We start from the raw sequence: 144,179 nt of genomic DNA, 5'->3' as shown, positions 1-144,179 counted from the left end.
AAGAACCTTACCTATCTGCAGTCTGCACAGAGACTTAATCCTCAACAAGCTAGATGGTCCCTGTTCTTTGCCCGTTTTGATTTTGTTCTTTACTTTTGTGCTGCAGATAAGAACATCAAAGCAGATGCTCTCTCGAGATTCTTTGATTCTACTGACCAGGAGGAGGAGCCCCAATATATCATTGATCCCGCAAAAATTTTGGCCTGTCCTGTCAAGCTATCCGAGATTCCTTCTGGAAAGACCTTTGTTGCAGAGTCTCTCAGAAAGCAGGTCTTACTATAGGGCCATTCATCTAAAGTGGCAGGTCATGCTGGTCAGCGAGAAACCTTCAGATTCATTGCGCAGTGGTACTGGTGGCCGTCCATGCGAGAAAACATGCAAGAATTTGTCACTGCTTGTCCGTCCTTTGCGCAAAATAAGAATTCCAAACAACGTCTAGCTGGCTTTCTGCTTCCTCTTCCTGTTCCTGAGGTTCCCTGGCAACAAATAGCCCTGGACTTTATTACAGATCTACCCACTTCCTCTGGTTGTTCTGTGATTTGGGTAGTGGTAGACCGCTTCTCTATAATGGCGCATTTCGTTCCTCTGCCTGGACTCCCTTCTGCTCCCCAACTGGCCAAGAAATTTATCCAGCACATTTTCAGTCTCCATGGCTTTCCACTCCGTAGTGTGTCCGATAGAGGCGTACAATTCATGTCAAAATTCTGGACAGTTCTCTGCAAGCTACTGAATGTATCCCTGGACTTCTCTTCAGTGTATCATCCACAGTCCAATGGTCAAGTGGAGCGTGTCAACCAAATTCTTACAAACTTTTTGCGCCACTTCACAAATATTGATCACGACAACTGGGTTGGATTATTGTCCTGGACTGAGAATTCGTATAACAATCATGTCAGCGAGTCTTCTAAGAAATTGGCATTTTTTTGTTGTTTATGGTCAACAACCTAATATCACACTCCCAGTGTCTTCTACTTATGGTATACCTGCTGCAGTTGCAGCTTCAAGAGAGTTCTCTAAAATCTGGGAGAAGACCAGGGGAGCTCTGAAAGAGGCTTCTGTGCGCATGAAGGAGACTGCTGATAAAAGACGTAGAGATTCTCCTAAGTTCCGTCCTGGTGATAAAATGTGGCTTGCCTCCAAATACATTAGGCTCAAAATACCCTCTTTCAAATTGGGTCCACGCTTCATCGGTCCATTTGAGATTCTTGAGCAAATTAATGATGTTTCTTACAAGCTTCAGCTGCCGGCCTCTCTCCGGGTACTGAATTCCTTCCACGTCTCCCTGCTGAAAACTCATCCTGAATCGTTTTTAAAAAAAACCTGTCTCAGCTCCTGTTGCGGCCAGTGATGAAAACGTCTATGAGGTAAAAGCTATTCTGGGGATGAAGAAGAGTAGAGGTAAAACCCTGTTTCTTGTGGATTGGAAAGGGTTTGGTCCTGAGGAAAGATCTTGGGAACCTAGAGAGAACATCAATGCCCCTCTTCTGAAAATGTTTTTGTCTAGGGCTAGGCCTGAGGAGAGGGGGTGTAAGTGGGGGATACTGTTAGCCCAGTGGTCCGTGCCGGCGCTGCTGCCCCTATCCGCTGGCACAGACGCCTGGCTCCCTCTTTCCCTCCTGCTGCCAAGCGCCGTGCTGACAAGTGCGGGCAACAGGTAGCTTAACTGTTGCATCTGTGCTCCATGCCAGAGTTTACTTCCTGCTGGAGACCTGCACTGGTGTTAGGGCTTGCATTGGTGTGTCTCTCCTCCCTTGTGAGGCAGCACATACACGCCCTTTGTCTTACCAGCCTATGACTGGATTGCAGGAAGTATTTAAAGGCACTTGAGCAACTCATGGTCACTAGCTTGGCTAGTTCCAAGTGTCAAGGTGTTTTTCAAGTTCTACTTTGCTGTGTACTGGACCCTGCTTTTGGAATTATCAGATTTTGCCTGTTTGCTGCCTGGCTCTGACCTCAGACTTCGTTTACGGACCTTGCTTGTTTGCCGCCTGCCTCTGACCTCAAACTCTGTTTACGGACCTTGCTTGTTTGGCGCCTGCCTCTGACCTCGAACTTCGTTTATGGACCTTGCTTGTTTGCCGCCTGCCTCTGACCTCGGACTTCGTTTACAAACTTTGCCTGATTTCTGCCTGCCCTGACCACGTACTTCCCCTAGGTGCTTGCACCGGTATCTCTGACCCCCTGGTCAGCTGCTACTAACTCAGGGACTGCCCTGGAGTAGCCCCTGGCAACTACCCTAATGGCCCAAGCCTATCCTCACCATCAGAGGCTCTAGTGAAGACCAGGTAGTCGCTTAGTCACGCCCCTCCAGACTATAGCCAGTCCGTGGCGCAGTGGGTCCACACCCGCCTGCATAACAGTTCCTAATGAACTGATTCTCTCTTACGCACCTGGCCAGCAGCTGCAGGTGCCCTCCTGAATTTAATTGTATCGACATCCTCAGGACAGTAATACAGTTAAATACTGTGGAGCAGATGGCAGTATTTGGTGCTGCACTGTGGTATTTGGCTCAGCTGGATGATATATTGACCTGTACTATGGTATTGCTGGCCCTGCCTACTTCTGTTGTTCCTGCCTAATTATGTTGCCCCGTCTTCTGTCAATTTGGACCCATCTGCAACATAGGGCCACTTAAACATTTTTTCCCAGGGCCACTTTTAGTTTCCAGTTTGCCCCTTGCGGTTTGGATGTGTCTTTTTTCATTGTTTTCATTTGGCCCATGGCGCCAGTGTCATTAACCACTATACAGTTTTAAAGGATTTTTGGGGGAACCTAGGAGGCCTCACAAACCCATCTTAGTTAATCATATCTCTTCTGTGAAAGAAAGATTCTTAATATAGTTACCGTCTCAAATTTCAGTGAATTGGCCTTTTGGAAATTCGGTCATGTAATGCTTTCTTTTGAAAATTCTGCATCTGCCAACGACATGTCCTTTACTAGGTTTCCAGTCTGGTCCATGGATGGGGCTTTACTTCTGATTTGGACTGGACCAGCACTATTCCTCTCATTGGTACATAGGCAAACTTCTGAATCCACATGATCTGCGCATGCACCAGTAAAAGGAATAGTTCTGGACTGGTCCCTTCCACAGCAGAAGTGACGTCCTGTCCATCGACCAGACCAAAAACCAGATAATGGACGTGACCGGTAAAAGCAGGATTTAGGAGCGGGAGCATCATGTATTTGATTTCCAAGCGGCTGATCCACACAACTTTGAGGCAGAATCCTTCTTCAACAGGCAAGATATGACTAAGGGGTCCTAAAAACACCTTTAAAGTGGTCGTCCAGTGCCTCCAGTATGGGCCAACCCTGCCTCTGGGTATAGCTGCCTTGGCTGCCTAACAGCTGCAGGTCCCAGCACTTAGTTTATAGGGCACCTCTTGTGATGTCACCCTCAGTCACTGCCCCACTAGTGACATCATGACCCATTTTAGGGTCTTAAAGGGGGAATGTCAAACAATGCTTATAGTGATGCCACCACTACCATGCATGATGTCATCATAAGTCCTATAGTGTCATATCTTCACCTGGTCAGCTCTGTTTCTGTCCTTTGCTGGATGTTGAAGTAACAGGCCAATGATGTCTATTTATCTTGACTGTAAGTGTAGGTACTCACTATTGGCCAGCCCGCAGAGCACAATATGGCACAGCCATTCTCTGTAGTGTGTATTTAATTTAATATGGAGTAGGCAGTTAAAGGGGACCTCCAGTTTTCTCAAGTCTAATCAGAGGTTTGAATCTGATGGTGGAAGATGCAACCTCTCAGGTGACATAGTATTAAGCTGCCAACAGGTTCATAGAGGTCTCCTTGAGTATGAGTGGAGCCCAGCCGGGCACATTCTGCCTAAGCATCTTCCCTCATTCTGAAGTCTATCCCAGCTCCTCTGACGTCAAGCAAACCCTGTACTGTAATCTCACGCAGGAGCAACAAGATGTCACTTGAGCGCCCTCGTGGTCTGCGATCCCAAGCAAGGTTGCTCCAGCTGTATGCGCAGTCATCCTGAACCAGAAGTGACTCTGACTAATACTTAAGTTCAGGAGAACTGTGCATACAGCTGGCGCATGCGCAGTAGGTAAAAAAAAAGCTGTAGCCAGCAGAGGTATTTCAAACTGCACGGGCGCTCAAGTGACATCTTGTTGCGCTTGGGCGAGACTACAGTGCAGGGTCTGCTTGACGTCAGAGGAGCTGGGAGTGGACTTCAGGATGCAGGGAGGTGCCATGTGCGGGGCTCCGTCAGAATGGGCGCGGCTGGGCTCCACTAACAGACCCTTTTTTTATTTTATTGAAAACACCTTTATTACAATCGATCGTTATACATACATACTTTAGTACTGTGATGCAGCACAGGCCATGAGGCAGCACTTAATAAATTACTTATAGTCTTCTTTGCGAGCATGGCATTGTTATGTAAAGCACAGGCTAACCTACACTACACACCATATACAGTACAGACCAAAAGTTTGGACACACCTTCTCATTCAAAGAGTTTTCTTTATTTTCTTGACTATGAAAATTGTAGATTCACACTGAAGGCATCAAAACTATGAATTAACACATGTGGAATTATATACATAACAAAAAAGTGTGAAACAACTGAAAATATGTCATATTCTAGGTTCTTCAAAGTAGCCACCTTTTGCTTTGATTACTGCTTTGCACACTCTTGGCATTCTCTTGATGAGCTTCAAGAGGTAGTCACCTGAAATGGTTTTCAGTTCACAGGTGTGCCCTGTCAGGTTTAATAAGTGGGATTTCTTGCCTTATAAATGGGGTTGGGACCATCAGTTGCGTTGTGGAGAAGTCAGGTGGATACACAGCTGAGAGTCCTACTGAATAGACTGTTAGAATTTGTATTATGGCAAGAGACTGTGTGAATCAGGTCTTCATGGTAGAATATCTGCTAGGAAACCACTGCTAAGGACAGGCAACAAGCAGAAGAGACTTGTTTGGGCTAAAGAACACAAGGAATGGACATTAGACCAGTGGAAATCTGTGCTTTGGTCTGATGAGTCCAAATTTGAGATCTTTGGTTCCAACCACCGTGTCTTTGTGCGATGCAGAAAAGGTGAACGGATGGACTCTAAATGCCTGGTTCCCACCGTGAAGCATGGAGGAGGAGGTGTGATGGTGTGGGGGTGCTTTGCTGGTGACACTGTTGGGGATTTATTCAAATTGAAGGCATACTGAACCAGCATGGCTACCACAGCATCTTGCAGCGGCATGCTATTCAATCCGGTTTGTATTTAGTTGGACCATCATTTATTTTTCAACAGGACAATGACCCCAAACACACCTCCAGGCTGTGAAAGGGCTATTTGACCATGAAGGAGAGTGATGGGGTGCTGCGCCAGATGACCTGGCCTCCACAGTCACCGGACCTGAACCCAATCGAGATGGTTTGGGGTGAGCTGGACCGCAGAGTGAAGGCAAAAGGGCCAACAAGTGCTAAGCATCTCTGGGAACTCCTTCAAGACTGTTGGAAGACCATTTCAGGTGACTACCTCTTGAAGCTCATCAAGAGAATGCCAAGAGTGTGCAAAGCAGTAATCAAAGCAAAAGGTGGCTACTTTGAAGAACCTAGAATATGACATATTCTCAGTTGTTTCACACTTTTTGTTATGTATATAAATATAATTCCACATGTGTTAATTCATAGTTTTGATGCCTTCAGTGTGAATCTACAATTTTCATAGTCATGAAAATAAAGAAAACTCTTTGAATGAGAAGGTGTGTCTAAACTTTTGGTCTGTACTGTATATGGGTCACGCGTAAAATGCTAATATCAGATTTAAAATTTATTCACATCTATAACAGACATAATAAAACATCAGTATTGGCCAATACTACTAAATTACAATAAAAAAGACTGAACCACAATAAAAAGACTAAACCACCTGAATCTACAATCTCAGAGACAGATTGCCCCAGAGACCACATGAAGCAGGCATTGGCTATCCGTTCAGTCCTATAAACCCAACCATCCCATAACCTCCACCCCACACCCAGCCCCCATATAAATAAAACACACCACACCACTGCTTGGATTTAATCGGCCACAGCAGCCGTTTATTAAATAAATACAACATAAATATAACATGAGTTAACCCCTGACGAGGGAGGTCCTAGAAGCCCCAATAACTTTATAACCACTGGAACACCTGCGTCTCCATCTTGCCCCCAGCCGTTGAACCAAGCTCGGAGGCAGCAACTGATGGACGCGTACTTAGTTCCTATCAGCTCCTCAATGAGAGTCCAGCCCCTCCCGCGGGGCCCTCCCATCCTCAAGTACCACCATATTTCACCACTTCAAGGACCTCCCCCGCCTCCACGACTGCCGCGACATATAACAACCCCCCCCTCACAACCACCTCTTCCAATAGGGCCGGGCGGGTGGGCGATTCCGTCCCCTGGCCAGACTGCGCTCACTTCCGCCTCTCTCGCTCTCCTCGCCGCTGGCCACGCCCCCCGTCGCCCCAGCAACTCGCGCCTCACACCGCTCCCGCCCCCACTCCCCACTAACCCTTTCCTTACCCGTCCTGCCCAGCCAAGCCTCTTCATGGACGTCCTCCCCCACCGCTGCGCTCCTCGTCCGGACTAACTTGAAGCAGGCATTGGCTATCCGTTCAGTCCTATAAACCCAACCATCCCATAACCTCCACCCCACACCCAGCCCCCATATAAATAAAACACACCACACCACTGCTTGGATTTAATCGGCCACAGCAGCCGTTTATTAAATAAATACAACATAAATATAACATGAGTTAACCCCTGACGAGGGAGGTCCTAGAAGCCCCAATAACTTTATAACCACTGGAACACCTGCGTCTCCATCTTGCCCCCAGCCGTTGAACCAAGCTCGGAGGCAGCAACTGATGGACGCGTACTTAGTTCCTATCAGCTCCTCAATGAGAGTCCAGCCCCTCCCGCGGGGCCCTCCCATCCTCAAGTACCACCATATTTCACCACTTCAAGGACCTCCCCCGCCTCCAAGAACGCGCAGCTTGACTACCTCAACCCTGCGCGTCCCTCCACATCCGCAAAGCTATCTCCACTCCACTCTGGAGCCCCAGAGCCCACAAATCCGTTCCCACCGCATTCAGGTGCACCCCATCTGCCCTCCAAAACGCACCCTCACCCTTCTCCAACACCTCATGCCGCACCACCACACCACCGTTCCTCGCCATAAAACGGCCCACCGCTCTGTTCACCTTAATCCGAGCCTTATTCAGGCTCTCGACCGACCTCGCCCCCCTCCACACCTTACGCGGCACAATATCAGACCAGACAACGATAACCCCCGGAAACAACGCCCAAATCCTGAGCAAGTCAAACTTGACATCCCGCACCAATTCCCTAAACGGACGCTTCCCTAGATCATTCCCCCCCACGTGCAATGCCAATACATCCGGAGGACGATCTAAACGAACGAAACGATGCACCTCCCTCAACACTCCGCCCCACAACATACCTCTGACGCCTAACCACCGGACCGTAGCCAACTCCGGACTCACCCCCAACTGCCGCCCTCTCGGCCTCACATCCGCTCTAATCGCGCCCCAGAACACATAGGAGTGCCCCAAAATCCACACCAACGCCGCCGCCATTCGACCTGTGAACACAAAAAAGGGGACAAAATCAACATCACCTTCCACCTCCTTACTCTACAACAATGCAGGCCGCACATACGATCTAAAGCGAACCGACTCCCAACGCCCAATCCGCCTAATCACCTCCTCACTGGCGCCCGCCCTGGCTGCCTCAGTTGCCGCACCAATCCTGAATGAATGCCCAGAATAATCCTGGACCGGCACTCCCAAAACCGCCAAACATTTTTTAAAGACCGCCAAAAACTGAAACCGAGACAAAAAGGAACCATCCTCGTGCCTCAGAAACGGGACCTCGTCCCTACCCAGCCTCGCGCCATACGATTCCGCACACCTCACCGGGCACATACTACACCCCGGCACAGCAAACAACGTAAAACGCAGCCCCCTGCCCTCCTGATCCGTTTTGGACCTGCGAATCCGAATATGCAACCTATCCCCCACCCACTCAACATCCTCGCTCCTAAGGCCCCCCGCTCTCCTAACACTCCCACACACCAACTCCCCCAAGCGAAAAGCCCCAAAGAACGCCAAAGCAAACGCCGCCTTAAAGAGCCCAAGTTCCCACCCCGAACTACAAACACCACTCAACCTGTCCCCCATTCGCACCAACAACTCAAAAGACACTGGCCTCCGACAATCCGGCACCCTGCCCGCACCCCTACGCCAACCCTTCAACACCTGCCGCACCAAAAAACTCTTAGTCAAATCGGCCAGCCCCCGCCACTTAAAACCAAACGCTATACCAGAAACAAGGTGATTCACCCTGGACACCGACCACCCCTCACCCTTCAACTGCCCCAACAACATCAACAACCGTACTTCGCCGTCCACTCCGCCAGCTCCCCACGCCCCATTCCACTCCTCCCAGGTCGTCCACGCCTTACCATACTCCCTCCAAGTACCCGGACTCAACGAATCCCTCAATAACCCCATCACTTCTCTTCCAGGATCGCCCACAGCCACGCCGGACACTGCAAACCCTCCGCCTCCGCTTCTGGCGCAAGAAGCCGGAACCGCTCCCACTGCAAACGAGAAAGAGAATCCGCCACTGAATTAGCCACTCCAGCCACATGTTCCGCCACCAACCACATGTTAAGCGACAAACACCGCAATACCAAAAACTGTAACAGCCTCACCACCGGCGGGGAAGATGCGGACAAACTGTTAATAGCCTGAACCACTCCCAAATTGTCACAATGAAAGCGCACCTTCCTGTTTTTCAATTTCTCGCCCCACAACACCACCGCCATCACAATGGGAAAAAGTTCCAACAAGGCCATGTTTCTCACCCAACCCCGACTTACCCACGACTCTGGCCACGTACCCGCACACCATTGCCCCTGGCAATAGGCACCAAACCCCACCCCCCCAGACGCGTCTGTATATAACTCACAATCCACGCTATCACACAACTCCCCCATCACCAAAGACCTACCATTGTACTGGCCCAAAAACTCCGCCCACACCCTCAGATCCCCTTTCAACTCTTTACGTAACCTGATAAAATGATACGGCACCGACACACCCGCCGTAGCCGCGGCCAACCTTCTACAAAAAATTCTACCCATTGGCATAATCTGACAAGCAAAATTCAATTTACCTAACAAGGACTGCAACTCCCGCAACCTAATCTTCTCCCTCCCAATGGCCCTATCAATCTCCTGACGCAAATCCACCAACTTATCCTGGGGAAGCCTACACTCCATACGTTCCGTATCTATCACAATCCCCAAAAAACACAATTCCGTCACCGGACCCACCGTCTTCTCCTGCGCCAACGGAACCCCAAATCGCGAGAAAACCGACTGCACTGTATGCAACAACAAAGAACAAACCCGGGAATTCGCCGGCCCTAAACATAGAAAATCGTCTAAATAATGGATAACGGAGGCACAACCGGAAACTTCCACCACTACCCATTCCAAAAAGGTGCTAAAGGTCTCAAAATATGCACACGAAAGAGAGCAGCCCATCGGCAAGCACCGATCCACAAAATATTCCCCATCCCAAAAACAACCCAATAATCCCATGCTCTCCACGTGTACTGGAAGCAGGCGAAAAGCCGCCTCCACATCAACCTTAGCCATCAACGCCCCCTGCCCCAACCGCCTCACCCACTTCACAGCCGCATCAAATGAGGTGTAAACCACTGAACAAAGATCAGGATCTATACCATCATTGACCGACGCACCTTTCGGGTAAGACAAGTGATGAATGAGCCGAAACTTGTTCGGCTCCTTCTTCGGCACCACCCCCAGCGGAGACACCCACAACCCCCCAATCGGCGGCTCTTTAAACGGACCCGCCATCCGCCCCAACTCCACTTCCTTCCTCAACTTCTCCGTCACCACCTCCGCATGAACAAGCGCAGACCTGAGATTCTTAAAAACCACCGGCCCCGCCGTGACAACCGACGGAATCCGAAAACCAAACCTAAAACCATCCCCCAACAACCCCGCCGCAACCCGATCCGGGTACCTATCTAGGAACTCCTGCATCTCTTCCACCCGCACCGGCGTCCGCCCCTTTTCCAGAACCATCCCCCCCCTTACTCCGCCCCCCTTTGAAACAACGGTTAGCGCCATGCGCTCCCCCACACCCTGTGCACTCGTGCTTAAACTTGCACTTGGCACCAAATCTGCAATTTCCTTCGTTGAAAAGGAAACACAACCCTTTAGCCGATGCCGCCGCCAACGCCCCCGGGGAAGATCCCCCGGACTCCCCCCGAAAGGACTGCCCAGCCCTAGGAGCCGCCGTCACCCTCAACCACAGCCCAATATCCTTATGATCCCACCGGATATCAGGCCGCACCGCCTTACGCTGCCGGAACTGCTCATCGTACCTGAGCCAGCCCACACCCCCGTAAACTCTATACGCCTCCCCAATAGCGTCCTGGTAGCAAAAAAGCGCCGAACAACATTCCGGAGCCCTTTCCCCAATGACACTTGCTAATATGGCAAACGCCTGAAGCCAATTAGCAAAAGTCCGAGGGATCAAACGGTGTCGCCGCTTCTCCTCCTCCTCCTTCTTCCCTTCGTCCTTCTTTCCTCTATCCAAATTAAACCGTTCTAACGGAAGCAGCGAGAATATCTCCACATACTCGCCCTTCCAAATCTTTTCCCTCACCTCCTGCTTCAAATGAGCCCCCAGCGGCCCCTCAAAGCACACATACACCTCACCGCGAGCCCTATCATCCAACCTCTGCCCCTCCCCCTCACCACCCGCCTGCGTCTCAACCGACACCGACCCCAACCCCGCCGCAACCTCCCGCGCCCCAACCCCCGACACGGGCCCCACTCCCCACCCAGGCGCCGGAGACCCCCCACCAGCTCCCATCCCCGACAACCATCCCGCCAATCCCCCCAACAACTGCCCCAAACCCTTACCAAACTCTCCCATGGTCCCCCCCCCACCCGCCGGGAGACCCTGCCCTAACATGGATCCCCAAGCAATCTCACCAGGCACCACGGGCGCTGTGACTCCCGCTGCCGAAGGTCCTGACTCCTGCCGCACGGACACCGCTCCATCATAGCTCCTGGACGTCGACGGCTGCTCCTCCTGGACCACTTGCACGACCCTCTGCACCACAGTGGCCGGACACCGAGCCTCCGCCACTGCAAGGGGACCTTCATCCACGCCGCTAAAATCTTCTCTGGACCTGCGCCGGCCTTCCTCCTCCACCAACGCAGTCCGAGGGACCCGATCCTCCTCAAACAGCCGAGTGGACCGCCCGCTAAAGGAGGGACTGGGCCGGTCCACCGTTCCCGGTCCCGAATCCAGCTGCACAGCCGCAGGGAGTGGGGGAAGGGGCGTCCCACTCCTCACAGGACCCCGCCGCGTATCGGGATTCCTCCCGCGGCGGGAGCGGCTCGCGGAAGCCCTGCCGGCCGCTCCCCGCCGCCGAGGGTCCACCGAGGGGCTCCCTACTCGGCGCCGGGTCCGGGGGGTGACCTCAGGGCTTAGGCGCGCCGGCGGAATACCACGCCGCGGCCGGGCAGCCCGAACATTAGGGGAAGCCACAGGAGCAGGTGAAACTAAGCAGGCACCAACCTGCTCCTGCAGCCAGCCAGGCCCCCTCACCTCCGCTTCCCTCCTCAGCCTCTCCAACATCTCTTCCACAGCTAGACCGGGCGCCGACATGCTGCTCCGATTCCGTCCCCTGGCCAGACTGCGCTCACTTCCGCCTCTCTCGCTCTCCTCGCCGCTGGCCACGCCCCCCGTCGCCCCAGCAACTCGCGCCTCACACCGCTCCCGCCCCCACTCCCCACTAACCCTTTCCTTACCCGTCCTGCCCAGCCAAGCCTCTTCATGGACGTCCTCCCCCACCGCTGCGCTCCTCGTCCGGACTAACTGGAACACAAATCCAACAACAACACACAAACGACACAAATACAGCACAACCAACCGAACACACAACAGAGACGTTATCACAGAGCACAGAGACACGAAGAAAGAAGATACGAAGAGGAGGGAGATATAAGACCAAGAAGGGACAGATATTAGCACCAGAAATTGACTCTATTGTCAATTTAAGTACAGCTTCATTAACACTTGCACAAAAATCACTATTAAACAAAGGGCTGAAATTTGCCCCAACAAAGAAATCGAACAAATTTGATGTTTATATGGGCGTGGAGAAATATATTCGCAATTTATGTCTAAACAAAGTACCATATTAAGAACCCAATTATGAATCATGAGAAAAAAAACAAGTGATTTGCCATATTCGCACACAGAGTTGAAACCAAGATAAACAAGATACCCAAGACAGGAATTAAGTGAGGAGATTATGGCCTTTAGGAAAAATGTAGAATATGACATCCGTAGGTTGAAAATTAAGGACAACCCTAAATATAATTTAACATATAAGGAAAAAGAAGCCATTAAACATCTGGAATCTCAGGAGAACATAGTAATACACCCCACCGATAAGGAGGGGGGGCGATTGTTATCCTTAATAAGAACAAATATGTGGAGGAATGCCGGAGACAATTGGTGGACACAAATACGTATAGGCAACTATCCAAAGATCCAACACATGAATTTCAACAGGAATTAATTAATCTATGCAGAAAGGGTTTAGACAGTGGAATCCTGGAAGAACAGGAATATAGATATATAGTCACCACACAACAGAGATTACCTGTTTTCTATTGTATTCCTAAATTGCACAAAAATCCTGTGGATCCTCCAGGCTGCCCAATTGTCTCCGGCATAGGATCCTTATCTTCGAATTTGTCTTGTTATATAGATAAATTACTTGAACCTACAGTTCAAAAACAGAAGGCTTATTTGAAAGATACCACTCAGGTCATAGAAATTTTGGAGGGCTTGAGTTTTGATCAAACATGGATAATTTGTACCTTGGATGTTCAATCCTTATACACTGTAATTAAACACACACAAGGTGTTACTGCTATAAAACATATGCTGTCAGAAGAGAACAGATTTCCTACGGAGCAAATTTAGTTTCTGGCAGAGTGTGTGAGTTTCATCTTAGATCATAACTACATGTTCTTTGAGTCCGAATATTATCTGCAGGTCCAGGGAACGGCCATAGGCACCAGGTTTGCCCCAAGTTATGCCAATTTATTTATGGCTTATTGGGAACATCTTAACATCAACCCTTTACTTGGGACGGACCTGGTGCTCTGGCTTCGTTATATTGACGATGTAGTTTTTATATGGAAGAAAGATAGACTAGCCTTGTCCAAATTCTTAGAGGCCATCAATGTTAATGAACTAAATTTGCACTTCACTGCACATATTTGTGATTCATCAATAGAGTTTCTAGATTTACAATTAACTCCGACAAATCAAGGAATAGTCTGCAGTACGTATTTTAAGCCAGTGTCAAGAAATGGATTTATCCTCTTTAGCAGCTGCCATCTTCCAAGATGGTTACTAAATGTGCCAAAAGGACAATTTAGGAGACTCAAGCGTAACTGCACATCGGAAGCCACCTTTGTGCAGGAGGCAGTACAAATGAAGCAGAAATGTATTAAAAAAAGAATATCCGATGGATCTAGTAAACACCTCCTTGGAAAAAATAAGGCGAGTAAATAGGGATACCTTCTTTGATAATAAAAAAGATGAGGAACAAAAAAAGAAAGTGGACAACCAATTGAGACTCATGATACCATTCAACAATCAATACAAAGATGTTCTAAACATAGTGAATAAACATTGGCACTATTTGCAAAAGGATAAGACTGTAGGAGGGGATATTCCACTGAGACCGTGTGTAACATTCTCCAAAGCCCCGAATCTAGGCATACAAATAGCACCAACTATAAAAAATCCTAAACAACTAGAAACATCAGTACAGAGATGGATTGGCCTTAAAGGTTTTTATAGGTGCGGTACATGAAGTGCATGTTCAACAACTTCTTTTCCAAAAAAGACTATAGAGGTTATTTCAAGTGTTAACAAACACGTACATCCAATTAAGGAGTTTTTAACATGCAACTCTATCAGTGTTATTTACGTTATCACCTGCCCATGTAATAAACAGTACGTAGGACGCACCAAAAGAACTTTAAAAAAACTTATATCGGAACATATGGCCAAAATACAAAAGGGAGATGTTAAACACACCCTATCCCATCATTTTAAAAGTATGCATAATAAAGATCCATCAGGCTTAACATATGCCGCCATAGAACACATTAACCAACAATGGCGTGGGGGAGACCATATAAAACGCATGTCTAGAGTGGAATCCCGATGAATTTTTGAATTTGATTCTTTGGTTCCACAAGGCTTCAACCCAGACATGGAAATATTTGGATTTCTATAAGTACAGGGTGGGGCTTCAGAGCCGATGGGGGACCCTAGAGGTGTTTTTTGACCCTAGGGTCTCCTCTTGACTCTGAGGCTCCATCCACATGTCTACAAAGGAAGACTCAATCGCAACTGTATCATTGGAGAAAGTCTCTATGAAATTTTTTATACAACTTTTATAAGTCTGCTAAGTTTTATAAGTTTTATCAAATTTTTACACCTAAGCAATTTTATATAAACATATGCTTTATAAGACTAGTCCCTGGAACTTTGGAGTATATTCTACAAAAAAACGCATCAATACCCCCAAAAAACGCATATGCGGTTTTTCTGCTTTTTCTCCCTTTTTTTCATCAATTGTCTGCCTCAATCGCTGAATGACAGAAAATGAACAACTATATGTTGACTACAATATAAAGATTGAAAACTTTATTCAGATTTGGACTTTATATGAGCCCAATCAAGATTAAAGACAATTCCATGTCAAGTTTTCGATATTGCTGAAAGTTTAGGAGGAGCTTAGAGGGTATAAAAATGCACATGGAGATTCATTAAATTAGCATTGAGGAAGGAGTAAGACCCCAATCACACTCCGAAACGCGTTTGGTCTAAATCAAATATTTTCCAGTGCCTTTTGAAGAAGAAATCATAAGAATACTACCGGTAGTCAACTGTCACAGAAGGTGTACAGGAAACTAGAAGACACAAAATGAATATCCGACTCACTGGATCCAAAACTAAGGAACAAAAGGGAGAGCCCTGCATCAGACCTGGCTCTCTCCCTGACTGCTCAGCCTATGCGAAAATCCCAATGGTAGATGATCGCATATCCTCGTACCTCGACTGTATAACACCTGAACACCCTATAATAGTGAGGGGACACGGCCACCGTCTCCCTACACTTGATACGGAGGGAGTCAGGGTCACCTGGGATCCAGCAAACAGAAAAACACAAATGAATGAACAAAACTTATCTGTAGAAGACTCAGAAGTAGGATCAGAATGCACACACTCCAGGAAGGAATATAAACCGCAAAGTGAAGCAGTCTGGGAAGGGATTTAAAGGGATGCAATCAGTGCAACCACATGACAGCTGAGAGAGGCTAACGAGATGGGAAAATGAAAGCAAAACAAAAGGAATCTCAAGGAGGAAGTTCTGAAAGGCATCTGTCAGAGCTTCTCAGATGTCTGGTCGTGACATCAACACCTGGATAAAGTACCGATTTAACGCTGGGCAAAGTTCTCAAGAAATTGCTTAAGGACAGCCAGCTGCACAGAGTGGAGAAACGAAAGGATACTTGCGGTAATACAGCGAGACTTGGACACAACTCCACGATAAAGACGTCACAGATTCGTGGGAAAGGATAAAGATACTTATCAGCAATAGGTGGCGAGTTGAATTCAGCGCCAAACGGACTGAGAGTCGGGACTGCAAAATCGTGAATACTATACCAACTCTCACAAACCTTGATTCACAACAGCACTTGAATTGAACATCAAGTGAGATATTCGTGCTGGTTCTATTTAAGCGGTCATATCGAAAGTACTCTCTATTCCAAAATATCACTCCACAGGAGTTAGATTGCGAATAGATATACGATCCTATACCGATATTTATTTCTTATTTGAAATAACCGCGAACCAAGTGGCTACATTGAAGTTATCCTTCATTTAAATTATCGCGGTGAACCAAGCGGTCATACCGAATTCACCCTTCATCTGAATTACTGCTGCAATATGGTTTGAGTGTGAATATACGTAAGAACTGGGGAACCATTCAGCCATCGTGCATTTATATATTGAATACATCTCCCTTCTTTTCGTTCGAATATATTTTTTCGAAGTAACTTTTCCATCCGATTTATCACTCCACCAAAGTTTGATTATGAACTTTCGCAACAATCCAGCGATTATTTCTTGCACTAGTATAAATTGACATATTGTGACCAATTCAGCTATCAAGAATATACGATTGTAGATTCAGGTGGTTTAGTCTTTTTATTGTGGTTCAGTCTTTTTATTGTAATTTAGTAGTATTGGCCAATACTGATGTTTTATTATGTCTGTTATAGATGTGAATACATTTTAAATCTGATATTAGCATTTTCCGCGTGACCCATATACATGGTGAGTGCCGGTCATTCTGTTTCTTCTAGCAATTATAAAGTAAACGGGGGTTTACATTTGACCGTGGACCCGGACAGAATTCCCCACACAAAGTAGAGCCACCCATATCCGAATTTCATTTAACCTACACTACACATCACAATGCATGCTACACTAGCATACCTATTCGATCACAAAACCTCCCAACAAAGCATTTAGACAGTGATGAGGGGAGGGGGGTTTGTAGGAGGGGGTAGGGAGGGGAGATTGCATGCCCTCAGCTTTATTGAGAAGACAGGAACAAACGGGGGGGGGGGGGAGAATTCAGTGAACTGAATCGATTCAAAAGAACGATTCGTTCATGATCCGGACATCACTACTGAACATAGGTTACAGTCCCCTTAACTGTGACCTCCACCATTCGCGGCCCCCTTAACAGAGACCTCGACAGCCACTGCCCCTTTAACAGTGACCTCCACAGTACCCCGTCTCATTAACAGTCCTTCCCACAATAATCCGCCCCCTTAACAGTGACCTTCACAGAGCTCCGTTCCCTTAAAATGTGACCTCCACAACACCCCGCCCCCTTAACAGTGACCTCTACAGCACCCTGCCCCTAAACAATGACCTCCATAGCGAACTGTCCCCTTAACTGTGACGTCTATCATTCCCTGCCCCCTACACAGCAACTGCCCCTTTGACAGTGACTGCCACAGTACCCCACTCCCCTAACTGTGACCCCCCCCAACAGCGGATGCCCCTTTAATAGTGACCTCCACAGTCCCCTGCATCCTTACCAGTAACCTCCACAGTGCCCGCCCCTTTTTAACAGTGACCTCCACAGCGGCCCGCCCCCTTATTAGTGACCTCCACTGATCCTGAGAACATTGCTGCTGGTGAAGTCTTCACTAATATCTGACTAGTCCCTCATCACCGGCGCCCCCTGCCTGTAATATTGGTAGTGCACACTTACAGCTGGATATAATAACAGAAGGCAGAGATTGAGTAATATAGGTGTAATAATCCATCTTCCCCTTTCCAGGAAACCCTGATACACCTTATCTGACATGACTAGACATGAGCACATTTTTTTGTAAGTAGCGGGCTTTTATAATGCCATGTACCGCAACTGAACTTGTCCACAAAGCATATACAACACTGGCCGCCGGACAACAAGTTCTGACCAGAATTCTCTGTCTTACTGCTGTCCAAAGTGCACGGCAGAACCAGGTCTGTCCCCGGGTAGATATTTTCATCCAAATTCGGACATGTTAACCACATCCAGTAGGAGTTCCACCTTTTATCTGTTTTATTTTTGGGGAAGCGGTAGACAACTATCCATAAACCCATGTCCATGGTCCATCTCAGTGGAGATACAGGACAGCAGGCAAGCACAGTGGGTTTCTAGCACACGCACATTTTCTGTGTCAGATATCTACTCCCCATAGTCAATACAATTCTTGACAGGAGATCTTTTGATTCAATGGTTGTGTCTCAGTGTAAAACTGAGAAGAGTCAGCAACCGTGACCACAAGCTTAATGCAAAGTGTCCACCAAGGGTCTGAGAAAATTTTGCCTTTACCATCTGCTGTTCCATAATACTCAAGGTGTACATACCATAGAAGGAGTCAAGGTGACTGTTATGGAGCCTATCAAAGAAGGGGGCCCAAGCGAGGTTGCAGCGTCCTAGGGGTCACAAGTCTCTTTTGTCCAGCAGTAGGTGGATAGGAGCACTAACAAGCACCCAGGCAGATGTTATAAGGATTGAAGAAAATATGACTGGGGTTTCCATTTTGCTCTTTTTTTGGGTCCCACTTTCCTTTTTGCTTGCCTGTTGTAACCCATTAGGAATATGCAATACCAGTGGACAGTCATGATCATCAACTAGAGTATACAGCTTCAGACAGTAAGCCAAAGAGTAGACCCATGTTGGACAATATTCTTTTAGGTACCAGTATCCTAAAGTGGGCCAAGGTGCCCCAAAGTTCCAGAAGAAGACAACCCCATTTGTAGCTGACTTTGGAGACAACCACTTGTACCTAGGGTTTAATTCTCAGACTGATTCACAAATAACATATTAGATTTTATTGATATGTTCTGTGTGCAACGAAAACGTTACATGGAATTAAAACTGGACATATACGTCTTCTGTATAGATGGAAGGTAGCCCTCAGAATCACTTCCACTGGTTGGTCAGAGGAAGCTCAGTCCAACACCGTTGACATCGGTATTTCCAATTCCCCTCACGACAGGTCTAGAGATAGTGTCAAAGAGTGAGGTGGCAATAACATATTGGTCTATTTATTAGACTTATATCTGAGCCTCACCAGCTGTTGCAAAAGCACAACTTCTAGGATGTCCCGACCGCCTGCAGCTGTCAGGGTATGCTGGGATTTAGAGTATGGCAACAGCTGGAGAGCCAAAGGTTGAAGACCACTGCTTGTGAGATCAATGTTGTAACAAAAGTTTCATTTACAATTATAGAAATAAGAACAATGTAACCATAATCTGAATTGTAACAAAATAAGATGGTCTTTATTAGAGGCAGTTTTGTGGGAGGGGTTTCACCATGAAACAATAGTGCCCTTCATGGCAACTGATGATATTGCAGCTGTCAAGTGAAAACAAGAAAATGCAAGACTTGGACTGTTTGCCTTGTGAGTTGTTGGACATTCACTTTGCACATTTGACCAGATAAAATGTACCAAAAGACTGACACCTTTTCTAGACCAACATACGAAAAGAAACGTTCTTCCTTGTGCGTTTACTGTGCTTCCTTTTTAATTAGTCATCATCCAGAAGGAGAACCCAAGCCATATTTAGTATCGACCACCATAAGTGGATTTTCTGGAATATTGGTGTCACGCTTCGGTGTGGGAGGGATACACCACACCGAGCATAAGAGGGAAGGGGGAAACAGGGAATCAGGCCTGAGAAGAAGGGAAGGAAGAAGGACACCTCCTAGTAAAACCCTAGCCAAGATCCTGACTGAATACCAGTATGAACAGAGGTAGGTGAGTTCATACACAGGAATACCTACAGTCCTATCTAGCCCTATAGGACCCTGGTGCTAATGGCAGGGACGAGACTACCTGTTCCTCCAAATGAAAGTATGAACAGGAGTCTCCTTCAGGCTTAATACAAACAATAGGGAAAAGCAGCACACAGAACCCAAACAAAACACAAGAAGGGAAAGGAAAGACTTAACTTCAAAGGAACTATAGAAGCACCAGGAACAATGCCGAGATCCACATACCAGCAATCCAAAACTGAAACTGAAGCTAGCAGGGGGTGACTGTTTTCCTGGTCTTATCTGGAATAGCGACGGACAATGGTACTTTATTTTATTTATCTGGGAGGTCTGGTGCTGGGTCAGTGGTTAATATGGTGATGGGAAGGCTCTTGAGCCTTTGTGGACTGTCCATGGAGCACGGGAATAAAGAGGCACAGATGCATGCACTCCTAAGAGGGGTTGCCCTCGATTTAGGGCTGGAAAAGTCAGGCAACCATGGCTTGTCAGCGTGGGTGTGTGAGCATAGTCATATGTCCCACCTAGATAAAGTCCAGGGGGTTATTAAAGTTGAGGTGGGGCCAGTGACTGTTAGCCATGTATGGAGAGAGAGAAGTGTGCCAGTTAGCTGGGAGAGGAGTAAGATGCTGGTTGTAGAGTATCCCTTCTGGTGAACCCAGTGACCGCCTATTGGCTGCCCCGACCACCCCTGGTTATTCAGTTGAAACTGTGGAAAAGTAAGTGCCTCCAAACGAGGGATGAGCTGTACCGCATGTACAGTAAAAGTTGTTGAAGAGCATAAATTTCCTTTGATGGTCTCCTGTTTCTCACCAGTAGACCAGAAAGAGGACTGGTGGAGTGGTACTGAAGATCCTAACTGCCCCAGGACTTTATAGGATCGCACAGATGACTGAGTAAAAAAGCTTCAAGGATTGACACCTTTACTTTGGTCAGTGGTTGATTTCTAAATCATTTCAGTATTTGATTAGATATGAAGGTACTGCAAGAAGGTGGAGATGGTTAATAATGGTCCTACCTTACCTTGATTGACCAAACCCCAATAAGTCTACTCTATAGCATAATGTTTCCATAATGTAAGCTCTGCAGGATTACCTGATGGTGATTTGACCCTGTTCTTTGTTCCAACTACTGCTAGGTTTTCTTCAGGCTGGCAGCTCAAGGGGCGTGTCCTTTCAGCTGTGGCTATCTCCCTATGGCAGCTCAGGATGTCCTTTCTGATGCAGCTCTCTTCTTATCACAGCACAGGGTGAAAGTCCTTTATACTGCAGCTTTCTCCCTATCACAACTCAGAGGGCATGTCCTTTTCTGCTGCAGCTCTCTCTAGTACATGGGGTGTGTCCTTTCTGTTGCAACTCTATACCTATATCCCTATCACAGCTCAAGGGGTGTGTTGTTTCTGCTGCAACTCTATACCTATATCCCTAGCACAGCTGAAGGGGTGTGTCATTTCTGCTTAATCTCTCTCCCTATCACCACTCAGAAGGTGTGTCATTTCTGCTGCAGCTCTCTCCGTATCACAGCTCAGAAGGTGTGTCCTTTCTGCTGAAGTTCTCTTTATTACAGCTCAGGGGTTGTGTCCTTTCTCATGGGATGTGTGCTTTCTGCCGCAGCTAGGTCGTTGTAACTGTCACAGCTTATAACGATATGGCTGGTGGCATTTGAAGGATAGAACTGAGCATGTGCGACCACCTCAGTAATGTTACTGAGGAGAGCATAGAAATAAGGAAATGAACAAACAGCAGATGGCTTTATACAGATAGATTTTATTGATTGCTCAGTGCCCATAATACATTTTTAAATACATAGAGTTACAAACTATTCAGATCCAGGTGCAGGTTTGAAAAACGAAGAATATTTTTTGTGGGTCAACCCCTTTAAATTTCACATTCATTGTATAGAGAATAATATATGAACAATGTCTGCTATTTACATGCTGTTAAAAAAAAAATTGTGAAGAGGTATGATATATTCTTACACAGTGTGACACCACCTAGTGTTGCAAGATATAACAATGTGCACGTCCGCCTAATGTTTTAAAAGGTGGTGGTGTACGCACATGCTCAGTAGTATACAGACAGCTAGGTCTCTGCATAGTGATGTTTGCTGCAGATAGAAATTATTTTTGCCTGCTTGGTCAGAGAAGGACCAGATCCAGATGCAGTAACATGGCAGTATACAGTAGCTCAGAAGACTTCTGCAAAGGAAGAAAGAATTATATTGTCAGCTGCCAGAGGGGGAAGGAGATTGATTCTGACAAGACCTCAGCAGCACAGATTATCAGCAGAATCGATGAGGATACAAGGAAGCAAAAATTATGACAAAAAAAAAAGTAATGGGTGGATGCTTATTCACTTCATCATATAGGTAGGTTATGTAAGCAGAGCAGAACATTGGTTTTCTAGAAAGAAAAAAAAATCAAAATAAAACGTACACTAGTATGGAAGTAACAAACCTTTAAGAACCTGATCTATTAGCCAGAGCAGAGAAGGGAATTAAAGTGGGTCTCTCAATGGAGGACCTAACACATCCATGCATTATATAGACTACACATAGACTTCAATGGGAACCGTGTAATCCTTCATTTCTCCTGTGGAGGCGCTGCAGAAGAATTGAATACTTGCTGCTGGGTTTCCCCACAGATTACAGCTGGGCACTCTGTTTTCAATTTATCGTTCTAGGATTTTTTTTATCGTTGTAACAAAAAAAAGGGATTTTCCAAGATGGAGAACCTCTTTAAACGCCTACACACATGAAATATATGCAAGGTATGACTGGCATTCATGATAAATCTTTAAATATTTCCATGGATTACTCTCCTTGGAGATTCCATCACGGGAGGTTGGATGAGGACGTTGGTGGAGAAACCTTTTTTTTCTATATGCTGAAGGAAAAAGTAAACATACCCGAATCCTATGGAAGGGCTTTATACACACGTTAGGCCAGGGATTGAATGACATGAAAGCTGTGGCCTCCTGCTCTCTTTGGTGTTCAGCTGATCAGCGGTGGAGCTCAACTCTTTGAACCTCACTTCCCAGAAGCTTTTGACTTTGATCTCAGTCCAGCACTTTGGCTCTTTGCTCTGCGCGTCAACTAATTAACAAAACCAGCAGTACCCGTACAGCTAAAAGTATACAAAATCTACAATTATCCACAATGTACTAATGGATTCTACGCAAGAAAAACAGCAAAAAGAAAACAAACACTATATAAATGAACATGTTGAGGAACTGACCCAAGAGAGCACTTGGGAACAATTTACTCACAATGGACATAGGGCTTGGAAAATGTAGTCAATTAGAGGACAACAGGTCTCAGTCTAATTGTTGGCTTGATGGTTGTGGGACATCAGTTTGAGCTAGCCACTTAAGCTGGCCATACACATTATACTTTTGTTAGTCAAACCCGTCGAGAACTGTGGGTTTGGCCAACCCACTAATGTTTATGGGGAACTGCTGAATCTCCCCCAACAGATGATGTCGAGGGAGACAAGGATCAGGAATATTTTTGCCAGATCCTTATAAGCCTCCTCATAGCATACACAGACACGTTCGGGCGAGCAGAACATATATGAGAAGCCAGAAGGGAGTCGAGAGAGATATCTATCAACCGAACGATTGTTCGGCCAACAGCTATTGAATGTATATGGGCAGCCTTATTCACAGGGATATTTTGGTGTGGTTGGATTAGTGGAGAGGAAAGTCAGGAGGCCCATACACATTGGATGGTTGGCTGGGCCCACCAAAATCAACAAGTTTGGCCAATTTAATACATGATTGAGCTACATCTCAGTGCTCTAGCCCATCAAGGGCGTCCCGAGTAGGTGGACCACTCTCTAGGATGTCCATATGAAGTGCGGTTGACAAGATGAGACAAACCCTTGAGGCTTCTCAAAAAATCCAGCACACTCATACAGTATATTTTTTCAATGATATTCTCAAGGCCATCTGCAACTTTTTTTAGAAGTTAGCAAATAAGCCATCATAGCACTGTGATTTTAGAGTCCAAAGGACAGGATCAGATCTAGTGCTGGGAAATTAGGAAAATTCTAAATATAAGACTAACATTTTTAGCAGAAGATTTATTAACTCTGGACATGTAGCTAAATATTAAAGATCCCCTGGGTACAATTAATAAAAACATGTGCACAGAACTGCAGATATTAGAGGACCAAGCCATAACATATCAACAAGACTCAATCTTTTCAGAATATGTCTGATAAAAAAACAATAGCTCGAACCTTACCTGGGTAGTGAATGTAAATAGGGCAGAATATCAAGTTCTGCCAAGAGATGGAAATCTTGAAATGTGTGTTACATATCTGACACTTACCTCATCTGGCTTCATCACTGATGTGTGCTGCTGTCTCACTAGAATATTGTCCACATCAACTGGCTGTGGCATAGTGCCATGGGGAGCCACATCACTTGGACAAGTAAATTAAAAAAAATGCCCAGGCCCTTAAAAAATGTTGGAGATGGTTGAGCAGGGTGTGTAAGATAAAAAAGAAAGTCACTCACATGCCTTGGTAGTCCTAGTTCCTGCGACACATCTCCGTCTGTGCTGCTTCTGGTCCCAGCCCTGCTGGAAATTTGACCAGCCAGATTTTGCCTGAGGGCTCATGCACACGACCGTGTGCCAGCTGTGCCCGTGCTGCGGACCGCAAATTGCTGACTGTAGGGCCTCCGCATGCGGACATGGACCCATTCACTTGAATGGGGTCCGCGATCCGCATCCAATGGTCCGCACTGCAAAAAAGTAGCGCATACACGTGCCTCCGTTCTGCACCGGACCTTTCAGATTGCAGACCCATTCAGGTGGAGGGAAGAAAACAAAAAAAAAAAAAATAATGTGGTTGCATAAGTGTGCACAGCCTCTTATAACTGGGGATGTAGCTGTGCTCATAATTAAGCAATCACATTCACAATCCTGTTAAATAGGAGTCAGCATACACCGGCCATCATTTAAAGTGCCTCTGGTTAACCCCAAATAAAATTCAGCTGCTCTAGTTGGTCTTTCCTGAAATTTTCTTAGTTGCATCCCACAGCAAAAGCCATGGTCCACAGAGAGCTTTCAAAGCATCAGAGGGATCTCATTGTTAAAAGGTATCAGTCAGGAGAAGGGTACAAAAGAATTTCCAAGGCATTAGATCTACCATGGAACACAGTGAAGACTGGACGTCCCTCCAAAATTGATGAAAAGACAAGAAGAAAACTGGTCTGGGACTGGGAGGCTACCAAGAGGCCTACAGAAACATTAAAAGAGCTGCAGGAATATCTGGCAAGTACTGGCTGTGTGGTAAATGTGACAACAATCTCCCGTATTCTTCATATGTCTGGGCTATGGGGTAGAGTGGCAAGACGAAAGCCTTTTCTTACGAAGAAAAACATCCAAGCCAGGCTACATCTGAAGTCTCCCAAAAGCATGTGGAAAAAGGTGTTATGGTCTGATGAAACCAAGGTTGAACTTTTTGGCCATAATTCCAAAAGATACGTTTGGCGTAAAAACCAAACTGCACATAACCAAAAGAACACCATCCCCACAGTGAAGCATGGTGGTGGCAGCATCATGCCAAAGGGCTGTTTTTCTTCAGCTGGAACTGGGGCCTTAGTTAAGCTAGAGGGAATTATGAACAGTTTCAAATACCAGTCAATATTGGCACAAAACCTTCAGGTTTCTGCTAGAAAGCTGAACATTAAGAGGAACTTCATATTTCAGCATGACAACGACCCAAAGCATACATCCAAATCAACAAAGGAATGGCTTCACCAAAAGAAGATTAAAGTTTTGGAATGGCCCAGCCAGAGCCCAGACCTGAATCTGATTGAAAATCTGTGGGGTGATCTGAAGAGGGCTGTGCACAGGAGATGCCCTTGCAATCTGACAGATTTGGAGTGTTTTTGCCAAGAAGAGTGGGCAAATCTTGCCAAGTCAAAATGTGCCATGCTGATAGACTCATAGCCAAAAAGACTGAGTGCTGTAATAAAATCAAAAGGTGCTTCAACAATGTATTAGTTTAAGGGTGTGCACACTTATGCAACCATATTATTTTATATTTTTTCTTCACTCAAAAGAAAATAGAGAGTTGACGTGCTTAATTAAGGAAACTTGATACCTTTATTGATGAATGGGTATGAGCAAGAGTGATCAATATACTCGGATGCTCTTGATATAAAAAATTGCAAACAGCGAACCTCCTATTAGAGATAGGTGGTACAAGTAAATCACTATAATGACGGGGATAATAATGGGTAGGTCTGTGGGAAAGTTTCTCTCCCTAGACAACCCTGCGGAACTATATCCTGAAGCACAGGGATGTCCCCTAATGGTGGAGACACCCTGCCCCCGTACCTAAGCCTAGATATGGCCCTAGTGATGCCCTACTTAGCAAAGCTGGATCGAGAAATATTAATCCAGAGAAGCAAAACGAAAAAATAATAAGTCAAATATAAATGATAGAAAGAAAACCCCAACGCGTTTCGGCTGCATACGGCAGCTCATCAGGAGGTGATGGCAGTGTAGTAAACGTAGGGAATGAAGTAAGCAAAAGAATTTCTATTATAAGAAACTGTGGTGCTTAGAAAAATAAGATGGTACTTAGCTCCTTGGCATACTTGATGGTGCTGTGTATACAGATATGTATCTCTTGTCCGTATATATGATGGATTCAGACAGAGGGAGACCCTGTAACAGGCGAGCTGGAGAGCCCTCCAGCCTCCCAGCATACCAGCTGTGCCTGTTACAGGGTCTCCCTCTGTCTGAATCCATCATATATACGGACAAGAGATACATATCTGTATACACAGCACCATCAAGTATGCCAAGGAGCTAAGTACCATCTTATTTTTCTAAGCACCACAGTTTCTTATAATAGAAATTCTTTTGCTTACTTCATTCCCTACGTTTACTACACTGCCATCACCTCCTGATGAGCTGCCGTATGCAGCCGAAACGCGTTGGGGTTTTCTTTCTATCATTTATATTTGACTTATTATTTTTTCGTTCTGCTTCTCTGGATTAATATTTCTCGATCCAGCTTTGCTAAGTAGGGCATCACTAGGGCCATATCTAGGCTTAGGTACGGGGGCAGGGTGTCTCCACCATTAGGGGACATCCCTGTGCTTCAGGATATAGTTCCGCAGGGTTGTCTAGGGAGAGAAACTTTCCCACAGACCTACCCATTATTATCCCCGTCATTATAGTGATTTACTTGTACCACCTATCTCTAATAGGAGGTTCGCTGTTTGCAATTTTTTATATCAAGAGCATCCGAGTATATTGATCACTCTTGCTCATACCCATTCATCAATAAAGGTATCAAGTTTCGTTAATTAAGCACGTCAACTCTCTATTTTCTTTTGACCTATTTCCTACGTGTAACCTATCAATAGATATCTTGTTAAGTGTCTTTAAATAACATTTTTCTTCACTCTACCTAAAAGATTTCATTTTATTTTGTCAATTAAGTTGTACAGTTTATAGGTCACATTAAAGGTGGAAAAAGTTCAGAAATTATTTATCTTTGTCTCGTTTTTTTACATCACAGAAACCTGACATTTAACAGGGGTGTCTAGACATTTTATTATATCCACTGTACATGGGGAGATATACTGCTGACTAGTGAACATTTTCATGCTCACACAAATGATCAGATCATCCAAGAAGTTTATGAAAAAGGGCTTGAGTGTGTATCTGCTTAGAGAAGACCTGTATCTATATGGGGTGGAAAGGCTGAGCTCTGGACATTATGGTGGCCACAAATTCCCCTCTGCAACATAACAAGACGTCAGTGTTATAAATGACACATGGTGGGTGCAGACCGTGCAGGCCTGTTGCAGATTTCCTATTTGGACCCAGGTGCCAGAAGTTACGCCCTGTTCCTGGTTCTGTGCTTCTCCCAGGTTCCGACATTTCAGCTTACGATCGGCTTCATCTGCTCCTTGGAACATTCCCTTCTGACTACACAGAATCCTCACTTTCGCCTGCTGGTTTCTGTAGTCCATTTGCCACCAAGGCTTGATCTTGACGACCTGCAGCCCTCCCACTGTAAAAGACTATAAAATCCATCTCGCATCCCCAGGCACCATGGGCAGAAAGAAATTCTAAAATTTAGTAAAGCTTTTGAGAGACGTGACTAGATTATTCCGTAAACGTCAGCATTTAGAAAATGTGTTTGAATTTTATAACGGACAGAGAAAATGACTATTGTAAATGGGCTGACAGAATGAATGGGGGAGGGAGGGATGCACTTCTGCGAGGAGAGCGGGTGCGTTGGTGAGTCACAGCACTTGGCTTAAGCGCTCAGCTTTGTTTTGTATGCAGTAATGTAATATGGACACGTTCCACAAGCTTTCTGTGAAAGTTTATATTTAAACTCTGGTTAGCATCTGCTAGGTTGAAAAAAAACATTCCTTACAATAAAAGATCTATTGGGTAGAAGACTGCAATCTTGATATGGAATCGCTGAGCACCTGCTATGATGAAAGCATATAAGAACTAGGAAGTGAGAGGAAGATGTTGGGTGGTAGATCTCTGCCCACCATGTACATCCCTCACCACGACATGTACTATACCAAAAGTAACAAGGCAAGGTTCTAATATTATCTCCTCAATCTATAGCATAGAGGCAACTATGGTGTCCATGAAGTAGCATGATCTCAGCTTGCGTCCACGGCTGTTCCCCGTGGGCTGTGTGAACTTACCATGGTCACGTCTATAAAACCAGGGTGGGACTGGCCAACCAGAGTGCCAGAGGATCCTCTGGGCTCTGACAAAATAGGGCCCCAAAGGTCCAGCAGAAGACAACCCCATTTGGAGTTGACTTGGGGTCAATCACTTGCCACCTGGGTCTATTTCTTATCTGGACCATTTACAAATAACTTATTACATCATGTAGATGAGGTGTCTTGTGTGTGCTATGATAAAAAGTCATGTATAGATGAAGGCTGGACCCTCCGAATCATCTCCCCTTGGGGGAAGGCTGAAGGAACCTCAGTCTGTCATGACCTAAAATTAATGGAGATAGGAGGGATAAGTCAAGCAAATGCTTCATCGTCCTCTTCTAGGTTGGGATGTGACGTGGTAGGAACCGGCATGAGTTTAAAACTTCAGTTTGGCATTTGCTATAGGATTCTGCTCCTCAATGTATCCCCAGAAGGAAGTTCACTCACTGACCAAAAAAATACTGGACCAAGACGTTGGGTTGGTATGAAACTGTCTATGTGTGAAAGTAATGATGATATACACTCACCTAAAGAATTATTAGGAACACCATACTAATACGGTGTTGGACCCCCTTTTGCCTTCAGAACTGCCTTAATTCTACGTGGCATTGATTCAACAAGGTGCTGATAGCATTCTTTAGAAATGTTGGCCCATATTGATAGGATAGCATCTTGCAGTTGATGGAGATTAGAGGGATGCACATCCAGGGCACGAAGCTCCCGTTCCACCACATCCCAAAGATGCTCTATTGGGTTGAGATCTGGTGACTGTGGGGGCCATTTTAGTACAGTGAACTCATTGTCATGTTCAAGAAACCAATTTGAAATGATTCGAGCTTTGTGACATGGTGCATTATCCTGCTCAAAGTAGTTATCAGAGGATGGATACATGTTCTCATTTTGTTTACGCCAAATTCGGACTCTACCATTTGAATGTCTCAACGGAAATCGAGACTCATCAGACCAGGCAACATTTTTCCAGTCTTCAACAGTCCAATTTTGGTGAGCTTGTGCAAATTGTAGCCTCTTTTTCCTATTTGTAGTGGAGATGAGTGGTACCCGGTGGGGTCTTCTGCTGTTGTAGCCCATCCGCCTCAAGGTTGTGCGTGTTGTGGCTTCACAAATGCTTTGCTGCATACCTCGGTTGTAACGAGTGGTTATTTCAGTCAACGTTGCTCTTCTATCAGCTTGAATCAGTCGGCCCATTCTCCTCTGACCTCTAGCATCAACAAGGCATTTTCGCCCACAGGACTGCCGCATACTGGATGTTTTTCCCTTTTCACACCATTCTTTGTAAACCCTAGAAATGATTGTGCGTGAAAATCCCAGTAACTGAGCAGATTGTGAAATACTCAGACCGGCCCGTCTGGCACCAACAACCATGCCACGCTCAAAATTGCTTAAATCACCTTTCTTTCCCATTCTGACATTCAGTTTGGAGTTCAGGAGATTGTCTTGACCAGGACCACAACCCTACATGCATTGAAGCAACTGCCATGTGATTGGTTGACTAGATAATCGCATTAATGAGAAATAGAACAGGTGTTCCTAATAATTCTTTAGGTGAGTGTATGTAAGTGATCACAACAGTATTAGAGGGAAGGGAGACTTTTATGGGGGAAAACTTGTACAACTGAAGGGAGGCTCTAGAACCCTTGTAGCCTGCATACAAGATGAGATACGGCCTCTACAGTGGATACAAGATGAGACACAGTTGGACATGGAGGCATATATGTTCTGTATGGTATCCTGCGGCACGTTCACCCACAGATGTTACAGCTCGGCCTGTAGATCCTGCACACTTGTAGGTTGCTGAAACTGGCATCCCAGCTGATTCCATAAATGCTCGATTGGGGATAAATCTGGTGACAGGGCAGTCAAGGAAGTATTGTAATCTGGAGAAGACATTCTTGGGAAACCCTTGTGGGTGTAGGGGCAAGCATTATCCTGCTGAAAAATGCCAGTTGGAAGCCCTGCCATGAGAGGAACAGATGTGGCGGCAGGATGTCCTACACATATTACTGAGTTGTTAGTGGCCCTCGTATCCCTACTAGGGGTGACCGGCTGTCATATGTGATGGCTACCCAGATCTTTTCATCAGCAGTTGGGGCAGTGTGTCGCTACACAGCCAAGGCGCTCACCGTGAAGTCTCCATACTTGAACCCGATGAGAATCTGGATTCATTGCCAAAGACCATACGGTTTCATTCTGTAGCAGTCCAGGTTTGTCAGTCACAACACCACTGCAAATCAAGGAAATGTTGGCTGGCTGTCATGTTTGCCATGACATGAAATTTCCTTCTGCTAAGCTCCTGGAAATTGTTTGGGCAGAGGCATGGGTGTGTAATGAAGGGGCCACCTGTGTCTGGATGGTGGAGAATGAAACTGTGGAAGCTGCTTGTTGGCTGATCAAACGATGCTCTCTACTAATGGTCTGTCTGGGTTATCTGGAGCCTGTTCCCTGTGGGTGTGCCCTCACATAACAACTGCTTCTAAAAGCTCAGTCTCAATGGCCTAGATGGTGGGCAATTCGTTAAAATCATCTTGCTTCTCTCAGTCCACAGATGCACCCTCTTCTAAAAGTCTGTCACCTGGCCAAAATGTATTTGAGACAGTCATAAGAACATGTCTAGTAGTCAACTATCTCTGACCAAAAGCTACGCTACCCAAAAGGAGCCTCTGAGAGCCTTTCTATAGGGCAGCAGGCGAAGCACTTTTATGCCCTCTTGTGGCAAGACCCAGTGTCTAATCAGATCATAGCTGTAATAATTTACATGTCTGCCTGAGACATACTCTAACTACATGCAGAGTTTTGCATCAATCCAACATTTCTATTTGGGTGCGTTATTTTTTTCTCACTTAGTGCATTATAAATCCTTGCTGTAAAAATCCCTAATAGGAGACCTATATCTTGATAGGGGTCCCTGCTGTACCTTGCTGTGCTCCCTTATCCACCAATATAGACTCTGTAGACCACTGTACAGTGTTGGTAGACATGGCATGGGACCCTTATAACTAATTTAACCCATAACTAATATAATACCAAATAATTTTGGAAAGTAAAATGAATGGGGGGAAATGTATTAATACTGTCATTTGGTACGGTGGTCGTCCATACCACTGGTGTGAGATGTTTCACAGAGGTGGTTGCTGCACGTTTGTGCGCCAGAACTAACATTTATAGCAGCAAGTGAGCTGACTAGTGTTGGGTGCAAATATTCGAATTGCAAATTTTAATCGTGAATATCGCCACTTCGAGAATTCGCAAATATTTAGAATATAGTGCTATATGTTCGTATTCTTGAATATTCTAGATTTTGTTTTTCATCAGTAACCTGCCTTCTTGCTTGTGGGCCAATGAGAAGCCTGCAATATCTTTGTCTGAGCTTAGCAACATCCCTAGCAACCAATAGGAAAGTGGCCTACTCCTTATTATATAAGTACCCCCCAGCAGCTATTTTCTGTAGTTTTATGGAGTTCTGAGAGAGAGAGAGAGAGAGAGAGAGAGAGAGAGAGAGAGAGAGCAGTGACATTGCTGTGCTCTGTGCTTTACTGTTTAATTACATTAGATAGTTAGGCCCCTTTCACACGGGCGAGTATTCCGCGCAGGTGCAATGCGTGAGTTGAACGCATTGCACCCGCACTGAATCCGGACCCATTCATTTCTATGGGGCTGTGCACACGAGCGGTAATTTTCACGTATCACTTGTGCGTTGCGTGAAAATCGCAGCATGCTCCTCTTTGTGCGTTTTTCACGTAACGCAGGCCCCATAGAAATGAATGGGGTTGCGTGAAAATTGCAAGCAAGTGCGAATGCGGTGCGATTTTCACGCACGGTTGCTAGGTGACGATCAGGATGGGGACCCGATCATTATTATTTCCCCTTATAACATGGTTATAAGGGAAAATAATAGCATTCTGAATACAGAATGCATAGTACAATAGGGCTGGAGGGGTTAAAAAAAAAATATATAATTTAACTCACCTTAATCCACTTGTTCGCACAGCCGGCATCTCTTCTGTCTTCATCTGTGAGCAATAGGACCTTTGATGACGTCACTACGCTCATCACATGACCCATCACCATGGTGATGGATCATGTGACGGACCATGTGATGAACGCAGTGACGTCATCAAAGGTCCTATTGCTCACAGATGAAGACAGAAGAGATGCCGGCTGTGCGAACAAGTGGATTAAGGTGAGTTAAATTATATTTATTTTTTTTAACCCCTCCAGCCCTATTGTACTATGCATTCTGTATTCAGAATGCTATTATTTTCCCTTATAACCATGTTATAAGGGGAAATAATAAAATCTACACTACAACTAACCCAAACCTGAACTTCTGTGTACCACAGTCGATTTTTTATCACGCGCGTGCAAAACACATTGCACCCGCGCGATAAAAACTGAACATCGGAACGCAATTGCAGTCAAAACTGACTGCAATTGCGTACCTACTCGCGCGGGTTTGCCGCAATGCACCGGGACGCATCCGGACACGCTCGTCTGCAAGGGGCCTTAGATAGCTTATATATATAATACAGATAGTCAGTGTAGGTTAGATCGTGATATAGTGTAGCTGATAGGTAGTGTGACAATACTTGCACCAATCAGTAATATGCAGTCAGACCTGCTAAAATGTGAAGTTTCACGTATTGTGCAAAAATATGTGCATAATTAAATACCGATTTGCGCAATCGCAAATATATTGGAGCGCTCTATCTGCATATAAAGCTATTGTAATGTTCTGCAGTGCCAACCATTTTCTCCAGTCTCAGGAAACTTCTAGCAGCTTGAAAAATTTAGCAATAGTGACCCACGTCTGTATTGCACGCGCATATTACATTGCCGATTTTCACAATCAAGAAAATATGACAAATATTCTCCCAAATATTCACGAAATATCACGAATTCGAATATTGCCCCTGACGCTCATCACTAGAGCTGACAGATTCCAAGTATAAATTTGAACTATAACGTGTCAGGTGGCAGCCCAGCCTGGCTCTGCCCACTTTTTGGAAAGTAAGGGCAAAACCTCTGAAGAGTCACAAATTTTTGCACTACAATTTGCAACTTTTTGACTCCAGTTTTCTGGTGTACCAGCAGTGATAACCACATAACTGCTATGGAGCAGTACTTCAGATCCTTCTGATGTAAGAACACTGTATTTTCAAACAGCTTATACTAGTGGGAGCACAGTGCAAACAGATCATTACAGCTACTAATTCAGTCTATTGTAAGTACATTAATTCCTATACATGGAGCTCCCCCTAGTGGTGACTGTAGGCAGACTACAAGCTATTCTGCTTTTCTAACTCAGAAATAGCTTAACTTCCTGTGCTGCGCTATTTCTGTAGCTTCCATGAACAACAATGGGAGCTACTAAAACAACGAGAACCAGTGCTCTCCTCTGTTCCCCTGCCGGCTGGTGGTCAGGACTGTGTCTTAATCAGGGGCGTAGCTAGAACTGACTGGGCCCCATAGCAAATTTTTGTACTGGGCCCCTCCCAAACTTAATGGACGCACTCATACACACACTCGCCACATACATGGACGCACTCATACACGTACTCACCACATACATGGACGCACTCATACACGCATTCACCACATACATGGACGCACTCATACAGGCACTCACCACATACATGGACGCACGTATACAGGCACTCACCATATACATGGACGCACTCATACACGCATTCACCACATACATGGACGCACTCATACAGGCACTCACCACATACATGGACGCACGTATACAGGCACTCACCATATACATGGACGCACTCATACACGCATTCACCACATACATGGACGCACGTATACAGGCACTCACCAAAAACATGGAGGCACTCATACACTCACCACATACATGGACGCTCTAATACAGGCACTCACTACATACATGGACGCACTCATACAGGCACTCACTACATACATGGACGCACTCATACAGGCACTCACTCATACAGGCACTCACCATATACATGGAGGCACTCATACACTCACCACATACATGGACGCTCTAATACAGGCACTCACTACATACATGGACGCACTCATACAGGCACTCACTACATACATGGACAGACTCACATACGCACTCACCACATATATGGACATATATACTGTGTATATATATATATATATATATATATATATATATATACACACACACACACATTACATACACATGAACTTTCAAGTAGTTATACACCTATTTCTACAGACAGACAGACACTATTTCTACAGACAGACACTTACCTTTCCTGTAGACAGCTGATGTCTGGTCCTCACAGGCAGCCTGGAGAAGTAGGTGCTATCACCCCTCTGTGCCATCCAGTGAGTGACAGCAGTAGTAGGTTTTAGGCGGGAGTCCGGGACCAGTCTTCCTCGTCCCACTCCCAGTCCCTCCTCCACACAGCAGGACAGGTAACAATCACATCCCCCCCCCCCCCCCCCCGGCCTGGGCCTGCCCCGGCCCCGCCCCCTCCACCGCCTGAGTCCGCCTCCTACTAACTAGAGGGACTGGGTGGGAGGACTCAGGAGGCGGACTCAGGCGGTGGAGGGGGCGGGGAAATTCATTCTTTTCCTGCACTACGGGCGGCTCCGCCTCCGCTACGCCCCCGTTCCGGCCCCCTCCACCGCATCCGCCGGCCTACCTCATGTTGGACCGCCCGCGCCTCGCCCACTACACTGGGCGGGCGGTCGGCCCTGGCTGCCTGTAAGTGCTGTGATTATAAAAAAAAAAAAAAAAAATGATGCGGTCCGGACGGACGGGCCCCCAGTGGCGTAGGGCCCCATAGCCACTGCTATGGTTGCTATGGCGATCCCTACGCCACTGGTCTTAATAATGGCAAACTGAGGAAATCCCTTTAAAGATTGACCTTCGCTGAGGCTAGAGAGGCCTGCGGCTCTTTGGTTGTTCCTCTTTTGATGAGGGAGGTGTTGCAGTAACACTGGAGTCAATTTAGTAGACCTCCACTCCTGCTAAGATTGATTCATATCCCAAGTCTTCTTTAAAGTGTAATTGCCATTTCCTAACATATTCCTAACATATGTGATGCTGAAGGGAAGATATTCATGAAGCTGCATTTTTCAGCTAATTTTACCTTTCTGATGTCTGTATTCAGCCCTTAGCAACCATATTTCTCTGTGCCTCTATTTCAGCAACTTCCTCTGCTGCTCTTCCTGTGATGATCTTTGCCCTTCCTTGAGGCCATCCTGTATTTCTCTCACTTCCCATAAGCCCTTACTCTCCTCACATGAACTAGCAGGACCAATCAAAATGCAGATAACTTTCCACAGTACCCAGAGCAGTGTGTATCCTCACATACAGCTAACCAGAGACAACCCGGACATACCTCCATTTTCACCCGGGCAGCCCCCCTGACATGAGCATTCGGAGCAGTTCATGCTCTGATGCTCTCCTTTGCTCTGCGCTAAATCGCTGTTACGACCATGGTCTTGGTCGTGACTCCTGGATCCGCATGCAGTTTCCTGCGGTTTGGTTTATTGCCAACCACATGGCCAGGGCGGCTGGTATGTTGCCTCACATGTGGTTGCCGCTGGCAACAGGTTTGTACTTGGCAGTATAGCAGCCTGAGCTGTTGCTGCGCAGCTTGCTGTCAAGTGCATGCGGTTACTCCTGGCAACCTCTCCTTGTATGTATGCACTTTGTATGTCTGGTGTGCACGAGGTTTATGTAGGTGTGCACTGTGACACTTCCCTTCACTTGTGGCTGCCCGTGGCAACGTGTTGTATTGTGTACATGTGGTGGCAGTGTCTCGGCCTTCTGGCTGACTCCCAGGACATGGTTGCCACGCATGTCGTTGCCTGCGGTAACAGCTGCAGTGTAATTGTTTATTGTACACTTCCCCTTTTAGTGACACTTACCTGGTTTGGTGAGGGAAGAGTTAACTCCTTTCCCAGTGTGTGTGTGTGGGTGTGGCCGCTGGGGCTATTTAGCTTCCTGCTGGATGGCAGAAGCTTGAGGGGTACTCTAGGCATGTTGCTGGAGTCGTCAGCCTGGTATGCTGTTACCATCCTTCCAGTAAGGGCCACCCTTCCGGTCATAAAACCGAATCCCTGATGTTAAGTTGATGTCCTATGCTTTTGGTTTTTATTGCAGCTATGGATGTCCTGGTTCCTGTGTGTTCTTATGTGTGTGCTGTCTTCTTAATGTTTGCGTGGACAGTGTATCTGAGCACGGGTTCCAGTCAGCAAGGCTGTGGCAGGTTAGTGTGGAACTGTTTGGTTCACCTGTCATATTCATAGGTCTGTTCATGTTCCCCTTCTCCCTGCTGCTTGGCCAGTGAGACTCCTGTTCCTCCGTGCCTAGGAGGAATAGGTCGTCTTACCCTGCTCCTAGTTCAGGGCCACCCTGAGGGCTTGTAGGGACTATTAGGTTCCAGAGTATGAGCCCTCCTACCATCGGGGTCGGCTCATACGGCTAGGAGACAGGGTCAGTGTTAGGGACGCAATAGGAGGTGACCTGCTCCCTAATTCTGTCGTCCTGGCCGAGTAGCGACCGGACATCTTCTGATCATCGCATGGCTGAGGGTTTCCCCTATCCTCAGCCGTGACAAACGCGCATGGCAAAGGCATTTTCAAGAGTTCCGGTGACGTACCGGGCTCTCCATGGGGCTGCAAGGAAGCCCCATACACTAATAATAAAATTTGAGACACTCAGCCAATATATTTTGATCAAAATACATCTGTGTACACCTACCTGCGCCAAGGTGGTCTCAGTCAGGCAGATCCTACGCTAAACCTACCTATGTCGTTGGGTATCTACATTCAGGAGAACAAACCCTGCACATATAGTGTGCTGCTTCTAGTTACCTCTGTGTGCATCCAGCAACCAATCAGAGGAGGAGAACGTACAGCTATATATACCACCTAATCAAGGTCGCCTGTGGGATAGGTGGGGCAAAAAGTGCACAAGAATGATACTCCCCAGATAATAGGAGCACATTCACACTTGAAGGTGCCACTCCTTCAAGCACATAAATTTATCATAAATCACAGAAAAAGATGCAAAACACACAGTGTCACAGTGCTCCTACCTGGATACCATTGCTCCCCAGGGTTAGACACCATAGCAATTTAGGGGAGAGTTGTAGGAGGTGGAGAATAAGTAAAGTCCAGACTTTATAAAGTTCAACATTTTTACTTGAATAAACTTGCATCCAGACAATAAGTAATCTTTCTCTGGGTCCAGCAGGTTTTGGGGTTAAACTGTCAGGCAATCTTGGATAACTTGCTTTTGCTTTCTCTGCTGTGCTAGACTCTGGCTTCGGTCTGGTAGCTGGGCTCTCTGACAGTTCTGGTACCTTTTTAGTGGGGTGCCTTTGGCCTTTGACCCCCTCGTAATACTATGTCAGTATCTGGAGTCATGGTGCTCTAAGAGCTGCTTCCCTTAGAAGAGTCCTGCTGCAGGAGGGGGCCATTCCCCTCAATGCGCCATCTCTTGTGTCTTTCAAGCTCCACTGTCAAATCTAAACTCCCTGTAGCTTCCTGCAACCCCTCCCTTGGTAGGAAGCAGGACTAGCCCACTTCTGCCTAACAGGGGGGAGAATAGAAGGATAAGTTTCATTCTATCTAAAGATCTCTCTCTCTGCCAGATACACTGCCACCTGCTGGTGAACCAGGCACAGTACATGAACATAACAGTTTCATAGCAATATTATAAATGCACAGTGTAAGGACCTGGAATTAAATACACAGATTACATTATAGTTAGCCATTAGAGACAGAAGCAGGGTGTAGGAATGGTAGTGCCTGCTCTGGGCCACTACACATTGCTTCCACGTTCTGAGTAATGTGAGGGGAGCAGGTTTGTACCTCAGACACAGAAGGATAGGGATTGTGGCAGGCTGAAGAAAGAAAAAGAAAGCCAAGAGAAATAATGCAGAGGAGCAGTTCCATGTCCATGTAAGGCCCACCGTATGCTGGTGTTGAGACCTGTATATACTTCAGCAAAGCCCAAGGGCTTGAAAGTCTGAGAACGAAGGCCCAAGTGGTACCAAGACTGAAGAAGTGCCCTGGTGGAGGGAGTTGGAGGAGTCAATGGGGACGCATGTACAGAAAACCATAGCAGTTAGACACTGTAACGCAAGACAGACTCTGTAGAAACCTCTCTCCTACATAGTTACATCATTGGTAAGGTTGGATAAGGACACAGGTCCATGTAGTCCAACCTACAATGTTGATCCAGAGGAAGGCAAAGACTCTTATGATGTGATTGCCAATTTCCCCATATTAAAGGGGTTTTCCAACCCATATAATGACTGCCCCCAATTCTTGGGGTTCTTGTATACATTATACTTACCTGCTCCCCAGCACCTGCATTGCTCTGGATCCCTGCGCGGCCACCGCTGCATTTCCCCGTCGCGTGGTTCAAAACATCTGGTGACGGGAGGAGCAACCAATAGCAGGCCCATGATGCTAGGGAGGCTCGGAGAGTTTCAGCGGCGGCCGTGCAGGGATCCAGAGCAATGCAGGTGCTGGGGAACATTTAAGTATAATGTGTAGGAGGGGCCCAGGCATTGAGGGGGCCATTATAGGGGTTAAATAACCTCTTTAAGGAGGAAAAGTTACATCCCAACTCCAAATCCGGCAATCAATAAATTCCTGGATCAACATCCCATCTCCAGAAATCTAGTAGCCATAACCTGCAAATTATTATATTCAAGAAAGGCATCTGGACCCTTCTAGAACGTGTACAATGAACCTCCTCAGGAAGAGAGCACCATAGTCTTACTGCTCTTACAGTAAAGAATCCTCTTCTATGATGATGACAAACCTTCTTTCCTCTAGACATAGACAACGTCCTCTTGTCATGGTGGGAGGTCTAGGTATAAAAGATCATTAGAAAGCTCTCTGTACTGTCCGCTCATGTATTGTACACTGTAATTAGAATTCACCTTTTTCCAGACTAAAAAAAACCAAGATAGATAACCTGGTACTGCCCTCCACAGATTCCCTTAATTACTTTGGTCACCTTTCTCTGCACTAGTTCAGCTATGTCCTTCTAATACACAGACGCCCAAAACTGTACCCAATACTCCATGTGTGGTCTGACTAGTAATTTGCATAGACACAGAACAATGATCTTTATCATGAGCCTCTATGTCTCTTTTGTTGAATCCCATGATTTTATTTGCCTTGACAGCAGCTGCCTGGCATTGGTCACTAACATTAGGTTTACTGTTGAATCTGTCAATGTAGTGCCCTGGAGCAGGGAGTGCTTTGACATTTGGACATTTGCCTATATCCCCTATGCAAAGTTAAAACTTCTTACTTTATTTCTCTTGAAAGGGTAAATTTCTACTGTTTAATACTGTGTACCTGTGTTTTATATGTTGTGATATATATCCTGTTCATTATCACTGTATTACATGGCTCTGTGAAAAGGGTTAATGAATACTGAAAGACTGTTAGGGCTTTGATTGAGAAGCTGGTAATTTACCACAGCTGCCATAGGGTTTAAAGAAGACTATATTTTGGAGGGAAAGACCCCAGACTTGTTTACCACCAAAAGCAGACAGCCTGACCTTTTAAATGTCTGGTTTTAGCTCTGTTGTTATGTCTGGAAACTTGTTTTTGTCTGGAAAACCTGCTGTGTCATTGCCATTGAGTATCATTGAAGCTGTAATGTAAGTCTATACCAGACGGGAGCTGAAACAATGTATCTGTTTGTGCTGAGTTTCTCCACTCCATCCCCTCCCATTAGAAAGTTCTAGTCTAGCTAAAACGGTATATAAGGAGAGCAGTTAGAGCCTCTAGTGTGCTGCAGTTAGAGACCAGTGCTTGGAGGAAGAGACTCATGCCAGCCTGGATGAGTGACCAGAAGAAGACGCTGAGATGGGGACGCTGAGCCACAGACCATGGGTCACTAGCCCTGTGACCAAGGAGCCACCCGGACTACTGAGCTACAGACCGTTGGCCCTTGACCAGGATGCCAGCCTTCTGAGAGAGAGAGAGAGAGAGGGACAGCTAGCTCAGACCTTTCCTCAGCATCAAACCCTTCTTCTGCCAGGGAGGAGACTCTGCCAGACTACTGAGTGACCAGAAGAAGACGCTGAGACGGGGATACTCTGCCACAGACCCTGGATCACCAGCCTTGGACCAGGGTACCAGCCTTCTGAAGAGAAAGAGGGACAGCTAGCTCAGGCCTTTCCTCAGCATCAAACCCTTCTTCTGCCAGGGAGGAGACTGGAGAAGCCAGCCCTATGCCTTGCATGTATTGTTTTGTACCTGAATTCCTCCAGTAAAGAAGCACCTTGGTTTACTGTAGACCCTAACTCTCTGGACTTATTTTCCATTGGGGTGCACCATGCCTTACCATCCCTTCCGGAGAGCAGCAACACGTGGTGACACCTCGACAGTGTCCGGGGGACCCAGCGTAGTGTTGGGGCTACCCCAAACCCGGCCACTGCATCAACATCAAGGACAATATTTGCATGGAGTTTGTATCTTCTCTCTGTGTTAGTATATTTTTGGAGTGTTGGGGCAGCTTAGGTAGGGACCAGCCATGTATGGAGACTTACTGTAAGTGCTTCATGTTATGGAGACTCATAGGCAATGCTCTATTGGAAAATAATATGCAAAGAGGTATCTCCCAAAGAAAAAGAACCATCTTGCTGACGCCACCTTGTGGAAGTGGCTCCCTACAAGCCTTGGCATATGACAAGGGAAAATAGCTAAGCCAAATATCTATCCGTGGACAGTGCCTGTGATGTCCATAACAGTGCTGTCTATGGATTGTTTTCTGGCTTGACTATATTCCCTTGTCAAATCCCAAGGCTTGTTAAAAAGTTAGATTTTGACTCATAGGGAGCCACTTCCACAAGGTGGCGCTATAGAGATGGTTCTCTTTCCTTGAGGGATACCTCTTTGCATGGTGTGTGTTGTGTAGGAATAAACCCATGCATATAGGCTAATTGGCTCTAGAGTATGTGTCATAGGGACAGGGATTAACCAACAGGAAATAAATATATACTGTGTATATAATGAGCGTGTTCCCAGAGGCAATGAATAGATTATATATTATAATCTGTGACTAAGCCACATTACACATACACGAGCAGGTCTTGCTCCTGGCAGAGCGAGGAGCGGGCACTGCGGCTGTAGTAAGACACTGACGTTCCTGCCAGGAGGCAGCAGGTGGCAGCTGAGCACAACAGATTGCCACAAGCAAATATCAGCCCTCGTCCAACTGAAAGGGAACAAATATTTCTTAATAGCCGTTGTTTGTTCACGATGCAGAGCGGTTTTCATTCCTGGCGACACTTCCTGAACTCAGTGACCTTACAGTCCTGTCCATATATGAGGCAGTGGACGGCTGAGGGTAAGAAAGAAATTACAGATAAGGTTGGAATGGGGAGGGGGTATTTTTATTTTTTCATTTTAAAGAGCATCTGTCAGCAGTTTTGTACCTATGACACTGGCTGACCTGTTACATGTGCGCTTGTCAGCTGAAGGCATCTGTGTTGGTCCCATGTTCATATGTGCCCGCATTGCTGAGAAAAATGATGTTTTAATATATGCAAATGAGCCTCTAGGAGCAACGGGGACGTTGCAGTTACACCTAGAGGCTCTGCTCTCTCTGCAACCGCCAGCGCCCTCTGCACTGTGATTGACAGGACCAGGCAGTGTAAATGTCATAGTGCCTGGCACTGTCAAAGTGCAGTTGCAGAGAGAGCAGAGCCTCTAGGTGTAATGGCAACGCCCCCGTTGCTCCTAGAGGCTCATTTGCATATATTAAAACATCATTTTTCTCAGTAATGCCGGGCACATATGAACATGGGACCAACACAGATGCCTTCAGCTGCCAAGTGCACATGTAACAGGTCAGCCAGTGTCATAGGTACAAATCTGCTGACAGATGCCCTTTAATATATATATTTTTTTACTTTTACCTATTATATAATTTATCCTAGGATCTTCACAAACTAGGCGAGATGTCTTGTACTACAAGTAGAGCAGACAGGTCTACAGCCAAAGGCTCCAGTTAAAACGGATCAGTCACCTCTGCTCACAAATCTTTTTTTTTTTTTTTTTTGTAAATACTTGTATTTGCCCCCAAATAACAATTCTGGAGCACCTTTTCTCTGCATTGTAGTGCTCCTCTGTTATTCCTCCTGGAAATTATTCTTGTCAAAGGGGCGTGTCTCTACACAGTCTGACACTGGCAGCACTGGTTGGACAATATCAGAGTGTGTACAGACGCATCTCCAGCTGGTAACACCCAGGCATCAATATTTTTTTTTTTTTTTTAGGTTATTTTTAGGAGGAACCACAGAGGGATAGCATAAGGCAGAGTTCGCAGGCAAAATAGCCCAGAGTTGTTATTTTATGAAGAACACAATTTTCTACTAGTGGAAGCTGCAAGTCACCACAATTTTATCATGGAATTCTATGACTGCATAAAGAGAGGCACTAGGCTGCCAATGGGGGCAATGTTTTTAATGGGGGAGGACATTGTTGTTTATGGGAGCATGTGGCAAACACATGTATGGGGTCACTCAGATCACTCCGTTAATGGAGACACTTTAGCTGCCATATTACCGCATCTCTGTCAAATAGATGGCTGAAAAAAAGCAAGAAAGAATGGTTTAACACAAAATCAGGGCAGATGTTGTGATCAATATAGAAGTAAGGTGTAAAATAAAATAGGTTTTCACAATATTAAAGGGTTTGTCCAGCCTGGAGATGAAGAATGATATGTAGGTCAGTACCTAGAGTGGACGGTCACCTGTTATTTATTTCCCTCATTTCTCGCTGCTTGTCTGCTTTTCAGCTAAGATCTATGAGTGTAGAGCCGTGATCTGTGACTACAGTTTAGCTACGGTGCCTAAAGGGAGTCTGTGGTAGTCTGAGACACACCCCCTGTCTCATCATTGGCTCAGGCTGCAGAAATGTCCCTCCCCCTGCAGCTCTGCCTCTCCAGATTATCCACTGTATATAAACACAAGTTCATCCCAGCTCAGCCCCAGTTCACTTCAATGGAGCTGAACTGCAATACCAGACCCAACCCATGGACAGACGTGGAGTGGGGCTCTTTTTGAAATAACTCAGCCATCTTTTTCTAGTCTTGGACAACCCCTTTAAATTATGGTATGGATACAATAGCTGTGATAGTTGCACTATAATCCAACGGCAATCGCATTAGTGCCACAGTCATGAATGTTTCATCATCGTGGAGCCCTTGTCTTCAAGAGAAGTTGTCAGAGGCCGACAACAGTCAATCAGAGATCATGCAGCCCAGTTGTCCCATGTGGCCAACTGGTGGCTCACCGTGACTAGGATGGAACAGACAGATTGCGGGCACGCAAAGGTTAGCGTCGAGCACTGGGTGAATTGGATTCAAACCAGGAGCGTAGCTATAGAGGAAGCAGGGGAAGTGGCTGCTTTGGGGTCCGAACTCAGAAGGGGCCCACCCAGGAGGAGGACTCAAAGATTTTATTGTCAGGACCCCGGTATTATACAATGACATTATATACAGTGAAGCTGTAGAAAATGGACCTCTTCTGGGAGCGTGATCTTGACTAGCCTCAGGAGTCTGGTTTGGGGGCCACTAATCTACCAGCATGCCTTTATGCAGCTGGGGGTTAAGGGTCCCAGACCTGCCCATAGCAAACCCACTTGCCCCCACAAAACATGAAAAATGAAATTCAAGCTTACTGGGAGAAGAGTCCAGGACTCTTCTCCAGTGGTATCAGGCGCATGTGCATGATGAATCCAAATTGCAGAACACCGGGGTCACCTAATTACAGATAATCCAGTTTAGGAGCTGGTTTTTCCAAGTACAGCGGCAGCAACCCAGACAGTCTCTCTGCACCGGCCACTACAGAAGAAATGAAGTATTACATGACGGCCATGCAGACTAATGGTTATCCGTGTATGACACATATTACCTAATTCTTGCTCATAGAGGGGAGTCCCAAGGCAGGGACCTCTCTCTATGATGTCCTTATGCTCCCATGGCCTTATGACACATACCATTTAAGTCCTAACCCTGCTCAGTCCAGGATTGCCACCAATCAAGCTTTTTTTTTATGCAAATCCTAGCTGGACCACAACTCCCATGCAGCCATGGTGGTTGTTGACCAGCTTCCCTAGGCATAGGGGTCCTTATTTTCCAGCCCAGGAGAAGATGAGTACAGTAGGTCCTACAAACCTGTCCTGCATTTGTATTATTTTGCTTCTTTTCCGGGGGTGTATGAGAAGCCTGTTCTTTGAGTCACCTCCATTGGCTCTTCTAATAAGTAGTTTGAGCCATTTGTTTATGGTACACAGACGCGATGTGCTGGCGTTTGGCGACATGAACAATTATATAATGGATAAATCGTGTGTTCAGGCTGAGAATTAGAAAAATGCTTAATGATGCATAGGTTATAATACCGAAAAGAAGGCACTGCCACGCTGACAAAAACAGCTGCAAAAAGGGCAAAGCCCGAAGAACTTACAGAAGAACCTAGAGGCGGCAAATCGGATCATCCACACAACGCACTTTTCAAGTCCTGGCGATAACAAAGAGGTACGGGCATATGTCTCCACGGTCTTCAGCTCATGCAGTGCCCCCATAACATAACCAGAGCATTTTCTTAATTTCCAACCAGTACCCCTATTACAGCAATAACCACAATGCTCCCATAACATGGCCGGCCACAGTGCCTCCCATAACATGGCCAACCCAGGGGTGCACCACCAATGAGGCCAGGTAAGGCGATCGCCTCAGGCAGCACCAGGTAGGGGCAGCCGAGGTCGGCATGGGCAATGAGCGCTTTCATTGTGGCAAAGGGGTTAGGTTAAGAAATTGGCATGGGGGGGGGGTCGCCGTTTTAGTTTTGGCCTCAGGCAGCAGAAAGGCTAGGTGCATACCTGAACCAACCACAACGCTGCATAAAAGCAACAGCCAGTGTCCCCCCCATAACATAGCCATCCATATTGCCCTATAATAGTAATAGCCAGTTTCCCCATAACAGTGACAGCCACAGTGCCCCCCATAACATGGCTGACTACCATGCTACTGTGTCTGTATCTTAGTCATAGCAGCCCTTAAACCTGTCAGTGTTCTCTTAACAGAGCAAGCCACAGAACCACCAAAACATTGAGTTGTAGAACTTGTAGTACCCCAATAATACAGCTAGCCCTAAAATTCTCAAACCCATCTACGGTGCACCTATAACCGAGGCAGCAGCAGAACCCCCACAAAACTGTGAAAGACAGCAACTTTATAACATAGCCAGTCACGGTGCCCCCATAACATAGCCAGTCACGGTGCCCCCATAACATAGCCAGTCACGGTGCCCCCATAACATAGCCAGTCACGGTGCCCCCATAACATAGCCAGTCACGGTGCCCCCATAACAAAGCCAGTCACGGTGCCCCCATAACAAAGCCAGTCACGGTGCCCCCATAACAAAGCCAGTCACGGTGCCCCCATAACAAAGCCAGTCACGGTGCCCCCATAACAAAGCCAGTCACGGTGCCCCCATAACAAAGCCAGTCACGGTGCCCCCATAACATAGCCAGTCACGGTGCCCCCATAACATAGCTAGATATGCAACTGTTTATTTGTATGATTTGCTTTGGATCTGCATGTATTTTACAGAAGGGTTCACCACAAGTTGGGACACAAGGGCAAAGATTGCAACATAAATGATGCAACTGAAAGAGGAAATGTACCAGAAGTATTTTTCGGCTTGTAGTTTTTTATTTATTACAGAAGGCCTTTTTAAAAATGTCTGTAATGTTCACCATGATGTCTGCTTTGGGAAATCCTTCACAGCTGCAGAATATTAACCACAAGGGTCCTTCCCCTGAAATATGAAGAGGAAGATAAGAACAGCAATGTTTGCGTTGGAAATATTATATAGACTGCAAAATGACTTGTCACCAGCAGGTGGTAATATTGTGCTGGATTTTGGGGCAAGAAGCAAAATTCCCTCGGTCGTTACATAGTAACATTTAGGCCTCTTCCAGACTGGAGTTGCAGGGAGAAGATGCGGGTGCGTTGCGGGAACATGCACGATTTTTCCAGCGCGAGTGCAAAACATTGTAATGCGCTTTTGCACGCACGTGAGAAAAATCGGCATGTTTGGTACCCAAACCCAAACTTCTTCACAGAAGTTCAGGCTTGGGATCGGTGTTCTGTAGATTGTATTATTTTCCCTTATAACATGGTTATAAGGGAAAATAATAGCATTCTGAATACAGAATGCATAGTATAATAGTGCTGGAGGGGTTAAAAAAATAAATAAATAAAAATTGAACTCACCTTAATCCACTTGCTCACGCAGCCCGGCTTCTCTGGTGATGGATCATGTGACGGACCATGTGATGACCGGAGTGACGTCACCACAGGTCCTTTTCCTGTACACAGCAAAGAAGAAGACAGAAGAGATGCCGGGCTGCGCGATCAAGTGGATTAAGGTGAGTTAAATTATAATTTTTTTTAACCCCTCCAGCGCTATTGTACTATGCCTTCTGTATTCAGAATGCTATTATTTTCCCTTATAACAATGTTATAAGGGAAAATAATAAAGATCGGGTCCCGATCGTCTCCTAGCAACCGTGCGTGAAAATCGCACCGCATCCGCACTTGCTTGCGATTTTCACGCAGACCCATTCACTTCTATGGGGCCTGCGTTGCGTGAAAAACACACAATATAGAGCATGCTGCGATTTTCACGCAACGCACAAGTGATGCGTGAAAATCACCGCTCATGTGAACAGCCCCATAGAAATGAATGGGTCCTAATTCAGTGCGGGGGCAATGCGTTCAATTCATGCATTGCACCCGCACGGAAAACTCGCCTGTGTGAAAGGGGCCTTAAGCTGCTTTCACACTAGCGTTAATATTTTCCGGTGTTGAGATCAATCATAGGGTCTCAAAACCGGAAAAAAAATGCTTCCGTTTTGTCCCCATTCATTGTCAATAGTGAAAAAACTTTTCACTTTTCCATAACGGATGCAGACGGTTGTATTATCAATAACGGAAGCGTTTTTGCTGAACCCTGCCGAATCCAGCAAAAACGCTAGTGTGAAAGTCGCCTTAGATGAAATGTTAACAGACGTCTATATGGATAATACGTAATTCATAGTTTAATATTAAAGAAAAGAACCTAAAACAAAAAAAACAAAAAATCATAGCGTGCCCAGAAATCGGAGTGCCCGCTGTGGGGTGGCACACCACCTTGTTACTATTATTTGTAAGTGTTGCCATCCAGAGCCTCGTAGGGATTAGCACAGACGGTCACTTCCTTAGAATTTGTGCTTAGGTAAACAGGAAAAGTTCACATTTGCAATTTCAGTAACCGCAAGGAACAGAGAGCATCAGCAAAAGAATAAAGGCTTAAAGGGGAAGAAACCCGACAACCTATGGAAACTGAACATTTATTTTACTCACTTATATAGCGCTGACATATCCCGCAGCGCCTTACAGACATCATCATCACTGTCCCCATCAATAAGGTCTTTGGAGTGTGGGAGGAAACCAGGAGAACCCGGAGGAAACCCACGGGGAGAACATACAAACTCCATGCAGATGTTGTCCTTGGTCGGATTTGAACCTAGCACCCCAGCGCTGCAAGACACCAGTGCTAACCACTGAGCCACCCTGGAACTTTTATGAAACTCGACATGGCAGGTATAGGGGGTGCAGAGGAAGGGGTTACACCCCGTACACCTGTATTATAAATGGCAGATAGTAGATGTGGGGAGCCTACGTTCACACTACCATTTGTGGTTATAAGGACTCACTCACACGACCTTAGGAATGAGTCCGCATCCGTTCCGCAATTTTGCGGAATGGTTGCGGACCCGTTCATTTCAATGGGGCCACAAAAGATGCGAACAGCACACTGTGTGCTGCCCGAATCCGTAGTTCAGTTCCGAGGCCCCGCAAAAAAATATAGAGCACGTCCTATTCTAGTCCGCAATTGTGGACAAGAATAGGCATTTCTATAATGGGCCGCGCGTTCCTGTTCCAAAAGACGTGGAACTCACACACGCTTAATCTCCATTGGCAGTCCCATCAAATTTAAAGGCCATCTGTCAGCAGTTTTGTACCCATGACACTGGCTGACCTGTTACATGTGTGCTTGGCAGCTGAAGGCATCTGTGTTGGTCCCATGTCCATATGTGCCCGCATTAATATATGCAAATGAGCCTCTAGGAGCAACGGGGGCGTTACCATTATACCTAGAGGCTCTGCTCTCTCTGCAACTGCCACGCCCTCTGACCCTAAGTTCACACCTGAGCGTTTTACAGCGCGTTCAAACGCGCTGTAAAACGCTCAACACATGAAAACCAATGCTTCCCTATGGGAATGGTTCTCACCTGGGCGTTTTACAGCGCGTACGATCGCGCTGTAAAACGCCCGACGCATAATCAAGTACTTGAGCTTCTTTGGGGCGTTTTGACGCGCGTTTGTGGCCATAGGACACTGCAGTCAATCACACAAACGCGCGTCAAACGCGCGTTTACTATTACAAAAAACGCACATAAAAACGCGCGACAAAAACGCGCGTAAAATGCGCGTTTGAGAAACGCTCAGGTGTGAAAGCAGGGTAAAACACAGGAAGTGACCTCTGAGCCAATCAGCAATGATCCACATCAATCAGCGATTTGCTGAGAAGTCCTTTCCTGGGAGTCCAGAGGGACCAGGAACCAGAGACCAGCACTGGATTAGGAGAGGAAGCGGGTCAGTGAGGTGAGCAACACTTTTTTTAAGCCATTCTGGCCCTTTAAAAAGGTACACACCTTTAAAAAAATAAAATCAAGCCGGGGAAAAACCTTCTGGATTGGTAATAAATGGTCGATAGGGGCTCTACAAGACATCTCCGCCTTTATAAAGCACTACTGTAAGCCTCTTCATCAATGTGCTTTACATGAGGTAATTGGAGGCCGGGATTAATATCAAAGTCATTTCCAGCAGCCAGTATAAGGCGGGACTGGTTGTGACTGGTTTTGAACACTACAATACCTGTCACTGTGAGTCGGGCCCCGCACCAGGAGCCTCATGTTACTTTGATCTTAATCCCTGCCTCTATACCAATATAACGTGATGCATGGTAACATGCTCCTGGTTTGGAATATTACGTTGCTAGGGTTGTCACATTTAGGAACATCTAGAACAATGGTGGGAAAAGTTTTCATTCATTTTGCAAATCAAAAGTGAAGTGAAGGTTTCATGGTCACCATTAGGCGCCGCAGATTATACCGTACTTTATAGTGGATATTAGTAATGCTATCGGCAGGCTTTGCAGTTGGTAAATAGATTTGCTCGTATTTCAAGGGGTTTTCTGGTCTTATGCTTGACATCAGTGAAAGGAAACTTTGGCCCCCGATTTATCAAGGCCACCGCGTGCCTCGCTGGGTCCTGCGCTGCTGGAGGAGGTATGTCATTTACGAAGCAGGCCTCGTCATAAGTGACCTGCCATCTCCACCTGCTCTCCGTGCACCGGAATGAAATGTACGGTAGTCCGGAGCGAATGTAGATTTCAGGTCATTATTTACACCAGTTTCTAATGATGAATTAGCTGGAGCCCATGGCCCCGCACACAACCTGTCCTCGCCACGGCTGCGTAAAATGCAGATTGTTGAAAAGTCAAAAATGCATTGAAAAGATGCATTACTAGTAACACTCGTTAGCGATTATCTGGTGGTTAGCAATAATCTGTTCAATTGTTGGCCACTTTAAAGGGCCCTTTCGGCTACTTTCACACCAGCGTTAAAGCTATCCGGCAGAGGAATTCCTTCTGGAGGTCTCCGGATCCGGCCATGCCCCAGCATAAATGCCAGGATTCGACCAGATAAAAATTGGTGCGTGCAGTGATCCTTGTCCAGCTGAATACTAGCATTTATGCCGGGGCACAGCTGAATTCCAGTCGGATCCCATTATAGTCTATTGGGTCGAGCTATGCTGGATCCAGAGAAATCCGTTAGAATTTCGGCTGCCGGATTGCTTTAACACTAGTGTGAAAGTAGCCTTAGTCCTGCTCACAGTTGATGAGCTTATTACAATGTATCATACCTAGATGTCAGACAAGGTCTTCACCGGGCGGCCATGATCACACCCACCCACAGTGGTCATTAGCTGCACAAATTTGAAGGAAGTACCTCCACTAACCCCTAAATTGAAGTGGCCATTGGTCGTCACAGGTAGTCACGGTAGTGCCCACCGCTTTGCCCATGAAGATCCAGCCTGTAAAGGGAACCTGTCACCTGGATTTTGCATATAGAGCTGAGGACATGGGCTGCTAGCACATCCGCAATACCCAGTCCCCATAGCTCTGTGTGCTTTTATTGTGTAAAAAAAAACGATTTGATACAAATGCAAATTAACCCGAGAGGAGTCCTGTTCCGACTCATCTTACATGCAGGACTCATCTCAGGTTAATTTGCATTTGTATCAAATCGGTTTTTTTACACAATAAAAGCACACAGAGCTATGGGGACTGGGTATTGCGGATGCGCTAGCGGCCATCTAGCAGCCCATGTCCTCAGCTCTATACTCAAGATCCCGGTGACAGGTTCCCTTTAAAGAGGTAACATACAGGTGCACCTGTTATCTGCTGAGAAATGGATATAATTGTATCCAGTCTAAACAATGGTCTGTGAGCAAAACAATCCAAACTCCAGACTGATACATTGTAGCGAACTAGCAGAGAGATCTGTGTGGCTGCTGCGGCGTTGAGCTCACAGAGCATTGTCTACACTGGATACAGCTGCATCCACCTCTCAGCTGAGAGAAGACCAGGTATACACAGGACTGCCGAATGGGTTACGGAGGCTGTCCATCGCTATACGCACGCCAATATCTTGAAAATTTTTAACTTCAAATGATTAATTTTCACGTTTTAAATATAAAATGATTAAAGAAAACAGCTGGTTCAGCGTCTGCACACAGCACCTGGTGATTTGCCTTTTGGGAAGTTTTTTTTTCCGTTTATGAACCGTTATTTGCGTTCTCCGTATGCATTCCGTTTCCGTATTTCCGTTCCATTGAAAGATAGAACATGTCCTATTATTGCCCGTAAATCACGTTCCATGGCTCCATTCAAGTCAATGAGTCAGCAACAAAAAAAAACAAAAACAGAACACATACAGAAATGCATCCGTATGTCTTCCATATCTGTTCCGTTTTTGCGGAACCATCTATTGAAAATAGATGTAATTACTGTATACTGCATATGCCAAACGGAAACACAACGGAAACAAAAAACGGAACGGATCCGTGAAAAATGGACCGCAAAACACTGAAAAAGCCATACGGTCGTGTGAAAGAGGCCTAAGGGTATCGCCACGTGGTTTATACACTGTGGGTTTGGAATTCTGTGCAGAAAATCTGCAGCGTTTTATAGTAGCAGCAAAACGTATGAGATTTAAATACACATTTCATCCAGAAATCGTCAGGATATCCGTGTATGCTTTCTACTGTGGATTTCACCGTTTGCAAATATAGTGTCAAATCCATGGCAATTCCACAGCAAAATCTGCTACAAAACCAATCTGTCCCTGTGTGGCTGTACCCTATGGGTGGTGTTCCACGCACTGGCCTCTGCATGGCCGAGCCGCAGCCAAAAGCTGCAAATCCGTGAGGTCTGCTAATGAAAAAAGTTCTGTTAGTCAATGGCCATTGTATATAAGGCTGCCTATATACAATGCAGCCCAAGCAGCGGGATCCAATATACAATACCATATACAAGCGCAGCCCAGCAGGTACAGCTGAGGTGCAGCAGTTAGCGGTGAGCCGTATGTGAAGCCCGCTGCTGGGGCTGCATCGTATACAGGCAGCCTTAGGCAACCCGCCTGGCCATTAACAAACAGCAATGAGTTGGCACATGTTTTATCAGCAATCCACACAGACCTGCCGCTGCATTTTGGAGATTACATGGAACATTACCCTAACTTCCTCATTATATTACAGGAGGTCAGCTTATAGCGGTGTATCCGGCAGCAAACTGGCTGTTTCCTTTAACAACCAATAAAACTGCAAACACAGCTCTGGGACATAATGCAGGTTGTAAAGTATCTTGGGATTATTGCAAGAAAAGTAATAAAATGCATTTATGCATTTTAGCATGGTTAGCACTCAAGCTCTCAACTCAAATTTCTTAACTCTTCGCATTATCATGAGACAAAAGCCATTGAAAAGCAATTGAAGGGGTTTGCTTAACGCATTTAGTTTAGATAACACGTCTCATAAAGTATGTGTATGTTAACTCTACTACATCGCGTACAGTGACGTTATGTATTGTGAAATGACATACAGTATATACGTGTAGGAAACTGACGGAGCGATCTTGACTAGCCTCAGGAGTGAGGGTTGCACGGGAGGAGAGGGTTGCTGGGGGAGGGAGGGGAGCATGTTCAAAAGTTTGCTGTGGGGACCAGTCAATTCTAGTTACGCCACTGAGAGACAGCTACAATGCCTTGAAAAAGTATTCATACACCTTGAAATGTTCAAAAAAAATATTCACATTGCACCCACAAAACTTAAAAAGCATTTGATTGGGATCGTATGCGATAGACCATCACAAAGTAGCAAGTATGTGTGAAGTGAAAAATAGTGAAAATGATACATGGTTTTCAAATTTTTTAATAAAGAAGTGTGGCGTGCATTTGTATTCAGCGTCCCTAAATAACATCCAGTGTGACCAATTGCCCTCAGAAGTCACCTAATTAGTCCACCTGTGTATATTTATTCTTAGTACAGTATATCTACAGCTGTTCTGTGAAGGCCTCAGAGGTTTGTTAGAGAACATTAGTGATCACAAAGCATCATGAAAACCAAGGAACACACCAGACAGGTCAGGGATAAAGTTGTGGAGAAGTGCAAAGCAGGGTTAGGTTATAAAATAAAAATATCCCAAGTTCTGAACATCTCACGGAGCACTGCTCAATCCATTATCCGAAAATTGAAGGAGTAAGGCACAACTGCAAAGCTACCAAGACATGACCGTCCACCTAAACTGACAGCCCAGGCAGGGAGAGCACTAATTAGAGAAGCAGCCAAGAGGCCCATGGTCACTCTGGAGGAACTGCAGAGATCCACGGATCGGGTGGGAGAATCTGTCCACAGGACAACTATTACTCGTGTACTCCACAAATATGGCCTTTATGGAAGAGTCACAAGAAGAAAGACGTTTTTGAAAGCAAGCCATAAGAAGTCCCATTTGCAGTTTGCCACAAACCATTTAGGGGGACACTGCAAACATGTGGAAAAAGGTGCTCTGGTCAGATGAGACCAAAGTTTAACTTTTTGGCCTAAATGCAAAACACTATGTGTGACAAAACTAATACTGCACATCACCCTGCACACACCATCCACTCCCCACCATGAAACATGGTGGTGGCAGCATTATGCTGTGGGGAGGCTTTTCTTCAGCAGGGACAGGGAAGCTGGTCAGAGTTAATGGGAAGATGGATGGAGATAAATACAGGGCAATCCTGGAGGAAAACCTGGTAGAGGATAAGAAAAGACTTGACGGGTGGAGGTTCACCTTCCAGCAGAACAACCCTAAACATCCAGCCAGAGCTAAAATGGAATGGATTAGATCAAAGCATATTCATGTGTTAGAATGAACCAAAGTCCAGATCTAAATCCCATTGAGAATCTGTGGCAAGACTTGAAAATTGCTGTTCACAGACGCTCTCCATCCAATCTGACTGAGCTTCAGCTATTTTGCAAAGAAGAATGGGCAAATCAGTCTCTAGATGTGCAAAGCTGGTAGAGACATACCCCAAAAGACTTACAGCTGTAATTGCAGCGAACGGTGGTCCTACAAAGTATTGACTCGGGGGGGGGGGGCAGAATACAAATGTACTCCATGCTTTACAGATGTTTATATTAAAATACTTGCTACGTTCCATTGGTCTGTCACATAAAACCCAATACATTTAAGTTGGTGGGTGTAACTTTTTTCAAGGCATTGTATTTATGTAGACTATCTGTACATAAACCATAAAATATAATGGAAGTGCAATATAAAAGAAAAACGTAATAAATCAAAATGTATAGAATTAACACAGTGTTCAGATACTGTACCTTTAAGTGAAAGTTTGTTTGCCGAGACCTAGATGTTAAAAGTGAAATTATAATATGGCGTTCAGCTCACGATCTTCAGTGATTACAGCTGCGAGGGTAGAAGCAACATGTATAATTACAAGAGTTGGTTACTTACAAGCAATGATTAAAACTCTACATTAGAGACAGAAAATCTTGATGTGTTGCCGCCTAGAAGACTCAAAAACATTACTAAGAGTGGAGCGTCACACGGATCAATAATAACTAAGAACCGACATAAACCGGATGGAAGCGTGAGCGGCATAATGGGCAACACTGTGCCAAAACTAAGAGAATCGTCAAAGTAAGCCCAATCTTGTCGTCACAGACATGCGATCACGTCATCCATGCGCCTGGGGCGCCCTGACGTCACTCTGGAGCGCCCCGGGAGCCGCACGGATGGTAAGTATGCTGCTCCCCGCTCCCCACTACAGTTTACCATGGCTGCCAGGACTTTAGCGTCCCGGCAGCCATGGTAACCATTGAGAAAAAGCTAAACGTCGCATCCGGCAATGCGCCGAAACGACGTTTAGCTTAAGGCCGGATCCGGATCAATGCCTTTCAATGGGCATTCATTCCGGATCCGGCCTTGCGGCAAGTGTTCCGGATTTTTGGCCGGAGCAAAAAGCGCAGCATGCTGCGCTATTTGCTGCGGCCAAAAAACGTTCCGTTCCGGAATGGAAGACATCCTGATGCATCCTGAAGGACGGACTGTCCATTCAGAATGCATTAGGATAATCCTGATCAGTATTCTTCCGGCATAGAGCCCCGACGACGGAACTCTATGCCGGAAGACTATAACGCAGGTGTGAAAGGGCCCTAACTCTGACCTTCACCCTGTGACATCACAAGTCTTACCCACATAACCCTGCCCTAAACTTATGACATCACCAGCCCCCAGTAACCCTGCCCTTCACTCTGTGACATCACTATCCCTCCCTAAATAACTCAGGACATCATCTTCCCTAATCTGATAACTTTGCCCTTCACTCTGTGACATCACCAGCCCCCCCCCCCAGGTAACCCTGCCCTCACCCCGTTACATCACCAGGCCCCTAGGTAATCATGCCCTTCACTCTGTGACATCACCAGCCCCCCCAGTAACCCTGATCTATACTCTGTTACATCACAGACCACTGACCCTCCCTAGTTACCTCAACTCCCCACTGTAAAATTTTCTGCCTTCCCTATATAACCCTTCCCTCTGTGACATCACCTGCTTTACCGCCCAAAAAGTCTACCCTTCGTTCTGTGACAACAGCCCTCTCTAGATACCCTGCTCCGATTCATGTGAAATAACTAGCCTTCTTCAGATGTCCCTGTCCTTCACTCTGACATCATCAGCACAGTCATATAGTTTGTGACATCAGCAGTTTATCCCAAAGAACCCTGTCCCTCATGACATCACCTGCCTTCTCTGCCCAATACTCTGATCATTGGACCTGCGCAGAAGACCTTGTCCCTTCCTCTGCAACATCACCAGCCCTTCCCAGGTAACTTGGTGACATCATACTTTTCCGAGTTTGCCCTCTACTCTATGCTGCCTGCAATTTCACTTCCAACAATAACGTAATCATCAGTGTGACCCGCTAAATAATTCAGCATCAGAGAAAGAGATCCAAAAAGTGAGTAAATAAATACTTCACAAAAAAGGCGACTCTGCCCCTTATGAAGCGTTCTGAATGGCGATACACGTGGGGTTTTCCTCCATCTGGTACTGCCATGCACAGAAATATATACAGACGTACTGTAAATTACCAGCACGTTTACATGAAACTCATGTGGACACTTTTTTTTTTTCTAAGTAAAGGGGTAGGTGGACATTGTGGTGTTATAATTGCCTTCTCCATTGTTTGTATGATTACCATTATTTAGGTCACAATGCGGTGCCTTCCTGCCAATATACCTTTAAGGGCTGCTCAAGTCTAGAAGGTGGGCATGGCTTAAGGGCTATGGACACCTTTGGGGGCATTTGTTTTAATTATTATTGCATTGTACTCATTTTGAGCTAAAAATTACCATATTTTTCAGACTATAATGCACATTTTTATACAACTTAAATATACTTATATACAATGCAGCCCAAGCAGCGGGATCCAATATACAATACCATATACAAGCGCAGCCCAGCAGGTACAGCTGTGGTCCAGCAGTTAGCGGTGAGCCCTACGTGAAGCCTGCTGCTGGGGCTTGGCACACTTTCTCCCCCCCCCCCCAGAAGTGATGGAAAAGTGGCAGTGTGTCTTATAGTCTGAATGCGAACGACCACTTCTATTAGGGAAGCATGAGGGAGGCGTGGGAAGCGGAGAGGGAAGTTCTGAGCAGGCTCTACTCATCCTCCCTGATCTTCTTCCGGACCCTCCTCTGCAGTGTGTCCTGACTGCGTACAGTGTCATGACATAGTGCACACTGATTTGAGACTGTGCAATGTCAGGTCACAGTGCAGCGTGGGCTGGAAGAAGACCAGGGAGCGGCGAGTTAGTGGCAGCACAGTATGAAGTAAGAAAGGTAAGTTTATTTTTTGTTTTTTTTTAAGTCTGATCTGAGGTCTCATCTGAGGCTGATTCGGGTCTGATCGGAGACTGCATGAGCTTAGGGGTCTGAGGGTCTGATCTGAGGTCTGATGGAGTTTGAAGGTCTGATTTGGGGATCTGATGTCTCATGAAAAATGGGGGTCTAATGAGTATTGGGAGTCTGATCTGAGGACTGATAAAAAATTTTTTTTTTCTTATTTTGCTCTTCCAAATCCTAGGTGTGTCTTATAGTCTGAAAAACACAGTATATTTTTTTAAATTGGTCTTTATTAAAAATTTGAAGCCCCTTTCTCTGTACAGCCTTGAGATTCTCTAGTAGCATGATCAGTGTTCTTACTGTGTTCCGTCAGGCAGCTCAGCTGACGGCTTCTTGTCTCTTATCTTATAAACACTTAATATAGCTCAGTTCTTATCGTGCTGATAAGAATGTGGCTTAAATAAGTGTTTATGACCTCTAAGTAATTTAGAGATAAAGGGTTATTAAATGACCTATACAAAGTAAAAGTAAGATTCTCACAGCTAGGCAGACATTAATCCTTTATGATAAAGCTGCTGAAAATTTTTATAAAGACCAATTGAAAAATTACTTTTAAGCCCAAAATTAGCAAGTTGCAATCACTTAAGACAATTTCCCCAGGAGGTGTCCATAGCCTTAAACTTTATACACACTCCACCTCCACCACCTCCCTCCTCTAGGTGCAACTCGCCTCATCAGTGCACGTGAAAACGGCAGTATAGCATAACATAATATCATAGTGTGAAATTATTTTGACAAGGACCATACTTGCCAAGAGTCCCATCAACTGGACCACAAATGGGTGAAGTTTATGCACGGTCGCCTTTAAAAAGGGACATTCTTGGCTAAAATACTTGAATTAGAATTTTGCAAACAAGCTCCAATCCCGAGTGGACGGCCCACTCGTCAAGACACATAGTAAACAAAATAAAGCAATAAAAGCTAAGAAACCTGATATGTTTATTTCATGTAATATAGAACTACATACATTTTTATAAAGCACATAAAACACTCATTTATTTTTTTTAAAGAATAAATTCCCTTTCAAATCTCTCCCAGACCAGACATAGGTGCAAACACTGCCACTACATGTATAGGGTACGGAGGGTATGGTGCCATCTGATCCATATGGTCAGACATGTAATGTGGGGGTGGAGGCAGAGTGCCCTGGGGGTAGCTCAACCAGTGTTATCTGCGCCACTGCTAGTGCCAAATGGGTGTCTACCATGTTTGTATGGTGGGTGGAAGTGCGTCCACACCTGGGGACAATTGTGCGTTACTAACTGACCAGTCAGTCCATCCTTGGTTATACCCCACTGCAAAAGACGACTGATTGACTTTCAGATGCTCTCCAGTCATAACACATCTGGTCCCATAATCCTTAAAGGGGATCTCCAAGCTTCCCCATCCTAAGCAGACAATCCATTTCCACAAAGGTCATTGGGCGGAGATGAGACAGTGTAGGTATCTGCCTAGGACATATCTAAATCGAGACCAGATGATTAGCTACAGCCGTAGGGAGTGGAGGTAAGGACAACCAGAAAACGTCTTCTTACTCCCCCTGGTGGTTGTATTAGGTAGCATTTTCGGGACCTTCTCTAGTGAACATTTTGATGCACTCCTTGTGATAAGAAAATGCACGCCTTTTAACATCAGGTCACTTTAAATCCAGCATCCGCTACTGATGAACTTCATAATCTCTTATTACATCAGTCTCTGCTCCATTTTACTGGCACAGAGCTCCAAATTCCCTGCATAGACATAGTTAAATTATACATTTCTAGCCACCACTAGGGGGAGCTTAAAGGGGCTGCCCCGTGAAAAATATTATACATTTTGGAAACAAGCTCCTGGCTCTGAATACTTTTGTTATGGCATACAATCAAAAATTTAGTATAACCACTGAGTTAGTTAATAAAATGTATCTGTATAGCGCCACCTGCTGTTAGCCCTTTTCCTTAATTCTCTGTCCTCACTGAGGTGGTTGCACAAGCTCAGCTCCATTCTTCAACTGCTTCCAGTTATATCTACTGCTGGCAGTTGCAAAAGTTAGAGGGTAAGTGCTGCAGCAGCAAGGACATGCCCAGTGAGCTGTGACAGGTAGAAAGCTGCAGCAGCAAGAACACACAAACTGAGCTGTGATAGGTAGAGAGCTGCAGCAGAAAAGACACGCCCTCTGAGAAAGGACACGCCCCCTGAGCTCCCAGCATGAAATAAATCCAACATAAACTATTGGAGCAATGAATGGGGAGATCTCTGGATCCATGTGAGGTACAGGGCTGGTTCTAGCTTTGTTAGAAAGAGATTGTCGTGTACTACATGATGTCTGAATTTAATGATTTACATTAATCATAGGACAACCCATTTAAGAGCTTACTGCACACTGCGTTATTGTTGAGTTCAGTGTATGAAGAGTATGCAGTCAGCTCCCCCTAGTGGTGGCTGCAGACGACTGGAATTTGATCATCCATGTCTATGTAGGGGATTTGGAGCTCTGTGTCAGTAACAATGAGATCTATTCCCTATAAAAAGATTTATTAAGAAATTAATCAGACAAGATTTTTTTTTCTTACTCTTCTCTGGTCAAGAGGTAAACAGACACATGAAAAAAAAAGAAAAAAAAAAAGAATAGGAATGTGTTGTCATTTATCAGACAGGTGATAAAACATCCTTTAGGACATTTCTACAAAAGAATAATAATCCTGCCTATTGTGAAAAACTTGCACTTAAAGACACAGTGTCTGGTCAAGCACTCGCACCACACTGACATTTGACATTTTTGCTGATTTTATATAGAAACATGATGTGTTTGGAGTACACAATAGCAATGCTATGGCTTCTGGACAAGGACAAGGGAATGCAACCTATTATAAATGACAAGGGCTTATAAAAATACAGTAATAGACCTAATTATACTGTATGATGTCACCTGAGATCAGTTTGTTTGTTTTTGTAGTTCTGAACGTAAGCCCCATCGGTACGTTCATTGATTTATTTATTTTTTCTGTCTATTCTACTCACAGTCTTCCATCACGTTCCTCTTGAAAAAATAATCTTAGTTAAAAGCTTCATAAATATGAAGTTGATAATATATTCCATTCGAGAACAACAGTTGTGCTCCAAGCGCGGCTTGTGTGGTCCCCACAAGGTAAGAAAAGGCTCTCGTTCTCTTATCTCGGCTGATCCCGTCTGTAAAGTCACCATAGGAATCCATGGCAGGGCAAATTCACGGAACAGCTCTGAAATCTAGTCATCCAATCCTCATTGTAAGATGTTCCTAAATGATGCCCTTCTGTAGACACTTTGGCTTCCGGAAACATAGCCAGCAAGTCAAAAGGATGAATAGTAAGAAAACTGAGAAAAAGACCATGAGTCCAACATAACTGTCGTGAGACAGCGGAGGAGACAGGGGAAGCTCTGATGGGATCATATTGGTCAAATTGAGCATGTACCCAAGGGTCCAACCAGCGTCACTGCCACTGACCTGTAGAAGTGAAATACAAAAAGGTTAGATAGGATAGATCGATATGAGATAGATAGATTGGATAGATTACAGTTGGATAGGATAGATCGATATGAGATAGATAGGATAGGTCATTTCTATTTTCGGAACTCCCAACGCGGTAAATGGAGTGTGGCCGTGCATGCGCGGCTGCTCTGTTCACTTCAGGGGGTCCCATTCTGGAGATAGGAGTGGGTCCCAGAGGTGGACATTTGACATTGATGGCACACCTTAGCGATATGCCATAAACATCCCACATGGGAATACCCCCTTCACACCGCAAATCCACAAGTGTATTTGGTGTGGATGTGTAGCAGATTTCAGCCAGAAAAAAATAAATAAAAAATATGCAGAGTTTGAAATTACACTTTTTGTGTAGCAACTGCGTGGTGCACTACTTCTACCTAGTACACAATTAGGGGCCTTATTTTTGGGGACACTATCTGGCAGTACTATTTTGGATAATTATCATTGAGGGTATACATAGGTTTGTGTAGAGGGTGGGAATAGATGGGCTGGGTCCTTGAAAAGCAAGAAGCCAAAACTGCCTGGGCAACAAAATCTACAGTGAGGAGAAGTTGTCATGGGGGTCTGGCTCAGATACAGTACAGAAGAAAAATGTTTATTCGACCATAAAGACTTCAGGAAGAAAGAATATTGAACATGCTTGGGGGTGGGGGGCACTCTTGAAACTTTCACTTTTTACTAGGCCCACTAGATAAATAGATAACAGATTTAAAAAAAAAAAAAGAAGATAGATATGAGCCAAATAGAGATATTGAAAGATAGAACCTCATAAAATACCATTACCTTGCCTAAAAATGAGATATTTTCCCAGATGCTGGAGTTAAAGCCATAACCATTTTCAAGAAGATTTAGAATATAGACTCCAGAAAAACAATATTCACTTAGATATTTTTCTTTGACTTTTCCCGACACCCTCTTAACCTTAATTAATAGAAGGAGAAAAAAAAAATTACAAAATAAAAAACAAACACAATGAAGACCAAGTGCAGATGATTCCCACCATCAGTGCAGTAACTACAGGGGTCGTAGTTGTAACTGGATCCACAAGCCAGGGGGACCCAAAAGGTCTCCTAAGCACATTAAAGCTGATTGTATTTCTTTGATCTCCTTTCTGATCTCCTGTGATACACCTTTTGGTGCACTGAGATGCTAGAGTGGAGGAAACAGAGGAAGATTTATGGATGCACAGACCTGATGGACATACTCCACTGTCAGAAGGGAGATCATTAACCTTTCAATGGTAGCAGTAGGTCAGTATATAGTCAAGGAAGGGAGGCTGTGGAGAAGAATGCAGATGGACAGCTGCAAGAATTCCAGTCAGACTGCTGAGCTGTACAGATGATTTATACTGCACCTCCGCCACGGCTCACAGTGGTGTAGGGATGTCTACTAACTAATCTGAGGTCCATATCAGGACCTACATCCCAAGTAGATAAAAGTTGGATGTTCATGCACATTGGCTGACAGAGAAGATGCAACTGTGCTGTAATCACTGGCTTCTAGTGCTGCATTGATGGACCACTTAAAGGGGCTCTGTCACAAAACATATTCAACATTTTTCAAATCAGCACCTGGATCTTAAAACTTTTGTAATTGCATGTAATTAAACATTTAGTATAGCCACTGAGCTATTTAATAAAATGTATCTGTACAGCGCCACCTGCTGTTTGTTTCTTTCCCTTATTTCTGGTCCATCTCACTGAGCTGGTCGCACATGCTCAATTTAAAATCTCCAACAGTCACCAGCCACAGGTTCTGTTAGAAGCTGTGGCAGTTACAGGGAGAGAGCTGCAGCAGAAAGGACACGTCCCCTGAGCTGCCAGCCTGAAGACAAACTAGCAGAGCAATGAATGGGGAGATCTTTGGATCCATGTGAGGTACAGGGCTGGTTCTAGCTTTGTTAGAAACATACTGTAATGTATTATATGATGCCCGATTTTAATTTTTTACATCAATCATGGGATAACCCATTTAAGAGATCCAGCAAAAGATACGGACGGGCTGCAGCGGGCAAGTGTGAGAACTTTCGCAGGTGGAAGCTGAACTTTTGCACCGGGGCCTTTATTTTCACCATCTACGAAGATGAAGCTAACATTAAGTGACTTGCCTCACTCCATGGTTTGGAGCAGTGTCTTGCCACCGTCTCCTTCACTGTGTCCAAAGAAATCTTCTCTTTGCTTAGCTTTAAAAAGTCCATAACAAAATAAAAAGCAGAGAATGCCTGAAAGAAGATCACATATAGTAGATGAGGAGCTTCATATGTATCAAACACATATATGGTCAATAAACGCGAAACATGTAGCTCTCACGGTGAGGTTTCAACCGCAATGTCCAGCACGCTTCTCCAGATACTTTGCTGACAGTAATGGTACATTGATGGGGGCACATAGGGATAAATGCCGTATACAGTCATAGACTTAGAAAATGGAGCAACTTCTCTAGGAAATATAATTACTACATACAGTTGCAAGAAAAAGTATGTGAACCCTTTGGAATGATATCGATTTCTGCACAAATTGGTCATAAATGAAGATCAGATCACATTTTTAGTCACAACAATAGACAATCACAGTCTGTCTAAACTAAAAACACACAAAGAATTAAATGTTACCATGTTTTTATTGAACACACCATGTAAACATTTACAGTGCAGGTGGAAAAAGTATGTGAACCCTTGGATTTAATAACTGGTTGAACCTCCTTTGGCAGCAATAACTTCAACCAAACGTTTCCTGTAGTTGCAGATCAGATGTGCACAACGGTCAGGAGTAATTCTTGATCATTCCTCTTTACAGAACTGTTTCAGTTCAGCAATATTCTTGGGATGTCTGGTGTGAATGGCTTTCTTGAGGTCATGCCACAGCATCTCAATCGGGTTGAGGTCAGGATTCTGACTGGGCCACTCCAGAAGGCGTATTTTCTTCTGTTTAAGCCATTCTGTTGTTGATTTACTTCTAGGCTTTGGGTCATTGTCCTGTTGCAACACCCATCTTCTGTTGAGCTTCAGCTGGTGGACAGATGGCCTTAAGTTCTCCTGCAAAATGTCTTGATAAACTTGGGAATTAATTTTTCCTTCGATGATAGCAATCCGTCCAGGCCCTGACGCAGCAAAGCAGCCCCAAACCATGATGCCCCCACCACCATACTTCACAGTTGGGATGAGGTTTTGATGTTGGTGTGCTGTACCTCTTTTTCTCCACACATAGTGTTGTGTGTTTCTTCCAAACAACTCAACTTTGGTTTCATCTGTCCACAGAATATTTTGCCAGTACCTCTGTGGAACATCCAGGTGCTCTTGTGCAAACTGTAAACGTGCAGCAATGTTTTTTTTGGACAGCAGTGGCTTCCTCTGTGGTATCCTCCCATGAAATCCATTCTTGTTTAGTGTTTTACGTATCGTAGATTGGCTAACAGAGATGTTGGCATATGCCAGAGACTTTTGTAAGTCTTTTAGCTGACACTCTAGGATTCTTCTTCACCTCATTGAGCAGTCTGCGCTGTGCTCTTGCAGTCATATTTACAGGACGGTCACTCCTAGGGAGAGTAGCAGCAGTGCTGAACTTTCTCCATTTATAGACAATTTGTCTTACCGTGGACTGATGAACAGCAAGGCTTTCGGAGATACTTTTATAACCCTTTCCAGCTTTATGCAAGTCAGCAAGTCAACAATTCTTAATCGTAGGTCTTCTGAGAGCTCTTTCGTGTGAGACATCATTCACATCAGGCAATGCTTCTTGTGAAAAGCAAACCCAGAACTGGTGTGTGTTTTTTATAGGGCAGGGCAGCTGTAACCAACACCTCCAATCTCATCTCATTGATTAGACTCCAGTTGGCTGACACCTCACTCCAATTAGCTCTCGGAGATGTCATTAGTCTAGGGGTTCACATACTTTTTCCACCTGCACTGTGAATGTTTACATGGTGTGTTCAATAAAAACATGGTAACATTTAATTCTTTGTGTGTTATTAGTTTAAGCAGACTGTGATTGTCTATTGTTGTGACTTAGATGAAGATCAGATCACATTTTATGACCAATTTGTGCAGAAATCCATATCATTCCAAAGGGTTCACATACTTTTTCTTGCAACTGTATACAGGTTAGCTAGATTTATGGTATAGTTACTATTAATTATAAACCTGGAGCACCAGGGATTCTATTTTAATCACACTGGGAGACAAGGAACTAGATGTTTTAACACTACAGTAGGTTACCAGAGATTGGTTGCTATCACATTGAATGGCCAGGGTATACATTCTAGTCACCAGGGATCCCATTTCCTCACAGTGGACCGCCAGGGATCCTATTTCCTCACAGTGGACCGCCAGGGATCCTATTTCCTCACAGTGGACCGCCAGGGATCCTATTTCCTCACAGTGGACCGCCAGGGATCCTATTTCCTCACAGTGGGTCATCCAGTAATCTCCACAGAAGCAATAAGTTACGTCACTTCTTTAGGGCTAAAGTCTAGCGCTTGATTGGGCACTTACATGTAGCTGCTCAGCGGTCAGGAGAAGTATGGATTCCACTACAATTACTGGGAAGTGGATTTGCTGTAGTTTTCACGCAGATTTTAGTGAGGAATACATGCCCAAATCAGCTGGTATTTTATGAGATGGAGGTTATAAGTAAAGTGACAAGTCTATAAGACCCCTATTCGAGGGACTAAGCCGTAGCTCATATGTGAGAGCTAAACAGGAAACTTCCTAAAAATATCAGCTACATCTATTGCACCATCCAAAGTGCCCCAGACACAAGGCACTGACTAATAGACCCTAAAATAAGCATGAAGTTATACTCACCCCAAATTCCCCCTGTAAAACTGGCTGGAAAATGCCATTGAATGAACATCTGGAGTAGGTACAATGGGATATGTTGAAGATTTCCTGGACATTTCGTTTGCATAGATTATAATCACCGCTCCCATGGATTTGAATGCTTGACGGTGCGGTAGGTGTCCTCCGATCGGACACGCAGGGGCTATTATACAAATCATTTGTGCTAATATTTCTTGTATATCCTGAGTTAAAGCAGGGGTCCAACAGGGAGAAATTCTGTACGTCCTGCAATGGAGAACAATCTTGGGATATTCAGAGACACACAGACTGAATTCAGATATACATTCTGCAGCCCAAGTAAGGGAACTTTCACACTTGCGTTATAGGATTCCAGCAGGCAGTTCCGTTGGTGGGAAATCCGTATGCAAACGAATAGCATTTGTTTCCGGATCAGTCTAACAAATGCATTGAAAATACCAGATCAGTCTCTCCGGAAAACCGAATCCGGTATTTATTTTTTTTCTCGCATTTTTAAAAGGTCTGGGTATGCGCAGACTGGGAAACTGGATCCGGTACCAAGTGTTCTAGAAAACCGCACGGGCAGACCTTTAAAAATGCTAAAAAAATAAATCCCGGATCCGTTTTTCCGGATGACATCGGAGAGACTGATCCGGTATTTTAATGCATTAATACATTTTTAATTTGGAATTTCTCAAAATTACAAAAAGCAAAAGCGGGTTATTCTTTGGCGAAATTAAAGGCTATGAAACCCTTTGGGGCAACTTTTTTATGACTGATAATTTTTTCGAATCGTTCTTTATTAAAAATGTTCTGCCAGGGGTTAAATTATTTTTTACAAAAATCTGTCTGTTTGCAAAGTATCACTTAGTCCTGTTAGCTGACAGATTATGTAAAGCCTTATCTCTTATCACCTGACCTCATAGACTCATTTAAGGGCTAATCTTTGAAGTTTGACTTTAGCTATAATGAGTGTTTATGAGGTCAGGAGATCAGAGATAAGGATTCAAGTGAGCTGTTGTGGGAATGATACTCTACAGACAGACTGATTTTTAACCACTGTCTCTGAAAAACAACTGAAATTGAGATCAATTGAAAAAATTATTTTTAGCTCAAAATGAGTAAAATGCAATCATAAAAAAAATTGTCCCTGAAGGTGTTCATAGCCTTTAAGCACTAGATTGCACCTAAAATATCGCAAAAACCACTGCATCTAGCATCAGTACTGGATTTGCATCTCAGGAGTCTGGAGGGAAATGTTTAGCGAATATCTAGTGCCTTCGATTGTTAAACCATATCCCCAATACACAGGATATGGATGAGAGTCTGATCAGTGGGCTATTATCCCCTCTCCTGTGAATAATGTATACATTTAAAACATCACTAAACTCTCAAAGAGGACCTGTCACCCCTACTGACAAATCTATATTTTTTTTTATTCCTGCGACACAGACAGTCCTGAACTATATTTAAACATGGACTATATCATACATCATAAAATCCTCTAACATGTTGTGATCCATAATCACTAGATAATACCGCTCTACTGAAAGGAAACAGTAAAAAAAAACAAAAAAAAAACAACACACACAATAGACTTTATTTAACCATCCCAAGTCTAAAATTTCCTTACTTGATGTCAGAGCGGCTCAATATTTTGCTATAAATAATTTGTTGTGAAAAGTTTCAGAAGCGAAACAAGAACCGCAGAGCAATTTGTAGAAACAATCACCAAACTAAAATACTCTAACGAGTGATATAATAACCCAAAATTTAGAATAGGAGGAAAAGGCAACAATAAAAAACTGTTAATTGCCGCCATTGTGCAGCTGGCAAGAAAAAGATGGCTGAGTTAGGTTGGAAAATTATGTTTTTTTCAGCATCAATTGTGGGGTATAAGAATGTTCCCGATGCAGATGAACACTCGGCTACAAGATATATTTTAGTCTGCTTCAGCCTAGCAATGAATCCAATATTTTGGGCTACAGCCCATTAAAGGGGTATTCCTATCTTGTAATGTGATTGCATATCTTTAGGATTTACGATTGTGGTGGTCAGACTTCTGGAACCCACACCGACTCTGAGAATGAAGGACCCTCGGAGATCCCTAAACCCCCAGCTGTGCAAAGATTTCATGGACCTTAAGTTTGATGACCTATTCTGAGGTTAGGTCATCAGTATTAGAATGGGGGAGGGGGGCAGAGGAGGGGATCCTGCACCTCCACAAATCACCTATTTGATAAATCCTGGCTGTTCTAATATTGTGTGTTAAAGGGGTTATCCGAGACCCAAAAAAAAAAAAAGGCCCCCCATATGCCCAGCCCCTTACACGGAATCTACTTACCTAGCTCCCCGCACCGCTCCTGGTCCTAGCACCGCCACTGCCTTCTCCACGTGCACGAATGGGGAGGGGGGGGGGGAAGCAGCCAATGGCAGGCGGTGACGGGCTCCCTAGCTCGTCTCAATCGCTGCCTGTCATTGGCTGCTCTCCACCCGCCTCCCCTTACCTGGATGTTTTCATCCACGCGATGGGGAGAAGCAGCTGCGGCGGTGCGGGGACCAGAAGCGGGGAGCCAGGTAAGTAGATTCAGTGTGAGGGGCCCGGGCATATGGGGGGGGGGATTTTATTTTTGTCTTGGATAACCCCTATCAGTGAAATGCAGGGAGGTGCATGACAGAGGGAATTAAAAAACAATGAAGAAAGAATCTGTGTCATGCTCCTCCCCTCTCCTAAAGTAGGCATAACACATTGTATGTTTTATATATCTTATATATATATATATATTGAACAGTAAAACCCTCCTCAACTACAAAGGCTTTGTACAGTTTGCAATTTTTTCTCGCTCCAATGCATGTTAAATTACAAAAAGAAGCTTTAAAATCTCCTACTAATAGAAGTCTGTGGGTTTCCATGGTTACAGACTACAAATAAACCCTGTGTGTAGTCTGATCCTGCAGCCATGTGTTAGGAAGCAAGAGGGCGTAACCTATGACTGCAGGATCCCACTCCAAAAAAATCATCTAAATGTATTTTATTTTCCCACAAATGACATCATTGGGCTGCAGACTTACCATTAAAGTATTAGCCAGCCGCTGGCGGAGGGCCTGGTCTTTTCCGTAACATAGAAAACTGTGTGTGTAGACGTTGTAGGTCTTTCCATACAATCGGAAGTGCAAGGAATTCTCTTCTGATTCAATATTTTGATCGGACTCAAACGTGATCTGTGTTGAGGCTCCTCCGAGATCTAAAGCACCAAATGTTCTAACTGGTTTAGAATGTGAAAATTCCTAAAAATAAAAAAAAAGGAATTAAAAAGAAATTTATTTCCTGCTACATAATTTTGGTCCTATTTCCAAGAACAAACCAAATGTGACCACCAACATGTGCCCGTGTCCACAACATCTGGGTCTTAGCGTTTGCCTCATGAATGCTTTCCTTATGCTTTTCTCTGGATCAACATTTGTCTTTGTCACCTACTAGATCAGGGGCCGGCAACCCCCGGCACGCAGGCCATATTTGACTGGCACGCAGTCACACTGCATCACAATGCAGACTTGCTATACAGGGTCTGCTAGGCCCACCTCACAAGCTTCCCGCAGTGCCAACCAGCTACGAGACTCCACTGCCTCACGGTTGGCTGAGTACTGATGCGCTATACAGAAACCATCACCAGGGCCCGCCCCTCACGTTTTGCGCTGTGCCAGCCATCTTCAGATCCCACTACCTCACAGGCTGGCTGGCTGCTGTACCGCTAGTGTTCCTCGACTGCTGTTCTGCTGGCAGCATAGAGATGGGATTGATGACAGGTGACAGGGATGGGAGTAATAGTGACAAGTGACAGTTAAGGAGGTGGCAGTAGTAGTGGCACAGGTGACAGCAGAGGGTAATAAGTAGTATTGGCATAGGGGACAGCAGGGGATGATGTGCTGGGGCAGTCAGATGGAAGGTTGATAGTGAGCTAGGGGAATGGGGGAAGCTTTGTGACTAAATTGGGGATGGGTTTAGGATGGTGAGCCTGCATGTGACTGCTGGGGGTTATGGGGGGGGGACAATGTGGGGCAAGATTCTGATAACTTTGGGTGGATGGGAGAATGGTGAGCCTGCATCTAACTGCTGGGGAAAATAGGGGGACAATGTGGAGCAAACTTCTGACAACTTTGGGTGTTTTGAAAGATAACTTTTAGGTGGATGGGAGAATGGTGAGCCTGCATATGACTGCTGGGGGAATGGGGAGCAAGCTTCTTACAACTTTTGGGGGGTGGGAGGATGTTGAGCCTGTATGTGACTTCTGGGAGTATTGGGGGTTAATCTGGCCAAGCTTTTGACAACCTTAAGGGGTGTGGAGGATACTGAGCCTACATGTGATTGCTGGAGGGGGGGGGGGGGGGGGGGAATGGGAAGAAAGCTTCTGACAACTTTAGGGGGTGTGGAGGATAGTGAGCCTATATGTGTGACTGCCAGAGGGACCTACAAGTCTCCTCATATGAACTAAAGCTGGATAGTCTTTGCAACAAAAGTTAAGAACAAGGGTCGCATTGAGGGATAAGTTAAACTGATTATTTTTTATTTTTTTTGTCACATACAGTTTGTGTTCTATGACTTTTCTGTATGGCCCGGCACGCTTAGCGCTTGAACTTTGATTTTTTCTTAAATTAGCACTCCATCCGAAAAAGGTTGCCGATTCCTGTACTAGATGCTCTCCACAACAAAATATTTTAGCCCTTGGATGCCCGACGAAGGCCTCTCACGCAACTAAGACAGCTGTCAGCAGATGAGATACTGGCTTAGCTCGAAAGAGCGAACACTTGCACTCCAAATGATTGACCTTATAAAACCCTCATAGTCCCACCCCTTAGCCACATCATTTAATCATACACAATTAAAGCCACAAATCGATATAAACAAAGAAATTAAAAACATCCTCACTAATCTATTTTTACCCAACACTCTTGTACATAATAATAGCTATAAAAGAAATACGCCGGTATCATTCACAAAGGTAACCGGTCACATGATCACACACGTGATCCAGGTCACCTGACAGAATCCAACCAACCACTGCTTGGCACCACCCCTTACAACCGAAGGTCCTAACATAATGTTAGCTATAAAGTAAATACGCCGGTATAATTCACAAAAGTAACCGGTCACATATAACATACATGATCCAGGTCACCTGACAGAATCCAACCAACCACTGCTTGGTACCACCCCTTACAACCGCAGGTCCTACCTCAATAGCACTGCCGGTATGTAACGTATAGAACTAAATTAAGTATGGTTTCAAATCACACTCAATATTTAGTCCATTAGGTTGTAGTGTTCCTAGATTGAACATCCACTTCACCTCCCTCTTATTAATTTTTTGTTACATCATCGCCCCCTCGCCAATGAGTCAACTAATTCCACACCCATAAAACCTTAGGGTTCTTCTGATGGCATCTCACAAAATGAATGGGAACACCATGTGTTTCTAGTCCTCTCTTTATATTGCGTATATGTTCTTGGACTAAAGTCTTCAGTACGTAGGGAGAACCACTAGGAAACTTGAGGCCGCAAGGGCACTCCAGTACGTAGGATTACCCCTGTATTATCTTTAACATTGCCAAGACTGATCCGTCATGAACTCCATTGAAAGTCAATGGGGGACGGATCCGTTTTCTATTGTGTCAGACTTGCATTGTGGGTAATGACAGATCCGTCTTGCTCCGCATCCCACGATGGAAAGCAAACTACAACAAGCTGCGGTTTGCTCTCCGGTATCAGAATGAAACCCAATGCATTTTGGAGCATTCCGTTCTGTTCAGTTACGTCTTGTGCCCCTTGACAATGAATCCTATGACGGATCTCAACATCGGAAAATAGAAACGCTAGTTTGAAAGTAGCCTAAAAACAGTCTAAGTGAAGAAATTACAATTGCTACCATTCTTATGAGGGTTGAGTACCACGCAGTGGCCTCTTCATTGCCAAAATGCCCCAAAAGTCAGTGCGGTTTTGCAGATGAAAACTTATATTTTTTTCCCATGTCTGTACCGTTCACTTCACTTCAATGGGGCCACAAAATAAAGTTGAATAAAATAAAAATGACTCCGTGTGCATTCAGTGTCTGTATGTCTGCATGGCCGTTGTGCAGAATGATAGAACATGTCCAATTATTGTCCACATTACAGACAAGGATAGGACTGTTCTACTAGAGGCTGGCTGTTCTGTTCCGCATAATGTGGAATGTACACACCCAGTATCCATGTTTTGCGGATCCGCAATTTGCGGACTGCAAAACATCCAACGGTCGTGTTTATGAGCACTTACAGGGATAACAGAAATATTAAAGATGAAGTATGATGGCGGACACTCACAGCAAAATGCTCAAACATACATGTGGCAGAATTTACACGTATATGGATATCCTGCATTTAAGACAGTCAGAAACAAGACACATGCAGCACACACCAATCTCTCATTGGACACAAGACACTTCTACATGGGTCACATGCCACTGATACATAGAACATATAGCACACACCAATCACACATAGGAAACACGCAATGCACACACCAAGACAATTATGCCTAACCCTATTAAGTGTAGCACACCTAAAAGGTGTTAAAGGGGTTGTCTCTCACTTCAGCAGATGGTATTTATCATGTAGAGAAAGTTAATACAAGGCACTTACTAATGTATTGTGATTGTCTATATTGTCTCTTTTCCATCACATTATACACTGCATGTATCCATGGTTACGACCACCCTGCAATCCAGCAGCGGTGGCCGTGCTTGCACACTATATGTAAAGGTGTTGGCCTCTGTGCACTTCCAGCCTTTCCCTATAGTGTGTAAGAACGGCCACCGCTGCTGGATTACACGGCAGTAATAACCACGGATACGTGCTGTATATAATGTGATGGAAAGGAGGCAATATGGACAATCACAATACATTAGTAAGTGCCTTTTCTAGTTATCGTCTATCTTATCGGCGATAACTAAATGATCGTGGGGGTCTGAACGCTGGAGCCCCCACTGATCCCCCTTGTGCATATGCCCTGCCTCCCCATCCATTCTTTATGGGGTCACTGGAGATGGCAGAGTACAGGGCTGGCTATTTCCAGTGGTCCCAAAGAGAATGAGTCGAGCAGCAAGGTGTATGTGTGGCCTGCCACACCATCAAGACGGAATATCATCACTGCCGCCATGCAAACCATATATGTGTCAATACTGGAGAATGTGACGCACTGTGCAGAATTTTTCGGGCATAAGTCCAACCCCCTTTGCAGGTCACAACCTTTAACAAAGCCCAAGCAAAATGTGCTAGAGGAGCAACGTGAGCAAAGGGCACAAACAGAGGGTCATAACTAAAACAGATTCATTAGGGTCACCTGAGGCAGGGTAATAGTGGGGACCCTGGAGCAGGGGTAACTGGAGAAGAGGCAATATTAGCAGTGCATTTAGAGTGGGGGCATCTTGAGCTGTGGCACTAGTGGGGTGCACCTAAAGCAGAGGCATTGGGGAGACCTAGGGCCGAGTCCCCCCAATGCCACTCTAAACTCTGCAGAGAGCAGCACACAAACAGATCTGAGTCTACTCTAAACAAATCCCCTATTTTCCCCTTACAGTCTCCTACAGCTCACTACTGTCACACACCTGAGAAATCAGCCCAGCACCGCAGAGGAGTCCTTCTCTCCAGCAACCAGAGTTTTCTGACAGCAGGGAGGGCAGGAGGATGGCCAGACATGTTCTCTCCTCCTTCACTGCCAGCAGCCCAGGAAGATTAGAAGATACTGCAGGGCCTCCTGTACAATTTACACCAGTAGGAGGATGCATCACTGTGCGATACTGCCACCTAGGGGCTTCAATAATTATCTCTCCTGAGAAACAAGAGAAATAATTACTCCTCACATCCTCCTTATGTTTCATCTCCGGGCGCAGGAGACTGGGGTCCTAACGAGAAATCCCCCTCCTCCCCGGTGGGCCAGTCCGAGCCTGACACCGTATATACCCACACCGAGCCAGCTCATCACACGTGACTTCCTTCATGAGCTACACGCTGCTAACCTTCGAAAGTAGGAAGTGGTCAGAATAACGGGACTCGTCTGCGTATATATGGATATTCATATATATTAAAAGGGGCTGTAGGAGATTAGAAAGAGGAGGCAGCTTAGGCCTCTTTCACACGGGCGTCGCGTGTGAGGGCCGGATAGGATGCGGGTGTGTCGCGGGAAAATTGTGCGAGTAGGTACACAATTGCAGTCAGTTTTGACTGCGATTGCGTTCCGATGTTCAAGTTTTGCACACACGTGATAAAAAAACAAAAAAAAAAAAACTGACTGTGGTACCCAGACCCGAACAAGAAAGTGCGGATGCGGTGCAATTTTCACGCATGGTTGCTAAGAGATGATAGGGATGAAAAGGACCTTTGGTGACGTCGGCGCAGGTCCTGCTGAATGAAGATAGAAATGCTCTATCTTCATTCAGCAGGACCTGCGCTGACGTCACCGCGCTCACCACATGGTTTGCAGGTCTTGCCCTGCTTTCACACCTGAGAGTTTCTCAAACGCGCGTTTTTGTCGCGCGTTTTTATGCGCGTTTTTTGTAATAGTAAACGCGCGTTTGACACGCGTTTGTGTGATTGACTGCAGTGTCCTATGGCCACAAACGCGCGTCAAAACGCCCCAAAGAAGCTCAAGTACTTGATTATGCGTCGGGCGTTTTACAGCGCGGTCGTACGCGCTGTAAAACGCCCAGGTGAGAACCATTCCCATAGGGAAGCATTGGTTTTCATGTGTTGAGCGTTTTACAGCGCGTTTTACAGCGCGTTTGAACGCGCTGTAAAACGCTCAGGTGTGAACTTAGGGTTGAAAGAAGAAGCAAGAAGATGATGCCGGCTGCGCAATCAATTGGAACAGGCAAGTAAATTTTTTTATTTTTTAACACCTTAATCTACAGTTTACTATGCATTCTGTATTAAGAATGCTATTATTTTCCCTTATAACCATGTTATAAGGGAAAATAATACAGGGAATACACTAATGGGGTCCGAGGTTGCTTTCATCCCTATCATCTGTTAGCAACCATGCGTGTAAATCGCACCGCATCCGCACTTGCTTGCGATTTTCACGCATCCCCATTCATTTCTATGAATATAGAAAATGTTGCACAAGTGATGCGTGAAAATCACCGCTCATTTGAACAGCCCTATTGAAGTGAATGGGTCCGGATTCAGTGCGGGTGAAATGCGTTCACCTCACGCATTGCACCCGCACGGAATTCTCGCCCGTGTGAAAGGGGCCTTAGGGCTCTTTCACACGAGCGGATGCCGTGCGGGTAAACCGCTGGGTGAAAGACGGCCAAGCCCCGTTCCAGACAGAGAAACGGAGCATTAACATGATTGATAATGCTCTGTGCCTCTCTGTGACCTTTTTGCTACAAAATCACAGTGATTGTCACAGATTTTGTAGCAAAAAGGTCAGAGAGAGGCACAGAGCATTATCAATCATGTTAATGCTCCGTGTCTCTGTTGTCCGGAACGGGGCTTGGCTGTCTTTCACGCAGCGGGTTACCCGCACGGCATATGCTCGTGTGAAAGAGCCCTTAGGGTTGTGTTTGGTATTACAGCTCAGCCCCATTCAAATGGATCAATTGCAATACTAGACCCAGACAGGAGCGGCGCTGTTTCTGGAATGACGCTGGGCCCCCTCTCCTAATCACAGACAATCCTTCTACTATCTCCTCCTATAATACTACAGGTTTACTTCTCTCTTAGCCAATTCAGTCCTGGAGTGGTTTTCCACCACTAGGAAACTGACTTCCACCTATCAAATACGGATTAGGAATCTTCTCAATATTACCTCTCTGAAAACCCCTTTAATAGACAGAGTCGGCCTTTTTACCTTATAGATAGGAAGTTAGTTTTGTGCCATTTTTTATGCTTTCTATCACAGGACAGGGATAAAATGTAGGAAAATGGCAATTTTTTTTCCACATTATTAAAATTTTTACTATGCTATTTTTAATTGTATTGTTTTTTTACACTCCTAGATACTTCGGGGGTCGTTTAATCTGAAATACGCCTTAATTAGGCATATTTCAGGCACAGATGGCAGCACAACATGACCTTTCTTTGCTCACGCCAGGTCTAAAATTATGGGCCTGGCTTGGGTGTGGAGGGACCGGCAGGCCTTTCTCATTCATCATTTTCTACGCCTGTTTTAGGCTACTTTCACACTTGTGGCAGAGGATTCCGGCAGGCAGTTCCATCGCCGGAACTGCCTGCCGGATCCGTCAAAACGTATGCAAACTGATGGCATTTGTCAGACAGATCAGGATCCTGATCCGTCTGACAAATGCATTGAAATGCCGGATTCGTCTCTCCGGTGTCATCCGGAAAAACGTTATTTTTCTTTTAACATTTTTTGCGGTCTGAGCATGCGCAGACCGCAAAAACGGATCAGTTTTGCCAGAACACTCAGGGCCAGCATTGCAGCAAGTGTTCCGGAGTTTTAGCCGAAGATAAAACCGTAGCATGCTGCGGTATGATCTCAGTCCTGAAAAGGCAAAAAGACTGAACTGAAGACGTCCTGATGCATCCTGAACGCATTGCTCTCCATTCAGAATGCATTAGGATAAAACTGATCAGTTCTTTTCCAGTATTGAGCCCCTAGGACGGAACTCTATGCCGGAAAAGAATAACGCTAGTGTGAAAGTACCCTTAGGCCTCATGCACACGACCGGTTTTTTTTCAGGTCCGCAGGTCCGTGAAAGGTCTGTGCGGCGCATTGCCTATTGCACAGACCTGTCACTTACCAGTAGGAGGAGCGCCCGGCCGGTCAGAGACATCACAGCTCGCAGGTAAGTATAATGCTTCTAAAAATTGCTAAGTAACCATGGCAACCAGGACTGCAGTAGCGTCCTGGTTGCCATGGTTACCGATCGGAGCCCCAGTGATTAAACTGGAACTACGATCGGAACTCTCCACTGCCACCAATGATGGGGGAACGTGATTTTAACTGCCTGGCAACACCTGATCTCTTACAGGGGGCTATGATACTCACAATTAACCCTTTAGGTGCGGCACCTGAGGGGTTAATTGTGCGGATCACAGCCCCCTGTAAAAGATCGGGTGCTGCCAGGCAGCAGGGGGCAGTCATGTACACAGTTCTCAGTATATTCTAACTTGAAGCGTCCCCATCACCATGGGAACGCCTCTGTGTTTGAATATACTGTCGGTTATGAGTTTTCACAAAGTGAAGTTGCCAACGGCCACGGATCACGGACGCGGATGCCAATCTTGTGTGCATCCGTGTTTTTTCACGGACCCATTGACTTGAATGGGTCCGTGAACCGTTGTCAGTCAAAAAAAATAGGACAGGCCATATTTTTTTGACGGACAGGAAACACGGATCACGGCCGCAGATGAACAACGGTGCATTTTCCGAGTTTTCAACGGACCCATTGAAAGTCAATGGGTCCGCAGAAAATCACGGAAAACGGAACAACTGCCACGGATGCACACAACAGTCGCGTGCATGAGGCCTTAGGCGTAGAAAATGGTCTGAATGCAAGACCGTTCGGAAGGTGTCTTACATTTAGACTGGCACTGGATGCGCCAAAGTTATAAAAAGGCCTTTGTATCAATTTTAGTATGTTATTTTTTTATATTTTGTCCCCACACATTTATTAAGACCGGCATTTTAGATGGCGATTCTGCCGGAGTTCTGAGGAGGCGCCGGCTTCTCTATGACTTAGGCGCATCCAGCGCCAGTTCTAAATGTAAGAGTTAGGCCTCATGCACACGACCGTTGTGTGCATCCGTGGCCGTTGTGCCGTTTTCCGTTTTTTTTCACGGACCCATTGACTTTCAATGGGTCCGTGGAAAAATCGGAAAATGCACCGTTTGGTAGCCGCATCCGTGATCCGTGTTTCCTGGCCGTGAAAAAAATATGACCTGTCCTATTTTTTTCACGGCCAACGGTTCACAGACCCATTCAAGTCAATGGGTCCGTGAAAAAACACGGATGCACACAAGATTGTCATCCGCGTCCGTGATCCGTGTCCGTGATCCGTGTCCGTTTTTTCCTATCATTTCAATGGCAAACTTGACTTTGATTTTTTTTTTCATTTTTCATGTCCGTGGATCCTCCAAAAATCAAGGAAGACCAACGGACGAAAAAACGGTCACGGATCACGGACCTACGGACCCCGTTTTTGCGGACCTTAAAAAAAAACGGTCGTGTGCATGAGGCCTTACATACAGCAAGTTCCTTTGTCATGTACTGACCGCTCAGGACCTGTACTGTGCATAACACAGTAACATTTAAAGGCTATGGAAACCTTTGGGGCATTTTTTAGATTGCATTTTACTCATTTTGGACAAAAAAATGTTTTTTTCAATTAGTCTTCATTAAAATTTTCAACAGTTTCTCTGATACATGGGGTTCAAAATCAGTCCTGATTTCCATCAGCAGACACAATAGCTAAACTCTCAAACTGAAAAGAATATGGCTTTTAAACAAGTATTTATCAGGTCAGGAGATCAGAGGTAAGGCTTCACATGAGCCCACAGAAATCAGGAGCGACAGTTTGCAAATAGACTGATTTTTAACCCCATGTATCAGAAAAACTGCTGAAAATATTTAATAAAGACCAATTAAATAGCCCAAAATGAATAAATTGCAATCATAAATAAAATTCCCCCAAAGGCTTTAAGACATAATGTCCGAACTTTACTGATCCGAGTACACCAAGATTTTGCTGTAAATGCATCCAAAAAGTCGTGCTAATTGACGCATCTAGGTTCAGAGAAAGTTTCCGCTCCTAGTCCAAAAAAAAAGGAATGTGGCTCATCAAAAGGGGAATAGCTACACTGGAGTGAGGCATGGACAAAAATCTAAAGTTTTGCACCAAAATTTTGTCACAAATCTGGTGTAGAATTCTCTCTAAGGGAGAATTCACATCTCAGTTTCATTTTCTGTTCTTCTAATCTGTCAGAAGAAAGGATCCTGTTGTACATTTGCCATCCGTTTGAGTCATTTCCATCTGAGATCCGATGCAGCACCCCCCCCCCCCCCCCCATCTAAATAAAAAAACGGATCTTAGATGGAAATTTGAATTGTTAGTCTGAGTGGGTGGAGCATGACAAGTATTCTGACAAAAGAGGACCTGTGTCATGCTCCACCCCTTCAGGTCCCACATTAGACATAACACAGTGCACCTTTGATTAAAACATCGTAATTGTTTAAAAAGTTGCACTAACTTGAATAAAGTTTCCTAGAAGATAGTTAATGGTGATCCAACCATAGGCTCCCTCTTCTTGTCCTGTAATTATTCGGGCTCCTTGGAAATCAAAGGGAGAAGATCTCAGTGTATCCGCCACCGACGTCAGAACCTCGTGGGCGACCGCCGGGTAAGCGAGGCTAGGGCAGAAAAAAAGTCATTAGTAAATAGTCCGTGCAATAATAGGCTCTTATCTGAACTTTTGAGTTCCAGTTACCAGCACCCCCACTGATCAGCTGTTTTGAAAGGGCCACAGCACTCATACAAGTGTTGCGGCCTCCTCACAGCATACCAAGCACAGCACCCCACATTGCACAGTGGCTGTGCTTGGTATTGCAGTTTTGGCCCATTCACTTGAATGGGGTTGAGCTGCACCTAGGCCTTGTGACTGATGAACAAGATTCAACAGAGCACTGCAGTCTCCTAAAACAGCTGATCGGTGGGAGTCCCAGGTGTCAGACCCCTACGGATGAGATAATGACCTATCCTGAGGAGAGGACATCAATATTCTAGTCCCGGAAAACCCCTTTAATAGTTGTTTTCATTTGAAATCTAGCATAAAATTTATGGTTCATCCTGTTTTGCTTTCATGTGTCCCCTTTGGTGCTGCTGCTGCTAATCCTTGCCGCTATCGATCTGTGTTGCATTTTGTATTAATATGATTTATTTATTTTGTTTTCTTTCTTCATGCTACATGGTATTGTTATGCAAGCTTTATATGTAGTCTGGTTATGGAAAATTTCAATTTTACATATGTAACTTCTTATATCAACCCCTTAAGGCCTGGCCACATTTTATTTTTTAATCTACCTACATTCCAAGAGCCATTACTTTTTAAATTTTCTGTTCACATAGCCATATGAGGGATTTTTTTTTGCAGGACAAGTTGTATTTTTTAATGCCACTCTTTAATTTATCAAGTCTTGTATTGGAAAACTGGAAACAAAAATTCTTCATGGAGGGAAAGTTTGAGTTTTGATATTAAAGTGTGCGAAAACAACGACATTACGTCCCTATTCTGTGGGTCAATATGATTACTGTGATCCCAAATTTGTTTACTTTTTATATTGGGGGGGGGGGGGGGGGAAGGGGGATAAAAAAATAAATAAAAAAATCTAAAATTTTTATAACATTGCATTACGATTTTTTAACAGCCATAACTTTTTCATATTTACATCTACAGAGCTGTATGAGGGCTAGTTTTTTGCGGGGACGAATTGTAGTTTTTATTGGTACAATTTTTGGGGGTAGTTATGGCTTTTTGATCCTTTTCTTAAATCCTTTTGAAGGGACATGCTGAAAAAAAATTGTGAATTATGGCATTCACCATGCTGGAAAGATATTTTTAGATTTTAATAGTTCAGGCATTTTTAGAAGCAGCAATACCCGTTTATTTTTTAATGTTTATTTTTTTTATGTAAAATTAGGAAAAGGGGGGGTGAATAAATGTAACTTTTTTTTTTTACTGCCATCTTCTAATTGCTTGTGCCATACACCGCATTACAATACTATTGCAGTCTATGGGATTCTGAGTTACTGCATTTTGAGCCGTGCCTTGCACACAGCTTTACAATCAGTTGACCATGACAGGCCTGGGAACCTTCAGAAGACCCCAGGCTGTCATGGTAACTAATCAGAGCCCCACAATTTCACTGCAGAGGCTCCAATCGGAAGACAGAGGGAGCCCCCTTCCTCTGCTTAAACTCACAGATGCAGCTACCATCATTGCTACCTGACGTCTGCTGCATTATACAGCTGGCACCAGACGCGTATAAGGTAAGCTCAGCCTGGCAGCCCATTCCATACAACCCCTTAAGAATAATGACATACATGTACGTCATTATGTGTTGAGGGGTTAATAAACGTTTATTTAAAAAATCCGTGCTGCTGGGATGAGGCTGAAAACTGAATCAGCCTTCTTCCCCATCTGGCAGCTGCCAATATAGTCCTTCCTTTCTTCCCCTGCAGGAGGAGTCTTCTCAGCTATACTGCCATGCTACTGCAGACACTCTGCTCCTTCCTGACAAGCAGAAAGCTATTTCTATTGACTGCCCTGCAGTGAACAGAAGATCACTATGCAGAGACGTGGCAGTGGGGAGAGTGACTGAGCATGAGTGTCCACCAACACTCGGCTCATTAGGTGGACGCGAACATTGCAATGCATTTTGAACACCAGGTGGCACCATACTATATAAATAAATGTCCTAGCTCTTCACTGGGTCATTTTTTTAATAGAATGTAAATGAGAAATAAATGTTCATTTCATATGATCTATATAATAATTACGTAATGGTAGGACACCCCTCTAATACCGGTGCACCCCCGAGCAGTTGACCAGTGCACACCATTTTAAGGAATACAGCCTATGGTGCAGATACTGAACTCCGACAGGTTTCCCTATCCTACTACAGTGTCTTCTTTCCAGGTCAGGAGAGCTGATAGATTGGCGGCATGCTAATATACCTGAGAAGTCTCATTCCAGCAGTGGCCCCTAAATACACAGGTGTCTGCTTCTGCTGACTGTCTGGAATCACTTCTTGGGCTTTGTTTATGCAAAACTGAAGAGAACGACCGGCATCCGCAGGCTTCAGGTAGTAGCTAGATATACCATTGCCTTTTGGCAGGAGAAAAAAAAAAAAAAAGTTATGAAGTTTTCTTACTGCAGCCCATCCAACAAGAGTTTCTAATTTTATCACTATGGTTGGCATATTGGTCATTAAAGGAATATATGCTGCATAATATCTGCAATGACAGTAGAATTATGTGAACCGAACCTACGACATCAATGAGAACCAAAAAAAAAAAAGGAAATAAAGAAAACATTCATGTAAATGTTCACCTTTAAACCTTTTCTGGCAGCATTAGTGATGTTTTTCTGAGGTCGAGCTCCTATTCTGGCAGCTTATGGCCACCACTAGGGGGAGCTCACTGCATACTATATTATTATTGAATTCTATGTATAAGTAGTATGCAGTAAGCTCCCGCTACTGGTGTCTATTTGAAGAATATGGGCAACTGAATTTGCTTCTTAAATGCAAAACTAAGCAACTTTCTAAATTGTTTTGCTTCTGGAGAACGTGTTCGGCTGGTTCTGCTAAATCTGCCAAGAACATGTTTCTGATGGCTCTCTATGCTCTCCTCGTACCTTCTCTCAATTGAAAAGATAGCAGTACTTAGGGGGAGAATGTTGTACATGGCAGATCAGAGAGTAGACATGGGGGAAAGCATCCAAGGATGGCAGATTAGCTGTAGATAGGGAGGGAAGCACACACACACACACACAAAACAGTTTTGCAGAGGGAAGACAGCAGTATTGTGGTCACACAGATCCAGAATGTATTACTAGGAGGGACTTGTCCACATTGGAAACTGTATATCAAGGAAATAAAGGAGGAAACTTAGCTTTTACTCAAGATAATTTTTTAATTTTTTTTTACTAGGGGTTTTTATGCGAAAGTGTCCATAGGCTTTAACTCTATGTCAATGCAGGGGATTTGGAGTTTGTATCAGAAAGACAGAGCACCTCGAACATATATTAGGTTAATGAAACAACATAAAACTGAACTGATCTTAAAACATGGATGTTCACTTTAAAGAGGAGCAGTAACCTTTCTGGATATATCCAAGTAACTACTTGCATTTCCCATGTAATAAAGATTGTGGATCATCAATGTTGTGCCATGCCTCTGTTCTTCCTACTAGAAGTTTATGAATGATTTGCCAGCAGTCTATCATCAAGGTCCTCCTGGGTGTTACCAGTTGAGGGTGTGTCCCTGCACAGTCGTACACTGGCAACACTGATTGGATAGAAATCAGACTTTGCAGGGGCATACCCTTAACCGGTAACACCCAGATGGCCCTTCATTGCAGACTGCAGGCAGTTCAGTGTCAGATTGTCAGGATGTTTGGATTATCAGATGCCAGATTAAAGCAAATTTTATTGTCATTGGGTATGCATGCTCTGATTCTCAGCACGACATCCAAGCAGAGTATCTACTCTTGACCATGCTGAAGAAAAGGTCCACGAGCTCCGATGTCACCATGTATCATGCATCCTCCTGACCAGCTGCCAGCTTTGCTGTTGGCAGACATACAGCTCTGACATTGTGAGACAGAAATAAAATAAACATTTCAGAAATCTGCTGCATTTTCCTTTACGTCCAAATTTAAAACTAATGGACGAGGGCCAGGACTTATGTTTTATCCAACTGGTGTTCACAGCTTTGGACTAAATTAGAAGAAAAAAAAAAAAAAAAAAAAAAAACGGCTGCGCACAGGCATTTCAGTCTCATTAATCACTCATGGAGGTCTATTTCTGGAAACCCACAAAAGAATAACCTCTTTCTGTAGTTTACGTTAGTCATAAGGATGGATGAGAGGGGATAAAGAGAGCGGCGGAGAAACAAACAGAGGTGACCACAGATGAGACAGCCCACATTCCTCCACGAGAGGTGCTGGAAGGACTCACCTCACGCTCATCTGATCTTATATTTCCGTTGACATAGCAAAGACCCGTCATTGTTTAGCAATGCTCGAAAAATTTAACCTATTCTGTGATTTACTACACTAAGAAACTTATATAAATGTAATTAAAGGGGTGTATCCAATCAAATGCTGCACATGCCCTAAATGGGTGATCAGATAAGAAGTATGACTGTGCAATGAATAGGGCATTTTAAGTGAAGCATAACCGCAATATACTGTATATTTGATGTACATTTTTCACTCTGGTAGTGCCCCCTGCTGTTTCTCCTGTAGATTAAATTCTGGTCCACCTTCTCCTGCATTCAGTAGACACGCTCACTGGCTTCCCCTCAGTGGTGGAGTAGTGATCTCCTGGTGAAGCATTCCAGACACCTTTCATTTATTGTTTCCCACTTCTAAATTAATAGATCTCTCTATAGACAGTGAAGGAAATGGAGGGGGGGGGGGGTGCATTATCTACCATAGTGCTATTTATTAGTGGAATCACTGGGGCTGTGTGTGAAGGGCAGCTTTCTATGTAGGGGTTAACAAGATTTCACCACAATGCACTCCTTGGAGATGCAGGTGCTTGAATGTCACATGGGACAAGCTGCTGACCACCCACAGAAAGGAAGGAGACCAGATCTGCAGAGGGGTGAGTAAAGAGGATAAAAAAAGTGTGACAATTACACCGGAGAGCAGTATTTTTGAATTGATATAGTTAAAATAATGGTGGGCATGACCAGAGGTTTTTTCTCTTCATTTTTGGGATAACCCTTTTAAAGTTAGCCCAACAATCAATTGATGCTTCAGGTCTGATCTTGTTGGTAGGGAAAGCCTTCCGTTCAAGGCAGCGGCCACTACAGGAGAAATATATTATTACATGTTGTCGGCCATTGAGATGAACAGCTGACTGTGTAATAAATGGATAGCCTGAACCCGCCAGAATGACAGCCACTGTTCGTGAGCATCTCTCCACTGTGGCTAATATAGGGGGCTCCCCTGTTTTTTTATTTTTAGATGGTATAATAGGGCACATGGAAAGGGATGGTTCTTTCAGGTGTTCATCATCCTATCAATGTAATATGGAGGGATGGATGGATGGACAGATATAGGACAGAAGGTTGACAGACAGATAGATAGAGTGATGTTTGAAAGTTTGTGTGAACCCTTCAGAATTCTCTATATTTCTGCATACACTTGATCTAAAATTACATCAGATTTTCACACAAAAGTAGATAAAGATAACCAAATCAAACAAAGGAGTTATACATATTAGACTTGACCATTGATTTATTAAAGGACAATGATTCAATATTACGTGGAAAAAGTATGTGAACCTTTGCTTTCAGTATCTGGTGTGACCCCCCCTTGTGCAGTAATAACTGCAACTAAATGGTTCTTGTTATTGTTTCGTCCTGCACATCGGTTTGGAGGAATTTTTCCCCATTTCTCTGTACAAAACAGCTTTAGCTCTGTTTTGTAGGTAGTTTCCCAACATGAACTGCTCACTAGGGATCGACCGATATAGATTTTTTAGGGCCGATACCGATACCGATAATTTGTGAACTTTCAGGCTGATAGCCGATAATTTATACCGATATTCTGGGAATTTTCATTTTTGAAAAAAAAATTAAAATTCCCACAAATCTGCTGAAAATTAATGTTTATTGTTAATGTGTATTTAATTTTTTTTGTAAATCTTTTTTTCATTTATATTTAATATTTTGGTGTTTTTATTTTTGTAACTTTTTTTTTTAACTAACTTTTAGCCCCTTTAGGGACTAGAACCCTTGTCCTATTCACCCTGATAGAGATCTATCAGGGTGAATAGGAGCTCACACTGTCCCTGCTGCTCTGTGCTTTGTGCACACAGCAGCATGGAGCTTACCATGGCAGCCAGGGCTTCAATAGCGTCCTGGCTGCCATGGTAACCGATCGGAGCCCCAGCATTACACTGCTGGGGCTCCGATCGGAGGAGCAGGGGAGAGGGGATCCTGTGGGGGGGCGCACTGCGACTGGGGTGGGGGGGGCGCACTGCGACTGGGGTGGGGGGGCCCTATGCGCCACCACTGCTTAATACTGGGGGGGAGGGGGGGCGCACTGCGCCACCAATGAAGCTTAATCTCTCATTTATTCATATACAGGAGGCAGGAGCTGGCTGCAGGATCACATAGCCGGCTCCCGACCTCTATGAGCAGTAGCTGCGATCCGCGGCACCTGAGGAGTTAACTACCGCAGATCGCAGCTACAGCTCATAGAGGCCGGGAGCCGGCTATGTGATTGTGCAGCTCCCGCCTCCTGTATATGAATAAATGAGAGATTAAGCTTCATTGGTGGCGCAGTGGCCATAGCTCCTCCCCTCCTCTTGTCCCCTGTCCTCCCATTGGCGGCAGCAGCAGCACAGGGGGAGGAGACCCTGCTCCTTCTCCCCTGTGCTGCTGCTGAGGGAACACGGAGAGCGCTGACAGCAGCGCGATCTGTGTTCCCCATACGCTATCGGAATATCGGCAAAATAAATGCCGATACCGATAGCGTTCAAAATCCTGAATATCGGCCGATAATATCGGTAAATCCGATAATCGGTCGATCCCTACTGCTCACTGCAGGTCCTTCCACAACATTTCTTTTGGATTAAGGTCAGGACTTTGACTTGGCCATTCCCAAACCATATAGAGTGACTTCTGTGCGTAGGGTCATTGTCTTGCTGCATGACCCACGTTCTCTTGATATTCAGTTCATGGACAGATGTCCTGACATTTTCCTTTAGAAATTGCTGGTGACATTCAGAATTCATTGTTCCATCATCAATGATAACAAGCCATCTTGGCCCAGATGCAGCAAAACAGGCCCAAACCATGATACTACCACACAGATGGGATGAGGTCTAATGATGGGATGCAGCATTTTCCTTTCTCCAAACATAATGCTTCTCATTTAAACCAAAAAGTTCTATTTTGGTCTCATCCATCCACAAAATCAGGGAGGGGAGGGGAATCATGGTTGTGAATTTCCTCCATTTGTATACAATCTGTCCAAGCTGTTGAGATATGGTTTTGTAACCTCTTTACAGCCTGATGAGCATCAACAACTCTTCTTCTGTGGTCCTCAGAAATCTCTATTGTCTATGCTATGATACACTTCCACAGACGTGTTTTGGAGATCAGGCTGTGATAGATCCCGGTTTTCTAAATTAAACAGGTCACCTACTCACCTGATTGTCATCTCATTGATCGAAAACACCCGTCTCTAATTTCATCTTTAAATTATCAGCTAATCCTAAAGCTTCACATACATTTGCCATTCACAGACGTGTGGTATTAGATAATTTTTCTCAATAAATAAATGACCAAGTCTAATATTTTTAACCGTTTGTTTGATTTGGTTATCTTTATCTACTTTTAGGACTTGTATGAAAATCATGTACTTTTAGGTCATATTTATGCATAAATATAGAACATTTTGAAAGGCTTACGAACATTCAGGCACGCAAATAGATAGATATACTACTAACCTTCAACTTTACATTCTTTTAACTGTGTGACAACTCCAGTGTCATTTTCCTTCTCCGCCGGCCACTGATATACATACAGGCTGGTGTGTGAGGAGCCTGCATCCAGCACAATGCCATACTGCAGAGAAGAAACAGACCATTAGTTAACCTACCACTTGCTTCGTGCCACCATACTGTGGACCATTATATGTGGTCCCACTAAGATTAACAAGATAATTACTGAGCACTGTTGGAGATGCCCATGTGTGGTTCCTCTACAGGGCCGGCCTTTGGGGTGTGCGGGCTGTGCGGCCTCACAGAGCGCCATAGCAACAGGGGCGCTGGGCGGCCGACAGCTCGCAGTGTAATATGCGGCAGGCGAGGCGGCACTTGTGTTCTCCCTCGGGGCGGGCCCCCAGCCCCCTCCCCTGTTTGACCTGATTCCCCCTCCCCTGTGTCAGTGGCGGATCCAGGGGGTGGGGCAACGGGGCAATCGCGAGCTGGCGGCGGTGGCTGGGCACAGGGAGATGAGCGCTTCCATTGTGGAAGCGCTCATCTCCAGTCATCTGTATCGCCGTCCTCAGGACAGCGATACAGATGCCTGCCTGTGCTGCGGTAGGGGAGGGAGAGGCGTGTCCCTTTCCCTTCCTCTGATAGGCTGCCGGCCTAGTGCCTGCAGCCTATCAGAGGCCAGCGCAGGCGGCGCGATGACGTCATCGCGCCGCCTGAGCCATACAGCGTGGGACACAGGCCAGAAGAGGCCTGCATTGCATCACTGACATGGAGGTAAGTATGTGTTTTTTTAATTTTTTTATTATGTACAATACTTTTACTGGCTGGGGCTGTTATTACTGGCAAAGGGGGGGCCTGTTTGTTATTACTGGCAAAGGGGGGCTGTTATTACTGGCGGGGGCTGTTATTACTGGCAAAGGGGGGCTGTTATTACTGGCAAAGGGGGGCTGTTATTACTGGCAAAGGGGGGCTGTTATTACTGGCAAAGGGGGGCTATTATTACTGGGGGCTGTTATTACTGGCACAGAGGGGCTCTTATTACTGGGGGCTGTTATTACTGGCACAGAGGGGCTCTTATTACTGGGGGCTGTTATTACTGGCACAGAGGGGCTCTTATTACTGGGGGCTGTTATTACTGGCACAGAGGGGCTCTTATTACTGGGGTCTGTTATTACTGGCACAGAGGGGCTCTTATTACTGGGGGCTGTTATTACTGGGGGCTGTTATTACTGGCACAGGGGGGCTGTTATTACTGGGGGCTGCTATTACTGCCACAGGGGGGCTGCTATTACTGGCATAGGGGGCCATTATTACTGGCACAGGGGGGGGGGCTGTTCATACTGGCACATGATTGGGGGCACTATAGGGGCATCTATTGAGGCCACAAAGAAGGGGTATTTTATATGGGCTCTCTGTACAGTACAATTTTATACTGGGACACATGGTGAGTACTATGGGGAAGGGGGGAGAGGAGTACTATGGGGTCATCTATGGGGGGCACTAAGAAGGGGTATTTTATACTTGCAAATTATGGGGGACACTGAGGGCATCTACTGGAGCATTTTATACTGGTACATTATGGGGGGCACTAGGAGGAAGGAGGGTGTGGAGCACTATGGGGTCATTTACTAGGGGCACTATATAGGGGTATTTTATACTGGCACATTATGGGGGCACTATGAGGACATTAGCTCAAATGGGGGCATTACAAGGGGGTATTTTTTGCACTGTCACATTATAAGGAGAATTATTACTACTGGGGGGGGGGCATTATGGTGGGCTTTATTACTCCCCCATGGTATGACCCCCTAGTAGCAGCACCAGCCTCTCCCTGCTCTGCTATCCCTCTGCCCCTTCTCCAAATACTTATTATGAAATCTTTCTCATTAGGATAAAACACCTCATCAGCTCCGCCGAGCCCCCAGCCAAAGTGTGGAAGTGGCGTCCAAGATCCCCAAGGGCCAAGCCAAGTAACTGTAAGTTTTCATGTGAAATATGTTTGTTATACACATATAGCATACACTGTGCCACACAATATTTATTTTTTTTGAGGAGGGGGGGGGGCGCCACAAGGTTAGCTCACACAGGGCGCCTGAACACCTAAGGCCGGCCCTGTTCCTCTACTGAGTCTATGGCGTCACCCATAAACCCTACTATGAAGCAAAGCAATTTTTCAATTGATTTCACTGGGAAGACACTTAATTGGTTTACGGTCAAGAGACCTATCTAACAAGTAAAAAGAGTGTCCAGATTGGAGAACCCCTTTAAGACACCAATTTTGGGTAGCAAACTGAACCCAGGTGAGAGAAAACCTATGACCCTCACTGGCTTGCATGTAAATTTTACGATACTTAGTTAGACTTAGTTTACACCAAACTTTTGGCCCAAGCTTGGTGCACATTGGTGCATCTTAAACTGCCCCTTTTTCCCCACAAAGTGTTCAGTGATAAAAGTAGGTTCTGCCTTGTTACTAATGATGGCAGAGTTTGCAGTAGGGATGGAGAGCAGCTACCTCCATCATGCATAGTGTGGAGACATACAGGACCAGCACCAGGTGTCATGGTGTGGGGCGCCATTAGCTACTATTGGCCATTCACGTCTGATATTCATGGACAGAACATTGACCAGCCTTTATTATGCGATTGCTGATGTAGATACCTAAATCATCGATCATCCAGAATTCGACAAGTGTAAACATGAGTCAATTACAGCACAGACGCGGTCATGGCAGGGGGACAGCACCCACACAATCAGTTATCTTTTAGTGTAAATGCAACTGTTTGCCTGATGACAAACCATCTCTTGCACTTCCAAATTTTTTTTACACGAAACTCGCCGTCTCTGAAGGATTGTCGTTCAAACAAATGAATTATCTACTTGTGTAAACGGGCCTCAAAGCACCGCAGGAAAGCATATGTATGCTAGATGGCTACTGCACACCATTTATCTGTGCATCTTATAGCACTATTTATATGTGCACTTTACAGCACTATTTATCTTTGCAGTTTGTGGCATAATTTATCTGTGGCCCTTACAGCACTATTTATCTTTGCAGTTTGTGGCATAATTTATCTGTGGCCCTTACAGCACTAATCATCTGTGCACTTCACAGCATTATTTTCTGTGCACCCCCCGGCACTGTTTATCTGTGCATCTTTTGGCACAATTTATCTGTTCACCTCCTGGCACAATTTATCTGGGCACTGTACGAAGTAGTATTTTGAGTAATTTATGCCAGTACTATTTATGCACTTCACAGCATTATCTGTCCACTTTGTGGCTCAACTTGTCTGTTTACCCTACAGCACTTTTTTTTTTATCTGTGCACCTTCTAGCATTATTTATATGTGCACTTTCTGCCACTATTTATCTGTGCACCTCCGGGCACTATTTATCGGGACACTGTACAAAGTATTATTTTGAGTAATTTATGCATTTCACAGCATTATCTGTGCACTTTGTGGCTCAACTTGTCTGTTTACCCTACAGCACCTTCCAGCACTATTTATCTGGGGACCTTCTAGTATTATTTATATGTGCACTTTCTGCCACTATTTATCTAGGCACCTCCCGGCACTTTATCTGGACACTGTACAAAGTATTTTTTTGAGTAATTTATGCCAGTACTATTTAACCATTTCACAGCATTATCTGTGCACTTTGTGGCACAATTTATCGGTGTACCTTATGGCACTATTTATTTGTGCACCTTACACCGTTTATCTGGGCACTGTATTACTTTGGGCAACATATGCCAGTGCCATTTTGTTATTTGCAGTAATAAGCTAAGTAGCATGAAGCGGTGGCGGAGCGACGCATATACTGTAGCCGTAATTGGTTTGCAGCAAAAGCCAGAAGAATATTGGCTGCAGCCTTGATAAAAATAGAGCTAAAAAGACATATTTTAACCTAAAGTAAGTGCAAAATAAAGTATTTTCTAAGGTCCTCTACAATTGATGAACTGTCTTACCTGGACCATATCCCCCTGAAACCCGTAGCTGCTCTGCGCATTACTGCAGGATGGATGCCGGGCAAGAGGCGCAGTCACGATCAGATAAGCGCCACTGTATGCCTGTACCTTGCAGTCAGCACTGGCATCGGCACTCGTACGCCCATATAGGATAAATATAGGATGGCACATTGTAACATGTAAGAGCCGCCTAATTGTGTAATGCTGTATATAATCTTGCACATTTGTCAGCAGTTTTAGTCCTGGAATCTGTCCCAGACTCGGTAAATGGTACGTTACAGTCTGAAGCTGACACTAATGAGGTTCTCTCTTGGAAAAAAAAAAAAAAAAGCTGCACAATGAAAAATAAACCTGACAGGGGGAGATGAGGGATATTATTGCGGACGCACTGCCATCTTAATTATGTGTTACAGATATCCAGCATGAAGCTGGATATTTCGGAAAGTGCCCCCCTGACCCCACAGCTCCCATGTGTACAGTATTTAGACAGGACACAATATTAGCGTTGGCTGTCTTATAATAAAGCCCTTCACAATATAAAAAAAAAAAACCCCTCCTCTCCCCCAAAAACACCAGACGATACAGATCTGTAATTCCTTCAGGTATGCCCTTCTGTAAATATTTTTGGAATGAGCTGGGTAAGGCTACTGTCACACTTGGGTTCTCAAGGATCTCATTGCCACGAAAAAAAAAACGGTTCTGTTTAGTCCCCGTGCATTCTGAATGGAAAGATCCGTTCAGGATGCATCAGGGCGTCTTCTGTTCCATCTGCATTCCGTTTTGTGACCGGACACAAAACCGCTAAAAGCTGCGGTCATAAAAAAAAAAAAAAAAAAAAAAGTAAAAAAACCACGTTCAGGCACTGAAAACATAGTAAGTCAATGGTGACAGATCCATTTTTGTAGGAGCAGAAAAACCAGATCCGTCGCCTATTGACTTTCAATGTATTTAAAGACCGATCCGTTTTTTTTTCCCCCCGTTTTAATTTCACACAACCGCATCCTAACGGAACGGATGCATCCTGATGTGCAAAATCAAAACGCATGCGTTTAATTACGGGATTGAGATCCTCTGCCGGATCGCAATACCGGAATTAACAACGCAAGTGTGAAAGTGTGATAACGTGCGGCAGGACTCCGACTTTTTAAGAAGCCAACGTACAGCTTTACCAGAAGTAGATCCCATAATACACTCCTATGCAGGCGAGTATCTTATTTTGAAGAGCACACATCAGCAGGATCAACCCTATTAAACTAAACATACTGCACGTTAGGGTTTATCCTTGTGATCAAAGCGATACCTGTCTTTGAAAATCAGTTGCAGCGTTCCCAAGAAAAATATATTTATTCCTTATGCACATGCGGGCTTCTGTGAACCGGGGGTGGGGGGGGGTGCAAATTTTTCTGTATACACCCCTGGGATGGCACTCCTGCTTGGTCAGGAGTGGCACCCCCCCACCCCCCCCCCTATGACCAACAGGTTAGGTCATATCCTAGAAACACGCTAGAGCTTACATTACATTTAGTTAACAACCGGTAACACTTCTGATACCTATTGCATTACCTTTAGCTTCTTTGGAAGAGGTCTGTTCTGCATGACGGCTATTACAGTTAAAGCAATGATCCCCAAGATAAAGAGAACTCCGAGGATAAAGAGGACCTTTTTGCTCCATGTCTTCTTCTGTTTTGCAACTGCAACAAAGCAAAAACAATGTAAATGCTACACGTGCAGAGAAAAGGAACCGAGCATTCAGCAAGGTGACCGCTGCGGAGGAGCGCTCGTCATATTAGCCAGTTTCACATGTCTTAGTCTTTGGAAAATGTGGTTCTATTCAATGACAACAAGTAAATATCTTAATAAGCTTCACTAAAGTTACCATTTACATTAGTGGTGTAATGACACGTCAGATATGTCACCATGGCCCCATCACCGAAGGTAAGTAGATTACAGTTTGATATTTCTAGAATTAGAGGTTTATTGATAAGGGATTAAAAAAAAACAAAAAAAAAAAAAACACATTTACATATTTATTTATTTTTAAGCCTCCTGAAAATGCCTTTAAAAAGAATTTCAGGAGGTTTTTATATTGATAGTCTATCCTCAGGACAGGTCATCAGTATGTGATCGGCAGGTGTTCAACTCCCAGCACCCCCGCTGATCGGCTGTATGAAGAGGCCGCCGCGCTTCGCGAGAACTTAGGCCTTTTCCTAGGCCATGTGACGTCATGTTCATCAGTCACATGACCTTGGCAAAGCTCAGTCTCATTCAAGTGAATGGAACTGAGCTGCAATACCAAGCACTGCCACTATGTGGCTCCCCACAGAAGGAAGACAACTGTCTCTAGTGCCATCTGTAGGTAGATACTCTCAGTCAATGTTTGACCCATTAGAGTGCCTTGAAACCAGAGACACCCATCTAAGGGCTCTTTCACACTTGCGTTGTCCGGATCCGGCGTGTACTCCACTTGCCGGAATTACACGCCGGATCCGGAAAAACGCAAGTGTACTGAAAGCATTTGAAGACGGATCAGTCTTCAAAATGCTTTCAGTGTTACTATGGCAGCCAGGACGCTATTAAAGTCCTGGTTGCCATAGTAGTAGCGGGGAGCGGTATACTTACAGTCCGCGCGGATCCCGGGGCGCTCCAGAATGACGTCAGAGCGCCCCATGCGCATGGATGACGTGTCCATGCGATCACGTGATCCATGCGCGTGGGGTGCCCTGACGTCACTCTGAAGCGCCCCGGGAGCCGCACGGACGGTAAGTATGCTGCTCCCCCGCTCCCCGCTACACTTTACCATGGCTGCCAGGACTTTAGCGGCCTGGCAGCCATGGCAACCATTCAGAAAAAGCTAAACGTCGCATCCGGCAATGCGCCGAAACAACGTTTAGCTTAAGGCTGGATCCGGATTAATGTCTTCAGGATTTTTGGCCGGAGCAAAAAGCGCAGCATGCTGCGGTATTTTCTCCGGCCAAAAAACGTTCCGGTCCTGAACTGAAGACATCCTGATGCATCCTGAACGGATTTCACTCCATTCAGAATGCATTAGGATAATCCTGATCAGGATTCTTCCAGCATAGAGCCCCGACGACGGAACTCTATGCCGGAACAAAAGAACGCAGGTGTGAAAGAGCCCTAAAAGTTTCCTCCTACTGGAGGAGAGCTCATTTATGTATTTTGGGGGGAGTACTCTACAAGTATAAGAGTATATGTACACATTGAGTTTCATGCAGAAAATCTGCAGCAAAATACAGTACCAGCTAAGGGCAAGTTCACACCACCATTTATTTCCGTTGTTCTGGGCAAGCATGCAGGACTTTTCTTTCAATGTTTTTGACAGGATGTGTGCCAGAAGGCCTGAACGGAGCCTCCAATGCAGATGCGTCAGAGCAGACCTCACCGTTTGCATTACAGAGGTGGAGATCTGTGCGGATTTTGGAGCAGAAATGAGCAGTACCCCAGACCTGGGAGTATCTGCAATGTTTAATTATATATATATATATATATATATATATATATATATATATATATATATATATATATATATATATAATAAAAATTAATTCTGTAATGTATTGTTAGACTGTGTGTTCCAGAAGAGGTATGGTTGGCAGGAACAGGGCTAACCACTCTGCTCCTCCACTCTGGGTAGGAGAGGGTTGGTCCTGTTTACTGGCAGGAGGCAAGTAGTGGCCGGAAAGAGATGGCGCTCATAAGTCAAGTACGTACAAGGGCAGAGACCCTCGATGTTGTATAGTCTGCTCACCTGTTTTTATTGTGCAGAACTGGGCACAACTCCAGTGAAGGCATGTAGCGGTATAGAGGAAGTCTGTGCAGCCGATGCCATCCGGAGCCCCAGCGGCATAGACCAATTGTCAGTGGGGTAAAGGAGATGCGCAGGAGGGAACAGCAGAGTGGTTGGCCTCATGTTTTGCGCCAACAAGCCATCAGTCCAGAAACGAGACCGAAACCACTCTGCTGTGCTCTCCTGCCAGGAGGGGGAGTTTGAGTCCAGACAGAGTGGGAGAGTGAAGCACATGTCATAGATCCTACGCCAAGGGCCCATATCCAGTTCTCCTGTGAGACCCTTACTCCAGGGATATTGCCAGAATTGAGTAACACTGCTTCCAAGAAGCTTCAGTGGGTCTAGACAGCAGAGTGATCAGCAAGGCCACAGCTTTACAGCCCTGCTGCCGGTGATGAAAAACAGGTCCGACACCCATCATCTAATATAATCACCAGGCCATACTAACTTCAGGCCTGTATCACTTAGTGGACACCTATATCCTCACGTGCCTGCAACTTCTATTCAGTTGCCACACAGCCAGCCACCCTACCTCCTCATCTGATGCCAGAAACTGTACTTTGTACTTAATATTTGTGGATGTGTCACAAGTAGGGCTGGGTGATATGGCCTAAAATCTATATCGCAATATAATTTGAAGCATGTGCGAAATAACGATATATTATTTTCTTCTGTATGTATATAAATTACATGGCCATCATCCATGTCCCCCAGCCAGCGCCATCAGCCCCATGCCATTGCCACCATCATCATCCATGTCCCCCATTCAGAGCCATCAGCCCCATGCCATTGCCACCATCATCATCAATGTCCCCCATTCAGAGCCATCGGCCCCATGCCATTGCCATTTGCAATCATCCATGTCCCCCAGCCAGCGCCATCAGCCATCTCCCCCTGCCAGAGCCATCATCATCATGTCCCCCAGCCAGCGCCATCAGCCCATGCCATAGCCATCCACCGCCACCCCCCCCCCCCCACCCCCCGGTAGATTCGGGCCCCTGCTAATATACTTACCTTTCCTGCAGGGTGTGGGGTTGGCTGATGGAGTCCGCAGGACATGGACCACGTCTTCTTCCCAGCATGCACTGGGAGGGACCTAACATCACACACAGCGCCTGTCAGTGAGAAGCTTCTTCAATTCACTACCGCTTCGTGGTCATCTATCGCGATATGGCGATATAGCTAAAATCTATATCGTTGTCCCAATTTTTGGGCAATAATTTCGTATATCGTTTATATCGCCCACCCCTAGTTACAAGTTACATTAGTAAAGACAGACTGTTATACTTTTACTTCTGGCCTCATTCTTCAAACCACTATTCCACTGCACCAGTCCCCAGGGAGCAATGACCTCAGAGAGTACACCCTGACAATACCTCATCAGGGCCACTACCACTCCCATCCTCAGCACCGGCCCCTCAGGGGCTGCTGAAATTGCAGCAAAAATGCATAAACTACACAGTACTGCAGTGTACAAGTACCCTCATACTAAGAGGGTATCCTCTTAACTTACATATATAATATACAATACACAATACATTTGATGGAGCAAGGATGCAACCTGAAGCTCAGGACCCCGATGCAAAATCTGTAACAGGGCCCCCAACAACCACATGTTATCCCGTGTTACATCTGAAGGCTCCAGGGCCCCGAGTGTGACTGGATCTTCTGCACCCCAGTTATTTCTGCCCCTGCCATGCAGAACTCTTTCATACAAGCTTGTCCTTCTAAGTTCATGCCCTGACTATTAACTATAGAAAACCATTGCCAGAAAGGAAGTTGATCCAGATATTTTTTTTGTTACATTTTCATTGAAGAAGAGGAAGCAGTTGCATTGCTTTCCGGTGGAATTATGTCACAGAAGTGGAAGACGGGATTCCCTGCGGCACGGCCTAGTACAAATTAACAATCTGGACCATTCACTGCCTCTTACAAAGCACATTCTTTCCATCTGGATATATTCCCGCTCAGCCAAACACGGCAATAAAAAAGGAAAAAGAAGTCCCCAAGATAGAATTGCTTTCCTTAGCTGAACTGCTTTTGTGTCTCCATTTGCATAATGAGTGAGAGAAACGGGCCACTGTCTTGTTGGCATCGCTTGACATTCAAAGTGACCGCAATAAACCAGGCAAACTGTGCAAGACCTGTTTCTGTAGGAAATGGTGACTCAACCCGCCTTCTAGTAACAAGCAAGAGGCTATTGAGGAAGGAACGCGTCTCGGAGACCTCAGCTTACAAAAGGCGGCTTGTCTCCAGGCTGTTTTTTATCTAGATATTTTTACCATGGTTCCCATACAAGTTTTGGAAAGATAATATCTTGGAAGTTCTGGCCTGAGGATAACATTCTGAAATATCAATATTACAGCACTTTATGCTTTGCGTGTTTGGAAGCGGGGGAGACCTTTGAGGTGCTCAACGTGTGACTTGGAAGAAAACAATGAGGTTGTCGAGAAGTCAGACACCTTATATGGGTCTGTGAGAAGAAATGGACATTACCGGCGGCTAAACGTCCGGCGTTTATAGTCCACTGGGAAATGTAGAAGACATAACAAAGTGCCCTTTAATAGAATTCCTCAGGAAGTCTTATCTCAGCAGAGAAGGTCATAAAGTCTTGGGAAAGCAAAGGGTAAATGTCTGATCACATTATGGAGCCTTCCCAAATTAAATTCATACCATATTCTACATTCCAGAGGGTCTCCGATTTGGAGAATCCCTACTTGTTAGAAGAGTCCCTCAAAAATTAGCTGGTCACAAAGTGTCCCCTTATTGAACCCTCAGCAATTATCTATAATCTGGCGGTAAGTATTCCATTTCTTTGCAGCCCCACCACAAGGGACACTAAGGGGATACTCTTTGTCACTACTTTGGCCAAAATATGAGGATCCTGAATAGAGGAACCCCCCATCCCCCATTAACTTGGGTATAGAAAAATGGGTTTTCTGAAACTGGACAATCCATTTAACACCTATAACCATTTAACATCTGGTTAATATGGCATGAATAGCCCAAGAAAAGAGTGTAAGAATCTCCAAGCCCTTACTATATTCTACACTCCAGCAGGTCTCCGCTTTGGAGAATGCTCACCTGTTAGAAGAGCTCCTCAAAAACTTGCTGATCACAAAGTGTGGCCAGACGCCACATCTCCGGCCTCACACAAACTGATTGACGCCGGTCCAGCCAGATGGATGCCATACGCACCTAGGGCTATTTGTATACCTGGATTTTGCCACACGCACTCTAGGTAGAAACCAACCACGTCATATATCACTGAGTGGTCAGAGGTAGCCTGCGCCTCCTTCTCAACTGCCCAACACAATTATATTTCTTCTATGCGGTTGAGGTTTCTCTCAGTGTAAATACACCTAGTACCTCGAGTGACTTAACCTAGTCTGTCCCTCCTATTTTGCCCAGTAGTATATTATTGACACTGCGCAATTGAAGGCAGCTATCACTTGTGCTAACCCCCGTCCCCTGACGATTCAAGGGGTTGATATTACTATCTCCAAGTATGTTCAATTGAAGAAACGCGTAGGGACATATGAACATACCTTTTTTGTTCCCATGGTTTTTTATTTCCACTACATTAGGTGTCCTCTCCACCACCCCGGCAGGGTCTCATAGGGACCTTAGACCAGGGCAAGGTTCCGGACGGGACCACCCCTTGCGGGGCACGGATCCCGTGTTAGGGCACTAGGGTCATAGTAGGTCAAGCAGGGTGCAATAGGGACAGCTCATCTCCCTGTGGCCCTTGACAACGCATGACCGTAACTCATGAAGACCCCCCTTAAAAAGGACACCTAATCCACGCGCTGGGAAAAGACCATCATTTCCGGTGACCTTCTGAGTCTGATGAATAAACGTGCCTTCTGACCCTGTACCGGTAAGATCTATCCTTGTTCTCTTACCTCGACAAGGCATTGCCCTGTTCCTCATTCTGAGACTCAGGACAATTACGTTTATTTATCCTCTACCACCAGTTGTGGCTCCTCCTGACCCTTGGGGTCCACACTATTTGAATAAGGGTCTGCCCGAGGGACTCTATATACCGTGACCTGCCCCTTAGCGGTCCACAGTGTACCCAGGGTCCTTAGTGTGTCTGTCTGTTTATGTTCGTAAGGGGTTCACATATATTTTAGTCGTACCATTATATATCATATTTTAAAACGTTACTGCCCCTTCAATTTTCATACTACGCTTTCAAGCAGTACTTTGGTGAGAGGTGCGTATGCACCGTTCTCCCCTCAAAGGACAACTTCACTTTTTGTTTTTGATCACAAAGTGTCTCATTATTGACCCCTCAGCAATTAGCTGTAATCTATGGAGAAACCCAAGTGTTCAATTTCCAGCAGCGTTACCACAGGGCATTACACAGTGTCCACCCACATCAATAGGATGCCTATGTAATGCAGGGCATGACAGGTCCTCCAGAGCGAGAGATTCTCTTTGTAACTACTTTCCACTCTGACATGAGGAACTCTCTTTACTCAGAACAGAGTGTATAAAAATGGGTTTTGTAAACTCGACAATTTAAAGAAGACGATAACCACCAAAATCTGAATAATAGGGCAGCAACAAACAGAGAAAAGGGTGCTAAGCATCTCCAAGCCCTCAGCTCAATGCCAGTTGACCTCCAGCTAATTCCAAGTTGGTGATAAATAACCACCACATTTGGCCGCAGTCAAGCCATATTATTCCTCATAGTAACCTGCATTATTAAAAATCAGATTTTTTTTTATAAACCCATGAGAACCCAGACAATTTGGATTATATTAATCCAAGGATTTTTCTTCTTTTACGTTTTTGCCTCCATCCCCTGTCATAACAGTTTTATTCTTGTCCTTATAATCACCATCATAGGAGTTAGGGCTCATGCACACCAACGTGTGCTGGCCGGGCCTGTGCTGTGCTGTGGACCGCATATTGCGGTCCACAATGCATGGGCTGCCGTATGCGGAAGCAGGACCCATCCGCGATCCGCATCTGATGGTCCTCGCTGCAAGAAAGTAGCGCATGCGCAAATTTTTTGTGGTGCAGAGGCACAGACAGAAAACCAATGGAAGCACTTCTTAGTGCTTCCGTACCGCACCTTCCGGACCCATTCGAGTGAGTGGGGTCTGCAATACTACGGTCGCGTGCATGAGCCCTTAGTGTAGTCACAATAATTTAAAAGATCTTTTTGGGGGTAAGTATCGGGTCGCCTTTAATTAGGAGGGAAATGCAGGTTTTGACTTGCTTAAAAAAAAAAAAGAAAAGAAGTTTTAAAAAACTGCACCGAAAACTGCCCCGGCCTAATATTTTCATACATTATTAACGAGTGTGACAAAGCAGTAAAGTACCTGAAGGGGAGCTAGGTAGGAGAAAATCGGATAAGATACAAATGTGATCAGCCCGGGAAACACAGTGCGTGTGTCGGCCTCATCTTCCGGACAAACTGTGGCATCCCTGGTCCGAACTGACTGCATTATAGTGAATTATAGTGGATCGGGGATCCATTGTACTGTACTCACAGGAGGATGTGCGCGCGCAGCAATAGCCCCGCGATCAGGATGTGCGCGCACAGCAATAGCCCCGCGATCAGGATGTGCGCGCACAGCAATAGCCCCGCGATCAGGATGTGCGCGCACAGCAATAGCCCCGCGATCAGGATGTGCGCGCACAGCAATAGCCCCGCGATCAGGCCCCGCGATCAGGATGTGCGCGCACAGCAATAGCCCCGCGATCAGGATGTGCGCGCACAGCAATAGCCCCGCGATCAGGATGTGCGCGCACAGCAATAGCCCCACGATCAGGATGTGCGCGCACAGCAATAGCCCCGCGATCAGGATGTGCACGCACAGCAATAGCCCCGCGATCAGGATGTGCACGCACAGCAATAGCCCCGCGATCAGGATGTGCACGCACAGCAATAGCCCCGCGATCAGGATGTGCCCGCACAGCAATAGCCCCGCGATCAGGATGTGCCCGCACAGCAATAGCCCCGCGATCAGATAGAGCAGTGATGGCGAACCTATGGCACGGGTGCCAGAGGCGGCACTCAGAGCCCTCTCTGTAAGCACCCGCGCCTTGGAAAAAGTCTATGGCGTACCAATATGCTTTAGACTTTTCCTGCCATTCATCAGCACAGGACGCACTATGAACAGCACAGGCAGCGCACTGAATGTAGGCTATTAAGCCATTATAGCTAAATGATAAAGTACATGGAAGATATACTATATTGGTATTCAGGTTAAATTGCCGTGTTGGCACTTTGCGATAAATAAGTGGGTATTTGGTTGCAGTTTGGGCACTCGGTCTCTAAAAGGTTCACCATCACTGAGATAGAGACTGACTATCATAAATTACTGCGGCGCACAGGGTCACATTAGAGCGCAGAGAGAGTGCCTATGTCTCCATAATGCAAGACAGTAGGGACTCAGAGCTCTGCTGTGCAAACCACACCAAACACCTGGGGCATAAAATATGTTAAATTCAGCAACGCATTCAAATCCCGTAAAAACCGCCTCCCTGTCCACAGTTTACAGAAACTAAACAAATATACAAAAGGATTTTACAAGCAAATAATGTCCGATCACATTCAATGGCCAACTGTACATATGGTAGAACTAGCGCACACACACACACACACACACACACACACAGCAAAAGCAAATTTTTTACGTCTGATTTGCGTTTGCAGATTTTACGAATCAGGTCACCGATAAAATGCATTGTGCAGAGTAAATTGAAAGGGATAGTCTCACCAAGTCAACCCCTTTTAAAAATACTACGATCAGCCGATTGCAACAGATCAAGCCTTTCTGAAATCCCCCTTCCTAATAAGCTGCAATTGCCAGAAGTGGCCACTCGTTTCTGGAGGACCTAGTTCTTCAGGGCATGATGGGAGTTGTACTTTTTCAACAGCTGGAGAGCCACAGTCTGAGGAACATTGCACTAAATGAATGGCCATTCGTTTGACTCTGCACCTCCCAGGACTGTCAGATAAACACAAATGGAAGGGGAAAAGTCGTGCCGCTTCTTGGGACCTGATGAAGGCCTCCGAGGTTGAACCGTGTAGCATCTTTGTCGATAGACGCAAAGCTCTTATCTTACACTTCTACTTTGCCATAGTCCACCTCCACGCCTTTTTACATGGCAGCACCCTACGAAAGAAGCCCTATTTTTCAGGAATTTGCCTCAAAAGCCTGACCCTCAAAGTCAAACTTCTGCCGACTTGAAACACAATACAAAAATGGAGCAAAAAAAAGTAAAATAAAAAGGAATATACGTAAACGGTTACATTTTGGATTTGCTTTCTTATGTCATTCACATCAATGCTGAAAAGCTACAGCGGCGGCATCAGCTCGCCATTTACGCATGACGGTCCTCAATATCACAGCAATCTCTGGGGCTTTCAGAATAATGCTTCTCGAACTGACAGCTGGCCGGGCCGGGCGAACTCTTAGCATGTCCTTCACCTGTCTTCACAACAAGCCGATGGCAAAAGAAAACTGACTTCAACCTCTCACACTCCACACGGTCTATGTGTCATTTTCATGAGATACGCGTCAATCCTGCTGGTGTACGGGGCCGGGGATGAAGTACTCATGACAGCAGCTGCCAACTTCCATTTAGTTTTATATTCAGAAATGTATGTTTTAGCTCAACCATTGATGTATGTGTTGGGGGGGGGGACGGGAAACCATCACGTCTTCCTCCTCGAAAAGTCCTCAACCTGATAACCGCAGCCCAACACTGAAAACCCACGTCCAACAAGCTCTATAAATAGGATCCCGAGCAAGAAACCTCCTGAAGCCAGGAAAGAACTACTCCAGTATAATTCAGCTCGAGTTTTTAATATATACTATGTTAGGGTAACGAAGGACTGGTCTTAGAGGGGGTTTTCCGAGACTCCTGTATTGATGTCCTATTCTGAGCAGGGTACCTCCCAGTGATCGCCTGTCTGAAGAGGTTGTGGCGCTCCGTAAGCACTGCGGCCTCTGTATGCAGCTCGCCAGGCACAGCGCCATCCATTGAATAGTGGCTGTGCTTGGTATTGCATATCAACCCCATTCCCTTGAATGGAACTAAGCTGCTCTTAGGCCAGGGATCAGCAATCTTCGGCACTCCAGCTGCTGTGAAACTGCAACTCCCAGCATGCAGACTTTCTTGGCAGTTCTTGTGAAATGGGGATTCTGGGAGTTGTAGTTTCAGAACAGCTGGAGTGCAGGAGATTGCAGATCCCTGTCCTAGGCCATGTAACCCATGAATGTGAGGTCACTGGCCTTGGCTAGGACATTCACCATAAGGGAATACCCCCTTTAAAATAGGGTTACAAGATTTGTTTCCCAGCCATCTACAGTGCCGCTGGTGGGGAGACCAGCACTCCAGCCCTTTCCTAAGAATTATTCCCCGCTGAACATCCCCTTTAAATTCTGTGAGGTTCCCATTCATCTGAATGGGTCTTGCAGAGCTCCACGCGCTTACATGAAAAACAAAAACAAACAAACATTCAGATGCATGGGAAAAACATCTGCAACAATCCGTGTGAATATACGGTTATATTGGCGGAGTACACTTGGGGCCATATACAACAGTAATCCAAACTGGAGTGATCACCATGTAGGTGAATCTGGCCAATATCCATAGCTCTACAGAACATGGATCTCCAGAGAAACGTGACTTGGCCACTTTGTCCCCGGCTGGTCCCAATGAGTCACCAAAAACGTTAATCATTTCCATATAAAAATTCTGAATCAAGGGCATAATTAGGCCTGTGTCATACGTAGGCTGAGCGTCGATAGCACCTGTTGACAATTTGCAGCAACGATGACGCCTTTTCCCCCCCAAATTCTAGAACCCACGTAAGATGACAAATACTCCGCTCCGAGTGCTTCGAAGTAAACGGCATGTGTTCAGTGCTACATAGAGCACAATGCCCAATCAAGTCCTTGGAGTAGTGCTAATTGCTTCTATTCAGCGGGGATGGCCTCATACGTAATCAGCCTGACATACTTCGCCTGTAATCAGATGCTCACACATTTTCAGTTTTTGCACAACCTGTGACGCCAGATCTCCTCTCGACGTCCAGCGGGGCTGCTTGGCAGATGTGACATCCATTCTGAGTGCTGTGTCACACTGCTAAATAAAGACATAGATTTTACGTATGTTACGCAAGTTACCCCACGACGGCTTGTTTTAACCATTTTTTTGCTGACAAAACCGCCACTAATATCCCGCGCTGTATCGTCAGTTGTGCCGTATGTTGTCCCATGATGCTTCATAATAAGGACCAAGGGCAGGGGCGTAGCTAAAGGCTCAAGGGCCCTCCCTGGTGCAAGAGTTCAGCTTGGGCCCCCCTTCCCTCAGTGGCCAGGGGCAGGCACTTTCTATAATACCGGTGTCTTCTTATGCAGCACAAGGGTCTTTGGACCCCCACAGGCTCCTGGGCTACCTCTGCACCCCTATATGTACGCCCTTTTCCAAGGGTGTACATGCCACAGGGGTAGATCTCACTTTGCCACAGGGGTAGATCACTTGGCTATGGGGGGGGGGGGGGGGGGTCTTTGGAGAAAGGGACCCCAGCGTTGAACCTTCTTGCTCCTGGGTGGAAAGTACAGACAAGTCATTTCTTCCCTTTCCTCTTGGCTCAAGATGAACGGCATGAAATTCTGTCATTGATGGCAAAAGTTGGCACCGTAGAGTCCCTGACTGAACTTTGCTATGAGGGGACACCTCTCCTGTGGACTGGTGCTGTGCTGTTTTTGGAAGAAAGCAGTCATCTTTTTGAGTCCCGAAATCCCCTTTATAAGTCTTCTGACTAGGCTTTTGCTTAAAAAAAAAAAAGCCAAAACTACTTTTTAAAGATCGCTGACCAGATGAATAACAGAGGAACGGCACAACACAGGTCAACGTGGATAGAAGCTTCAGAATTGTTATTGCATGAGCATGTGAGTAGGTACTAGGACAGACATGTCAGGAGAGGTGGCAGCTCCTCTTTAAAGAGATTGTCCCATTACAACAACTTATCCCCTACCCATAGCACAGGGGATAAAATGCCTGATCAGTGGGGATCAGACTGCTGGGGACCCTCCATCTATCACGACAACAAGGCCTTCGTTCACCCATTTAATGGACACACATGCTCTGTCACTCCCATTCAGCTCGATGTATTTGCTGGAGATAGCAAAGAACTTAATTCCTATAGAGTTCAAGAGATCAGCAGATAAGCATGAATGTCTGCCGCTCCATTTAGATGTGGAGCATGGCCCCTGTTCTCATGACTGGTGGGGCCGCCATAGACCTGTGGTTAGAAGATATGTTATTATAAACTAAGTTTGGACACAAAGTAGTTCTCACCCCTCCGTCGTCATCATGTGTTCCCTTGACTTGTGTCTCAATGTGGTCCTCCAGAGAAGATCTTGCAGTAGACAGTCGGAGAAGATTTCACGCCCATGTACATCTAAGTGCAGCTCTTCTTTCGAGCCAGAAACACAGATGCAACAACGTTATCACTTCTTTCTTCAGGTTCAGAGGCCAAGAAATTCTGATACAAACTTCATTATAGTGTTTGAGAACTTCATGTGAAATAAGGGGCAATACCAAATGGAGACCGCCCTCCCTCTACATAGGCGCTTTTATGACGTATGAAATAATAGAGGGGGGGTGGATCTCCTGTTTTATGCTCCTGGGCTTAATCCGTGAAGAAAGTTGCAGCCATGAGCTTCTCCCAGGTTTGCGGTTAAGAAGAGGCTCTTTAAATAGGGTTGTCTGATCTCATACACGCTAGGCCACTAATGTCAGATGGGTGCGGTTCCCACCTGCTCCTATCTCCAGAAAGGGTTCCCAAAGTGAAGGGGAGCACACCATACCAGAACAGGCCACCCTCCAGTGCTGGCATGGATATTTCAAGCAATCCCATATCGGTGAATGGAGAGGTGACCTTGAATGCCTGATGTGCTCTCCATTTGCTTTCATGGGACTTTCCGAACGCACTCACACTAATTTCACACATGGACACTTACGGTGCTCTCTCCTTCACTTCAGGAGCCCTGTTTTAGAGACATGAACAGGTCCCAGAGGTGGGGCCCCTCACCTATCCAACATGGGTGAGATGTCCTACTGCTATGCCACCAAAGTCTGGCATCTTTAACTAAAAAGGCATACAGAAAATACTGATTGACACATCATGACAGACATCTTCTGTACACTTGCTCTATGACAATGAGACCCTGCTATCTCGGAGCCCAGGAAGCGAGAGCATTGTAACTGAAGGATCTTCTTACTGAAATTGGAATGTCTACCTTATAACATCTTCTAATTTTTAGGTCCAAAATTCTGCTCTGCTTAACCTATCAATACTGTATATCTTTAGAGTGGTCCATAATCACTGAGAAGACAAATTCCATCTAGAGCCACCATAGTAGTTCAATACCCAAGAAGGGTCCAATGTACTGCCAGATACAGATTTCAATGTGGAGCACGGCTTAAGAGGGGTGTTGAATCTCCTTAAAGAGACCAGCTCTGTGTGTGGAGACTTACTGGAAATCCTCAATGGTATGGTGCCTATTGGCAATGCTTTATGGGAAATGACTATGCAAAGAGGTATCTCCCAAGGAAGAGAAACATTTCACCAGCACCTCCTATTGGAAGTGTCCCCCTACGAGTCAAGATCCAACTTTCCAACAAGCCTTGGGATTTGAGAATAGGATATAGCCAAGCCAAAATAATCATGTGTTGATGGCACTGGATATCTGGCTTGGCTTTATTTCCTTTTCAAATCCCAAGGCTCTGTTGGAAAGTTGGATTTTGACTCATAGGGAGCCACTTCTAATAGGTGGCGCTGGCGAGATGGTTCTCTTCTTGGGAGCTACCACTTTCAGTGTGGAGCAGAAAAGCACATATCAGTGATATTTTGGCGTTTCTAATCCAACATATTCCCAAATCTCCTCTGTGAATGGATGGTTTGGAGCATGGCACCAGCACGTTCTGTTTACGCGTGTGTCAGCCACATATTTATGGCTCACATAATTACTGAGCACAAGAAATATTGGTTTATGCTCGATCATTTACATAGCGAGAGATAAGACCCACAATAAAACGCTATAGAGATCTACAGAAAGCTGCAAATGCAAATATTTACTTCATATGTGGAGCAGGTGGAATCACTCCGGCTATGATAAGGACTAGAAGATAGAGGATAATTGTATCACACACCAGTGAGCATATAGCAGTTCAGTAAGTGCACCTACTGTGCGTGCAGACTGGTCATTACTTAAAGGAGTTATCCTACAAGGGGTGTTACTATGCAATAAATGGGGCATTGTAAATAAAGCAATATTACAATATACATGCAATAAAAATACTGTTCTTTTTTAATGTAGGATAAGGCATCAATACTGTTCTCCTGGAAACCCCCTTTAAATGCCTACCTAGGCACAGCACTGTACATACAGCAATGCCACGGACCATTTCTCACGGCAGCTTAGTCCTATGCAAGTGAATGGAACTGAGCTGCAGTACCAAGCACTGCCACAAACACATGTATGGCGCTGTGCAGACTCCCAACCATCCGATATCTAGGACGTTTCCTACGGATGTCCTGGGGACTCTAATACTGGTACTGCATCTAACATATAGCATGATATATAGTCGCTACACACAGTGCACTATACAATATGTTGATTTGGATAGTAAGCAGCAGGGTCAACACAGCTGGAGCTTTGTCCAGGTCCCCAAACATTAGGACAACGATACAGTTGAATTACTGTGGCGGTACACGGAAGCCTGTGATCTGCATCACAGATGGTGGCGGAGAGTCAGGCGAGTATTTAGCTTTTTTTTTTTTTCTGTCATTGGGTAAGATAGTTCCCCCTAGTACTATGTAGAGGGTGCATTATAACTACATGGGGGCTTAATAAGTACTGGGTGCACTACAGGGAGTACTATATGCTGGGGGCATTATACCTACTGGTGGCACTATGTGGGGGGGCAGTATAACTATAGGGGAGTCACTATAAGTACAGGTGGCACTATGGGAGTACTACAAACCGGATTCCCAAAAAGTTGGGACACTAAACAAATTGTGAATAAAAACTGAATGCAATGATGTGGAGATGGAAAATGTCAATATTTTATTTGTAATAGAACGTAGATGACAGATCAAACGTTTAATCCGAGTAAATGTATCATTTTAAAGGAAAAATACGTTGATTCAAATTTTCACGGTGTCAACAAATCCCCAAAAAGTTGGGACAAGTAGCAATAAGAGGCTGGAAAAAGTAAATTTGAGCATAACGAAGAGCTGGAAGACCAATTAACACTAATTAGGTCAATTGGCAACATGATTGGGTATAAAAAGAGCTTCTCAGAGTGGCAGTGTCTCTCAGAAGCCAAGATGGGTAGAGGATCACCAATTCCCACAATGTTGCGCAGAAAGATAGTGGAGCAATATCAGAAAGGTGTTACCCAGCGAAAAATTGCAAAGACTTTGCATCTATCATCATCAACTGTGCATAACATCATCCGAAGATTCAGAGAATCTGGAACAATCTCTGTGCGTAAGGGTCAAGGCCGTAAAACCATACTGGATGCCCGTGATCTCCGGGCCCTTAAACGACACCGCACCACAAACAGGAATGCTACTGTAAAGGAAATCACAGAATGGGCTCAGGAATACTTCCAGAAACCGTTGTCAGTGAACACAATCCACCGTGCCATCCGCCGTTGCCAGCTGAAACTCTACAGTGCAAAGAAGAAGCCATTTCTAAGCAAGATCCACAAGCTCAGGCGTTTTCACTGGGCCAGGGATCATTTAAAATGGAGTGTGTGGCAAAATGGAAGACTGTTCTGTGGTCAGACGAGTCACGATTCAAAGTTCTTTTTGGAAATCTGGGACGCCATGTCATCCGGACCAAAGAGGACAAGGACAACCCAAGTTGCTATCAACGCTCAGTTCAGAAGCCTGCATCTCTGATGGTATGGGGTTGCATGAGTGCGTGTGGCATGGACAGCTTGCATGTCTGGAAAGGCACCATCAATGCAGAAAAATATATTCAGGTTCTAGAACAACATATGCTCCCATCCAGACGTCATCTCTTTCAGGGAAGACCCTGCATTTTTCAACAAGATAATGCCAAACCACATTCTGCATCAATTACAACATCATGGCTGCGTAGGAGAAGGATCCGGGTACTGAAATGGCCAGTCTGCAGTCCAGATCTTTCACCTATAGAGAACATTTGGCGCATCATAAAGAGGAAGGTGCAACAAAGAAGGCCCAAGACGATTGAACAGTTAGAGGCCTGTATTAGACAAGAATGGGAGAGCATTCCTATTTCTAAACTTGAGAAACTGGTCTCCTCGGTCCCCAGACGTCTGTTGAGTGTTGTAAGAAGGGGAGATGCCACACAGTGGTGAAAATGGCCTTGTCCCAACTTTTTGGGGATTTGTTGACACCATGAAATTCTGATTCAACGTATTTTTCCCTTAAATGGTACATTTTTTCAGTTTAAATATGTGTTCCGTGATTTATGTTCTATTCTGAATAAAATATTAGAAGTTGTCACCTCCACATCATTGCATTCAGTTTTTATTCACGATTTGTATAGTGTCCCAACTTTTTGGGAATCCGGTTTGTATATGCTGGTGGCACTATAACTATAGGGGAGCCACTATAAGTACAGGTGGCACTACAGGGTGGTACTTTAAGTACTGGGGCATGGTACCTACTAGGGGCATTATATCTACTAAGGGGACTACCGGAGGGCATTGTAACTATTAGGGGCACTACAGGGGCCATTCTAATTATTGGGGACACTACACTATAGGGGGTATTATATCTACTAGGGCATTAGAACTACTGTGAGCACTATAGGATGCATTGTACAGTAGCTACTGGGGGCTCTACAGGGGGGCCTTTTGGAGGTGTCACTTCGGGAGTCATCACTACTGCGGTACTATGGGGCATTATTACTACTGGGGGATGATTATTATTGGGTACAAATTGGGGCACTACTATTACTAATGAGGGCACTCTGGGAAGAGAGGGGGACTGTTGGGAGCACTATCTGTGTGGCACTTATTTCTACTGTATATTTGGGGTGGCATTGGGGAGCACAGCAGGCACAGTATTGGGGTAGCAGCAGGATAACAATGTTGGGGCACCAGGAGGAGGATGATAGAAAAGTGAGGAAACTAAGCTGTCTGTGTGTCAAAGTCTGCAGAGATGAGACGCGGCTGAAAGAAGTCATCATGTGTTGTCTGGGCCAAATGGAGAAGATGAGGAAAGAGAACATCTACATCGGAGGAGACATCACTGGGTGTAAGAGGTATACGGCGCTGTATTCTTCTGTCCAAATATGCCTTTAGCACTGGGGCCCTGAATTTTCTGAGACTCGGGCAACATCCCTGGTGACCAGGTATGTATTTTCCGATTAGGCACTAGAGGTCTGTGCCTATGGGCAGTCGTCCTGTGGGGAGAGGCTCCTGCCTATGGGCAGTCGTCCTGTGGGGAGAGGCTCCTGCCTATGGGCAGTCGTCCTGTGGGGAGAGGCTCCTGCCTACGGGCAGTCGTCCTGTGGGGAGAGGCTCCTGCCTATGGGCAGTCGTCCTGTGGGGAGAGGCTCCTGCCTATGGGCAGTCGTCCTGTGGGGAGAGGCTCCTGCCTATGGGCAGTCGTCCTGTGGGGAGAGGCTCCTGCCTATGGGCAGTCTTGTGAAAGGGGGCTCCTGCATGTCAGTGCTGGTGTCACGGAAAGTGTAGAGGAAACTGGAAGACACAAAATGAAGATCCGACTGACTGGATCCAAAACTAAGGATCAAAAGGGAGAGCCCTGCATCAGACCTGGCTCTCTACCCAACTGCTCAACCTATGCGAAAATCCCAATGGTAGATGATCGCATATCCTCGTACCTCGACTGTATATCACCTGAACACCCTATAATAGTGAGGGGACACGACCACCGGCTCCCTACACTTGATACGGAGGGAGTCAGGGTCACATGGGATCCAGCAAACAGGAAAACACAAATGAACTAACAAAACGTATCTGTAGAAGACTCAGAAGTAGGATCAGCATGCACACACTCCAGGAAGTAATATAAACCGCAAAGTGATGCAGTATGGGAAGGGATTTAAAGGGATGCAATCAGTGCAACTACATGACAGCTGAGAGAGGCTAACGAGATGAGAAAATTAAAGCAAAACAAAAGGAACCTCAAGGAGGAGGTTCTGAAGGACGTCTAGTCAGAGCTTCTCAGATGTCTGGTGGTGACAGCTGGTTTTAGTTCATGCACTGGACACTGGTGCCATAGTCTCCTCATTGATTATACATATGTTCACGCAAGGTGGCTCTGTACAGTTACCAATTACAGGGCAACATTTTGTTGCTTCGGGGCACTAATGACCGGTTCTGTAAGTGACATCATTTTACATGATTACAGAAAATTGCTTTACCTTTCCTATGTTTCTGAGTAAACTATGGGCCCCCAAGGTGCTGGGCCCGATGACTAATGCACCCGTGTCATCCTATAGAGATTCATGAATCATGATAGGAGAAGATTTAATAGGTGCAAGCACATGATATAACAAACCTCAGGAATGTGCAGCAGACAGAAGGGAACGGAGGAGGATGAGCGCTGACTCTGATGACAGAGCTCGCAGCAAGGATGGATCACAGGACACCTGCACAACCCGGCCATTACTCACAGGTCATTGTTGTGTACTGGATGAGATCGCTTCATCATAATTAAGGGTTGTAGGAAAATTAAGGATACCAACATCAATTACACCTCTTTTCTGCCAAACTCGAGCCTATTATACAGACAGCGCTGTTCCCACATCTCCCATAGGGCAGCAGCCACATACACAGGCAAAACCCAGCAGATTCATGGTATTCAGGGCCCAGCAGCTACATGCTCTGCCTGCACCCTGCCCACTTTAAAGGAGGATGTCAACAGTCGTGACCGTGCTAAACTGCTGACAGCACTAGGTAGGGTCTGGGGAGAGAAGGGCAGATATACCCTTTGGGGAGCTTTCATAAATCAGGAGTAGTATGAACAACAAGTTTTATTCTGCCTGATTCTACTCCTGCAAGTGCACAATTTCCCCTCTGGTTAAAGGGAATCTGTCAGCAGTTTTAACCATGCTAAACTGCTGACAGCACTAGGTAGGGGCTGGGGAGAGCAGGAAAAGTGTACCAATCAGGAGAACACTACAGCCGTCATTCAGAGCCAAGGGGTTGTAAGGCAGCTCAATGCAGAGAGCACTTCACTGTGCTTACCGCTTCGAAGTTCGGGATGGTGGGGGGGGGAGGTAGTGGGATTGTGTGCAGTTGTGGAAGGGTGGGGATGAGTGCATAGGGACAATTAATGAGACCTTGGCAATGGGACCACCAATATGTTAAAATGGACCTGCCTGCACCCTCCTTCTTCCTTCTCTTCTCTCCTATTAGGTCCCCAGAAGTGATGTAAACAACATCTCCAATACCCTTTGCTTCGGTATGAGGCTACTTTCAGATCTGAGTTTTCCTTTCCGGTTTTCAGATCCGGCACAAAACCGGAGGAAAATGCTTTTGTACGGAGTTTGTTGCGTTCTCAAGCCGGACAGAAAACTGCTGAAAGCGGCATAGGAAACTGAACATGCTGGATCCAGCACCAAAAACCATGCAAGTCAATGGTGCCAGATCAGGTTTTTTTCGGATACGAAAAAACGGATCCGGCGCCCATTGATTACAATGATATTTGATGCCAGCATGTTCATTTTCGATATAATACAACTGGATCTCCTTTGAACGGATGCAGACGGTTGTATTATTCAAGCGGATGAGTTTTCCTCCGGAAAGGAAAACGGAGATGTGAAAGTAGCCTAAATTTGGTTTACATGGCAGCTACCCGATAATATCGTTTCTCCTCATTACTGTATCTGTCCTCACTGTATTAAAAATCATCTCAAAATGTAAGCATTTTCAGGTGAGCTTGTTCTCATACCCAGCATCCAATCTTAACAAGCAGAGCTGCAGTATAAAGCATAGAGGAGGGACAGAGCAACAGTCTTTGGTAAGACAGAAGGTAAAATTAGCTTCACTCCTTTATTATTTGGTCCACTTCTCACTATTACTGTATTTTAGCTTGAAGGAGGGATGAAAGGGTTGAATTATTGGCTACGCACCTGAAGATGGCCCCGACATACAGCAGTTTAGCTCCACTTGTCTGGGAGCTGCAGTACCCCAGTATGGCCACTATGCAGTGGATGGAACTTTGTGATTTCAGCTCTATTGACTTCCGATGCAGGTGACTGCCTGAAACAGGGGGTCGGCCCTGTCCCTGCGCGGCGGCACCGGGGGGGGGGGGGGGGGGGGGGTCAGCCCTGTCCCTGCGCGGCGGCACCGGGGGTGTAAGCTCAAACCTGACAACAGTTGCATCACGTTTGCAAGGGTTCCCAAATACGGATACCATCTAAGTGCCCTCGGCAGTGACTTTAGTGGGGTCCATGGACTGCATTTTGTGGACCAGTATAGTTAAAGTTCTATAATTTGCGGAACAGATTTACGGATGTAGCTGTCCGCATTTGTATGTCCATTCTGTAAATAATAGAACGTGTCCTATGCTGGCCCACAAAAAAAAAAAAAAAAAATGTGGACGGTATCCGTATTTTGCGGATGTGCGGTTTGCAACTGCAAAATACATACGGTCGTGTGCATGAGGCCTAACGGCTGTTGGAAATAATTTACCAACTAACCGAAGTGCGAACTCAGCCTTAAGGCTCATGCACACAAACATATTTTCTTCCCGTGTCCGTTCCGTTATTTTTTTTCTATTTATTTCAATGGGTCCGCAAAAAAAAAAAGTTGCTCCGTGTGCATTCCGTTTACGCATGTCCGTTCTGCAAAACAATAGAACATGTCCTATTATTGTCCGCATTACGGACATGGATAGGACTGTTCTATTAGGGGCCAGCTGTTCCATTCTGCAAGATACGGAATGCACACGGATGACATCTGTGTTTTTACGGTCGTGTGCATGAGCCCTTAAGACTGCTATTCTATTAAAGTGACCCTAGTGTGTGCATGGAAATCAGATTTATGAGCCTCACTGGCGACAATGACAATCTTTGTACAGCGCTGCAGAATATGTTGGTGCTGGGCAAGAAACGGGAAATAAAAACAGCGACATAAAACAGGTGTCAGCTCCGATGTCAGCACGCGGGAGAGCTCTTCTTGGATGGCCAAGTTTATTCAAACAGATCGAGGATTGGAAGGTTAAAAACACACAAATTACATAAAAGATCTTGTTAAACAATCGAGAAACAGGCAGACTGGCCAGCAGCCCCATGTAAGGAGATGGTTGGGGGGGGGGGGCAATATCCAAGACGACTCCTACTAGTATGCATTAATGAGGACACATCCGCTCTCCTGACGGGTCTGTTTTTAGCAAATACTTCTGGAGCATGTTTTCTTAGAGCTCTACATTGTGCCCCTGCTAGTCCACCTGGAAATCTATGAACGGGCCAATGGGTGTGTCTCTATACAGTCTGAGAACGGTAAAACCCAGCTGTCATTTATACATTTCCAGGAGGAATAAAAGAGGAAAGGCATAATGAAGAGATTTAAGAAAACTGTTATTTCATAGGGAATGCAAGTATTTGCAAAAACAGACATGTCGGGAGAGGTGACAGATCCTATCCAAAAGGGAACAGCACCCAACTTCTACAAATCAGAAGTGAGAAGCAACCTCCACTAGGTGGCACTACAGAGACGGCTTTCTTTCTCTTGGAAGAGAGAATCCCAGGATGGCAGTGCCTGTCCTATAAGGCTTTCTATGCCATTTCAGTACCCCCTTATAAAGTGCCAGAGACGGTGCCTGGCACTCCCAAGGACAACCCTGCATTTACTGCAACTCCTACACAAGAGTCCGACAGTATTTTACATGCAAGTCCATCAATATGGTTCATCTGAATCAACATGGGTACAGAGTATTCTGGAAAGTACTAAAGTACTCCTCCAGTATTATGCCCCTGAAATCTCTACACTTGTTTGGGTATGCATTTGAAACATTTTATTTTACAATTTTTGGGCGATTTTTGCTTTCATTTCCTATGTCACTATCTACCTAACCTAAATAGTGCAGTTCTCACTGACCACTAGGCCGAATATGTTGAGACTCCCTGTTCTGTACAGTTAAGGGGTAACGGTCATATTTGTTTGTTATGTAATGGGATCGGTCTGACTACGTCTTCCCTAGTTAATACGTTTGTATAGGTATTGAATCACCCAGTAATTGCAGCATGTTCTTTCCTCCCCAGGCATCTCAGCGGTGCGGCTAAAACAGCTAGGTGTCCTCCGTCTCCTATCTTCTATATACAGAAGATGAAGAACGTAGCAGCGGGCAGTCCCGAACGCTGCGTGCACGCTCCCGTCGGACCGGGATAGTGCCGATATTCGCGATCAACTACTCAGGAGGAAGAGGGCGTGTTTAAGTCTGGAGAAAGCCGATTGGTTGGGGTGAGGCTGCGAGTTCCTGAAATGAGGCGAATGAATTCTGGGTAGTTAGGGAGGGCGGTCTTAGCCTCAGGGTAAGGGCATCGGCGGCCATCTTGAGAAGATAGTGAGAAATAAGGGTTGTGAGGAGCGGTTGCTATGGACGGAATCTTATTAAACGAGTGGTATGTGAACGCAACAATTAGCGATTATGGATTATCACCACAGCAGCAACAACATGCATGAAAAATGAATTTTGAGTGAAAGTATGACAGTTACCCTTTAACTTTTCAGTAGTCAACACATTATCATCCCAGGCATGATCACAATGACAGATAACACATGATTTACAATAGGCGATATGACCGCTTTTCTACTCTCGATATGACCACTGCACAGGTCACACAGCATGCCTAGAAAAATCTCCCACAGAAGTCATTGGGTTCAGCTCCTCTCCATTTCGTCTACGGACGATTTGGCTGGTCTAAAAAGAACAGGAAGTCTTGACATATTTTAGGCCTAGTGGCCAGTGTGAAAACTGCAGGATTTAAAATATAGATAGGGACAAACTTTTTTTTTATTTTTATTACCAAAAATTCTAAAATAAAAATCTGCTTAAACAAACAATAGGTCATTTTCTGGTGATAACTTCCCTTTAAATTACCCCCAATGATACCATTATACTTAAAAAGAGTGAAAAGAAGAATCAGACAATTGGCGAGAGGGAGAAATACGTGAACTGTAAATTCTATTCTCACTCTGGGAAGTGTCATCTCAAGTAGCCAAAAAATGTAAATGACACTAGAGCCAGAAAAACCGGAGGAGACGAGCGAGCGGCCTGGGCTGTAACAGACGCCCTGTTTATGGGGCTGTAAAACCCAAATGGACAATGACATTTATATATTGGGACTAGATAATAAGGACTACGGTATATCAAGCTCATCTACTGAAGGGACTGTGCCACCAGAAAATGACCCATTGTCACATTTGTATGTTAAATATATTTAAAGGTTTTTTTTACATTTTTCATGTCATAATGTTTTTACACTGAGCCCCATGATACGCTGACCATTCCTGTCCTGTAGAGATCACTTCTCACCCTGCACAGGGAGCTCTGCACATGCCTACAGCATTCTCCTACAGAAGGCAATGAATCATCTTCAGTAAATTGGGCCTATGCTCAATGTGGCTGCTGTAAAGCATCTCTCCGAATACTGTTCACGGCAGCTCAAACAAGATGGACACCCCCATAATCATGCACAGAAAATAGAAGAGAATCTACACTCAGAAAATTAAAAAATTTCCTTTAGGCCTCATGCACACGGCCATGCCGTGTTTTTTGCGGTCCGCAAATCGTGGATCTGCAAAAAACGGAAGCCATCCGTGTTGCCTTCCGCAATTTGCGGAACGGAACGGGCGCCGGCAATGTAAATGCCTATTCTTGTCCACAAAGCGCGGACAAGAATAGGACATGTTATATATTTTTTTTAACGGGGCCGCGGAACGGAGACCCGGATGCGGACAGCATCTTTTGCGGTCCCCAAAACTGCGGCTCGGATGCGGATCCAAACAACGGCCGCGTGCATGAGGACTTAGCCTGCATTCAGACCACCGTGAGACAGCAGTTTTCTGAAACAATTAAAGTCTATGGGGCTATTCACATGGCCCCTTTTTTAAAGGCCAGTGAATAGTCATACCTCCCAACCGTCCCGGATCCGGCGGGACAGTCCCGGATTGCAGTGGCTGTCCCCATACGAGGGAGGTATGTCCATAGGAAGCAGAGACAGTTGCCTGTAATGATGAAGCAGAGAGCCCGCGACGGCTCCCTGCTTCATCATTCCTCCGCCTTGTCGGCTCTCCACACCTCTGGTCTGTGCAGGGGGCGGGGCTGGCCGGCAGTCAGCCTCGACTTCTCCTCCTCCACAGACCAGAGCAGCCGACGTCCTGCTGCTAGGAACAAGGTAAGTATGTGGTGTGTTTTTTTTTTTTTACTTTCTGTGAGGGTCACATAACAGGGCACATTACAGGGCACATAACAGGGCACATTACTGGTGGCACATAACAGGGCACATTACTGGTGGCACATAACAGGGCACATTACAGGGCACATAACAGGGCACATTACTGGTGGCACATAACAGGGCACATTACTGGTGGCACATAACAGGGCACATTACTGGTGGCACATAACAGGGCACATTACTGGTGGCACAGCTGGGCATAATTTTGTGAGGGGGTTCAATGTGAGCATAAATACTGTGTGGTGGCATGAAGGGGGAATAACTACTATGTGGGGGGCATTAAGGGGACTGGTTGGGATCAGGTGCATAGTTATGTTTTGGGCGGAGTTAGAGGCGTGGCCTAGTGCTGAAAGAATTTGCCGCAGCGCGCCGCACAATCTGTCCCTTTTCTCTCAGTAACAAAGTTGGGAGTAATGGTAATATGCCCAGTAAAGTGCCCCCTTCAAAAGGCAGTATATATTAAAAAAAATATATATATATAAAAAAAACACACACACACACACAACAAAACACACACTCCACATACTTACCTCATTCCCCAGCAGCAGCAACACCAACAGCAGGACACATGTTGCTCCTGCAGGCCCTGCCCACTGACCCACCCCCTACCCAGACCTGCAGTGTGGAGCACCGGCAGAGAGCGGTGAAGCAGAGAGCCGACGGACGGCTCTTGCGTCATCATTACAGGTAGCTGTCTCTGCGTCTTACAGAAGCAGGGACAGCCACTGAACTCCGGGACTGTCCCGCCGGATCCGGGACGGTTGGGAGGTATGCTATACTATTGCATAGCCCCTGACATATGCATGAAGTATAAGGCCTTAGTCACAAAACCATATGTATTTTGCAGGCCACAAATTGCGCATAGCGTCCGAGTTGCATCAGCATTTTTTGTGGACATATTGATTTCAATAGGTCTGTGGTCCCCATTTTGCAGCCAAGTTTATTACGTTTCTCCCCGGCCGATGGGATGCCAAACGGACCGCAAAACAGATACAGGTTGTGTGCATGAGGCCTGACCCTCGGCATACTCCTACAGGCTCCAACTTGTGACACTAACTCCCAACATGCTCCAACTTGCAGAACAACAACTCTCAGCAAGCCTCTCTCAATAGGTTGCAGACTTCCAATGCATCAGATCCAGTTTCTTGTCATTTTTGGATTCTCTTCACAGAACAAATAACTTCATGGTAATTGGTAAATGATGTCATACGCAGCCCACATGTGCGCAGACATAGCTATGCGCCGCGTCACAAGACTCATGAAATAATTCCTACACGAGACGCTGAATTACGATCCCATAATGAGATCCAGGGACTGAGTATGGTGGCCAGATGACTCTCCAAAGAGAGAATAAATCATGCGAGATTAAAGAGAAAAACATAAATAAACAAAAAAAATTAACAAAAGGTGAATTAACGGGAAAAGAGGGTGGAGGGAGCAGTTTATATGTTTAGGTTATGGGAATAAATCAATCATCGAGCCGATGACGAGGGAAGAGTCGGGCGACAGTGAAGCTTTTTGGTCATTTTCACATTAGGATACTGTGGAAGTCATTTACTATGCTGAAATATGCCTAAACTAGGTGTATTTCAGGCACAGATGGCGGCACAACAGTTAGTCGTGGGCCCAGTCTCCCCACTCACGCCAGGTCTAAAATCATGGGCGGGGAAGGTGTCGGGACGGGAGGCCCATCTCATTCAGCATTTTCTATGCCTGGTTTAGGCCTCATGCACACGACCGTTTTTGTGGTCCGTATCCGAGCCGCATTTTTTGCAGCTTGGGTGCAGACCTATTCACTTCAATGGGGCCGCAAAAGATGCGGACAGCACTCCGTGTAAAAAATATATAGCATGTCCTATTCTTGTCCATTTTGCGGACAAGAATAGGCATTTCTACAATGGGCCGCCCGTTCTATTCCGCAAATTGCGGAAGGCACACGGACGGCTTCCGTTTCATTGCGGATACGCGGTTTGCGGACCGCAAAAAAACAGCACGGTCATGTGCATATAGCCTTAGGCGTACAAAAAGGTCTAACTGTAAGACAGCAAGGAAGCAGTCTTACATTTAGAACTGGGGCTGGATGCGCCAAAGTTATGGAGAGGTCGGTGCCTCTTCATAACTTCAGCAGATCCTCCGCCAGCTATGGGGCTTTGTTAAGACCGGCGTCTAAAATGCTGATCTTAATAAATGTGCCCCTGTGTACTTTCAGCAACGGCATACTGCATCTCAGCTCCTTGCTGGGACGGGACCTTGCGCTTCAGGCTCTGCTCCTGGAGTACAATATTGATGGCCCGATCCAATATGTGATCAGTGGGGGCAGACTACTGGCACCGCCACCGATCAGCTTAGGCCTCGTTCACATCACCGTTTCTCCTTTCCGTTCTCCGGCTCCAGTTGAGCAGATAACTGAGACCTAACTGAGCGTAACGGAACCTAAAGACCCTATAGACTATAATGGGGTCCGTTCGGTGTCCGCTCAGAACATGATTTTTGAGCGGAGACAAAAGTCCAAGTCCCCGCTCAAAAAATCATGTTCTGAGCGGACCCCATTATAGTCTATGGGGTCTTTAGGCTCCATTACGCTCAGTTAGGTCTCAGTTATCTGCAGACTCCGTCCTTTCCATTCTCCTGCTCCTCAACGGAGCCGGAAAGGAGAAACGGTGATGTGAACGAGGCCTTAGAGAGCGCCATACATTGTATAGTGGCTGTGCTTGGTATTGCAGCCAAGGTCCATTCACCATCATTGGAAAAGGCCCTAGTGCTCCTATGGATGCCCCAGTTACAGTTGAAAAGTACAAAATAAAATCATGGTACAAGTTCAGGGGGCGTCTGGATGCACATGACCGTATGTCTTTTACGATCCGCAAAAAATACGGATGACGTCCGTGTGCATTCCGTATTTTGCAGAAAGGAACAGCTGGCCCCTAAAAGAAGAGTCCTATTCTTTTTGTTATGTAGACAATAATAGGACATGTTCTGTTGCACACGGAGTCACTTTAGTTTTGTTTGCGTACCAACTGGAATGAATGGTTCCACATACGGTCCGCAAAACACGCGGAAAGAAAATACGTTTGTGCACGAGTCCTACAAGTAAATCAGAATAAATCGCTGGTACTAGTTCTTGGTATTAGACTCTGTGATGGGACGTTTATCCAGGGATTTATTCTGATTTCGGGATACAGAGTCCATAAGGAATTTTTCCCCTAATATGGGGTAAGTGGTCACCGCCAGAAAGGGGGTTTTGCCTTCCTCTGGATAAACGCAGTAGGCCTACAGAACGGAGTGGATGGGTCGTGTCTCTTTTTCTACCTTATCAGCTATGTAATTATTGATTTCTTCCACAATTAAGCTCGGTTTTGCTCAGGGTCGCTGGCGTTCTGCTGCATTACCTAGAAATGACCAATATGTCGCAGCTACTGACATTCACTTCCAGCAAATCATTATTTATTCACTGGGTATCTTATCAATGTGGTAAAAGGCAAATAGTTGAAGTGGAATTCAGTTAATATTGGCGGACAGAAGTCATATATACACGGGACTGAAGCGCCACTCATTTCCATATAAAACAACATGTATACCTTTATTGGGATTGTCTCGTTTTTGAACTAGCACCTGGATATGAATACTTTAGCACAGGGGTCAGCAACCTTCAGCACTCCGCTGCTGTGAAACTACAATTCCCAGCATGCTCCATTAATTTCTATAGGGGTTCGGAAAAGAGTAGAGTAAGTATGCATGCTGGGAGTTGTAGTTTCACAACAGTTGGAGTGGCGGGGGTTGCCTACCCCTGCTTTAGTAATTATAAATGTTGTATAGGCACCGAGTTCATTCACTGAAGTCTATCTGTATAGCGCCACCTGCTGTGTGTCCTTTTCCTCATCTCTCTGACCACCTTGGTCGAACGGTCTCAGTTCCATCCTTCAGCTGACCAGTCTACTGTTAGCGGCTGTGACAATTACGACAGACGCACACGAGCGAGTTCAACGCAAGGAACTGAACTCGCAGCGTGTCAGGTCCTGACAGGTCTGGTGAGGCCCTGTTCTGACCTCCGCTCCTGACAGGATCGCACAGCATTAGGGTCCATTCACACGTCCGTAGAATAGGTCCGCATCCTTTCCGCAATTCTGTCCGCAGCTCCCGAAAAAAATAGAACAATTGCGAACAAGAATAGGCATTTCTATAGGGGTGCTGGCCCAGTGTATTGCGGATCCGCAATACACTACGGACGTGTGAATGGACCCTTATACTGACTTATAAGTTCTGGGGGGGGGGGGGAAGCGGTCCTCAGGGGGTGTCGGGTGTCGGCTCTCAGGGGGTGCCAGAGTCCAGAAGCAATGAGCACTTCCATCAATACAGATGGAAGCGCTCATTGCTGGGAGCCGATGTCCTATCACTCACCGCTCAGCTCCCCGAGCTCATCCGCTCCTTCAGGCCGGCGGCGCTCTGAATGGTGAAGCAGGAGGACTTCTCCCCGCTCCACCACTCAGCTTGTGTGGGTGGGGCCTGCAGCCCGGTAATCTGCATAAGCTCCGCCCACACAGTGCTGCAGAGCAATCTGTGCCGGCGGGGAAGAGGGGACTGTAAACTTCAGGAACAGGACAAGGTGAGTAGTTAGTGGTTTGTTTTTTTTTTTTTTGTTTTTTTTGGGGGGGGGGGGGGGTTTATACAGAGAGGGCACAGAGGACTTTATTACTATGGAGGGGGCCCAGAGCCAGAGGGCATTACCACAATGAAGGGGGCACAGTGGGCATGATTACTATAAAGGGGGCACAATGGGGATTATTACTATGAAGGGGCACAAAGAGGGCATAACTACTGTGAGAGGACACACATCTGTACAGAACTGAATGAATGGGGAGATCTCTGGATCCATGTGAGGTACAGGGCTGGTTCTAGCTTTGTTAGAAAGAAGTTGTCATGTACTGTATGACGTTGGATTTTCATTTTTTGTATTAATCACAGGATAACCCCCTGTAAAAAGTACAAAAAAAAAAAAACACCACACATCATATAGTACATAATAAATCTAATAAATCTAGAACCAGCCCTGCAGCCCTGTACCTCACATGAATTCTAAAGATCTCCACATTCACAGCTCCATTTGATCTGCTAGATTATCTTCAGGCTGGCAGTTCAGGGGACGGGTCCTTTCTGCTGCAGTACTCTCCCTGTAACTGCCACAGCTTCTAACGGAACATCTGTCCGATAGTTAAACATTTAAACTGAGCACATTCGACCAGCTCAGTGGGACGGACCAAAAGTAAGGAAAAGAACAAACAGCAGGTGGCGCTATACAGATATATATTTTATTGAATAACTCACTGGCTATACTAAATGTTTAATTACATGCAATTACAAAAGTATTGAGTTCCAGGCGCTAGTTTGAAAAATGTAGACTATGTTTTGTGAACGAGACCAAGTATAGTGTCACGCAGGGTCAACCCGAAATTTCCATGTCTCTGAATTATGCAAACAACTTTCCAAGTGAAATTTATGAGATTGTAATGCACTTGACAGGATCTGTCCTGTTATGGGGAAAAAAAAGCTACTTTGGCACACAAACTTCTTCTCTTACAAGTGCAGATTAAGGCCTGTTTCACATGGAGTGGCGGCGGCGGCGCCCCCCCATGGTTCTAAACCAAACTTAGATTACCAAAGAATCGTTTAGTGATCAAGCTCCTTCAGTAGAAATGCACAATACTGACACCAATTAAAAAAAAAAAAAAAAACACAACACACACACACACACAGGAAGATTCACAAGATTTTATCTGGGTGGCGAGACACTCTTCCATATGGTCAAAACGCAACGTCAATCTTTTACTACTTTTGCACAATAAAAAAAATTGAAAAATTGAAAATAAAGTAAATACATTTTTCATTGGTACCATTTTTATGATACCATTTTTTTTTCCAGGTTTTTATTTTATTATTTTAGGCATGGGAATCAGTGTTCCTTTATTTGGCGCATGAACTCAAGTAGCTTATACTTCATTGCATGGAGTCCTGGACTTTTGGATTTCCTAGGTGGATTTAAGTGGAACCCTCACCAAGGACAGAATGTTCAAACTAACCTGGTGCCATATAACCCATTTAGAAATGGTGGGAGTAAGTTATCATGTGGGTAATAGTTGCAGCCAGCTTTGCCCGAGTCTGCATTGGCGTACTTTGTGCAACATTTAGTACAATATTTGTTAAATTGGGTGCCCCTTTAAACCTCTCTCTCTTTTGTCTAGAAATGCTGCTTAAGTGGGTTATTAGGGACACAGTTGATTGTGTTGCCAGTTATGTGTAATTTTTTAGTCTTTTATTTTATAATAAACCAATGTATAAAAGGAGAAAAAAGGTGATAGTTGTTGATTTTTTTATTTTTATAATTTGTTCACATTTTATTAAACTTTTTTTTGCACTTTTTAGTCCACTAGGGCAGTGTTTCCCAACCAGTGTGCCTCCAGCTGTTGCAAAACTACAACTCCCAGCATGCCTGCACAGCCTTTGGCTGTGTGGGCATGCTGGGAGTTGTAGTTTTACAACAGCTGGAGGCACACTGGTTGGGAAACACTGCCCTAGGGTACTTGATTGCTGACATAATACACTGCAATACTTCTGCATTGCAGTGTATTATGCCTGTTTGCGAAACACTGACAAGCATCCTATTAGGCCCCGTCTTAGGTGTACCAAGGCAGATCATGACAATCCATCGGCACTCCGGGATCGCGTCATGTGGGGGTGATGGCAGAGCGGCTATTGACCACTGCATGTAAAGCATTAGAATGATGCTTCCTGCAGTTGCGGCAGGAACCTGACTGTGTCCATCAGCAGTGCTCCTGCTCCTGATCGCGAGTACAGTTCCAATACATAAATATCTATCTGAAGAGCACTGTGAAAAAATAGAAAACACACAACCAGGGAGACTCTCAGTAGTCTTCAGAAACAACTAAGATGGCAGCACTCCAATGCAATATGTTATATTTTTGTGCTTGATTCATGCTAAGAGAAAACAAACCTTTCTAAGGCGACTTTCCCACTAGCGTTTTTACTGGATCCGGCAGGGTTCAGCAAAAACGCTTCGGCTACTGATAATACAACAGTCTGCATCCGTTATGAACGGATCCAATTGTATTATCTCTAACATAGCCATGAAGGATCCGTCGTGAACTCCATTGAAAGTCAATGGGGACGGATCTGTTTTCTATTGTGTCAGAGAAAACTGATCCGTCCCTGTTGACTTGCATTGGGGGTCATGCCGGATCAGTCTTGCTCTGCATCCCAGGTCGGAAAGCAAACTACAACATGTTGCGGTTTGCTCTCCGGTCTGGGAACGCAACCAAACAGAACAGAATGTGTTTTGTAGAGTTTTTTTTCCCCGGTATTGAGCCGCTATTAAAACGCTAGTGTGAAAGTACCTCATCCCAGATGTGCATCCTCCAGGAGGAGCGAACACAAGAGTGCGAGGTTTGCCGTGATGCCTCAGGGCCCCGAAGACTTGCAATCAGCACGGAACAAATAAACATATAACAAAGCTCTATCTAGGAATGCTACATCAGAACATTAAAGCTAAAGATCAAAAGAGGTTAGGTCATGAGGAAAAGTATGCAAACCAAGCAAGTAAATGAAAACCAGACTGCGACAGGAAAAACACCGTCATTCAGGACAGCCAAGGGAGGAGGATGACCTCAGTTCTGTAAAAATGCTGTGCAGAAAGACATCTCAAAAACCTTAAAGGGATTTTCCATTATTTGTAATGTATTTATTTTACCCTTATTGCTCCCATCTTCTGGGCTGTGGTCACATGACTATGCAGGTCTTATTTCCTGTGATGTTATGTCCATGGGCGGGGCGGTGATAGGGGAGTGTCTATGTAACTAGTTGAGTGGGAGGGGCTATAAACTAGGTGGGCGTTGATAGGGCGGGGCTGGAGGCAGAGGAAGGAGAAGTGCATCATGGGTTCGGTTGGATAGAGGAACAGGAAGTGCTACATACAGGATGGAAACAAACCAGAGGGATGGGTTTACATGGCGAAAAAACGGGTCTCCTCAGGCATAGTATAGTTATCTGATTGGAGAGTTTCTTTTGAGCTGATGGAACAGTTTTGCATAGAGCAGGCATACTCAACCTGTGGCCCTCCAGCTGTTGCAAAGCTACAACTCCCAGCATGCCCGAACAGCCTACAGCTATCAGCAGGGTATGATGGGTGTTGTAGTTTTACAACAGCTGAAGGGCCGCAGGTTGAGCATCCCTGGCATAGAGGAATGGACAAGGAAACCCGTGAGATCTGATCCTTACCTATAGAAAGTCCTGGCTGAGGTATCTACTGAATATAAGGGATCACAAACCTTCTCCATCCCTTACCTTTCTGGTGGTGTGAAATGTTGTGTTCGTTCCTTGTAAGCAAGACATAATCTGCCCACACCCTGCGGTACACGTTATCTAAAGCTTTGATAAGGCCAGGTATGACTACACGTCACAGAGAAATGCTTAAAGGGGACCATCCAGTAAGTCACATGGGGGCAGCTTCTAAGCAGAGACAAGCGACGGTTCAGTGGGGGACTACAGAGGACGTGATTGTTTTGTTAGTTATTTTAGAAATTGACACCTTTTTAGTCTTTCCTCCTCCCCCCCACCCCCCTAAAATTGGACAACCCTTTTAATTCCAAGTTAATATTAAAATATATTTCATCTGTAATTAATTACAACAGTAAGGTAAGACACAGGAATCTGATAGGACTTCCTTTGAGCAGTCCGGCGTGTAATGCATTTGCACGGGATCGAATGGCCGGATAAGGCCTCCTTCCATCAATCATTTACCACCTCTGAGGGTTTCGGGAAACCAGACTTGTGGCGCTCCGTTGATCTCCAAGGCAGCTGCTACATAAAAGGACATGCACACGTCCACATTATAGTATATCTCTGCAGTCATAAAATGCTAGGGCTGTATGTCCACGTGCCTTCACTCTAAACAGAGATGCACAGGGTTAGTTCCTCACAGAATTCACAAAAATGAGAAAATTGTGGTATGTGCCATCACATGTAGTATTATGGAGGAGTTCTCATGGAGGCACCATACGCCTTGTTCACACTGGAACATAACAGATCATGTCAAATCCATCATAGATTCTTTATAAATTGAAGCCATGACCCTTAGAATCTCTATGGGGGGGTGCAGAGGTAGCAGTCACGTCCAGGGCCTGGTGCTTAAAGGGGGTTGTGCAGGATTTATTTAGAAGTCCCCCTGTTAAGAGAGCTATACTTATCTGCTCCCTACTGATTCCGGGTCCAGGATTGTCTTCACCGAAGGTCCATTCCCACCTGTAAACTTCTGGATGGACAGGTTCTTGTGCGCAGCTGCAGCCAACCTGCCTCAGCAGTGACACCTCTCCAAGTGATGTCACTTCTGGGTCATGTGTTCCTTGGGGACACGTCACCGCTGAGACCCGTCATTGGCTTCAGAGATATTTGTGATCCCGTCCATGCAGGTAGTTGTTTATAGGTGGGGGGCTAGAAGTCCAGCGAAGACAGCCCACGAGCCACGAAGACTGAATGGAGTCAACACCTCTGCACATGCTATCTGGGAGCAAATCTTCAAATTGGGATCCAGCTTATGCCTCTGGCGTTACGATTGCGGATGTGCACTACACGTGACACAGTTCCAGTGAAGAGATTAACAGATTACATCAGACAGGCTACTTCCTAGTCAGGAGGCTACAGTACATTAGGAAATGTATTCACATGTGGAAAAAGTAAATTCCAACTTAGGTGACTGGGGTGTTGGTCTTCTCTGGGAAGTTCAAGTTGGGGAACCAGTTTGTTTAGCAAGTTCCCTGCATCCATAGGTAGCGCAACAATAAAACCAGTGACGGAATAATTTCCTTCCTTACGCTCCATTATTGTAATTAGACATTTATGACCCAACATCCAAACCAGGTTCATCTGCGACCAATTGATATTAGAATTTTATGAGGTCTGGAAGAAACATAAGAAGAGAGAAGTAGATTTAGGGCTCATGCACACGACCGTATGTATTTTATGATCCGAAAAAAAACACAAAACAAAAAACAAAAAAAAAAAAAAACACACACACGGATGATGTCAGTGTGCATTCCGTATTTTGCGGAACAGAACAGCCGGCCCCTAATAGAACAGTCCTATCCTTGTCCATAATGCGGACAATAATAGGACATGTTCTATTCTTTTGCAGAACGAACATATGTAAACGGAATGCACTAACTTCCGTTTTGTTTTTTTGCAGACCCGTTGATATGAATGGTTCCGGATACTGTCCGCAAGAAGGAAAAAATAAAATAAAAAATAAATCACACAAACGGACACAGAAAGAAAATACCTTTGTGTGCATGAGCCCTTAGGCTGGTTTCACACGGGCGTTGCGGGTGCGTTGCAGGAACATGCGCGATTTTTCCACGCGAGTGCAAAACATTGTAATGCGTTTTGCACGCGCGTGAGAAAAATCGGCATGTTTGGTACCCAAACTTCTTCACAGAAGTTCGGGCTTGGGATCGGTGTTCTGTAGATTATAAGGGAAAATAATAGCATTCTGAATACAGAATGCATAGTACAATAGCGCTGGAGGGGTTAAAAAAATAAAATAAAAAAATAATTTAACTCACTTTAATCCACTTGCTCGCGTAGTCGGCATCTCTTCTGTCTCTTTCTTTGCCGATTGCAGTCAAAGGACCTGTGGTGAAGTCACTCCGGTCATCACATGGTCCGTCACATGATCTTTTACCATGTGATGGATCATGTGATGACCGGAGTGACGTCACTGACTTGCATAGTGGGTCAGGGTGAATCCGTTTTCTGGCACAATAGAAAACGGATCCGTCCCCTATTGACTTTCAATGGTGTTCAAGACGGAGCAGTCATGACTATAGAAGACATAATACAACCGGATCCGTTCATGACGGATGCATGCGGTTGCATTATTGTAATGGAAGCGTTTTTGAAGATCCGCAAAAAAAATAAAAAAAAACTGCTAATGTGAAGGTAGCCTAATTTACATAAAAATGCTCCAAAGAAGTCCACAGCCTTTAAAATCAGGTTACAATAATGTAACAAAATGCCCCAGAGGTGTCTACAGCCTTTAAATTACACTAAAATAAACAGAGATAATATGATGTAAATGTTACTTACTGCTTAGTGTTACGCTGGCAATCCTTGTCCACTGCTGCCCGCTATATTGGGCGGGCATGGCTCCACTCGCCCTGTGTGTAAATACTATTGGGGCTAGTATTCATTGTACCTCCTGACGAAGCCTACGTGGCGAAACACGTGTCGAGCTTGAGGCCTTTGGGGAAGTGTGTGGCCAGTGTGTGGACAGCAGCGATATGGGTAGGTAACATGGTACCCTGTGCAGGGTGGGATGGGTGGCTATAGCGATTCCGTATATTGTCATCTTTATGTTAGTACTCCACCGTCCTTTCAATACTCCACAGTATCCATATGTTAGATGCCTAGACCGAGAGCATGTTAGTTGTTAATAATTAAGGAACAGCATTTTGCACCCGCAACTACTCCCGTGTCTGGAGCCTCTGCCAAAATTGTTCTGTTGCCTGCTGTTCATGGTTGCGCTCGACCCCAGATGTGATTCTCCACGTTGTGGGGCCCCGCGGTGGCTCGGTCTTCGTGTCCTGTCCCCTTTTGCTCTTGCCTGCATTGATTAGGTCATTTGAATTGAATAGAATGAGATTTTTTGTCGGGATACATCCTCGCTCTTTTTTTGTGTAGTATTCATTGTGGTACTGCAAAGTTTAACCTTCCCTCTTGCTTTCTATCCAGCTGCTATTAAGGGCTCATGCACACGGCCGTTGCTCGGCTGTTCCGTGCATTGGGTTGCGGTCCCCAATGCACGGGCAACATCCGTGTGAATTCCGCAGACGGATCCAGACCCATTCAACTTTAATGAGTCCGTCATTTGTCCACACTGCAAAAAATAAACTATTTTTTGCAGTGTGGAAGCATGGTGAGAAACCACAACGTAGTGCTTCCGTTCCGCACTGGACCTTCCGGATTGCAGACCCATTCAAGCGAATGGGTCCACATCAGTGATGCGGGGTGCACGCGGCCGGTGCCCGTATATTTGCGGTCCCCAATACTGGCAACGGCCGTGTGCATGAGGCCTTATTCTGGGTACTTTGTTCCACTCCTTTGCCTGAGCCTAGGTTCCTAGTCTCTAGTTATCAGTTAAATTGTGATATTTCTGGCTACCCATTTACCCAACTCCTACCTGACAAACAACTCTGACTTCAAACCGCCTGCCCTGATTTTAGCCCGCTTCTTGTATTGCTTCTTTGTTACCTGCCCTGACCTCAGCCTGCTACCGGAATACGAGTATTTTCTGATACCTCAGGGCGCTTTGCATCAGTGTCTCTGACCCCCGTAGGTCAGCAGCCAACTACACCGGAACCATCTCAGGAGGTAGCGGCCTGGTTGTTTTCCTGCAGTGAAGACCAGATCCCTGTATAGGGGTTAAAGAGTAAAAACCAGGAGACTGCCAGGTTAACGCCCTTTGAGATAGTCCAAAGTTGGTTCAGTGGTTCCATGCCAACTGCCTATTACACTTGGCAAGATCATCTACAAGTATAAGAAATGCACCAGACTTAGCTCCAGAGTTTGGCTGGGTTCACACCTGAGCGTTTTACAGCGCGTTCCTACGCGCTGTAAAACGCTCAACAAGGAGAAACCAATGATTCCCTATGGGAATGGTTCTCACCTGGGCGTTTTACAGCGCGTACGATCGCGCTGTAAAACGCCCGACGCCCCAAGAAGTACATGAGCTTCTTTGGGGCGTCTTGTCGCGCGTTCCCGTACATAGACTTTCGGGAACACGCGACAATGGGCGTTCGCTTGTCTCTGTATGCGCGATTGCAAACGCCGGTACAATCGCGCATACAGAGCGCTCCTTTCAGAACGCTCAGGTCTGAACCCAGCGTTATGGAAAGCTTTCTGTGCTATGCGGTTTGCTTTGCTTTGCTCCCATTCACCCCTATTGGAGTTACTGAAACAGTGGAGCACCAACCGCTCTGACACTTCCATAATTCCAGCCACCTGGGCCAGAACTCACTGTGGTTTATTCCCTTCTCAGCCATCAAAGTCCAAGATAGAATTAAAGGTATTGTCCTATATTTAAGAATGTCATCTACTAGCCCAGGCATCCTCAAACTGTGGCCCTCCAGCTGTTGCAAAACTACAACTCCCAGCATGCCCGAACAGCCTACAGCAGGGCATTGTGGGAGTTGTAGTTTTACAACATCGGGAGGGCCGCAGTTTGAGGATGCCTGTACTAGCCAGAGAGTTTCTATCAAGTGTACTTCTGACCCCACATGCATTAACTTAGACGACCTACTGATTTAAAAAGAGAACTGTGCAATACTCTATTTGCCCTGTGGTGGCGCTGTAGGGAAATTGAACACGCGCTGCCAGGGTCCCCCACAGATTGCAGCTGATCACTTAAAGTATCAGCAGCAGGACAGCCTGAGAGATCAGCTTATCAGTGGAGTACTCTATAAAAAAAAAAAAAAGAGGAGCGAAATAATCCCGTTAATAGTTTTTGGGTGCATCTGAACAAGTGAAAAGACCTTTGAATAGGTCACCAATATCCAAATCGGCAGGGATCTGGTTCGGTAGCTCCGCAGGCCCAGGAAATACACAGCTCCATCCAGTGGCCAGGACTGGTAACTGCAGCGCTTCTCCCATTCACTTGAATACCACCACTCAGCGTGCACTGGCAGACATGCCCATTCAGTCCCCCCCACCCCATGCCATGCCACTGTTTTAGGACAAATTTTTCAGTAAAGTAAGTGGATGAACAGTAGAAAGATGAAGTGGAAACTCTTGTATCATCCTGACTTCCTTTATTTCCAGGGTTCCTCATTTCGGCGCAGTGAACAATAGGGAAATACCAGTGACACAACCATCAGTAACATCGTATGGAAACCACATCAGCTGCAGGTTCTTCTTCATAAATCCAGTATCAATCATCAGCCTGACAAGTAAATGTATGTCGGCTCCTCCAGACAGACTGCTCAGTATTACATTCCTCACACTCCACGTAAGCACCACGCGTTTCAGTGCCATCTCCTGGATTCCAGGTGTTCCTGGAGGTTTTTTTCTGTATCCTTTATCACAATCTGGCTGCTAACACGTGAGCACTGCTATAAATACCATTCACACTAGCTGGTAATTCATGATATGAGACAGACGAGTATCCGGTGTGGGCTGTGAGTCAGTTCATTCATTAACCTGATGGTCATCAGTAGTGTTATCATATATAAAAAAGCTAAATGTCTAGCAGCAATCAGCATATAAATGGCAAGATTCTGTAGAGCAATGCAGCATAAAATAATACTACAACCAAACACAAGAACCAGCCCTGTACCCAAAATGGATCTGGGGCTTTTCCCATTCATTTGCTCCAGTTGCTCTGGTAGATTCTCTTCAAGCTGGAAACTCGGGGGGGTCCTTTATGTTGCAGCTCTGCCTATCACAGCTCAGGGGGCATGTCCCTTCTGATGCAGCTATCTCCATTTAAATGCTCGGGGGGGGGGGGGGTCCTTACTGCTGCAGCTATCACAGTTTGGGGAGGGGGGGGGGGTAACCTTTTGCTGATGCGCTCTCACCATCACAGTGGCCTTTCTGCTGCAACTCTTTCCCTGTTGGTCAAAAGAAAAAAAAAAAAAAAAAAAAAAAAAAAAAAAAGAAGAATCATTACTCACCTCCATCAATTCCCCCACCACTTTTCTAGTCCCTGCTGCCCTTCACTTCCTGGTCCTGGCTCGATGTTCTGGAAATGCCATGAAAAGCCTGCTCTGCTAATCACTGACTGTAGCGGTGATCTGCCCCAGCCAGGATCAGGAACTGAAGAGCACCGGGGACTGAAGCAGCATTGTAATGGTTGTGATTGGGAAATCAGAGGAGGTGAGTAATAACTCTTTTTTTATATTTTTAACCTCTTGTGGCCAGTATTTTATAAAAAAATAAAATAAAATTATTACTGTTAAATCCTTTAAAAGGACTCTGCACACCACCATGTCCACCTGGAGACTCACAAGTTATATAGTCCTATTCCCCCCACCTCCAAAAGTCAAATTTAAAATAGGTTGTTTAACCAAACCCTTAAAAACCAAGGAACTCTATTGAGATGCGTTACCCCCCCCTAGTCCCTTTCGTGCCTGTATAACAGTCACCTGGAGAATGGTTTCTAGCGAAACCAACATATGGCCAAGGGACAGTGGAGATAAGACAATTGTTCTAGCTGTTCCCCGTAGGCTCTCGTTTCATAGCTACCAAGTGTTTTTGAGATTTACAAAGCGCTCCCCGGAGTAAACACTATTTTGCCTCTAGGCTCCTGAGACGGAGCTCGCAGTGAGCAACCCAACAGTAACCAAAACATATGGCAGTCATCATACACCAAAAGACATCCATCAATGCACCAGTCGTCCCTCCTAGTAATGAGGAAGGCTTGCCAATGTAATTTAGTGAATGGCGCAATATGATGCCATATACGTTATCATTATTGGGAAATTACAAGGTACCGGGTGACGTTGCACCTCTTAGCAAATTCCAGAAACACCTAGAATGCTCACCGTATACCTAATGCTTCTACTGATGCCAGGTCACGAGGCTCCCCAATTTGTTATGCATCAAGTAAGAGCACGTGCCTCGTGTACTGGAATAGACGTCAAATTAAAAAGTCGTAATAAAATTAGCCGGAATTCTTTTTAGTTCCGTCGCCCTCGGTCATCCTGTGCTCGGAGTAAAGGCTCTAGCCTGTGGGTCCATGCAAAAACCATAAAAGAGTGTTTGCTCTGGTTGCACTTCGCATAAGAGGTCTGGTTGTTCATCAAAAGCAATTCTGCCGCACTAGATATGGAAGCCAAGGGGGCACAGTAAAGATTCTCCTCTTAAAAAAGGACCTGTCCCCTCCGCTGACAGGTCTGTTTTATTAACTACTTGCATTCCCCATGTAATAACCATTCTGCAACTTCTATTCTATAGAGTTTGCAATGAAGGTCCAGAAGGGCGTTACCAGTTACCCCTTACTGGTAACACCCATCTGGACCTTCATTGCAAACTATATAGAATAGAAGTTGCAGAATAGTTATTACATGGGGAATGCAAGTAGTGTGTCCCTGCACCGTCTGCCACTATCCAATCCATACTGGCAGTATGATTGACAGAGCAGGGACAAAACCCCAACTGGTAACGCCCATCTAGACCTTCATTGCAGACTGCGGAATGCCACAACATAGAGATATGAGAATATTATTATACGAGTTATTATTACACGGGGAATACAAGTACTTACTATAACAGAGAGGTCAGGAGAGGCGACAGGTCCCCTTTAAGATTTTTAGTTCTTGCATCCACCAGCGTTCGCAATGCAATTCTCCCGTGTGGTGGAGCAGTGCCTTGGCACATTGAGTACCGTCAGGGACAGGTTAACAAATAGGGCTGCAATATAGCATGAGCAAGGCGGGGGGGGCGCCATTTCTTTGCCCCCACCATGATCTAGTTTTAGAGCGGTCTACTTATCTAGAAACCTTACTTTGGGTGCTACTTATGCTAACGCTTTCACTCTAGGGCACTATATTGCAGAGTGGTCGGCGACAATATCCAATATTTGGAGCCACTAGGTCAGTAGGAGACTAAGGCCAGGCATAGCAGGTTTACACAACACATCTGGACGGGTCACGTGTGGATTCTGCAGCACATTTCACCCCTTCACATCTGCAGCTTTGATGCAGGAGAACTGATGGAAAATTGTGCAGTCAACGGTCACGGAAACCTGCGACCTTTGCTTGCAGGAAATAAAGTCGCCTTCCCAACCATGTGGTTCACCTACTAACAAGAAATGACACTTACACGCAGAGACCTACCCACAAAACCGCGCTCCGCACAGTCATTTCGTTCTTGAGCGAACCTCGAAGAGCTATTCTAACTGACCCCACAGATGCAAGCGATGAGAATTGAAAAAAGTCTATCATGGCTACAATTTTGCAACAGTCTTGACTTTTAACTAGATCTGTTCATCCTGTTCCTCCTGGTGCAGGGATAGAATTTTGGAATTGACAAATCGAGGTCTTTCTACAAAGTACTAGGAGAGAATTATTAGGGGGATCCCAAGGACTTTTTTTTTGGGGGGGGGGGGGATTTTAATCATTGACTTCTGGCTACACCATAGAACTCTGTGGAGGGCAGATCTGTTTTCTGCCTAGCGCTATCTTACTGCACAGCAAGGTGAAATCTTTCTGAAAAAGAATGATAAACAGAACTTGCAGCATCACCCCAGGACGATTAGATCCCCCTCCCCCGCTCACTATTCAGAAGGGTAAGTCACACATGTACCAGGGTGACATGCCGTACATTGCTGATCTACCTGATGCATGACTGCTGCACAAAGACAAAAAAGAGCAGAGACACCTGACACAGAGAGAGAGACTTCCTGTCTGGGCCGACTGAAAACATAGTGACAGCTCCAGGACACAGTGTTGCTGGGGTTAGAAATTCCACGCTCAGCAGATTCCTAAGTTTCTGCCTTCATACTGGACATAATAACAACTCGCTATCATGGATCCGAGAATGTTCCTGTGGGGCAGGACCTGGAAGATGGGGGTCTAGGTTTCCGCATACAACCTACGTACATTATCTCTGCTTTAGGCTTTCTGCACAAGACCGTATCCGTTTTATGGTCCACGAATTGTGGATCCCCAAAATACCTCCCGCGATTTTCACAGGCCCAGCTGTAAAAAATGCCTATTCTTGTCCGCCAAATGGACATAATTTCCGCAACGGATATGCAAACCGATAGAAACGAATAGATCCATGCGAGATCCGCAAAAAATGCAGATCGGACGCGGACCGAAAATACGGTCGTGTGCACGAGGCATCGAGATCTCCAGAGTACGTACTATGACTGAACTCAGAGAAAGCAGCAATATGGTCGCATTTTAGCATCTGTATCGCAGCTGCTAATCTCTGCCCCCTTCTTGGTTCGGATCACCATAGGGTCCTGCTCCAGCAGTGGTGGGAGGCAGGTCTTGCAGCTATAATATGTGGACATAGTAGGGCGGTGTGAAAGCGGCCCTGTGGTCACACAGCCTTGAAGCTTTTTCTCACAAGTTTGATTCTGAGCAGGGACAACATCTGCAGGCACTCTGCAACCTTCCCATCCTAAGGCTACGTTCACATCACCGTACAGCCTTTCCGTTCTCCTGCCCCGTCTAGGGGCAGGAAAACGGAAAGGACGTATTCGGCATACAACTGAGCCGAACAGAGTCCACGGGCCCCATAGACTATAATGGGGTCCGTTAGGTTTCCGCTCAGAAGAAGATTTTTGAAGCGGAGACAAAAGTCCCGCATGCACAACTTTTGTCTCCGCTCCAAAATCTTCTTCTGAGCAGAAACCTAACGGACCCCACTATAGTCTATAGGGCCCGTAGGCTCCGTTATGTGCCGAATCCGTCCTTTCCGTTTTCTTGCCCCTAAACGGGGCAGGAGAACGTAAAGGCTGAACGGTGAGGTGAACGAAGCCTCATTCTAAAAACACTTTGCTACATTGACTTTCTATCGGTGTGTGAAATATATATAGATAGTTGTCTCATCACAGCCATCGGTAGCCTATTGCGAATACATAACACCAATGTCCGTAGAAAGGTGCCATGCCGCTTCGTCTCCTGACACCTCCAGGCAACGGGACACATGTCCGGCCATTGACCACCACAGGGAGGAGGATCATTGGGAGTAAATTCAAAGTGCGTTCTCTGTACAGCGCTGCGGAATATGTTGGCGCTATACAAGTATTACATTAATAGATTAAACCATGGGTAAAAAGGACGAATCCTTAACATATGTCCTAGGAAAAGGGATTGTTACTCAGCTCGTTAGGGCTCATGCACACAAACGTATTTTCTTTCCAAGTGAGTGCCGTTTGTTTGCGGGCTGTATACGGAACTATTCATTTCAATAGGGCCACAAAAAACACGGAAGGTAACACGGAAGGTGTGCATTCCGTATGTCCATATTTCCGTTCCACAAAAAAATTAATAGAACATGTCCTATTATTGTCCGCATTACGGACAAGCATAGCACTGTTCTATAGCTGTTCCTTTCCACAAAATACTGAAGGCACACGGACGTCATCCATATTTTTTGCGGACCGCAAAATACATACGGTCGTGTGAACAAGCCCTTAGAAAGAAGCTCCATTACTAGAGATTGATTTCTTAAGGGTGCCCACCAGATAACGCTTAACTAAAAGGTGCAATAGAATCAGCTGAGCTGCCCCAACAGTGCACAGGGAAGAATGGGGGGCAGTTTAGCGGGCACTGGCATACCCACTAAGATAGTACTAGGGGCAGGGTGTCAGGTAGATGCCATCATTTAGAGGGCTCGTCCTACTGACAAACTCCACATGCAGTAATGTTGTCTAGGAGCACTGGTGCTGGACGCTTACAGGAGTAGAAGTAATCAATGGCCGAAGCATGCGGCTGTCATGGCATGCTGGGAAGTCTAGTTCCCCAATGGCTGAAAACTTAATGTCTGCAGTATATGTAGTAAATACAATAAAGTCTAGGTCATACTATTTATCACATACTGAACGGTATGTGTAATATACAAGCTGTTATAAATAATAACCATAATGCAGGTCATGCGATAGGTGGTTATACTGAATATTAAATGGTTTGATAGAAGCTACAACACACATCATTCAGATCATACTCCTAACCAAATTGGATACTATAGTCAATATTATACGGTGTACACACACACACGCTCAGGGGTTAGCACTGGTGCCTCGCAGCGCTGGGGTCCTAGGTGTGAATCTGACCAAGGACAACATCTGCATGGAGTTTGTATGTTCTCCCCGTGTTTGCGTAGGTTTCCTCCCACACTCCAAAGACCCTATTGATAGGGACCGTAGACTGTGAGCCCCATTGGGGACAGTTGGATACTAAGGTCTGTAAAGCGCTGCGAAATATAGTAGCGCTATATAAGTGCAGTATATATTTTTTTTTTATAATTTCACAACATTACCCCATAGGATAATATAGTGAATATGAAACATACTATACAAGCTACAGCAATAAATTCAGGTCATACTCTTAGCCAAATGGGATACTATATAGTGAATATTATACAGTAATATATACACACACATAGTAGGTCATAATATTAACCACATAGGATAATATAGTGAATATGAACTATACAAGCTACAGCAGTAATAAATAAACTACACATAGTACAGGTCACACTATTAACCACAAGATAATATAGTGAATATGAAACATACTATACAAGCTACAGTAATAAATAAACTACAATACACATAGTACAGGTCACACTATTATGTCAAAATATGTACCAGTCATGATACAATACTGACTGTTACTACATAAGCACCAGATACTACTAGTACCACCATCATCTACAAGCTACAGTTAGTTAACCCCCTATGGTCCCCATGATACAAAATCCATTGAAAACTTTTCCACACAGTAACAGGACACAACCTTGAACTCCCCGGCTACAGGGCTGAAGGTTTCCATGAAACAATGTACCAAAGGCACAGGAAAAGGGAAACAAACAAAAGTTGAGCTGTGGAGTGATCTCCCCAGTCCAGAGCAAGGGAGGGTTAACACTCGCAGGCAGAGGCAGCACTCACCCTTCGGTTCTTCCATCAGCTCTGCTGCTCCTTGCTCAGCCTGTGCCTGCTGCAGTCTCACTGAGAGATGCACATGAGACTTGCCTATTTAACGGTGCATGCATGTGGGTGGACTCAGTTTTTTTTCTTCTCTACATGGAAGATCCCAGTTGACAGGAGGTCAGTGGCTGTGGATGATGGAGAAGGACACAGGGGCCTGGCTGCTGCTGCTGCAGGAGCTGGGGATTCCTCTAGGATGGATCTGAGCAGGCTCTCAGGGTCTCTGCTGTGTGTACATAGCCCATGTCTTCAGCAGCAGAAGCCCAGTCCCATGGAGGCTTTCCCTTGCTATAATAATAACCCTGGGTTGCAGAAAGAGGAGGTCATTATTCATCCTTTCAAGCAGCTCCACACTGGAAAGAATACATATGAGAAAAGCAGAAGGAGAGAGAGAGAGAGCAAAAAAAATGTGTCCTGTTCTTAAAGAGCCAGCCCCTGCCCTACATGCACACAATGCAGCCTCTCTGGGTGTGCACAGGCCTTGCCATCAGATCACCTTTCCTTTGCAGGACTGGCTGACTGCAGAGCTGTCACAACAAGAGCAAGGAGGGAGCAGCAGGCAGGAGGTCCCACTGCAGAGGGCTGGCCTGTGGGATCACCCCACCTGGAGGAGCCTCCTGCCTCGCTGGGCATTAGGTGGCTGCTGCCCTTTGCAAAAAGTGATGTGGGATGAAAGGGGTTGGCACTACATAAATGCACCTAATTATAAGGTGTGGTTAGATCAGAGGTTTAAAGGGAATGAGACATCCCATTCTAATGTTATATATGTAATAAATAGTCAAGGTAAGTGGTCAGACGGATACTTACCCTTCGCCCACACGGCAGATGGATGGACTATAGGATGTTGTTACTGGTAGGCCAGGGGTCCGCAACCTTGGGCACTCCAGCTGTTGTGAGACTACAATTCCCAGCATGCTTCATTCATTTCTATGGGAGTGTGCATGCTGAGAGTTGTAGTTTCACAGCAGATGGGGTGCCGGAAGTTGCTGACCGCTGTGGAAGGCGATAGCAGAGAGTCTGAAATTCCCCGATTGGGTCTTTAACTGCAGGCCCAGAAGCTTAGAAGGACCCACTGTGGTGCCAAAAAGCCATTTCATTGAATGGTAATGTTCTTTGTACCTGATGCAGCCACTAGGAGGAGCTCTTTACATGGGGTTTATACAGCTGGAAGCAGAATATATTGGTAGGCAGTGAGCGCCCCCTGGTGGTGGTTGCTGTGAACCTGCAAGCGTTGAGAAGAATTTTGGAGTTGCTGAAATAAAAATAATCTAGATATACACACTTAAGACCATAGACCGCGGCAGCGGACAGGAAGAGATGGGGGAGACAGCACGGCGCACTGCACGTCTCCTCATACAGCTGATCGTTGGGGGTCCCAGCTGTATGGCCCAGACAACCCCTTTAAAGTTTTTGCGGCTCGGATGCAGACCCATTCACTTCAATGGGGCCGCAAAAGATGCGGACAGCACTCCGTGTGCTGTCCGCATCCGTTGCTCTGTTCCGTGGCCCTGCAAAAAAATATAAAATGTCCTATTCTTGTCCGCGCTTTGCGGACAAGAATAGGCAGTTATATTAAAGGCTGTCCGTGCCCTTCCGCAAATTGCGGAATGCGCACAAACGCCATCCGTGTTTTGCGGATCCGCGATTTGCGGACCGCAAAACACACAACGGTCGTGTGCATGTAGCCTTATAGGGTGATGCTGATGCCATGGCACTTTTTTTTTTTTTTTAAGAGATCCCTCCCCCCTACCGTTCGTGCGCTGTTGGCCCTGTTGATTTCGGCACCTTATATTATAATGAGCCGACTCGGTTATACTAGGTGGAGACTCGCAGTTTCGCTCGGGGCGGTTCTCTTCTCCCTGACTGTGAGCGCATCCAATCAGAGTGCACCGCTCTTAGCCAGGGCGAATGAGCTCCTCCCTGGCTAAGGCCCCTTGCAGACGAGCGTGTCCGGATTAGGTCCGGATGCCTTGCGTCTGCGATCAAGAAAAATCGTGTGAGTAGGTACGCAATTGCAGTTTTGACTGCGTTGTGTGAAAAACGCAGAATATAGAACATGCTGCGATTTTCACGCAACGCACAAGTAATGCGTGAAAATCACCGCTCATGTGTACAGCCCCATTGAAGTGAATGGGTCCGGACTCACACATTGCACCTGCGCGGAATTCTCGCCCGTGTGAAAGGGGCCTTACGCTGGATTCACACTTGAGCGTTCTGAAAGGAGCGCTCTGTATGCGCGATTGTACCGGCGTTTACAATCGCGCATACAGAGACAAGCGAACGCCCATTGTCGTGCGTTCCCGAAAGTCTATGTACGGGAACGCGCGACAAAACGCCCCAAAGAAGCTCAAGAATTTTTTTGAGCGTAGGGCGTTTTTCAGCGTGTTCAAACGCACTGTAAAACGCTCAAGTGTGAACCAGGGCCATAGGGAAGCATTGGTTTTCATGTGTTGAGCGTTTTACAGCGCGTTTGAACGCGCTGTAAAACGCTCAGGTGTGAACCCAGCCTAAGGCCTCTTTCACACGAGCGTGACGGATTAGGTCCGGATGCATTCAGTGAAACTCGCACTATTTTGCAAGCAAGTTCAGTCAGTTTTGTCTGCAATTGCGTTCAGCTGTTCAGTTTTTCCCGTGCGGGTGCAATGCGTTTTGATGCGTTTTTCACGCGCGTGATAAAAAACTGAAGGTTTACAAACAACATCTCCTAGCAACCATCAGTGAAAAACTTTTTCACTGAAGCCCCATTCACTTCATGGGGCCAGGACTGCGTGAAAAACGCAGAATATAGAACATGCTGCGTTTTTTGTGCAACACAGAACTGATGCGTGAAAAAAAAACGCTCATGTACATAGACCCATTGACATGAATGGGTCAGGATTCAGTGCAGGTGCTATGCGTTCTCTATGTGAAAGGGACTTAACGCTGGGTTTGTACCGACGTTTGCAATCGCGCATACAGAGACAAGCGAACGCCCATTGTCGCGCGTTCCCAAATGTCTATGTACGGGAACGCGCGACAAGACGCCCCAAAGAAGCTCATGTACTTCTTGGGGCGTCGGGCGTTTTACAGCGCGATCGTACGCGCTGTAAAACGCCCAGGTGAGAACCATTCCCATAGGGAATCATTGGTTTCTCCTTGTTGAGCGTTTTACAGCGCGTAGGAACGCGAGGAACACTCTGTAAAACGCTCAGGTGTGAACCCAGCCTAAGAGCGGTGCACTCTGATTGGATGCGCTCACAGTCAGGGAGAAGAGAACGTCCCCCAGCGAAACTGCGAGTCTCCGCCTAGTATAACAGAGTCGGCTCATTATAATATAAGGTCCCCATAATCAACGGGGCCAACAGCGCACGAACGGGGGGGTCTTTGGGGAAAAAAAAGTGCCATGGCATCAGTGGGGGCCGCCCTATAAGGTACGACCATAATTAGACTAGGGCTAAACTGATGAAAGGTCCTCTTTAAAGGCAAACTGTCATCATGATCGTGGACTATTTTCTGCAGTAATACGTGAGTAGTCCAATATTTCCCTACTGTCCCCCATTCCCCTGTTCTCAGCACTCAAAGCTGCACTGATATGCACAATCTAGTCTGCTGCGCCAAGCTAACATCTTGCACACGAACATTCGGTTTACGTTCCGTTTTTTGCGTTCTGTATACGGAGCCCTTCATTTCAAAGGATCCGCAAAAAAAACGGAAGGTATTCCGTATGCCTTCCGTTTCCATTTTTCCGTTCTGTCCAAAGATAGAACATGTCCTATTCTTGTCCGCATAACGGACAAGGATAGGACTGTTCTATCGGGGGCCAGCTGTTCCATTCTGCAAAAAACTTAATGCACACGGACGTCATCCGTATTTTTTGTGGATACGTTTTTTGCGGATCGCTAAATACTGAAAAAGCCATACGGTCGTGTGTAAGAGGCCTAAGGGCTCTTTCACACTTGCGTTCTTTTGTTCCGGCGTAGAGTTCCGTCGTCGGGGCTCTATGCCGGAAGAATCCTGATCAGGATTATCCCAATGCATTCTGAATGGAGTGAAATCCGTTCAGGATGCATCAGGATGTCTTCAGTTCCGGACCGGAACGTTTTTTGGCCGGAGAAAATACTGCAGCATGCTGCGCTTTTTGCTCCGGCCAAAAATCCTGAAGACTTGCCGCAAGGCCGGATCCGGAATTAATGCCCATTAATAGCTTTTTTAGAGTGGTTACCATGGCTGCCGGGACGCTAAAGTCCTGTTTGCCATGGTAAAGTGTAGCGGGGAGCGGGGGAGCGGTATACTTACAGTCCGTGCGGCTCCCGGGGAGCTCCAGAATGACGTCAGAGCGCCCCAAGCGCATGGATCACGTGATCGCATGGCACGTCATCCATGCGCATGGGGCGCTCTGACGTCATTCTGGAGCGCCCCGGTAGCCGCACGGACTGTAAGTATACCGCTCCCCGCTCCTACTATGGCAACCAGGACTTTAATAGCGTCCTGGCTGCCATAGTAACACTGAACGCATTTTAAAGACGGATCCGTCTTCAAATGCTTTCAGTACACTTGCATTTTTCCGGATCCGGCGTGTAAGTGGAGTACACGCCGGATCCGGACAACGCAAGTGTGAAAGAGGCCTTACAGGGAAGAGTAGGAAAAAAATATATACAGCTCTTGACTCCTTGTTTGCAGTACTACTCATGTATTACTGCAGATAATAGTCCAAGATTGTGGTGACAGGGCTATAGGCATCACCTGGCATCCCGCAGGCAATAACATTTTTATGAGCTTGTGCTGATTTTAATCATTGTAAGGCCTCATGCACACGACCGTTGTTGTGTCCCGTGTCCGTTGTTCCGTTTTCCGTGATTTTCCGCGGACCCATTGACTTTCAATGGGTCCCATTGAAAACTCAGATAATGCACCGTTTGTCATCCGCATCCGTGATCCGTGTTTTCAGTCCGTCAAAAAAATAGGACCTGTCCTATTTTTTTCACAGACAACGGTTCGCGGACCCATTCAAGTCAATGGGTCCGTGAAAAAACACGGAGGCACACAAGATTGTCATCCGCGTCCGTGATCCGTGTCCGTTTTTCCCTATCATTTGCAAGGCAAATTTCCTTCATGTCTGGTGATCCTCCGAAAATCAAGGAAGACACACGGAAACAAAAACGGATCACGGAAAACAACGGAAGCCCGTTTTGCGGACCGTGAAAAAATACTGTCGTGTGCATGAGGCCTAAGCGTAATAAAACACTTTTGCTGGAAATTTCTTCTTGCAGCGATGCTCCGTGTTATATTCATCTAGACGGTGCACCTACTGTAAACTGGCTGTTATAGTTAGAGATGAGCGAATTTCATATTTGGAAATTTGTTTACGCTTCGATTGGTGGTAAAAGGTGAATTGCGTTATGGATTCCATTACCACGGACCATAACGCAATTCTATGACGGAATGCCTTTAGAGGAATTCTTCATTCCGTCATAATAGAAGTCTATTGGCTGTAAAACAGATCCGTCTCATTTCCGTTATGCAGGGGAGTCCTCTCCTGCATAAGGGAAACAGGACGGATCCGTTTTGCAAAAAAAGGTATAATCATGTACACTGAACAAAAATATAAAACGCAACACTTTCGGTTTTGCTCCCATTTTGCATGAACTGAACTCAAAGATGGGAAACATTTTCCACATACACACAAAAGACCCATTACTCTCAAATATCTTTCACAAATCTGTCTAAGGCCTCATGCACACGACTATTGTTATGGTTCGCATCTGAGCTGCAGTTTTTGCAGCTCGGGTGGGGACCCATTCACTTCAATGGGGCAGCAAAAGATGCGGACAGCACTCCGTGTGCTGTCCGCATCCGTTGCTCCGTTCCGTAGCCCCGCAAAAAAAAAAATATAACATGTCCTATTCTTGTCCGTTTTGTGGACAAGAATAGGCATTTCTACAATTTTGCCGCCTGTTCCGTTCCGCGGAAGGCACACGGGCAGCTTCCGTGTTTTGCGGATCTGCAAAAAATTGAACGGTCGTGTGCATGAGGCTTTAATCTGTGTTAGTGAGCACTTCTCCTTTGCCGAGATATTCCACCCCACCTCACAGGTGTGGCATATCAAGGTGCTGATTAGACAGCATGAATATTGCACAGGTGTGCCTTAGACTGCCCACAATAAAAGGCCACTCTGAAATGTGCAGTTTGATCACACAGCACAATGCCACAGATGTCGCAACCTTTGAGGGAGCGTGCAATTGGCATTCTGACTGCAGGAATGTCTACCAGAGCTGTTGCCCGTGCAATGAATGTTCATTTCTTTATCATAAGCTGTCTCCAAAGGCCTTTCAGAGAATTTGGCAGTACATCCAACCAACCTCACAACCGCAGACCACGTGTAACCACACCAGCCCAGGACCTCCACATCCAGCATGTTCACCTCCATGATCGTCTGAGACCAGACACCCGGACAGTTGCAGCAACAATCTGTTTGCATAACCAAAGAATTTCTGCACAAACTGTCAGAAACCGTCTCAGGAAGCTCATCTGCATGATCGTTGTCCTCATTGGGGTCTGGACCTGACTGCAGTTCGTAGTCGTAACCGACTTGAGTGGGCAAATGCTCACATTCGATGGCGTCTGGCACGTTGGAGAGGCGTTCTGTTCACGGATGAGTCCCGGTTTTCACTGTTCAGGGCAGATGGCAGACAGTGTGTGTGGCGTCGTGTGGATGAGGGGTTTGCTGATGTCAACATTGAGGATCGAGTGGCCCATGGTGGCGGTGGGGTTATGGCCTGGGCA

At 45.5% G+C, this 144,179-nt stretch overlaps 1 protein-coding gene across 2 annotated transcripts; it reads right to left on the bottom strand.

The window, feature by feature from the left end:
* Window positions 1-57,833: 57,833 nt before the first annotated feature.
* Window positions 57,834-137,909, bottom strand: ENTPD1 (ectonucleoside triphosphate diphosphohydrolase 1). 2 transcript variants are annotated; one of them, XM_044296602.1, is made up of 10 exons: window positions 137,379-137,909; window positions 91,985-92,112; window positions 86,461-86,578; window positions 80,946-81,096; window positions 78,463-78,622; window positions 68,287-68,502; window positions 65,221-65,481; window positions 62,527-62,640; window positions 61,203-61,340; window positions 57,834-60,374 (listed from the first exon to the last, which is right to left on the bottom strand). In XM_044296602.1, the coding sequence occupies exons 1-10, from the start codon at window positions 137,392-137,394 to the stop codon at window positions 60,168-60,170; spliced, it is 1,509 nt and encodes a 502-aa protein (XP_044152537.1). In that variant the 5' UTR covers window positions 137,395-137,909; the 3' UTR covers window positions 57,834-60,167. The 2 variants fall into 2 exon arrangements, with proteins under 2 accessions (XP_044152537.1, XP_044152538.1); XM_044296603.1 differs by lacking the exon at window positions 137,379-137,909 and adding an exon at window positions 131,428-131,447.
* Window positions 137,910-144,179: the final 6,270 nt, after the last annotated feature.

The sequence above is a fragment of the Bufo gargarizans genome, chromosome 6, assembly GCF_014858855.1.
Source record: "Bufo gargarizans isolate SCDJY-AF-19 chromosome 6, ASM1485885v1, whole genome shotgun sequence".
In the NCBI taxonomy this organism is placed as follows: Eukaryota; Metazoa; Chordata; class Amphibia; order Anura; family Bufonidae; genus Bufo; species Bufo gargarizans.
This window is presented reverse-complemented; position numbering and strand designations above follow the sequence as displayed.

What these genes read in the sequence shown, in the direction of transcription:
- ENTPD1 (XM_044296602.1), bottom strand. An exon ending in CTCTTCCAAAGAAGCTAAAG is followed by an intron (nt 86,579 to 91,984) that starts GTAATGCAATAG and finishes TCTTCTCTGCAG; the next exon opens with TATGGCATTGTGCTGGATGC. An exon ending in GCTCCAAACCATGGAGTGAG is followed by an intron (nt 61,341 to 62,526) that starts GCAAGTCACTTA and finishes CTATTAATTAAG; the next exon opens with GTTAAGAGGGTGTCGGGAAA.